We start from the raw sequence: 144179 nt of genomic DNA on the forward strand, positions 1-144179 counted from the left end.
TGTTAAAACAGCCAGTGGCAAAAGCCATATAGTTCATAGACGCTATTTGTGGTGGAGATAAACTTAATAAGAAACTTTAGTCAGTTTAACATAATGCTCAAACTGTTTACTGTTTCCATTTATATAGTACATCTCTGGTCTTTTCACCTGATGAAAAAGTTAGTTATCGTCACCTTTATAGATTGATACAATAACTATGTCATTCATGAATGAAAGAAAAAAGTATGTTGTTATGCCATTAAATGAAATAGGTTTGGTAGTGTAAAGTTCAGACTCGCTAGCAATTGCTCAATTCTTATGACTATTCCAGTAAGTTAGATACTGGTAAAGCCTATTACTGGCTAATATGCTGTTAAAACATCCAGTGGCAAACGCCATACAGTTCATAGAGGCTATTTGTGGTGGAGGTCAACTTAATAAGAAACGTTAGTCAGTTTAAACTGTATCAATGTCATTCTCGAATGGCCAATGGCAAAAGAGGATTTGTTCAGGATGGACAAAAATTTGCTGGCTACACGATTCTCCCGTCTTTTCACTTGACGAAAAAGTCAGTTATCGTCACCTATATTGATAAAGTAGTTATTGTATCAATGTCATTCGCAAATAGCTAATAAGCTGTTAAAAGGGCCAGTGGCAGAAGCTATACAGTTCATATATGCTATTTGTGGTGGAGGAAAATGTTATAAGAAATGTTACTCAGTTTAACACAATGCTTAATGGTGTCTAGCGACATATTACTGGCTAATAAGCTTATAAAACCGGCAGTGGCAAAAGTTATACTGTTCATAGATACAATTTGTGGTGGAGGTAAACTTAATAAGAAACATTAGTCAGTTTAACACAATAGTCAATGGTGTCTAATGAAATATTCAAACCTGGCGTGAAGTCAAGAGGCTATATTGACACCTGACTTATGTACAGCTCCGTGTTGTAGTGGTTAACAACACAGCTGTTCACATGGGTGACCCGGGTTCGAATATCAAGAAGGCAACACTTTCTATTGTGGGCCGGCTGAACTAGACCTGCCTGGTTGCTTGTTAAACCAATAGAACCCAAATCTTTACTCCATGGATTTGAATTGGTTTGAGTAATGACTATTATAATGACTTAATCGTTTTATTATTACACAATTCTTTCAGTACAATGGGTTTCCTGAAATGTTTTGAGTAATGACAGCCCATTTGGGTTTACAGCGTAGCTCTGGTGTGACGGTGAGGTGACGGACAGCTCTGTCATTTCCAGCTTTCCCCGGTTTACAATCGTTCACGAACTCACCCCGGACTCATTCGTTGTCTTGTCTCCAATCATCACTCACACCATGTCCCAATTAAGTCATCAGTATGTGTTTAAATGTTTCTCCTCTGCTCCCCTCACTTGTTGGTTATTGGTCCCTGTCTCTGTATGTACACGTCAGTGGTGAGTGGTTAGTTTAGTTTTTGTTTCAGCCTTTACTTTGTTTCAGTTGTTTTGTGCTTGGTATTTATCGACCTGCGCCTGGTTCCTCCTCTCCACCACTACACAAATGTGAAATCTGGACCTGGTTGGAGTCAGGTCTGAAGCATCAGGGCAGGTGGCGCTGGTCTATGGAGTCAGAGTAAATAATGACTGCCAGATGCCAAATCCGAGGCAAACATCTTGAGACCTGTCAGTGGGATACAAATCACCTGTTCTACTAGCTGCAGAGAGACTGGAAAATGGCAATATGGTTGTCAGTTTCACGCTCCATCACACAGTGTGCATTTGCTCACAGTCATAAGCACTGTAAAAAGCGGCAAATGTTAAAACATTTGCAAATGTTAATAATAATTGATTGTAATACCTTTTCTAATTAAAAAGTACTACTGTAAATTTTACACGGTTCTTGTTCCTCAAAAAAACCCAAAGCCATTCGCATCACCTAAAATGGCTTGTTTTTTGGGAGCTTGATAGACTGCTGTGCAACATCATTCCAACCCATCTGCATAGTCAACCAGCCTAGGCGAAATTTTATTAATCATAGATAATTAGGGGTTCTCCGGTAGGAGAAACCCTATTATTATTGTTATTGTTATTATAATTTTTATTCTTGGCACCTAAAATGCTTAATAACTCAAAGTCCTTTGTGAAAAATGCCAGACATGATTATAAAACTATAAAACCAACAGATGCAACACTGCATCAAGAACTAATCATGTCCGGCATCTTGGATATTTTGTACAGTGAACATTTTATGAAACCTATAAAAATGTACTTCTAAATGTACTTCTAATGCATATCTCCCAATAGGGTGGTAAGTGCTAAGAGATATATTAAAGATGGTGGACAAATAGGCTGACCAGTGTAATACTTATGGATGCATACACTTCATGTGTGCATTACATTTAAAATACAGACCAGGTATATTATCCACACAGGTACCTGACCTAATTCCTCCACAAGGGGCACCACAGGCCACACTTTAATGCATTTTCCCCACAAATATGCCATTTGATTGACCTATAATGCTGATTCTTTGTGTAAATGCCTCATTCCCTAGGATGTACACATTTGCATCAAGAACCTATCATGTCTGCCATCTTGGATATTTTTTACAGTGACAATTTCATGAGACCTATAAAATTCTACATAGAATCAACAATAACTCTGTTTGACCAGGCCAGCGGCATATACAGTGGATATACAAAGTCTACACACCCCTGTGAAAATGCCAGGTTTTTGTGATGAAAAAGAATGAGACAAAGATAAATCATGTCAGAAAGTCTTCCACTTTTAATGTGATTTATAAAAAAAACTTACAATAACCTGGTTGCATAAGTGTGCACACCCTCTTATAACTGGGGATGTGGCTGATTGAATTAACCAATCACATTCAAACTCATGTTAAATAGAAGTCATTACACACCTGCCATCATTTGAAGTGACTCTGATTAATCACAAATAAAGTTCAGCTGTTGTAGTAGGATGTTCCCAACATTTTCTTAGTTGCATCTCAGAGCAAAAGCCATAGTCCGCAGAGAGCTTCCAAAATATCAGAGGGATCTCATTGTTGAAAGATATCAGTCAGGAGAAGGGTACAAAATAATTATCTAAAGTATTAGATATACCATGGAAAACAGTGAAGACAGTCATCATCAAGTGGAGAAAATAGAACTGGACGTCCCTCCAAAATTAATGAAAAGACAAGAAGAAAACTGGTAGGGAGGCTTCCAAGAGGCCTACAGCAACATTAAAGAAACTGCAGGGATTTCTGGCAAGTACTGTCTCTGTGCTACATGCAACAACAATCTCCTGTATTCTTCATATGAATAGGCTATGGGGTGGGGTGGCAAGATGGAAGACTTTTCTTACAAAGAAAAACATCCAAGCCTGGCTGAAGTTTGCAAAAACAAACATCAAGTCCCCCAAAAGTATATGGGAAAATGTGTTATGGTCTGATGAAACCAAGGTTTAAGTTTTTGACATTCATTCCAAAAGATATGTTTGGCACAAAAACAACACTGCACATCACCCAAAGAACACCATACCCACAGTGAAGCATGGTGGTGGCAGCATCATGCTTTGGGGCTGTTTTCTTCAGCTGGAACTGGGGCCTTAGTCAGGGTGGAGGAAATTATGAACAGTTCCAAATACCAGGTAATTTTGGCCCAAAACCTTCAGGCATCCATTAGAAAGATGAAGATGAAGAGGAAGTTCACCTTTCAGCACGACAATGACCCAAAGCCCACATACAAAAGTATGGCTTCACTAGAAAAATATTATCGTGTTGGAATGGCCCAGCCAGAGCCCAGACCTGAATCCAATTGAACATCTGTGGGGTAATCTGAAAAGGGCTGTGCACAGGAGATGTCCTCGCAATCTGACATATTTGGAGCAAAGAAGTGTGGGCAAATATTGCCACGTCAGGATGTAGCTAATAGACTCCTACCCAAAAAGACAGTGTTGTAATGAAATCAAAAGGTGCTTCAACAAAGTATTAGTTTAAGGGTGTGTACACTAACGCAACCAGGTTATTGTGCGTTTTTTATTTTCCCCCTCAAAGATGTCAGTTTGTTTTTCAATGTAATTGTTTACGTTGTAGGTCACGTTAAATATGGAAAAACATGATTTATATTCGTCTCATTCTTTACATCACAAGAACCTTGCATTTTAACAGGGGTGTGTAGACTGAAATATATGAAATATATGCTTACCATGAGATTATTTGTGCTGCCATTTGCTTACAGTGTTATGACTGCTTCTCTATGCTCACCATGTCACAGGAGAGCCCCATCCTATGGTTGCTTGCAATTATGTTTACATTTAAGTTTGATGAATGTATTTGATATGTAATTAAAATTAACTTATAATGTGATAATTATGTACATACTATTTCACACTTCTAGCAACATCATGAATCATGAAGCCATCAATGATTTAGAACTGGACAATAAAAAGTATCTTTTGTGTCATATGCATTTCACAAAGAATAGGTTTACAAAGATGCATTTATACATTTATATATATATATAATATGCTATAAAATAAGCAATGATTGATACAAGTTATGTTGTACAGTAGTAAAAACAAATATCCATGCATCCATTGAACCATTCTTCGATGGGGACCTGTCTGTCCAGTGGTGGGAGACTGTTGGATTGATCATGTCAGAGGATGGCACCACAACCAGGACAAATACAACATCATGTTCCTCACCTACAAATAAATGATCAGGGGTAAGTAGAGATGACACACGACCCCACGGACCCGAGGGCCACTGTAATAAGGCTACACATTTCACTGGGACTCGCCACTGGAACGGTTAACCAGATAGTTTGGCTCCTGGGTGCTGACTGGTGCTTGAGTCTTAAATATTGATTGGCTGGGAGTTGGGTTGTATGACTTTACACCAGGTATGTTTTTTTACTATTCCGTTGATGGTGCCCGGTTTATAATGGCAATAAGGCCCTTAGGAAGAGCGTTTGATATGGCCATTGTAAGGTATTGCTGGGCTGTATCAAGGCACTCTTTTGGTCACAGTGCTTATGATTCTGAGTATCTTCTGGTTTCATCAGGGTCAAAAACATGCACTGCTGCCTGCAGTAATCCAGTCGCACACAGCTCAGCTCTTTCATGTTTCACATTATTGGATGTTTCCTCCTGAAACATGATGTGAGGTCGGTGGTAGTGTGTCTGGCAGAGTTCCTGGGAAAGAATCTGTCTGGCGCAGCGATTGACAGCATAGTGAAACTGGTCACCTTCAACAACATGGAGAAAGATAACAAGGCCAACTACGAGTTCCTGCCTGAAGACGTCGTGGACAAAAACAAGGGGAAGTTCCTCCACAAAGGTAACGATGAGAGGGGAGGAGTGGAGAGGAGCAGAGGATCAGAGGGGAGGAGTGGAGAGGAGCAGAGGATCAGAGGGGAGGAGTGGAGAAGAGCAGCGGAACAGAGGGGAGGAGTGGAGAAGAGCAGCGGAACAGAGGGGAGGAGTGGAGAAGAGCAGCGGAACAGAGGGGAGGAGTGGAGAGGAGCAGAGGATCAGAGGGGAGGAGTGGAGAGGAGCAGAGGATCAGAGGGAGGAGTGGAGAGGAGCAGAGGATCAGAGGGGAGGAGTGGAGAAGAGCAGCGGAACAGAGGGGAGGAGTGGAGAGGAGCAGAGGATCAGAGGCGAGGAGTGGAGAGGAGCAGAGGATCAGAGGGGAGGAGTGGAGAGGAGCAGAGGAACAGAGGGGAGGAGTGGAGAGGAGCAGAGGGGAGGAGTGGAGAGGAGCAGAGGGGAGGAGTGGAGAGGAGCAGAGGATCAGAGGGGAGGAGTGGAGAGGAGCAGAGGAACAGAGGGGAGGAGTGGAGAGGAGCAGAGGAACAGAGGGGAGGAGTGGAGAGGAGCAGAGGAACAGAGGGGAGGAGTGGAGAGGAGCAGAGGAACAGAGGGGAGGAGTGGAGAGAAGGAGAGGAACAGTGGGGAGGAGTGGAGAGGAGCAGAAGATCAGAGGGGAGGAGTGGAGAGGAGCAGAGGATCAGAGGGGAGGAGTGGAGAGGAGAAAGAGAATAAAAGAGGAGAGGATAAGAGAGAGAAGAGAGGAAAGACGAGAGGGGGACATTCTCTATGGACAAACACCAGAGGGTTGTTGGTTCATGCTGTTGCAGTCACCTTGCTGCAGATTGGACGGTAATACATTCATGCTGTGGTCAGAACCCGAAGCTGCTCCTTAATGACACATCTCTAACTCCCTCTCTGTAACTCTCCATGACTCTCTTAGGACAATAGAAGACTGGAAGAACTCATTGATGGTGGCCCAGAGTGAACATTTTGACCGGTTCTCCCAGGAGAGGATGAAGGACTTACCTCTCAACTTCATCTGGGACATCACTGAGCTGCAGGGCTGATACAGACAGACACACATACATGCACACTCATGCACACAGACATACACACACAATATTATGTTCAATATGAAAATGAAATAAATACCTTAAACATAACCTGCCCAGTTTATTATCTCAATACTTATCCATAAACCCCCCAGAGGTTGATTGTCATGAGGCAATATGGTATCACCAGGTTATTAAATAACTGTGTAAGCGCTAGAGAGTTATTTTTTACTTACTGTGTCACATAGGTTATTTCTTTCATTGGGAAATGGAGTTGCACATTGCACTTCCCGGACTCCAGTGTGAACTCAATAACAGCTGTGTAGCTGGAGAATGGGCTAGTCTACCTCAACCTCGTGTGCACCAGCGAAAAGCATCAGTGTTGAGCAATAACCGTGGTAACCATCGGCCTCACGGGGCGGGGCAAAACGTTCCTGGAGGAAGCAATGGTTCGGTCTTTGACCGTCCTGCGCCTGCTTTGGAGATCGGCGTCACAAAATTGGGTGGGGAGAAAAGTGGCAAAAAAAGATGTGTAATATTATTGATCTGTGTGTGTTTTTAGGATGGTAGGCAATACGTTTTAGCAATTCCCCTGGCATATGCAGATGGTACAGTAATCAACATGAACGACAATTTAGGCAAATCACATGAAATATATTGCAGGTATTCCTACCATACTGCTGTTTCCTCAGAATTTTCGGCCGCAAGCAAAGGGCTTTAAAAAAAAATTACAAAAATTACGAACTAAAATGGCTGATGTGACTATTGAAGATGCAGTGAAATAGAATGTCTAGATTATTGTAGCAATCATAAGAAAATTATGATATATAGCCTATACATTTTACATAAAATATATCCATCACAAATAATATAGGATTACACAGTCAGCTGTTATAAAAAAAATTACCTGAAAACAAAAATCACTCTGTGCATTGGTCAGGGCTAGGCTGAAGTTTAGAAGTAGAATTAGTGGAATGTGGGCAAGGCCCTAAGGCTACATTAAGCAACGTTTTCATTTCAGTGTGTGGAAAAGAGACCTTCTAAATGTGTTTATTACTTGGATAAAAACGTACCTGACTAAAACAAGGCCTGCACTAGGCTATTTATAGGCTTACATTACATTTTGAAATTAATAAAAACTTAAGTTAAACCGTTTATTCATTACAATGAAAAGGTCATAATCTGCGATGTACACTTTAGAAGGTCACCTGCTTTCCTACTTTTTCAACAGTAGACTGCAGTGCGTGCCTTCAGGTTCCACAGTTTCACTGAGAATGTATTGACACTTATTAGAACTTAAGTCGGTGAAATTCCGAGCCATACAAATACGATATTTAGATTTAAGACAGTTGAACTTGTACTCATTTCAGTGTTGAACTTGTTTTGTTAATTACAAGCGCAAGCGCGGAGTTGATTTGGTCTGCGTTGGGCCGCGGTCTTGTGGGTTATTGTGACGTGTGCCAGGTGATAACGTCATGTCTTAAGTGGACAGTTGATTGAGAATTGGTTCAGATATTGAGTAAGACACCGCTGCTATAAGTTGTATTGTGACGAGTGCCAGGTGACAACGTCACATCCCTGTTAAGTGGACAGTTGATTGAGAATTGGTTCAGATATTGAGTAAGACACCGCTGCTATAAGTTGTATTGTGACGAGTGCCAGGTGACAACGTCACATCCCTGTTAAGTGGACAGTTGATTGAGAATTGGTTCAGATATTGAGTAAGACACCGCTGCTATAAGTTGTATTGTGACGAGTGCCAGGTGACAACGTCACATCCCTGTTAAGTGGACAGTTGATTGAGAATTGGTTCAGATATTGAGTAAGACACCGCTGCTATAAGTTGTATTGTGACGAGTGCCAGGTGACAACGTCACATCCCTGTTAAGTGGACAGTTGATTGAGAATTAGTTCAGATATTAGTACCACACCGCTGCGATAACTACAGTTCTAGTAAGTAACTGTTCTAGTAAGTTGTAGACATTTGTTTGATTTAACTACACGACCAAGACACTTATTCTGATATAACTATATAGCACAATAATAACACGGAGATTGCAGCATAATATTTAAGTCAATAACACCATGAGCTAAATTAAATATAATTATGCTGAATTATTGCATTGGAGTTTCCATAGTATTAGGACCGTACATTATTTCCAGGATTGTGTGTAATCTTACTTCTTAATCCCCAAGTAGTGTAGTGGAGATATACAGTGTCAATTAATGAGGCTTGTTGAACATATCAGAATAATCTGTTTACAATATTGATCAACTTAAAAAAAATTACGTTTAAGCGCATCGTGCACGCTGGTAGGGACACGCGTGAACATTCGAAAATGTAATGCCACACATTCGAGCGGTTTCCTAAATGACAGCTAATAGCCATAGGCTACAGTGGTCTATGCACTTTCTTAATAACTGTAGCATTAACAATATTGTAAATCACTACTTAAGCATACTCATTACTGACTTCAGAGTACTTTTATGTCCCAAAGAGTGAGTGAGAATTGAGTGGGCTGTACAGAACCCATTGTGACCAAATAGTAAATAATAATTAATTCACCACTGGCAAAATGTAAGCCTACCTCAATTTGGCCAGGGACGGGTGTTCATTTAGGCCCTGTTGTCCCTTGTAAATGTTCTGCCCTCTTCTATTTGCACTTCTGGTTAGATGGTAAAGGCATTTCGTTGTACTGTACTTGTACTTGTTGAATGACAATAAAGTTGAAACTAATCTAATCTAATATACACTCACCTAAAGGATTATTAGGAACACCATACTAATATTGTGTTTGACCCCCTTTCGCCTTCAGAACTGCCTTAATTCTACATGGCATTGGTTCAACAAGGTGCTGAAAGCATTCTTTAGAAATGTTGGCCCATATTGATAGGATAGCATCTTGCAGTTGATGGAGATTTGTGGGATGCACATCCAGGGCACAAAGCTCCCGTTCCACCACATCCCAAAGATACTCTATTGGGTTGAGATCTGGTGACTGTGGGGGCCATTTCATTACAGTGAACTCATTGTCATGTTCAAGAAACCAATTTGAAATGATTCGAGCTTTGTGACATGGTGCATTATCCTGCTGGAAGTAGCCATCAGAGGATGGGTACATGGTGGTCATAAAGGGATGGACATGGTCAGAAACAATGCTCAGGTAGGTCGTGGCATTTAAACAATGCCCAATAAGCACTAAGGGGCCTAAAGTGTGCCAAGAAAACATCCCCCACACCATTACACCACCACCACCAGCCTGCACAGTGGTAACAAGGCATGATGGATCCATGTTCTCATTCTGTTTATGCCAAATTCTGACTCTACCATCTGAATGTCTCAACAGAAACCGAGACTCATCAGACCAGGCAACATCCTTCCAGTCTTCAACTGTCCAATTGGTGAGCTCGTGCAAATTGTAGCCTTTTTCCTATTTGTAGTGGAGATGAGTGGTACCCGTTGGGGTCTTCTGCTGTTGTAGCCCATCCGCCTCAAGGTTGTGCGTGTTGTGGCTTCACAAATGCTTTGCTGCATACCTCGGTTGTAACAAGTGTTTATTTCAGTCAAAGTTGCTCTTCTATCAGCTTGAATCAGTCGGCTCATTCTCCTCTGACCTCTAGCATCAACAAGGCATTTTCACCCACAGGACTGCCGCATGCTGGATGTTTTTCCCTTTTCACACCATTCTTTGTAAACCCTAGAAATGGTTGTGCGTGAAAATCCCAGTAACTGAGCAGATTGTGAAATACTCAGACCGGCCCGTCTGGCACCAACAACCATGCCACGCTCAAAATTGCTTAAATCACCTTTCTTTCCCATTCTGACATTCAGTTTGGAGTTCAGGAGATTGTCTTGACCAGGACCACACCCCTAAATGCATTGAAGCAACTGCCATGTGATTGGTTGATTAGATAATTGCATTAATGAGAAATTGAACAGGTGTTCCTAATAATCCTTTAGGGCTTTTGGATTGGTTCGACCAGCCCGGCTGCATCGTCCTGGTCATGGAGCATTCCGCGCCGTGCACAAACGTGTACGATTACATGTGCACCGTCGTGGACAGGGCCTTCAGCGAGGAAACGGCGAGGGGCATCATATGACAGGCGGTGCTGGCGTGCCGTCACTGCTGAGACTGCGGCGTCCTGCACAGGGACATCAAAGGGGAGAACCTGCTTTGTCAAACGGACACTCTCCAGGAGAAGCTGATCGACTTCGGTATATGTCCCCTATCAGTATATGTCAAGGATGCCTTTGGGGGAAAAAAGGACGAAGATGGCACCAAAGATGAACATCTGAAATCACATCTTGAAATCCACAACTAAAGATGAATATACTTTAAAGTAACTCCCCAAAGAACAAAGATTTTCTGGAACTTGGGAAACAGCTTAATTTGCCTTTGAGATGATACCAAAAAATTGAGGCTGCCAAACAGGGTTATGTTCCTCGAAAAAACGTGGTTCTGGTATTGGACTAAGAGCTGAACTTTGCTGTACTGGATAGATAAGCCATTTGCACAATTGGAAGACACATCCAGTGTCACATCCTGATTGTGTTCACCTGTATTGTCTTGTCTCACCCCCACCAGGTGTCTCCCATCCCCTCGTTATCCCTGCCTCCTTAACCTGTCTTTTCTGTTTGTTCCAGCTGCCAATTCCTCGTGTGTTTACCTGCCCCCGGTGTTCAAGATCTCTCTGCCTGCTCCCTACCTGTACCTTAACCGTGTCACGGTCGTGGGGTGAGAAGGACACAGGCGTAGAGTATAGTTGGTGAAGATAATCCATGTTTAATGAAAAATAAAGAAGGACTCCAACAAAACAAAAGGCAGCAACTAGTGACGTGGGTATTCCTTACACAGGATAAACAAAACCAAAATGAACCACACCTCGGGGCCTACAAACTAAACTTAAATAGGGTCCCCAATTGGAGGCAATAATTAACACCTGCCTCCAATTGTGGAAACCAAAAAAAGGAGTAGAGGTGGCTAAAGGCCACCTCCTGTCCTGTCCTGGCTATGCCCCGAGCCCAGCGCAGAGATGGCTAGGGGCACAGCCAGGACGTGACAAACCGCCAGCATGTGCACCGATCTCCTGCCTGCCCTCGACTCCTCTGCCTGCTGCTTGCCTGTCCCTCTGCTGCCAGCCCAGTATCGACCCTGCCTTCTCCACTACTCTTCTCTGTAATAAACCATTGTTACTTGGAAACGAGTCGTGTCTGCATCTGGGTCCACCTCTGAGCATGAATCCTGATAACCAGATGAGAAGTGCCTGAAATGAAATCATAAGTCAGGCTGTTGGAGATTCTGCCTTTCAGGAAGGACAACTGCAGCACAACAAACAGCAGAACAGTTCCCTGCTCAAATAAGTGGTGCCCTAAATGAAAAAATAAATAAAGCTTTCTACATCATTTGGCATATGTTTAGATTGTGAATTTGTATAGATATAATGATAAATACTCTGACAGAAATAGTCATTGACTATTATTAGGGGTTCCCTGGTAGTAGAAACCCTATTGTTATTATTATTTTTAGGGGTTCTCTGATAGTAGAAACCCTATTGTTATTATTATTATTAGGGGTTCTCTGGTAGTAGAAACCCTATTGTTAGTATTATTATTATTCGGGGTTCTCCGGTAGGAGGACAGCAAAACGGCAGCTGCCAGAAATCTGACCATTTTCAATGCAAGCTAATGCTAAAGCTAATAAATGCATTTACAACTTTTCTTCTTTTGAACCGTACATTGGATCTATAAAAATGTCCTTACATCAACCGGTAATCCGATTGACCTGACTGTTGGTGTACAGGTGTCTCATATGTGCCTCCCTATAGGGTTGTAAGGAATAAGAAATCTATTACAATATGGCGGACAAAATGGCTAACCAGTGTAAAACGTATCGATACATACACTTCATGTGTGCATTACATTATGGCACAATAAAAATACAGATCAGGTATATCATCCACACAGACACCCGACCCGATTCCTCCACAGGCAACAGGCCATGCCATAATGCATTTCTTCCACAATTATACCATGTCCGCCCTGATTGACCTAGAATGCGGATTATTTTTGTACATGCCTCATTCCCCAGGAGGTACAAAAATGCCTCAAGGATATTTTGTCTGCTGTGTTGGATATTTTGTACAGCAAACATTTCATGAAACCAATAAAAATCAACATAAAATCAACAATAACTCTGCAAATGTGTCTTATAAATGTCTCCCTATAGGGTGTTTAAAACTAAGATGGAGGACAATATGTCCAAGATGGAGGACAATATGGCTGACCACAGTAAAAAGTAGATGAAAGTGCTTACCATGTGATCATTTCTGCTGCCAAATGCTTACATTGTTATGACTGCTTCCCTATGCTCACCATGTCACAGGAGAACCCTGTCCCATGGTTGCTTGCAACTACATTTGAACATTGTTTCTGCTTTATTATCTATCAGCATTTGATAGTACTATTATTTATGTATCTACTACATTTTGGTTGTGAGTTTGGAATGAATGTAGCAAGACAGATGCACATCCAGGGAATCTCTGCAGCTGCTGGTGTTTACCATAGAGAATTAACAAAGCATTCCAATGGTGCTAAAGCTCAGTTCATAGCTGGTGTTGGCTCACTTCAACCCTAGGTTCAACTGGAAATTTCAATTTTAGAATGGGCCCAGAGAGCAAAATAAATTGAAATAAGTATTTTGAATCAACCTTCATTCAGTGGGTAGGCTTTACAAAAAGCAGTTGCTAAGCGTTACTTGGTGAATCACTTTTTTGCCAACAATTAGTTGATTGGTGGAGTCACATCATTGGGGTATTATACTTTTTAGTTTCACCTGTAAATAGAAATAACTAATAAAGGCCTAACTGTTGTAAATTCTGCTCTCTTACTTAGAGTTAGCCTGTAAGGGATAAAAAATGAAATAAGACACATTTTGTTGAAATAGGGTAAATATTGGCATTTTATTATTTTAGAATTTTCACAGACAAATCAAACATACAAAACACATAAATACGTCATTACCTAAATACAAAATAAAACTCTTTAGAAATCATTCACGTTAGCTATTACTATGTACAGTTTTAACAGTGGTTCCCAACCACCGGAGCTAGGACCCCCCGGCGGTACTTGGCCTCTCCACACCGAGTACTTGGGAAGACTCATGACACCATAGGCTGACTAGTAAAAATGTACAAGATGGGGTACTTCAGGGGAACTCAGTGCAGGGCAAAATCCAGTCGGTGGGACAGTAACCTAGAGGTTTGGGAACCACTGAATAGAGTGCATTCTATTACTGTGTGCTATCATTGGGAGTCGAGCTACTGTGAAAGAGCAGCAGAGGGCAGCAGAGGGTCACATCAGTGAGAGTCCAGCTCTAATAGTATGCTCCTCGAAACAGTAACGTCAGACAAAACGCAGAACACGGATACATTTTTCAGAGTGCACCAACGTCATATGGAGTCAGTTCATCGGCACGCATGCTTTTTCCTTCCGTCGTTCCCTACACGTCATTCAGACGCTCAGCACTTGTGGTGCTTCCACTTGCGAGTAGCCACCGTGATGCTGTGGTCCTTCTTGTGCCAAGGGAAGAGGCGTGTCAGGGCCAGGGTGCCATCACGCTGCACCGCGCCGGTCAGCAGATAGAGCTGGGTGTGGCCTGGCCGGACCAGGGCGTTGGCACAGCGCAGGTTGATTAGCAGCCATTGCTGAAGGAGGTGCTGTGTGTCGTAGGGCAGCAGAGGACCCTGACGGATGAACTCCACACGGCCCTCCACCCCGAACTCTGGCTCCCCTGAGGGGAGACGATGGCGAGACAGCTTAGCTGAGACAGCTGGAGGGAGAAGAGAGCAGAAGATGAGCACGACCACACAGATGTATTGAACACACACACTCCTGACTTGAACAAACACACACATACACTCCTAACTTGAACAAACACACACATACACTCCTGACTTGAACAAACACACACATACACACACTCCTATCTTGAACACACACACACTCCTGACTTGAACAAACACACACACACACTCCTAACTTGAACAAACACACACACACACTCCTAACTTGAACAAACACACACACACACTCCTAACTTGAACAAACACACACATACACTCCTGACTTTAACAAACACACACACTCACTCCTAACTTGAACAAACACACACATACACTCCTGACTTGAACAAACACACACACATACACTCCTGACTTGAACAAACACACACATACACTCCTGACTTGAACAAACACACACACACACTCCTAACTTGAACAAACACACACATACACTCCTGATTTTAACAAACACACACACACACACACTCCTGACTTGAACAAACACACACATCAATGTCTAATACTTGTAACAGCATACTGACGACCAATAAAAGCATATAAACAGTCCATTGACGAGGCACTGGATCCATCCTGCTTACCGAAATCATCCACACAGAGGGCATCCAGCACTGTCTTCAGGGACGGGTGAGTCTCCACAGAAGGGCAGGCCTGGCATGCAGGCTTGGGCAGCAATTTGGCCAGGTGACTGTTGCTGTGTTTGGGGTGGGGGGTCAGGCACGTGTCCTCCTGCGCGGGGAAACGGTCACAGTCCAGCTCCTCCGGCCAGGCATGGCCCTGACAGGCCTGTGTGGGGGCACAGCTGTCCCTCACGGCAACACACAGGCTGCGGCACGGCTGGATGAACCTGGAGGCGGAAGGAGACGCAGGGTTGGAATTAACGCAGGGAAAACAGCGGCAGGGCCACGCTGCAGACGGCGCGCCGGAGTCACTGGACTGAGGAGGAGAATGATCTGAGGGAGGAGAATGAACTGACGGAGGAGAATGAACTGACGGAGGAGAATGAACTGACGGAGGAGAATGAACTGAGGGAGGAGAATGAACTGACGGAGGAGAATGAACTGAGGGAGGAGAATGAACTGACGGAGGAGAATGAACTGAGGGAGGAGAATGAACTGACAGAGGAGTGGGTAGTTTCCCTTTGAGGAGTTAGAGAGTGAGTGCCAAGGTACCAGGACGAGAATAAAGAGAGAATGACGTATGGAGATGGATGGAGAAGACACACACACATTCTCACACACAGTGTGAGGACATACAAAAGTTACAGAGGGTGTGTTTAAAGGCAAACAAGAGCTCCAGACTTACGTGTCAAGGCAGACGGGAGCAATGAGGGAGCACAGGAAGGCCTGAGCTTGGGGGTGGCAGCCGGTCTGGAGCAGGGGTCTCCAGTCCTCCGAACGGGGCACAACCTCACCCTCCAGGTTGCTGTGACCCAGGAAGTTGGGCAGCCTCATCTCAGAGTAGCCCACGTCCTGGCACACGCTCATCTGGTGGGGGATGGGCACACAGCGTGTGGACTGGCCCAGGTCAAAGCCCCAGACCGCGGTCAGGAGGACCAGGAGAGCCGGGGCGAAGTGGATGAGATCCATAGTGAAGTGAAGCGCCCTGGTGGAGGAGATTCCAGAGAAGACGGGTGGCTGTTGCTGGTAGCAGTAAGGGTCAGGTAATGTCTCTGTGCCAGTGGTCTCCTCTTTATATAGCGGAAGCCCAGCCCCATCAGACTGTTATCAACTACCTATCAAAGTGGCTCAGACAGTGTGTGAGGAGCCAACAGCTTGTTTAGAAATGACTGCAGACAGAGGGGGGGGGGGGCTATAATGAGGGCAATCACAGTGAAACCATTGCAATGCAAACTGTCACATTTGTTCCAACTCTGTCCATTTTACTTCTAAATATCTAGGACTTGACATTCACATAACGTGCTGCTCTGCTGGGCTGTACGTATTTGTGTGCTTTGCATGTTTATCTTCCAAGCAATTTGGGTTGAGTGAAAGTCTACTGTAAAAACATATCAATGCTCTCATATATATTTTTGAAAGTTCAGAAACAATTTTCTACAGAGAAGGAAAAGGATATTTTGTTTTAGACTGTCATGCCGGCAGGCAGACAGACATGCAGGCAGACAGACAGACAGACTGACATGCAGGCAGACAGACAGACAGACATGCAGGCAGACAGACATGTAGGCAGACAGACAGACATGCAGGCAGACAGACAGACATGCAGGCAGGCAGGCAGGCAGACAGACATGTAGGCAGACAGACAGACAGACATGCAGGCAGGCAGGCTCCTCAAGGTTGACTCTCTTTCATGTCTCCTCCTTTGCTAATCTTAGGGTTTCCTGAGAAGAAGGGTGCGGATCTGAGTCCAGCCCTGATCACACTCCCATTAACAGAACAGTGTTTCTGGCCGGCTTTGATCTGACGCTTGATGAGTCTGATTCAAATGCTAAATGAAAGAACAACATGAGCCTACAGCTCTGTCTACCTGATGTAGCTATCTGATCAAACTTGACTGCAGAGCAGACAGCGTAACCACACGCACGCTAGAAGTATTTTATTGAATGAAGAACAATTTATCCTGGCAATTATTTACACTTGGAAAAACTTCAGTTTTTTTTTTTTAAAGCTTGCGTGAAAAGTAACTACATAACTTCTCACTTGTTTCGCTTCATATCGCAAATTACAGTAGGCTGTAAATTCCAGGGGAAAACAGGTATAATATTGGTTGTCAGACAAAACGTTCTTTCAATACAGTTTGACAGGAACACTGTCATATTGGCAGCAGACAGCCACAGGATGTTCCTCTCAGACAGTTGGAGATGTCACACTGCCGTGCAGACTGTTGGTCCAGGCTCCGCTACTAATGGTAGTCTGTCTCTCTCCCGCCCTCTGTCTCAGGACTCCGGGTTCTAATGGCAGAAACCGAAAGCACAGTCAGTGGTTAGCCCAGTGTAACTGTCTTGTGGATTCTGTCTGTCTCCACAACCACGTTCAGATGTATATCTCAGACGGGTTTGTGCCCAGAAGGCCTGGGGAGTCAGTAATACAGCGGGGTGCTGTCAAACACAAGAGTCCCAGGTTGTAGACGTGCCAGGCAAGCTCAATTAAGCCCCAGGGCCTGTATTCACAAAGCCCCTCAATGAAGTTGCTGATCCAGGATCAGAGGCGATTTAGAGTAGGAAAGCTAATCTATGATAAGTTTTGCCTTTTAGTTTCAAATTAATGATTGTTTATGTACTGTACCAGTCAAATATTTGAACACACCTACTAATTAAAGGGAATTTCTTTCTTTTTACTATTGTCCACATTGTACAATAATAGTGAAGACATCAGAACTATGAAACAACACATATGGAATCATGTAGTAACCAAAAAAGTGTTAAACAAAATTAAAACACATTTATATTTTAGATTCCAAGTAGCCACCCTTTGTCTTGATGACAGCTTTGCACACAACCAATAAGTGCTCAGCATATGAGGCAATTCTCTCAACCAGCTTCATCAGGTAGTCACCCTGAATGCTTTTCCAACAGTCTTGAAGGAGTTGCCTCGTGCTGAGTGCTTGTTGGCTGCTTTTCCTTCACTCTACGTTTCAATTAATCCCAAATCATCTAAATTTGGTTGAGGTCAGGTGACTGTGGAGGCCATGTCATCTGATGCAGCACTCCAGCACAATCCATCTTGATCAAATAGCCCTTACACAGGCTATGTTTTGTGTCATTGTCGCATAGAAAACCAAACAATAGTCCCAATAAGTGCAAACCAGATAGGATGGCGTATCGCTGCAGAATGCTGTGGTAACCATGCTAGTTGAGTGTGCTTTAAATTCTAAATAAATCACAGACAGTGTCACCACCACCCCTCCTCCTCGATGCTTCATGGTTGGAACCCCACATCCAGAGATCATCTACTCGTCCACAAAGATGCAGTGGTTGGAAGCAAATGTCTCACAGATGTCCACTTGTCTAGTGTCCATTTCTTGTGTTTCTTGGCCTAAGCAAGTTTCTTCTTATCAGTGTCTTACAGTAGTGGTTTCTTTGCAGCAATTTGACCACGAAGGGATGATTTACACAGTCTCCTCTGATGTGTCTGTTACTCAAACGCTGTGAAGCATTTACATGGGCTGCAATCTGAGGTGCAGTTAGTTTCTGATTTCTGATCAGCTGTGATCAAATGTTAATTTGTTTGACATGATTTATTTAACTGTGTTTCATCTTTTGTAGAACTGTGTTTACTATTTTGATAAAGTATGGTTAGCATTTTTACGTGGTGAAATCAATGAGAAATTGCTGGTTTGCAAAAAAAGGAATACTGCTGTGCTCATTAAGTTATGGTAGAGATCAGCTGGACCCCTGTTTTATTACAAATGTCCTACCAATGGCGAAAAATTGCATACTGGGCATGCCTGTAAGTTGATAGAGCAAAAGTACCTACTCCCTATATATGAACTTTGATAATGAGGGATCTTAGACCTGCCTCCAGTAAACAGGCACTGTTGCAAAAAAGATATCTAAAAAAAGATTGAGAAGAATTGAGTGAATACCTTTCAAGTGTTTTAAGCAACATTATGGGCAAGTAAAAGTGTCAAGGTGATAATGTTTTTGTTTTATTTACAGCATAGTCCTCTTTGTAAGAACCAAAGAAGAATAGTCTTCTTTAAAGTGAAATGCAAAAGTGGGTGAAAAAAAGATAAAGTCAATTCTCTTCAAATTCACAGCCTTGACTTAGATAAGGAATAAGTTCTCTTTGAAGTTCATTTCAATATTTTCAGGCCCTAAAACCTAAAAGTTTTTTTTTTTTACATTTTCTTTTTTGAATCACAGTTCAGGACAACATCATCAATACAATAATATGTTGCCTATGCTGAATTACTCGTTACAGGATACGCTGCAGATATTTTTTAAAGTGTACATCCAATCTGCAAATTAAATTTTTCACTGCATGCCAATAAAGTGAGAGGGCAAGTTAAACGTGTTACAGTATCCCAAATGATTCAGTAATGGCATCACTAGAACTCTTTAAATTCAGTCATGTGAAAGTTTGAGGCAGCATTATACCGTGACCCTTTAATACTTGGAAAGGCCAAACTAGTCCGAGAACAGTACTCCAATGGTGAGACGGTACATGAATTCAGATCCAGTCTGGTCTCCACAGCCTTCAGTCTCCAGTCAGAGCTCCAGCGGCCCCAGCCAAGCGGCACTCTTCTAAAGGCTTTACTGCCTGCCCAGCCCTAGTCTGATCTATGCCGGGGCCCCGGGTTCAGAGAGCTACTGAGGGGCCTAACTGGCCAATTAGAGCCAAAGGCCAATTTGCAGGAACAATGGAGACACACGTTTAACAAGCTCCCCCTACCATTATCCCAGCGGGGGGCTGTTTTTCTTCCTAACGGCCCCCCTACCTATCTGTAGACGCAGTGTTTGTGTTGGTAATGTGTGGCCAGCCCCAAGCTGTCTACTAATGGAAACTGCTGTTCTGCAGGGCACCTGTCTATTAAGAGAAGCAGGGAGTCACATGAATACACTCCCAGACCGGCCGCACTGCTTTCTGCAAAACAGACAAGCTACTGTACTAGACACTGTTTACGAAGACCTTTCTCCTGGGCGATGACTCTAGCTGTATCATAACAACAACGCTAAAGCACCTTTCTGCAATAGGCGTCAGATACACTTTGTTGTTTGTACGTACACAACCAACCACCTCTTAATGATTAAACCATGTTTGCTAATAGTAATTTACAAATATGGCAACAGCTATGATTGACAAAACCACAGGGGAAAAAAATGCAAGTTTTTATTTAGATGCTAAAGACTTTGTTGTTTGTACGTACACAACCAACCACCTCTTAATGATTAAACCATGTTTGCTAATAGTAATTTACAAATATGGCAACAGCTATGATTGACAAAACCACAGGGGGAAAAAATTCAAAAGTTTTTATTTAGATGCTAAATGAAAATGTCTGGAGTTACTGATCCCTGACTAATCTTAGAGTAAGTCAGATATCTTCTAGATCTGTTGGCTTAAACAATTTGAGTGTAATCAGTCATATCCCTCATAGATCTGTGGGTTGGAATAAGCTGAGTGTAATCCATCAGATTCCTTGATTGGTTAGCTGGAATAACCTGACTGGAATAATCCGACCTGCAACACACCTAAAACGTTTAAGCAACCAAGCTGCTTTCTTTCCCACCAGCAAGCAGCCCTCACAACTTAGTAGAGAGTAAACAGCATGGGATCCTGTATTTGGTGCAACCGCGTGACAGATTTCACCCATATTTTTCACTTTTTCCAGAAATTAAAGCAACCTTCAAAGAATGGTGCCAAAAAGTGACATAAAAAGGGGACTAAGCTAAATGAAGGCAAGGATATGACCGTGAATGAATGTAACACTTCCACGGAGTGACTAGGTCAGTGTCGCAACTTGAGGAAACTAGGCTGCTGGAGACAGTGTTGAAGGCCAGGGAGGCAGGCGGCGTCTGTCTCTGTCTGAACACCCAGAGACCGGAGGTGACAACTGGATGCGACCCACAGTCACCAGGGCCAGTCAGCCCCGGTGGAGCCCAGAAAGAGGGGTGGGGGTGGGGTGGAGAGAGAAGGGGGAGGTGGAGAGAGAGGAGGGGGTGGGCTCAGTCACTCAATAAGACTTTGATGAGCAGCGAAGAGACAGCTTTTATTTTAGTGAGTCAGAGAGCCTCACAGTTCCCCACCTCCACCTGAGGAAGCCTTTGATGTGGGACTCGGGCCATGGCGCTGTCCCCGTCCTTCTCCAACTCATAACGCTCCCTGACACCAGCCCTTTATGGGAGGCATATGCGTCTTATGCAACACCATTGTGTACAAAGTCAAACACACACTGGCGTCAAACTACAGTAACCAAATTAGAAAACAAATCAACACCAGAGGTTTGGGTCATCAGATTTATTACTGCCACCTAGTGGATTGCATGAAAACTGCATCGACGGTCCACTAATCAGAAGAGAAAACATATTGCTAAAGTTCTACATATTCCTTATCTTTCCAAAGACTTCACGGTGTCTAAGAACATGGTAGAGAGCCAAGTCATGTTAACGTAACAACTGTAAGAAACCTCTTTGAACACATAGAACAGGGACTGTTGGGCAGCCGGGCAGGCTTGAGAGCAGCCAACTCATTCCTCATTCTCGGCAGCAGCTCTGAGGAGAGGAAACAAAAAGACACAGGTGTGTAATAACTGACAGGTTCAAGCTACAGAAGTTCATTGCTCGACTCAAAACTCCAAACACGGTGTGGACGTGTGGCGTATGTGAGCACACCATTGGGAAGCCTTGAGACAGGCTGGGGGATCACAGCCCAGGAAGGCCCCATTCTCAAAAGAGTACTGGAGGAGAGCGTGGAAGCAGGGGTCTTTGACTAAGACGTGTGGGTTGCCCACGACGATAAGCAGGGCTTTGGGACGCGTGACAGCCACGTTGAAGCGCTTTGGGTTAGACAGGAATCCAAGGGTGCTTTGAAGGTCGTCACCCTGCACTGACTCATTCGCCCTCACCTGGAACAACAGGAGGTCCTTCGTGTTAGCAAAACTATTTTTTTTATTTCATGATGTATTTTGTGTACTGAAAAGGAACAGACCCAAGAACCTCTAAAAGGGAGAACTGAATCAAAAGGCTCAACATTGACTGGACAGGGGAATGACGAAACGTTACCGTGGACAATATGATGACCAGAAACTCCCGGCCCTGAAACTCCTCCACAGAGCCCACCTTGATGTCAGACAGGCCTACCCTGTGAAGCAGCACTCGGATCTTCTCTGACTGGAGACAGGATTCAAAGGGAATGAGGGGTTCCGGGTTAAGGGAGACAGGCGTTCCGGGTTAAGGGAGAGGCCTTTTATCAGGGCAACACTGAAGAGGGTTACCGCTAAACTGAAACAGAATGGTGCCCCGATGTCATACACACCTGTTTCCTGTAGGGGGCGATGATGCCGATGTCAGAGGGTGCCACAGGGTGGTAGAGCTTCTTGGCCAGCTGGCAGCAGTACAGCATTACCTGGACGGCTTCGGCAGGGTTAAACCACGACGGGTTGTTTCCCTCCCTCATCTCTGTGCCCTGAGAGGGGAAAGATGGCGGACATGACTGGTGTTCCACATCTAGACAACTGTGCTCCTGAAGAGATGTGTTGAATGCAGGATCTGATTGAGCTGGAACAGCAGTCACTGAACTGACCCGGTCGATACCTGCAGCTATCCAGGACCAGTCTAAATGTTCTCAAACTGAGAGAAGGCAGCGAGCAGAGGAGTAAAAACAGCAGGACAGGAAAACAGCTCAGAAAAAGCACGCAAAGGACAGAGGGGGAGTGACAGAGGATGAGTGCGAGCCCTTACCCTGACTCCATGGAAAATCAAGGGGAATCCCTTGGTGGGGAGACGGCTCCAGTGACAGAGGGAATCTACTATGGCTCTCTGGGCCCTGACACACAGCTCCCCCCCGTAGAACAGTCTAGACGGCAGGGACAGGAGGGCCTCGTGGGAACGGTAGTTATAGACTAGCTTGGTCACCTACGGGAGCAGACATGTAAAATATATATATTTGGCAGATAAAATGCTGGTCGAAGGATTCAATCTGTTGTGCTACTGACATGTTGACAAAGACGAAGTGTGTGCGCGCACGCTCGCGCACACTCACCAGCAGGGGGTTATATTCCCCACCATTCTTAGAGTACAGAGGGTTGGCCATCAGTCTTTCCAACAAGGACACCCCCAAACCGAACGCCTGAGCCAGCTTGGACTTCACAACTGGACCCAGTTGTCGGGGGTCTCCGGCCAGAACAATCTGAAAGGTGGGGGGGTGGTGGTGGATATTACTTCTTGGTCAGGAGGCTACAAGTCAGTTAGGAGCAATCCTCGCTAACGGCTATGTCCCTGCAGTATCGTGGTTGTAGAGGTACCAGTCCGCGTTCAGCCGGTTCTGGGTTCAGTCTCACCTGTCCGTCTTGCTCTGACAGAAGCCCCAAGGGGATCAGTGCCTCTGGCTCCGTGGCCTGGCCGGCCTCATCCAGAAACACGTGCGTGAAATGACCCACGCTGAGGAGACACATAAGGGAGCCTTTATTACTGTGATTATGAGGTAGACATTAGGGAGCCCACCTCCACTGTGTCCCTTACCGCAGTCCAATTTGGTAGAACATGCCGGCACTGGAACAGGTGCTGACTACAATCCGGTGAAAGGAGGCTTGCTTGATGTCCTCCCCAGCCCGGGAGTACTGCCTTAGAACTTCTATGATGGCCTATGGGAGATGAAGAGGAAAGATACAGAAAAGAAAATGCAAACACTGGAAAACGCAATTGGAAAAACAATTTAGTTGACTGGAAGTATAATTACAGAGGACGTTTGCCCACTTTTCCCCCGAAAGAGTTTGTTACAAAAAAAAGTGATTGATCACTGAAAATGAATGAAAATCCCTTTAATTGGTTACATTTTTGGTTTACTAAATAGTGTTTTTGGTTTTAGTCAAGTATATAATCTTGGGTAGGCTTGATCCAATTTCTTAAATGCCTGCGGCGTTTGTGGCGCAGTACCTCTTCCTGACGGCAGGAGGCATTGACGCGAGCCAGGCTGGCAGTTTTCAGGAAGCCGCTGTCGTGGAGCCGGACACAGATGAGGTCAGCGGCGCTGTTGGAGGGAGTGCACACCAACACGCGGCTACAGGGAAGGCGGTGATACACCTACGAGACCACGACACATCCAGGAACGACGAGGGCAAAGGTCGGAAATAACCAGTCACAATAAACATGCCGGGTTCAATAAAATCAACACCACCAGTCCAAACCCCACCGCACGGTCACTCCAAACCGGCTGGGCCAAGCAGTGTTTGAAGGACAACATTAAAAAAATATATTAAAAAGACACTTCTTCCATTGTGGTTCTGGTTACGTATTTCGGGCTGCGTGGTACCTGCAGTATGGACTCTATGAGGGTGATCGTCTTTCCGGTCCCGGGGGGTCCAAACAGGATGTATGGCGTGGGCCGACACTCTCCTGCCAGGACGCGCTTCACAGCCTCCCTCTGGGACGGGTTCAGCTGCCGGTTGAAGAACTGCCCCGGGCTGGGGATGGGTCGTCCGGAATCTGACACGATTACAAGAGACTCAACACTCATTCCCACGGGCACCACTGGCCGGCCTGTCACAGCAACCTTCACAACTGTTACAATGAATGCATGACACTTCAGCGGCTGTAGTCATGAAGAGAATCGCAGCTGTTAGAATGAAGGAGCCCCGATGCTGTTATCACCTGGTTTGGTTTGCGTGGCCTTTGACACCATGTCGACTGAGATTCCAGACAGCTTCACCCCGTCCGCTATGGGCGTCTCCTCTTTCTTGTCAGACTCCTCTGGACCCCACTCTCCTGTCCACACAGGAGCCTGGAGCACCAGCGCTGTGGGGAACAAAACTGGGAGGAGAAGAGGAGAGGACCCACACAGTCAGAGCAGCACCAGACAGGGAACATATAGTGAGTAGACTGCAGCCCACGCTCACCGTTATCTCCAAAGTGCCTGGTCTGGTCCAGGGCTAGGTGGCATCGCCTCATGGTCAACCTGTCAACAAACATATCCACGACCCACAGATCGCTGAACCTCCAGAATGATACACATAGTATATGCCAATAGGGCTGGGCGATGGGACGACAGTCATCTATCGACGATGACATATGGCCATCATCAACGCTGACAACAATCACAACTTCAAAACCTGCGTCTTGTTTCCAGGCGCCCAGGTTCCGCCAGTTCACAAGCACCCATTCCCGGAGTTCCCCATTTGCCACAGGCTGTATACTTTCATGTTCAGAAACACTCAGTATGTGGTAGCTAGAATATTAACTAAATGCAATAGAACAATACCTAAATGGGTTTACGTTTGTTTTTACTCTCCCCTTTTGTGATCAACCATCCAATCATCTATTGGCCAATTAGAGTATTTCTATAGGTAAATATACTGGCAGTAAATGTTACCATGACAAAAACTAGAATATGCTATTAGTAATATTGGCTGATTAACATCCTTGAATGGCGCAATCCCCCTCCCACACCCGCAATGTTGTGTTGTCTCAAGAACTTTATTTACCAGGGCTAAGAACAGTGAGTGTTATGTAAAAGGCAACAACAATCACAAGCATACAAATTAGGGCTTTTATGCATTCTTTATAACTTAAAAAAAGACTAAATTATTTTTTTATTTTTGAAGATAAAATGATTACTCTTAATAATTCTAAACTAAATGTTCTTGCATTTTCTGCAACTGACTTAATTCAGAGAGACCACTATCACTCAGCCTGAAACTAATGAACTGTCAAACAGGCCAGGAATCAATCGATTAATAGCAGATTCCATCTGCTTGAACAGGTGGTAGAGACGACATCGCTCAGCCCTATATAATACAGGACCAGAGGTCAACCCTTAAGTAGAGGCAGAGGAGCTATGCACAGACATTGACCGCTCCTACCCAGGGAGCAGGACAAGCCATGTACCTGTTGAAGGAGAACTCCACGTCCAGAGGCTCTCCCAGGTATCCCTGCTGAAACTCAGAGTTCACTCTCAAACTCACATCCTCTTCATGGATCTGTGGATGCGGCCCACCAGAGTGACTGTTTAACAAGACCCGAGGAGAAACATCAGAGCTGCAAACAAAACGCTGAGCAGATCAAAAAGCATGGCGCACCTCTGTGACGTAACCAATGTACTCCATCACCAGGTCTCTACTGACAGGCTTCTTCAGAGCCACTCTGTCCCCTTAAGAGCGGACAAAACATCAGATCCAACGGCAGGTACGAGTCAGGTGTTACAGTAGGGTTGTGTGGAGCGCCACGTCCCAACCCGCCACATACCTATGAAGAGACTCGGCCTTCCCTCGGCCAAGCCAAGCACCTCCAGGTGCAGGTAGACCGCGCCTCTCCTGAGGAGGGCTCCGCTGATACTGAACTCCCTGAGCTCCTGCTCAGCCTTCAGCTCCTCAAGCCACAACAGGGAAGAGAAACGGGGAGCAAAGTTGGCCATGGACAGGGTCTGGCAAAGAGAGTGACCACAATTGGGGCCACATTTAGAGAAAAACAGCAATGCACTGATGACAGAAGATGTGAGCCTGTGAGGTAATTCGAGGTTCCCTCACCTCTCCTAGACAGGGCTTGGCCACCAGAACGTCTCCGTTGGCCTCGACACAGTCTCGTAGGGCCTGGGGAACTGGATAGTTACCCAGGAAGTTAGGGAGGTGGCGCTTAATCAGGCTGTGAAGTAAGTGTAGGAATTCATATGATAGCCACATTATCACGCCACATAGGGGAGGTGTGGATCAAACTCATCATTTGCATTGTACAACACGGGACGAGTAACAACAGTAAAAAAAGATATGGATGGAGAGTGTCACCAACTGGTCAAGGCAAACAGCATTATGGAAATACGGTTGCAGGAAGGTCTATCAAACTACGTAACACAGAGCAGAGAGACTGTCGGCGGAAGGTCTATCAAACTACGTAACACAGAGCAGAGAGACTGTCGGGGGAAGGTCTATCAAACTACGTAACACAGAGCAGAGAGACTGTCGGGGGAAGGTCTATCAAACTACGTAACACAGAGCAGAGAGACTGTCGGGGGAAGGTCTATCAAACTACGTAACACAGAGCAGAGAGACTGTCGGGGGAAGGTCTATCAAACTACGTATCACAGAGCAGAGAGACTGTCGGGGGAAGGTCTATCAAACTACGTAACACAGAGCAGAGAGACTGTCGGGGGAAGGTCTATCAAACTACGTAACACAGAGCAGAGAGACTGTCGGGGGAAGGTCTATCAAACTACGTAACACAGAGCAGAGAGACTGTCGGGGGAAGGTCTATCAAACTACGTAACACAGAGCAGAGAGACTGTCGGGGGAAGGTCTATCAAACTACGTAACACAGAGCAGAGAGACTGTCGGGGGAAGGTCTATCAAACTACGTAACACAGAGCAGAGAGACTGTCGGGGGACATTTACCGTTGAGGTGGATGTGAAGCCATCAGTGTGACCACCTGGGAAGCCCGAGGAAGGTTCACTGGGACTGCTGCCGGGCAGTAAGGAGCATATGGCTGGAGAAGGCTCTCCTCTTTACTGACCACTGTGACCTCCAGAAGCCTCCCGATTGTGAAGGAGGAGAAGCGCAGCAGCAGTAGCTCTGCACAACGCCCAATGGTCCTAGAGTAGCATGGAGAGTTACAAGAACAGTAGTTAGAAAAACTGAGAAAATTAGTAGGCCAGCAGTAGTGGTAGTTCATTTTACAGGTATCTCAATCAACTCTACACCAATTTACATCAGAAAAATCTAGTAAAAAGAAATCCTATATTCTAATCATAAATAGCATTTATCCCTAATTTGCACTGACGGGATCTTTTTGATGACAGTGTTGTTGATCCTGTCAAATTCTTTGCAGAAAAATGCAGCTACTAATGCAGCCATCTCTGGGATAAATACCGTAACAGCTTTGTTTGTAGCAACGCCTTGTGGTCTGTTGGGGGCCTGTAAGCTCACTCATGCTTATTAGCTGGAGAACACGATACATGGGGAAGACCCAAGGCTTGTCAGTAGGGAACACGTCGACTGCTCTAACAGGGAGAAAAGGACGCCACAGCATTGTAGAATGTCTGACAGAAAGCAGCTGCTTTGAGTGCATGTTGGCCTCACAGCACAATCTCTTAGTTCTCCCAGAGAATCGGAGTCCCATTTAAAAACTCACAACCGAGTCTATTCTGTTTTTTAACAGCTGAGTTCTAAGAGCTTCCTGCCATGGGGACCCACGACACGGAACAGTGGTCCCAGCATCCTACAGTGGGAGGATGGTGGGGTGCTTTTAGAGAGACGGCATTGCCCTTAGTGGAGTCTTTAACTACCGGTGACAGTTCAGACTGATGGTCTACATCATAGCGGCGTGCTGAGTGAAACAGATGAAGATTAGGTCTACATCATAGCGGCGTGCTGAGTGAAACAGATGTAGATTAGGTCTACATCATAGCGGCGTGCTGAGTGAAACAGATGTAGATTAGGTCTACATCATAGCGGCGTGCTGAGTGAAACAGATGTAGATTAGGTCTACATCATAGCGGCGTGCTGAGTGAAACAGATGAAGATTAGGTCTACATCATAGCGGCGTGCTGAGTGAAACAGATGTAGATTAGGTCTACATCATAGCGGCGTGCTGAGTGAAACAGATGTAGATTAGGTCTACATCATAGCGGCGTGCTGAGTGAAACAGATGAAGATTAGGTCTACATCATAGCGGCGTGCTGAGTGAAACTAAGACGTAGATTAGGTCTACATCATAGCGGCGTGCTGAGTGAAACAGATGTAGATTAGGTCTACATCATAGCGGCGTGCTGAGTGAAACTGAGATGTAGATTAGGTCTACATCATAGCGGCGTGCTGAGTGAAACTGAGATGTAGATTAGGTCTACATCATAGCGGCGTGCTGAGTGAAACTGAGATGTAGATTAGGTCTACATCATAGCGGCGTGCTGAGTGAAACTGAGACGTAGATTAGGTCTACATCATAGCGGCGTGCTGAGTGAAACAGATGTAGATTAGGTCTACATCATAGCGGCGTGCTGAGTGAAACTGAGATGTAGATTAGGTCTACATCATAGCGGCGTGCTGAGTGAAACTGAGATGTAGATTAGGTCTACATCATAGCGGCGTGCTGAGTGAAACTGAGATGTAGATTAGGTCTACATCATAGCGGCTTGCTGAGTGAAACTGAGATGTAGATTAGGTCTACATCATAGCGGCGTGCTGAGTGACTTACTTCGCTCGGCAGCTCACTCGCACATTTAGCTTCTCCCCTGGCGCGATCTCTGCGTCTCTCTTCTCCGTCCGTATGGAAGGCGTAAGAACAGTATCCTGATGGCCCTCTCCATTCTCATCTCCATCTATCTCACTCGTCATCCCATCAGCATTGAGCTGTGACATAGGCCAAGTAGACCCAGATCTCAGGCAGAGAGACGGGCCAAACATGTGGGCCTGCTTGCTGGTTAAGCCCAGAATACCCCCACCCAGAACCTGGGTTAAAACAGGCTGCTGCAGGGCTCCTTTTCTCTGTCCCGGTGGGTCAGTCGCACTCCCAAAGCTAAACTGATTTTCTGAGTCCCAGTCAGACAACTCACAACATGTCAGTTTATGGGTTTCAGAACCACGGTTCCTGAGAGGAGAAGAGAGAATATTTGCCATTGGTGGGTGGACACATTGTAGTTCCATCTAATCACTAATGATAACCAGCCAGTCTTGGTAGGTAAATGGGGGTGAAAGTTTCTTTAATATTTCTATGGTATTTACACCTTTAATGCAGAGTCAATTGATAACTCACTGTATCCAGAGCACCATCTCTTGGTTATCTCCCAGCATCAGAGTCCCAAAGTAGGTCTTGTCTTCAATCACCAGGCCTCCCTTGTCTTCCAGGAGACTTCTAAAATTAGCCTCTGGCATGGTCCTGGTACCCATACTGTCAGGTAAAAACAAAATGGCAGTGGTCAGTGACCCAGCTCTTGTTTCTCACCAGCCTGTGTTAGTATTGAAAGTTACATTGCAATAATATTATGATTATATATTGTATTTTTTACAGTATTATTATGGTGCCAGTTTGCTGTGTGCATTCATCTTTTTTTTCCAATATTCCTCCAATTCCATCACATCCATCCAACTGTAGCCATGCTGGCCAATTTGCATCAACCATGGGTGTTTGCAGTTACACATCAGCTAGTGGCCAGTAAGGTAAGAAGCTACTCCAGTCTGCTTAGTGCCAAGAAAGTGCACCTTAGACCTATGCATATCATAGCCCGTCCTAAGCGTAAATACTCAAACTTGAGTACTGCTTGGGGTGCCATTGGGAGTAATACACAGTTATCCAGTGGTAGTTTACCTGTGTTCACTGGGAGCCATACAGAGTTCTCCAGTGGTAGTTTACCTGTGTTCACTGGGAGCCATACAGAGTTCTCCAGTGGTAGTTTACCTGTGTTCACTGGGAGCCATACAGAGTTCTCCAGTGGTAGTTTACCTGTGTTCACTGGGAGCCATACAGAGTTCTCCAGTGGTAGTTTACCTGTGTTCACTGGGAGCCATACAGAGTTCTCCAGTGGTAGTTTACCTGTGTTCACTGGGAGCCATACAGAGTTCTCCAGTGGTAGTTTACCTGTGTTCACTGGGAGCCATACAGAGTTCTCCAGTGGTAGTTTACCTGTGTTCACTGGGAGCCATACAGAGTTCTCCAGTGGTAGTTTACCTGTGTTCACTGGGAGCCATACAGAGTTCTCCAGTGGTAGTTTACCTGTGTTCACTGGGAGCCATACAGAGTTCTCCAGTGGTGGTTTACCTGTGTTCACTGGGAGCCATACAGAGTTCTCCAGTGGTGGTTTACCTGTGTTCACTGGGAGCCATACACAGAGCCCTCCAACAGTAGAAGGACTGATTGCTCTCCAACACAACCAGACTGACCAGGTCCCCAGGCGAGGGATGGTACCCAGTTGGAAGCAGAAGGTTATCCAGGCTGAAAAACACACTGTCCTCCACCACCCCACTGCTGCCAAACACACTTGACACTCGTACCTGGTTGGGGAAGCAGATAGCAGGGAAAAAGATGAGACTTGCTGTCCTTAATATCAAATGACTTCAAAGAGTGACATACTGGATATGTATCTGTCAGCTCCTCAAGCCATCAATCTAGTGGCGACATTTTCTGTTAGGTTTATTTGTGGCATGAAAGGTTTTTAAACCAAACTGCCATAAAATCTATATTTTGCCTCTGGGTTGAACTTTCCCCCAATTTTCTCCTTGTAATGCTATACCAACAAAGAATAATAAACTGATAAATAGTTTTGAAGAGGAGAAACGGACCTTGTCCATGCGGCGGTAGCGTAAGGGAGACACAGAGCGGGCTTGGCTGCTCCACTGGGTGGGACTAATGAAGTACTGCGCTTGGACCCAGTCCCCTTTCATGGGTTTAAAACCTGACCAGAGGGAGCAAGGAACCATCAAATTGGGGACAAAAGGCTAAAATGGTAAACGTATAGGGTGTCCACCCATTCTACCTAGTGTGCCTGAACATAAGCCTGGCACGACACATAAGTTATAAAATAAAGAAAAATATAATTATTCTTGTCCTGGATTCTTCAGTGGGGTCTTTCTCTAACATATCATTAAATTATAAACTTTTTAAACGGTTTGCGGCAGTCAAACATTGGACGAAGAAAGCTGTTAGCAGTATGCTGACGTCTGTTTCATAGTGGGGTCTTTCTCTAACGTATCATTAAATTATTAAAAGAAAACAGTGTGGGTAGTCGGACAGTAGAGGAAGCCAGCTGTTAGCAGTATACTGGTACTGATACGGTTTCACTAGTCACTTCAACACAGAACGGCAGTTGGGCTCAACTTAACGGCCGGAGTAGCTTGCTGTGTAACAAGTTGAGTGAAGACAGAGTTCAGAAAAATACCGTAAGCTCACTCCACAGCTAGCTTAAAATGTTGTCAATGGAGCTATCCAAATAGTACATAGCACAGTTCAAACATTTGTTGTCATAGAGGGCGGTCACATGGTTATGTTCAGAAGGTCAATGGTTGGAGGAGCCCAGTCTAGGTAAAGCAGGCTCTCCAGAGCAAGATGATGTATGCTTCACAGAGATACAGTTGTTTTTGTGAGAAATCTATAAGAAGTTTTCACTGAAAGGGAACTTGGAAAAATCTTTGGATTGTAACATCACAGAATGTCCATACTACATTTGCAGTAATTGTGGAATAATAGGGTTTCATAACATTTATTCACCTGATATTACTCTGGATGCATACAAAAGTGTATGCTAAAATTCAGAATTTCTGTTAGTTAATAAAAGGCGCACTAGCTTCTGTGGTCAAATAGAAAGGTGGCACCCTGTTCTCCATCCCCCTCAAACAACGGCAAATGGAGACAGGCTGAATCCCAGTTTTTCAAATTCAATCAGTTTCTGTTCAAATGTGAAAACTGAAAAGAATAGGGAATCAATAAGACATTTGAAATACTTGAATACTTTTGAATGTAAAAAAGTACATGTTTTTACAGCTTTGTAAGCTTGTGGACCAAAAGATAGTCAGTATAACAAGTTAGCTGTAAAGGGAGTAATTCAGCTAATGACAAAGTCAGAATTAATTAGAGATGTCTCCTTTAGTATGAGGTGTAAACAAAATGTTTCAAATTCCATAACAAAATTACACTTGCATTGACCTTTTCCTCGAGATTTGAAAAGAGAAACGATGAGTTTGACAGGAAAGTGAATAATAGTAATTAAATGTAATTTTCGCAACGCATCTGATCAAACTGATGTGATGCACCTTTTCAGACACCTTTCCATTTTCCCCACTGGCCTGTACTGATTATTTTAGCCTACAAAGGAAAAGCCAATAATTTATTAGGATAGAAATAATGATAGAAACATTATGTTTGGACAATTGATTTTCACAAGATCACACAAGGTGAATCACCCGTAGGTCAATTTATTTTTGGTTAGACACCCAATATAGTATATGGGGCAGGTTGGTTGATTAGAAATGGAAAAGTAGAACGAATATTGTTGATGATACCTTCACAAAGTGCGTTTGGTGGAAAGAAAGTGGTTTGATTGATAAAGCCGCCATCCTTGTCACATGATGTCACAGTGCCAATCAGAGGACGGAGCTGTTTGCTGTCTGCCTCAAGCATGGCTCCTCCCCCTCCATCTTCCCAGGCATCACTGTTCTTCTCCACCTGAGGGACAAAACATTGGGCCAAGGTACATAAAAAATAAAAAATAAACAGACGTGTCCCATAACTCTTCAACAGCCTCCTGTCCTATCGGTCTCCATTCACTGGAAACATAACTTGAAGTGTCTCATCACTGTTTTAATGTACGTTTTTGAAAGCTAATAGCCAAGTAAGTTCACCGGTCATTGGTTAAGGGCATGATATACATAAAATAACATTTGAAATCAGACAGATGGGGACATATCATCACATGATAATGTTATATATTAAGATAATATAACATTGGGACGTAGGTACAGTTCACCCTCACCCTCAATGCTCTCCAACCTCCTTGGACACTGTCCCTCACTGCAAGGCCGTTGACAACGTCCCCAACTCTGAGCGGTACGCCTCCCAGCACCTCTTTAGTGGTGTAGTAGACAGCATCATCAATCATGCCATAGTCCTGACACAGCTGGGTCACCACACTGCATCGCAGCTGGCGGATCTCTTCCATAGCTGACACAAAATAATTCACTTTGTCACCCATGACAGGGTTACATACTCCTGATTGAAAAACGTCAATGATCTCGCCTCCCAGCTTTATAGCATTGAGAAACTTGTGTGTAGACTTACCTGCCTCATACAAACAGTCTTCTTCATCCACCTCTACCTTCCTCCATAGGGGGCCCAGCAATTTAGCTAGCACACACTGTACTGCTGTGACCATGTCTGCTATAAGATGCTGAAGATTTTTTTATTAAACAGGACAGAAGTAAACAAAATAATGTGACTTGGTCAAACTAATTAACATAGTGTGTGTGATCTTGATTGGGTATACAATGCTCAACTAACAATTGCAATTGCAAATCATTTAGCTATGAACTAGCGCATGTTACTAACTAATCGTTTTTAAGTAGTTGAGCATTGTCAGCTACTAGCTAGTGTAGCTAGCTACTTGTACAACAGTGAACTTGCCAAACTCTTTGTTTTGTTACCATTTGGCATAAAGCAAATGCAACACGGTGCAGAAAGAAACGAATTACGCTAGCCTGCTATAACACCTATACAATAACCTTAACCGTAACCTTCTATAGTACCTTAATTGCAGAAAAATCGCTGGTCTTAATTTCTTCAAGAACTACCACCTGTTAATGGACAGCGCGCGGCCAGGGGAAAAAAAAGAGTTGCCTCTGTTTGCGTGCACTATATCGATAATGGATTTGAATGCAGAAATGTAACGTTATGCTAATTATCGTTCATTTAAAAAGTAATAAAAGAGTAAATTAAATAATATATGATTTTTTTTTTATTATGCTTTCATTTCTTTTTCATTATATATACTCAACTCATTGTGAAAACCCAGAAATATACTTTAAAAAGACGTTAAATCGGAAAACTGAATTTTCTATATTTCGATTTCACGTCTGGGAATACAGATTTGCATCTGTTGATTAAAAAATTAAGGGAAGAATCTACTACACCTCCACATTTAAAAAGAGATGCTGGAAATTTAAAAAGACAGTAACATTTTATTTGCTCACCTACAGCCAGATGTTCATTCCTTCACCAGAAAATATCTCCGATTAGGAGACATGGAGAGCGTTGGATAATTTGACACTTGTGTTGTAAACATGGGGAGCTACCCATACTGCCTATGTGTAATGTACACAGAAAGACCACTAGGTGTCATACCATCAGATGGAAATAGATAATAGACAGTTTCCAGATGCTGAGGTTTCCTGACCATTTGAGCAATTGAGACACAGCAAAACATTTAATTTTTTGTTACATTTTATAGGTGATTGGGGTGAAGAAAACATGGTGCAATGAAAAAAATGACAATATATATATTTATATATTTCTTATTGAGTGACCACTGTAGTGGAGACAGTAAAATATGCATTTTAATTTTTTTTTAACATTTTAAACCTATTGACTTATTTTAACACAATCATGCTTTTCATTTAATTGAATTATACAGTTTCCATCAAGAGAAATTTCATTTCGAATGAGACTGGAGGAAGCAGTCCTTCTTTGAATCCAGGAGTTGGTCCGTCAATGATCTGTCACCTACATTATTGAGTAAAAAAATATTGTGATAAACACAGTTGGCAGATCTAGGTGTCCAGTACAGGGGAAATGTATAACAAAGCTCATGTTAGAGGTAAAAACAAGTATTGCACTGCTCTGAAACCTCTAAAATATTCCTGACATATTTACTTACTAGAAACATTATTCAAAAAAACAAAAAATAGTTATTACAACATTTTAGAGACCTTTGTCCTTGCCATAAAATGTCCATGTTGAGATTGAAGCCATATTCAAGAGACAACAATTTAGTTGACAAAGCCATATCCCCAACACGTGACATAATTGAAAAGCCCAAAAAGTAATTTTAAAGGGACATTAGCACTTAACTTTGTGGCATGTATTGGCCCACAGTTACAGACCAGAAAGTGATGTCCCTACAGAGGACAAAATTGAATTGCTGGGTCCCAGGAGGTTAGATGACAGTATGCGGGGAGAAAAGGGCTTGGGCAGAACAATTTACAGAAATTATTGTATAGTAAAACTTAAGTTTGTGCGGGATTTTGTGTAGTCGGCAGGGTGTTTGTGTGATATACTGTAAACGGAATCCGGCACCCCTGAGTCCATATAATGTCTAGACGTGAAAACGACAGTAGAAAACTAAAATAGAGAGCAATACAGACAAATGTGTCAACGACAGCCAACATACAGTGTTGTTTACATGTATAAACCAAACATAGAGTGTTGTTTACATGTATAAACCAGACACACAGTGTTGATTACATGCATAAACCAGACATACAGTGTTGTTTACATGTATAAACCAGACATACAGAGTTGTTTACATGTATAAACCAGACATACAATGTTGTTTACATGCATAAACCAGTGCATGAACCAGTGTTGTTTACATGCATAAACCAGACATACAGTGTTGTTTACATGCATAAACCAGACATACAGTGTTGTTTACAAGCATAAACCAGACATACAGTGTTGTTTACATGTATAAACCAGACATACAGTGTTGTTTACATGCATAAACCAGACATACAGTGTTGTTTACGTTCATAAACCAGACATACAGTGTTGTTTACATGCATAAACCAGACATACAGTGTTGTTTACGTGCATAAACCAGACATTCAGTGTTGTTTACATGTATAAATCAGACATACATTGTTGTTTACATGCATAAACCAGACATACAGTGTTGTTTACAAGCATAAACCAGACATGCAGTTTTGTTTACATGCATAAACCAGACATACAGTGTTGTTTACATGCATAAACCAGACATACAGTGTTGTTTACATGCATAAACCAGACATACAGTGTTGTTTACGTGCATAAACCAGACATACAGTGTTGTTTACATGTATAAACCAGACAGTGTTGTTTACATGTATAAACCAGACAGTGTTGTTTACATGTATAAACCAGACATACTGTGTTGTTTGCATGCATAAACCAGACATACAGTGTTGTTTGCATGTATAAACCAGACATACAGTGTTGTTTACGTGCATAAACCAGACCTACAGTGTTGTTTACATGTATAAACCAGACATACAGTGTTGTTTACATGTATAAACCAGACAGTGTTGTTTACATGTATAAACCAGACATACAGTGTTGTTTACCTGCATAAACTGGACATACAGTGTTGTTTACATGTATAAACAAGATATTATTCTGATTTGATATAAAGGTGACCTGTAGGGGGAAGTATCAAGCCGCTAGGGCCTCCATGAAGACGGAACACCACAAACGGGAAGTGGTGACAGATACCTTTTTTTAAATTTAGGAAAGTTTGTCCGAAAAGCCTGTTGTGACGAACATAACCTCATGAAACGTGGCACATCCCTTTGCATGGAGTTGATCAGGTTGTTGACTATGGCCTGTGGAAAGTTATCCCTCCTCTGAAATGGCTGTGCAAAGTTGCTGGATATTGTTAGGAACTGGAACACCCTGGCGAACACATCCATCTTAAGCATCCCAAACATTTATGACATTTATTAAACCGTTATTTAACCAGGTAAGTCACAATTCTCATTTTTGAGGACTACCTGGACAAAGGCATTCAAATGTGCCACAAGAAAGTACACAAACAAATCAAATAATGTAAAAATAAATGTGTTCAAATATAAACAATAAATTACAATACATGCAGTGGGACAGATAGGTATTGGAGATTTAGCAGGTACAATTTTCATGTTCAGCTTCCAGGAATTGTTTACAGATCTTTGCGACTAGGGTCTGCAGTTGTGTGGCCAGTTAAACATACTCCAAAATTCTCTAAACTTACTGTTGAATCGGTTGCTTGATCTGACACAATTGTCAGGTGAATTTAATGTCTTGGTGAAAGGACATATGCTCTCCAACAGGCATTTAAACAAATTCTCTCTCACTCAATGGGAGAGAAATAGTTTTTTTTATGCTTTTTGTGATTATGAAACATACACTGTCCAAGTCAGATAGGTAGACCACTCACTGTATTAGATGATTTGGAGTCAATAAATATGGAATTACTTCTTGGAATGAGATTACAACTATTCCCCATTAGGCCTACCGCCAATTTTCTATCTGCAGAAATATCAGGAAAAATTCACCTAATATATACATAGGTTAATTTGCTCTGAAATATTTCTTTCTGATGACAAATTACGGTCTCAGATATCCTTGGTACTTTTTCAAAAAGTGTAGATCAATATTTTGTGCTTTCTATTAACTGCAGGGTTTTCTTCTCTTTATGGTGGTCTAGTTTTGCATGTCATTTGAGAACCATTCTATTTTGGATGTCCACTCTGTGCTCACAGTTATTTTGTTGACCTTGATGTTGTTATTGTGAGCCAGTGTTGACCTAGATGTTGTAATGTCTGCCAGTGACTTCAGGGGTTCTGAATTCCTGGCTGAAACACATTGCCTGTGTCTCTAATGGCACCATATTATATTCTGAGCAGGCCCAGGTCAAAGTTCAAAACTAGTGCACTGTATAGGCTTTGATGGGCCAATTGGGACACAACCATTCATTGTATGTAGATCACTGCTCCAGAGCTCAATTTATTCTGATTCAACAAAAGCACAAAGTAAAACTGTTGTTTTATAATCACATTTTGTAATCATGAATTTCATAATTTATTTTATAAAAAACATCGAACACATTGACTTACAGTACTTTACAATTGTTTGTTTTAAACTCTTATGATAAGTGCCAAAGGAACTTTCATGACTACAGAGAATCAGGACACTTGTCTAATGTCAATCTGAAAGATGGCACCCTGCTCAGGACAATGTTTCCTTCACTGCCCTGGGGTTTTGGGATTCAACTCAATGAAGGAGTGATACCTACTGGCCCTCCAAGACACCCTCCAGCAGCAACAGGTCGCTCATCCTGGCACCTGCCTGGGCTGACCGTGCTTAGCTTCAGTGACAGGGCAGCAGTTTGATGCAGGGTGCTATGATTTTAGAATATTATTTCTAAAATGTGAAATAAGGGTACATATCTTCCTAGAGGCTACTGCGATAAATGCAGATCAACATCTTTGTTTTTATGTAGAAGCCATTACATTTATTTCCGCAGGTGCTGCCCAGAATCCTCTTTTATGGCCTTTGGCAGCAATGGTCGTCTGTCTCATGTTTAATTCATTAAGTTTTAACTGGCTGGGAACTTGTCAAGCATAATTCATGAATCAAACACCCTAGTGGAGAGGAATATATTTGTATATTGAACTGCTGATATTGTTTGGGAATAAATTGCATCAGTACAAAGGTATGACCATTCATTATGTCCCTCTTAGTTGACTGGTAATGCTCAGATTTGTAGACTCCATACTTCTCTCCACTAGGGGGTGGTGTTGATGTGATTTTTCTCCACAGGGGCGTTAGGCAAACTTAGGTGCAAATCAGATAAGAATCCTTGACTGAGTCAGTGTTGCTCTAAACGGATACCACAAATGCTCCAAATGTATTCTGCCACAGCAGCGATCAGAGAACTACAGGTCACTAATCAGATGCTGTTTGACATAAACTTCCTCTCTCTGTAATTAGTGTATAAATTACATTGTAACACAACTATTACAAGAGCCATTACAGTCAACCCAATTAGATGATTCAGTGGTGGGGCTGGAGGCTGCATCAAGTCATCTCCTGGTAACTTCTTTGAGTCTGGGACCAGTTAAGTAACAGAGGTGAGGTTCTGGCCTGGGCATAGTAGGTTTGTTCAAGCAAGGGTGAGTTCAACTGTACAGAACAGTCCGAAACAAATGTATGGTGTAGGACTATGATCTTCCGTCGAGTAGAATTGAAAGGAGATTGAACTGCTAACCGCAAGATTTTGAATATTTTACTGAATACAGGCTCAATTGACCAGAGGTGAGAACTCCCTGGACAGAATGGCAATGGACCATCTGGTACTGCAGCTGGCTCAGTGATGTTGATGGCATAAAGCCCGATCAGAAGAGGCTCTAAACATCCTACCCATCCACCCAAGATGGTGGTGAGCCAATTTGCACAACCCTCTGCAGGACCCCAGGGCAATGTAGGTATACTGCAACCAGGATTTGAACTCCCGGCTGCAGAGATGCAGATTTGAGGCAGTGACTTGATTGTGCCAATCTGCAGCCCCTGAATACATTTATAATGAAGCAAAATAGAATTAATACAATATGTATTTTGGATAAGTACAATATAAGAGGTAAGATTGATAACCACCACACCATCCTTTACTTTGATCCTTAAAGAGTAATTTAATACATCCATGGTATTCTACTATTCAATAGCGAATAGCCACAATCTCTGAAATAGACTGTAGCAATATATTCTTGTACCAATTCACAACATTGTATCTTTCAGCAAAAAATGATAGGCCTTAATTACATAATCCATTCTGGGATTATGTTGTTCCATCGAAGAGCCAGGTGAAAACATGAATTAATTTCATTATGATAACATTAGATAATGTGACAGGAACACTCACAGTGAATATTAATTTCTAGCTACATTATTTATGTGGCCTCACTGACTGTGATTTGTCACTGTCATGTCATGGTATTAATGCAGAAAATGGATTGGTGACAAGCCAAACATTCGGGATTCTGTTTTTCTTCTGTATTCACACATCAATCATTGGTTCTGGCAGTGTCCCATCATAACAGTGGTATTATTGATATTATTGATTGAATAGCTTTGTGTGAAACTGAAAGACGTGGCTTCATAAAGGTTTCAGCAAAATTAATTATTAAACTTTGACTTTGAAACAGTTACATTAGTGAATGAATGGCAGGTAGTATAATGTTATTTGACCGGTTATTAAGATTGCATTTTTATTCGGAATTTTTGTGGCCATTTTGCGTCTGAAATACATCTGATTATTTAGACTATAGTCAAATTACTAGCTTGCCCAGTTAGGTAAAAATCAGTCAGCAGCGCCAGTTCTAAGTACATAGGAGAGAGGTGGAGAGCCCAGAGCAAGGCAGAGGGAAGGAGGAAGACTAACTCCGCCTCCAAGCCAGATCATCTCACATTCCTTATTCACAACCCCATACGTTAGAGAATAGAGAGAAAGGGAGAAGGGCACCAGAAGAAGGAGAGCAAAACGACCATGGCAATATTCAAAACGTCTGAGCTTGACTTATACGATCATAGCGCATCTGTAACGTCGAATGGGGCATGGAGCAGTCGCGTACACAGAGTTCAGCTGAATGACGTTACACCTGGTTTGAGGACAAAATGAGGGTCATCTTCATCCAGAACGCCGGTTTCGTCGCTGCTTTCTCGGGAGGCAATGACGCTGAAGGTTTCGCCTGTTAGTTGTGAGTTAACGATGTTGGCAGCATTTTTACGGTAGATTATGTGAACGGCCCAGAATAAAGGAAAGACTAAAAGATAATGCCAATAGCCTACTACACGGATAACGAAAATAGAATAGCCCGATATTTTATTAAAATTAATATTTTTTTTCTTTCTGAATTGCTCGATTTTGAGCAACATTGTTCATATCAGAGAAGACATAAAATCGAAAGTAGATTTAGCTTCCGACATGCATTCGTCTTTTGAATTCTGAATACATATTTAGAGCACTGTAGGCCACAGCCTGGAGGCTACCTTTATAGTTAGACATATATAATATGCATTGCATTATGTATCAGGCGCGTAAAGACAGGTGATATCTTCTTTATAATCTTGCTTTTTTATTTAATCGTATAATAATGACGCCCTTTTATAAGGCGACAAATAGATGACTAGATGTGGAGATAATTCTTTGATCACCAAATAATGAACTAAGGGAGTAATCATTAGACAAGCGGAATAATTAATATAATATTTACGCATTATTCCTTGTAATTTATTTTATTTATTACCAGTATTATTTGGCCTATAATAAGTATTACTATAATATAACTATTTCTTTAACAAATAGCTTAGTTTAAGATAATTTACTGTGGGAGGTTAGTTTGAATATCTCCCTAGAGATGGAAACACCTTGTCTCTCTGCCCACCGAGGGCTGACCCGTCCTGAGGCCAAACATACCTCAGCGGGTAAACCACATGGGACTGACCTGTCCCCTTCATCACTACCTGCTAGTCTTCCGATGGCAGAGACACCTTCCCCTGGCGACGACAGCAGGAGACATTCAGGCTTCAAGAAACACCATCACAAACATAACCTGAAACACCGATACGAATTGCTCGAGACCCTCGGAAGAGGGACCTATGGCAAAGTCAAGAAGGCAATTGAACGACACTCCGGGAGAGAGGTGAGAAACTTTACGCATAGGGATTTATTGCGTACAACCATGTATGCCTTACATATCCGTATACCCTAAACTTTCTTACCGTGCGACTCAAATCAGTTAGGCTAACATGTAGGCCTACACAGTTTGTATACACTTCAAGCGTAATCCTGAGTCATACAAAACATTGCTGCTGCAAAGGGGACGTAAATAGCTACTTTGTTGCGCTCCAGGCGTGTGCGTATTTTTTTCCCCTCTGGGAATTCCCCCATGCTCATAGGGCCCTAGAGGCCTTGGGAATCTCTTCAGCACGCGCGCTGTCCCCAGCAGTGCCTCGCGCCCGGAAGCTTAAGTGCAGATGGTTAAATATCGCTACTGACTGATTGATGGAGCTTAAATGACCCAAACGAAACCCGTAATTGAAACCGGCCAAGTCTTTCAGTATACTTCTGTCTACTCACATTGAATGGGACTGGAGTGTACGATGTATTGCTTTTACGTTAACTGGGCCTGTTTGGCAACTCTAACTTGAGCCAAACTGAGAGCTGGTCTATAATAAAACACCATAGCTACATTTAATGTTGTTAAATGTTAAAATTTTTCTGCATGTCAAAATAATGCAAGTAGCTTCTTGAACAACTGCCTTTGCCAGTGTTTGTCATCTGTTTTGGTTTTGTTTGTGTCTTCAACAAGTTCAGATTTTGGTCAACAAGTTCTTCAAGTTTCACCATTATGTTTTTGTCATTAACTGCTTGAAATCTGCCCTCATGCGCTTTACTTGGAGACCTGTGTATCTCACCTCTTCAGATATTTCCGTGTGCTGCAGAATCTGACCCATGGGCCATGGTCCCATTTTGGCAGAACCAGAGGAACTTTCCATCCATGAGTTCTGATTCAGAATGCCAGGGGGGGGGACTCAGTAGGGTCAACACCTCTCTCTGTGTTCCATAGCTCTTGGCACATGCATCATTGGTGGGGCACCATAAACCCATAGCTCCAACAGCTGCCTCATGTGGCCTTTCTGGCTAGTTCCCCTGCTTTATGGCATCAGTGCTTTATAACAAGTTTCCCAACTCAATAAACACACAAGGGCCTTGAATATGTTGACTGGCTAGGTCTGTTTATAGCCTAATGACGTTTCGTGATGTTATTAAGTCAGCATGTTATGTCTCATTAATAACCAATATGTTCTTTCAGTTTGTATGCTGTTAGGAACCGTATATCCTGGAATCATACTTGAGATATATGGAGTGATGATCATTCCTCCTCTATCGGTGAGCCCAGCTTGCCTTGGTTCCTTAGCCCTTAATGGCTGCACTTCAAATTGCAGGCAGCAGGGCTGACCCTGGAACAGAGGGTAGGTTGTAGCTAATAATAGTTCAGTCTGAACAGTTTCAGTCGAATGAGTCACAGTGTAATTACCAGTACGAGTGGCCGTGGGCCGTTGGTAAATCTTCATTGTATTCGGTTCAGAGGCCCAAAGACAGAGACGAAAGAGGGGTTGCACAGACTGTAGCCCTGGGGGCATGTTAGTCCCGCACAGTGCTGTGATAGTGCACATGACCTCTGACCTCAAGAGCCCCAGGTGTCCATACGACACAGATGGCAACACGGCGAGAGAACATTGCGCAACAGCTCGGCTGGCCCCGCCCACATCACTTTCCCTGGCGCGCCGGCTTCTTTAACCGCTAGACTAAATGACAAGAGCAGAAGGGAAAAGAGATTGAGAAGAAAGAGACTGATGGGTTGTGGTGTGTGTGTGTCTGTGTGTGTGTGAGAAGCTTGGAAGGGACTGTCATTGAGGGAGATCGATTTCATGTGTGAGTACATGAGTTTACAAGTGTGACCGAGACTGTTCAGACGTTCAGCAGAATCCATTGTGTTGGATGGCCGCTCCCATTGGATGGGAAGCCAGTATGTCTATACACAAGCAGTGTGTCTGGCAGGCGCATGCATGGGCCTATTTATATGACAGTGTATGAGCATTTATTAGTCTTGCCCTCGTGTGTTTGTTGTGCTGTCGTTGTCGCCGGGACAGACGTCCGCGCGCCCAAGTGTGCTTGCTTGTGTGTAGGCGTGCCTTAATGTGTGACTGTTGGCGTGCGTGAGGGTTGGAGAGGTCTTGCGTGAAGTGAAAAGGTTGCGGTGACAGCAGGGCCCACAGTGGGCAATGACACATGAAAGGCCATCGCAGACAGGAAATGAGACGAGAATGGAAAGTTAATATCCTGTGGAGGTCCGGGGGAGAGGGAGGGAAGAAGGAGGAAGGAGTTCAGAGACGGGGAACGCCACCGTAATGGGAGGGGTTACACAGTCCCTTTAATATGAGCTTTAAGCAGTGGATTACCTCACCCCCAAACAATGGATTCACTGAGGATTAACAGGGAGGAGACGGAGATTCACTGTGTTGGGATGTCATTTTGGAGTTATCAGCAGTTCTTACTCTACCCTGGTTATGTGGTAAACATACTACATTGAGAGATGGCTCTGCTCTCACAATAAATCATAGGGTCCAGCCATTGTCATATCCCCCGAATCACACACACACACACACATGATATCTCTATCCCTGTCTCTCTCCATCCTCACACACACACACACACACACACACAAACATGATATCTCTATCCCTGTCTCTCTCCATCCATCCACACACACACACACACAAACATGATCTTCTGAGAGAAAGGGGCACTTGTGATAGACACCTCATCTATTTTAATGGGCTGAGAAAAACGCTGCCCGTTGTCAGGCTCCAGTGGAGGAGAGCGGGGCCTCTGGCAGAGGGTGTCTGGGCCGGGTCGACAGGGCAGCGATCTGACGGTAATAGCCCACCACTCAAAGACAAATGCACACATGCACTGTGGTCACTCAGCCAGCCGGCCGGTGGAGGATGCCCGTCCTGTGACTAAACTATACTACCGGGTCCCTGGGGAAAAAGAGACTAGCCCTCTGGGATAAAGGGGTGATGGATAAGGGCTGGAGGGGTGAAGGATTCAGGGGTGGAGGGGATGGACGGGTTAATGGGTGGAGGGATGAGGGGATGGAGAGATAAGGAGAGGAGGGATGAGGGGGTAGAGGGTGGAGGGTGTTGAGAGATGAGGGATGGAGCATTGGAGGGATGAGGGGTGGACGGGTAAGGGATGGAGGAGTGGAGGGATGAGGCTGGGGAGGGATTTGGGATGGAGGGCTGGAAGGATGCTCGTGTGGGAAGATTGCGGGATGAATTTATTTTTCTGCACTCTGTGTTGTTGGGTGGCTGTGACTCTAACGATTCGAGATCCAGTCTTCTGCGAGCAGTGTCTGTTGATACTGTATCTACCATGAGGAAGGGTAAACCATCCACACACTGCGTCTCTATTCCCTATTAAATTAAATCACACACCTCAATCTCTCAATGATGACATTGTGTCAGTTTAAACTGTAACATCTTTAAGTAGAGGATGTTTTGTACTGGATTTCTATAGGATCTGACACCGCTCATATCCTCCTAAAAACATCAACGTCAGACTCAAGTAGAAACATCATGGTGTTTCACATGCTGACATATGGGAATGATGTTGTTCATATCACCATGAAGTAGTGGAAATACACAGAACAATGAAGATACAACACCTCACCAATAAAGACCAGTGTCAAACTGAACAAAAAAACACCACTCAGAATGTAAAAACAAAACAGACCCTTTACTGGTTTATATACAGTATGCTCTGGATGAGGGAAATTATTCTGGTCTGGGTTATTTTTATGAATGTACACGGTAATTAGCTTGGCACAGAGTCAGCGTATGTGGTTTCTACTGCCTAGCCCTGCAGCAGAACTGGCCTCCACTGTAATTGACGTCTCTGCTAGTATGGAAAGCTTTGTTCTCTCTGTAGGCTAGCTAACAGAGCAATGTTTATTGACTCCAGGGTACAGTAGTAAGGACAGCTCAAACCTGAAGTATTTGTGCAGTATCTCCTGATAGGACCTTAGATCTCTGGTTTATTGAAGTGTTTGCAATAGGCCAAAGTACTGGATGACGCTAAGTGTTTTTCAGAGCTATGGTATAAATCAGCATGATTTGTTGGTCAGAAAATGTGTTTGTTTGCCACTTGCATCTAAAATGGTGTCTAGCTAGTTTAGAAACCAGGCTCATAGCGTCCCTACAGTAACTCCATGGCTAGGTATCCACACAGCGCGAGCTGCTGTTGCCATGGAAACCTGCAGCCCAGACACTCTCTATTGTCCTTCATGTGCTACCTGATATATCCATTAGTCTGGGATCAGGCCTCGCCCGTCCGCTGCAGACCGAGTCTCCAGCTCTGGCTGTCTGTTAATACCATGAAAATGGTACAAAGCAGGCATCCATTTCTGCACTACATGTCACCTTGTTTTCTTTCGTTTACCTTTATTTTCAACTATAAAGACACTCTAAATGATACAGCTGGAGCCTGTCATGACTTGCCCGGGGTCTCAGAGACCAGGGGTCAAATGTCACAGTGGGTAGAGCCCCAGGCTGGATGGTCATGTAAGGTTCATGATATCCAATGGATATTTATTTAGATTTGTAACACATAAGAAGTATGTTTTAGCAACGATCAACAGAGCAGCATTCACCGGCTGTCTTTGGTGATGTAAGAGCAATCACTGTGAAGAACAGGCTGCGATGAGCTGTATGTGTTTGGAAGGCTTAGGGGTGGCGCTGTGTTGACCTCACCCTCATTCTGCTGACGTGCAATGGTTTATCATCCTCTTCTCTTACTGAGCTCTCACTGACTTTGATTGACCGACCCTACTGGTCATTCTCTCCATAATGAGTCCAGGTCAACTGACCAGAACCCATGTCTGTCTTGTCTCTGTTGTCAGGTGGCTATCAAGTCCATTCGGAAGGAGAAGATCAAGGATGAGCAGGACATGGTTCACATCCGCAGGGAAATTGAAATCATGTCATCCCTAAAACACCCCCACATCATCTCAATTTATGAAGGTGGGTGTTGTCGGTCGGTCTGTCGTGCTGTCTGTCTGTGTCTGTTGTTTTGTCTGTCTATCTGCTCTCCCCCCAACAGCCACACCATAGTCTGTTCCCTGCTCCAGCTGTGCCTGGTCCTGCTGCAGAACTGTCATGTTATGACAAGCAGATGTCATAATAAGTTCTGACCTTGGCTTTGGGATGTTATTCATCTTTTCTTCTCTGTTTGAGACGGCTCCAATGTGTGCGTGTGCTGAATTCAACTTTCTGAATTGTACATTTGATTTGTGGTCTCAAATACAGATTTGAAAATGTGTGTTGGGGGGGGGGGTATCCGCGAGGTTAGCCTCTCTCCCACATCTAAGAGGTCTCTTCTTGTGTCTTCCTGGTCTTTATCTGAGGGCCAGACATCTGCTGCTACTTATATCTCCAGCTGGGAGCCAGGTTGAGACTGAGGGGAGGAGAACTCCACCCTGCTGATGCCATTCACATGCACAGGGAGGGAAGGCCATACGCTCATTCTATAGCCATCTCCAAACACTGTATATCGGTCCCACTAGAATAGACAACTCTCAAAAAGTCCAAGGCTTCAGTCGTATCTTGTATTGCATATTTTCTCTAGTTTGACCCCACACCTCTTTTAGAAAGAGAAATAGAGATTTACAGAGGCTGATACGGAGGACTTTACCTTTTTCCAACATAACAAGTCTGACCCACAAATGAACCTCAATCAGCAGTTGAACTTGGAGCATATAGGAGCTGTGAGCCTGATCTAGTGCCTGATTTTATACCACACGTCGTAAATGAATAATCTGCCACGTCGTGACTGTTGTGCCAAACCAACACTGCCCAAATTGGCTGGCTATGACTCTGCTCCGGTTGAGTTCAAAGTCTGCATATCTTTATTGACCCAAGTGTTGGCAACCAACAATCAAACAGTGTTATTTTTCATGAGAACGTACCAGTCGTCAAGGGTTTTGGTTGTTGCGGTTTAACCTAGTTTGTATACGTCTGAAAAACTGATTAGTAGAACACTCCTATAAACTAGCCTTTAAGGAGTTGGGGTGCTACTCCCTCATCTGTGTGCTGCCAGCCCCTCTGTCTGCAACCACCCAACCCAGCCGTTTTTTTTTTCAGAGAGGTTGCCCAGTCTCTGGTGTTTCTCTTTAACCATTGTTTCTGGTTGCGGGCTGGCCCCCGCCCAGGATAGCCTTGCAAATGTATAGACACAGATATGTATATCCGGCAACACCCGTGTCAACAGCTAACTGCTTGTGTGAGGCAAAGCTGAACCAGATGTGCAGGGTTGAGATTGATTTCCATGCTCTGCATCCATTCTGCCTCCATCAGCAGGCCTGCGAGCACTTAAAGCACATTTGCTTGTCACTTCCAGCACAATTCATAACCTCATAACTCGATTTTAAAAGAGCGTTTTCCAAAAAGAGTCTTCCCAAAGCACTAAATTCGTCCCTTTCGGTTTAAAGGGTATTCATGTAGCCTGTTGGTGTACCGTTCCGTGTAATGCTGTGCAGGCTCATACTCCAATCTGAAAGGAAAAATGTACTTCATAATGGGGACTTAACATTTCCATTCATGTAAAACACACAACAAAGCAATACATGTTAAAGGGCTCACTTCATACATCAGCACACATTGGAGCACACAAGGCTAGTTTTTCTTTGTAGCTTCATTGTCCCCTAAAACTCTGCTACGGTAGTGATTAGCGAAAGACTTATGTCAGCAGCTCTTAAGGGCTAGCCTAGTGGACCCAGCGAAGAGCAGCCAGAGCAGTGGGACAATAGGTGCTAATTAGTGCAATCTGAAGCTGGCCGGTCTGTGTCGAAAGATGGAGTGACAGAGTGGAGGGGGCAGCTAGCTAGCGACGCCCAAACCCAGCGGGTCGCAGATAGCACGCCTTCCATTTATGTAAGCCAGGTAATTACCCCATTGGTTCATGGGGAGGGTGGGTCAAAGGTAATGAGGGCCCACGGTGTGCTCTCAAACGTATCCCCGCCATGGTTCGGCGGAAAGGTTGTTCCGGGTCAAAGCTCAGTCGGCCAATCAGAACCAACCCCGGGACATCTGGCTGGGTTCCAGCACGTTTGCTCTGCCTGGTAGAGCAGTCACAATCAGAAAAAGTTACCATCAATCAGCCCCAACATGTTTTTACCAGAGATTATTTTATGGAAAGGAGGGGGAGTTGAGGAGAGGAGTGGGCCTGGGATGATGCCCGCTTATGGGTGTAGACAGTGTTGGATAGACCTCCAACCCTGGAGCCCCTGTTGTGTGGGAAAATACATTGACAATAAACAACATGGCCAACAGTTGTGTCATCATCATCTTGATCTCTGCCTGAGTTGTCATCTCCCATAGTGTGCTGCCTTTGGCATGACGAAACACTCCGGTTGTAGCACATGATAAAGGCTGGGTAGGCAGAGGTGGAGCAGGTTCTGAGTGAAGCCTGTCAGCCATTGAGGATTCCTGCCTATTCTCCATGTGAGTGTGGCTTAGTTTGGTCCTCCTCTCTCTGTTCCTCTCTTTTTTCTCCTTTCCTCATCTCTTTCACCTCCTCTCTTTCTTCCCCTGTCGTTCCCTCTCCTTCTCCTAAGGGTTTTGGCTGATTAATATCCCCCCTCTCCCAGCAGTGTTGTTAAGACTCAAGCCAGACCCATTAGGTGGGGTTGGTGGTGATGTAATGTAGTCGTACAAACAGCACAGAGCAGAGGTGCAACGTGCTCCGGAGTCCGGAGTTTGAACGTAGCCAGTGGCTCAGAGACTGGGAAGGGTGATCACTTGGACAATATTCACCATAACACTGTCCACTGAAACCATGAATGCCTCAGCTCCAATGTACCTGCGCCTCTGTCTCCCCCAGTGTTCGAAAACAAGGACAAGATCGTGATTGTCATGGAGTACGCCAGCAAGGGCGAGCTGTATGACTACATAAGTGAGCGCCGACGCCTGAGTGAGAGAGAGACGCGACACTTCTTTAGACAGATAGTCTCCGCTGTGCACCACTGTCACAAGGTAAGGCCCCGCCGAGGCTCTCACACACACACACACACACACTCACTCACACACACACACATTCACTCACTCACTCGCATTTCAGTTAATCAGATGCAGGTTGAAATAGCATGATGTTTTGCTTCTAACCGTATATAGTCCTGACATGGCGAAGTCATGACTTGTGTTTTTCTTGGCCTGGAGGACAGATGTGACGCAAGCCATTGCCCATGGTGCTCTGAGCAGACCCTAGTCCCAGTTCTGGCTCCCTCAGCCCGCATCTATTGTCATGTGTCCCTATCTGTGGACCCCCGCGGAGCCCTCAACCTCCCTCCGCTCATTACACCACAGCTCCCCCAGGGAGGGCGGTGTTAGGACCTCCCCCACCCCGGTCATAATCTCTACAGATGGAGACGGGAAGATGTTGTCTCCTCAGCAACTAGGGGAATCCCCAGACGCCTAGCCCGTAGGGATGAGTCGCCGGGGCAACCGCATCGGGGGATGGGGTAGCGTGGTGTAGGGTGGGGTGACGTATCATGGTTGTCTGACACAGCAAAGGAGCGTACGGGGTGAGAGTGCTGATCAGACGCGCGTCGTCTCCTCCAATAGGAAGCTTGTGAACATGTCTTCCTTGTTGCGGCTAACCAATTGGAGAGGCGGAGCATACTGAAGACCCAACGGGTACAGCTGTAGTCCGCCCATCCCATCCAGATCTGAAATGACTGCACGCATTTCCTGTCCCTGTGTGTACCACATGTTAATGCCTGCCTTGAAAGGGCCACTAACTACATAGTTGCTTTTTAATCAGGACTGGAGTGAGAACATGATTTATCGTGGTCCATAATTACAGTCTTTTGTTTATGTGGCACATGGTAAGTTAGGAAGGGAAAATCACTGCGGAGTGTTGAGGGCTAGGCAGCAGGGCAATTAAACACTTCTAGAGCAATTGGCCCACACTGTATTCCCTCAGAGGAAATATTTGGTGTTTATAAATTATTTGGGTTGAACAATACAATAGTTGTTATAAATCTATCTAGAGAAATGTAAAATGGTGTCAGAAGGTTTGATATGTTTCACAACTTACTTTCTGCCTTCTGTTTTTTGGGTCCTTTACAGAATGGGGTGGTGCACAGGGATCTGAAACTGGAAAATGTGCTACTGGATGAAAACTGTAACATTAAGGTGAGAATGACACTTTTACAGAGAATTATACTTTTTATCAACTCCACTACTTTGTACTGCAGTCTCAAAAAACTATTGGGCTAACAAAAATGCATGCAGAATCCAACAAAGGTTTAGGCATAATTTAATATACAAATTATCACACTGGATAGCATTAAGATAGCACCCAAATATTCTCACATTTCACAGCATTTGGACAACAAGTTACATCACATACATAATTACAGTACTATATATTCTTCAGCACAATAAGGGCCGCACATACAGATGACATGCATGCTGTGTCTTGCTTCTCATCGCTCAGAGTCATGTCATTTTATGTAGTCCATAAGACTATATATATTAGGTGCATTAGCACTCCCAGCACCCTCTGGAATATTGGCCTTCTCTGGGCTCACCTTTTGTGCTCTTCCTTTGGTCTGGAACATTCCGACACTCACCCGGTGCATGCCTTCAAGGTGCCGAATCTCAGAGCGCAGTGCAACCTCGCCTCGCGAAGGGAAAGCGCTGACGGACCCTGCACTATACAGTCTCTAAGAGTCAATTAAGAACTTCTGCTACATTTCACCACACCCTAACAAACTGTAAGGGAAGTTTAATAGAAAATGTCCATCGGAATCCTACAGGATGGTTCTAAGTCATGATAGAACTTCTTAAAGTACGTTTTTACTAAGTAAACAAGAGCATTCAATAAAATCTAAATAATATTTAGATAATATGCATGTTTCTATTCACATTCGCTACTGGGAACATATTGAGCTTGGCAAGTGCACAGTGACTTGACCAGCCCCTTGACCTGGCTGGTAGCGTCCATTGATTTCTGAACCTAGACCGTTACGTTGCCACTCACTGGACTGCAATACACATTGGGCGACGCAATATATTCATACAGGACTGATTGGTGGTATCTCTTGCAGAAGGTCTGCATGTTATCTTGGAAGGTAACAAGTGAGAATTGAGTTTAAGTCTACATTATGAAAAAGTCTATCACAGACTAGAAACAAAATGTTATTTATCTCAATCAAACTCTCGTAATGTAAACGTGCCCTGACTCATAATGTAACTCTGCCGGACTCTGAGGCCGTCGGTGCCATGGTGACATTTCATGACCTTCGTGATTATGCTTTACCGGATCGCTATGCTCATCTGTCTGTGTCTCCTTGCCAGATTGCTGACTTCGGGCTGTCCAACCTCTACCACAAGGACAAACTGCTGCAGACATTCTGCGGCAGCCCACTCTACGCATCACCGGAGATAGTCAACGGAAGACCCTACCGCGGCCCAGAGGTAGGCTGTGGGTTGGGACTCCTGCATCTGATAGGTAGAGGTGGAGGGAGGGAGATAAGGAGAGAAAGTGAATGGTGCAAGGGGCGAGAGAAAACGAGGGGAGGCATTAGGACTCCTCTTTGATGGGATTACGCCCCAGTCAGTTCGCAGCCCCAGAAACTGCTCCGTTCTCCATAGGAGGCCACAGATGGTGTCTCTGCTCCCTTTGAAGACTTTAAAATTGTTTTTGCTCACAGTATCCTTTAAGAGGATCTGAATGAGCCACACAGACGGACCGGCCCTGTGACTTCACAGCCAAGAAGGGGCGGGACTAAGAAGTGGTCTGTTTGAGAGAAGAGAGAGAGAATGTGACCAAATAGCCTGAAAACAATTTAGTGACTAATTCCTCAGTAATTCTTCTTCAGGGCGTTTTCCAAATTGCAAAAAGAGATGTACATTATAAAACAAAGTAAAAGTCGTATTTTTAGACCTAAATCCAACCATTCAATTTAGTATAATTCACTGTAATTTTCGTCAGAGTGCTAAAAAAAACAACACAGAGATTGTAATCAAAATTACAGAACCCAGTTGGGAAAATGCCGCAAATTACAGCTAACACTGGAAACAAAAACAACATAAAGTACAACAATGGCACAAACCCCATCTCTCCCTCCCTGTGGCCCTGTCAACGGAACCAATCACCAAGGAGAGGTCTCATTCAGTGACCCAATCACACAGGAGAGGTCTCATTCAGTGACCCAATCACACAGGAGAGGTCTCATTCAGTGAATCAATGACAGAGGAGAGGATTTTATTCAGTGAACCAATGACACATGAGAGGTGTCATTCAGTGAACCAATGACACCGGAGAGGTCTCATTCAATGAACCAATGAAAGAGCAGCTCCAGGGTTTGACATTCCTGGCTTGGTCATAGAGGAAGTCCAGTCAGTCTGGGGCTCCTGGGGCTGCCCTATCTGATTTCCTGTGGCCTGACAGTCAGTCCCAGTCCCAGACCTGCGTCGCGGCGCTGGGCTTGCTATATCCCCCTGGCCGTAAACAACAGCCAGCCGCATTCCTTCAGGAGTCTTGTCCTTCCCTTCAGTGGCCTGATGTTTGGCTAATCAGTGACTGGCAGTGTCTCCTGAGATCTGTCAGGGCCAGGATATCACACCCCTAACCCTTCATCACTCCTTTGTCCCGAATTCTGCCCCATACCCCAGACACTGGTCTAATTTAACCAGTTTAATAAGAAAGACACATTGCATTAGGTTAGTGGTCACAAAGCTGACAGACAGAAAGTCAGACAGAAAGAAGAAATAGAGAGTTCTAACTGCAAAGAAACCCCTTGGCCCAGTCCAGACTACACTGATGTTTATCACCGTTTCTAGGGCTCAGAGGACGAAGGTGGTAACTAGGGCCAAGAGATAAACAGCATAGCTGCGTGGTGCTTTGTCTGCTTACACTGTTTCAGCTGTCGCTACAACATGTTGCGACGTTCCCAGTTCCAGTAGTCTCACATTTAAGGTTTTGATGATCTGTTGCTAACCTGCTAATGGCAATCAGCCTAATTATCAGTCATTGTAAATAGGCTAATTGGACCATGAGATTCCTATCCTTTCTTACTGCCTCCAGTGTCTTACTTTACTGACTGATCTTTCATATTCAGTCTATCCACTGATTCTCCTGACCTGCGTATCGGACCTGTGTGTTGACCTGTTTGTGTTCTGTTTCTGTAGGTGGACAGCTGGGCTCTGGGGGTGCTGCTGTATACCCTGGTCTATGGGACCATGCCCTTTGATGGAGGAGACCACAAGAACCTTATCCGTCAGATCAGCAATGGGGAGTACAGAGAGCCCTCCCAGTCCTCAGGTATGCAAAGATCTTCTAGCCTTCAGTTCTCCACACAGCAAATTGATCAGCATTCCTTGTTGATTTTTCAGCGTAACATTTATCTCTGACACTGTAAGATTGAAATTAATGCTTGTTCATGTAAAAGGACCCTTATGTTGGTGTTAATGGTCATTGTTGGTGTTAAAAAGCGAGTGATTGTGTGATTATGCCAGTTTTAATCAACAGGGAGTATATAGAATATACATGTTTAAAAAAAACATTCAATGGTTGTTCAACTTTAAATGGCTTTAGAAATCTCACAATGTTCTTAACTCTGGAATTCATTCTGCATGCAGGTTGCAAGTTAGATGTTCGATTTCCTAACTCTGGCTGGATTCCAATAAGAATAACACATCACTTTGCAAGCCATAATGTGACTTGCAGTTGCAATATTCAGGTAACTTTCCCATATTTGCCAGGTTTTTCAGAAACTTGGCAAATAGAAAGATTCCTGGAAACAGGAAGTATAAAAGCAAAAAAAATCCTTTCACCAGAATATCTGGGATGTTTGGGAAAGATACTGGAATTTTGCAACCCTACTTTACAGCTTGTTATGGCATGTAAACCTTGACTTTCAGGCCATTATATTAAAGTAAACCATATCATTTTGGATAATGCTTCACTATATGAGGTGGTAATGGGTAACACCAGTTGATTCAACACTAGATCATTTCCTGGTCATCATTTGTTAACTCTTTAGCATTGATGGATAGTACATTCTCAATAGCAACATTTCCAGTGTTGTCAGCTGTGCCTCCACTATGCATACACACAGGATGCTAACTTGCTTCCTTACCTTGCCCTTTCTAGATGCCCGTGGTCTAATCCGCTGGATGTTAATGGTGAACCCGGAGCGGCGGGCCACAGTCGAAGACATTGCCAACCACTGGTGGGTCAACTGGGGCTGGAAAAACAGCGTTTGTGACTGCGAGACCCAGCGAGAAAGCGGCACCTCCTCTCCTATGCTAGCCCGCTTCATCGACTGGCAGAACCGTACTGAGCCCAGACCGGGAAAACCCAGCGCACTCCTGCCCCTGGTCCTTCGCCAGCGCCCCAAAAAGTCCAAGAAGGATATTGAGGTGGGAGACGGGCCTCACGGTGGGGGAGAGGGGGACAAGCCTGGACTGAAGAGGCCCAAAGGGATTCTGAAGACTAGGGTAATGGAGGAACGTTGCTCCCCGAGCCTGGAGGAGGTGGAGCTGGGGAGCAGTGGAGGGATGATGGAGCTCAGGTCAACTGAGGGAGAACCAGGCTGCTCCAGCCCCGACAGAGAGGAGGAAGAGGATGAGCCTACCCTGGCAGGGGGCTCACCAGCCAAAATGGTGCCCACCCTTCCCAAGAAGGGCATCCTGAAGAACAACCAACAACGGGAATCCGGGTACTATTCCTCCCCGGAGCGCAGTGAGTCCTCCGAGTTGCTAGGGGGCGGCGCCATGTCCTTGGTCACCGCCTGCCGCTCCCCTCCCAGGAGAGTCGTGGGAAGGAAAGGCATCTTGAAGCGCAACGGGAAGTATTCTACCTACAGCAGTCCTCCCTCAGCCTGTGCTCTCGGGGAGCCCTCGTCAGGGGGTGACTCGGGTCTGTCCCGCAGCCAAAGCCGCCCGTCCAGCATGGTGTTGGAGGACGGCGTCCTATCCCCTAGCCTGTCTCCGGACTGGCCACCCATCGCCCCTCACCGGCCCAACATCAGGGCCTGCGTGTCAGCCGAAAACCTACTGCAGCTGGCCAGTTTCAAGGGCTTCCAGGCGGCCCCTCCGCTCCACGGGTCAACGTTCAGTCGGACCCCTAGGGCACGGGGGTCCCCGGGGGACAATGGCAGCTTCTCCTTGCTGGGAGATCTGGACGACATGACTCAGGTGTACCAGCAAGCCCTGGACATCAGCAGTAACCTCACCTAGCCAAGGACGGCCCATCAAGGAAGAGAGGAGGCAGCCAAGTGGCCAGGCTGAGTGTAGAACATCTGTCTCTGTTGGTGTGTGTGTGTGTGTGTGTGTGTATGTATGTATGTGTGTGTGTGTACATGTATGTGTATGTCACTGACGACCAGTGACCAATGTGTTGCTGGGATAGCCAACCTACACCTTTTGGGAGGTTATAGTTTTCTAACTGGGAATCAGTTCCTTTTTAGAAACTATGTCATACACACATACATACAATACATGCGCTATTATGCACTTCTCAGGCCAAAGGAAATTCAGTTAGCAGGGTTTTCTAACGATGCGAGTGGAGAGAGAAACAACTGGCCCCCCAGCCCGCCTCCACCATCCGCCAAATATACTTTGCTGTGTTCTAATGTTTACATGTTCAGCAAAAGGCAAGTTAGAATCACAAACGCAGCAACCAGAAACTGGTTGCCACTCGAAGTGAACCATGAATTGAGTTTGAGTTTACAAAAGCACCTTAAAACTCACACCGAGCACATGTTTTTGTGATCTTTTACTTCCTGTAAAAAACAGGGTGTTGCTCCAAAGTAACTGACAATGTAAATTATTTATTAATATTTTCCTAGATTTTAGTCGAATACAAAACTGGTGGGTTCTGGCAGTACTGGAAGAGTCCAAAGCTCAATATCTCCAACTCTTTGCGTGGAACTGACATATATAATTATTGTTACCCAATTAAGTGAAATATGTGTACATGATATATTAATATGGCCTGATATGTAAAACAAGAGGCTGTGTATATCACCATGAAACTGTATGACATGGTATTAGGGAATATGTAAGGGCTTTTTAGATCCATATGAAATTATGTATGTCATTTCCTGAAAGTGGAAAGAGATGGATGCCAGACGACCTGTCACCAGTTGTGCTGTTTTGATTTGTATACATGTGAATGTGGTGAGAGAGACCCAGGACCTTAACAGAACACACAGTGACCTATAGCTTTAAAGAAACACAGGTCAGAGGTCGCACAGACCCTAAACCAACATTTGAGATGAAACAGTCCCGTCTCTGTCTGAAACAAAAAAACACTGTCAGGAGCAATAAGCCCAGAGAGACGAGAGTCTTAAACATACCCTTTTATGCAGGGCTTTGTTGTTTTTTTGTTCCCCCATAGTTTGATGTGTCAGCAGTTTGGTGATTTGGTTGAACACAAAGCGTGGCCAGAACAGCTGCCCAGGCCTGGAGCTGCTCACCTTAGTGAAGGTAGATGGCCCAGACGCCCTCTCACAGCCCCGGAATGTTCCTGGCAAATAAACAGCCACGTCTGTGGTTGTTAACTCTGTAGTGCCAAGTTGCTTTGAGTCTTTAAACCTCAATTCTCTGCAGAGTTTTACCACCTCAAAATGGCAGGGAGAAACCTACAAGATGTGTGTGCCCGATGGACTACAAGTCATGTGTCTCAGGCTGTTTTCTGCGGATACTGTTAAATTGCTATAGCCTAGTTCATTTCTGCCCTCCAACTCCACTAAGGGCTTAGTGGGAGGATTTCTTTCATTGCTCTGATGATGCAGCACATTCCGCAGACAATGGCTGAGGACATGTTGGTGCGAGAGATGTTATCAGCACCTGGCTGGTTAGTTCTGGGGTGTGGACTGCTGGGCCACCAGCTGTGTGTACAAGCCATTATATCAACTGAAGACAATTAGTCAGCTATTGTTTTTTATTAGAGAGAGAGAGAAAGTCAAGGTTGAGTGAAAGAGAGAGGTTGTGTGTAGTAGAGGTTTTGGAAGGAAACAAGGTTTGGAGTGCAGGAGATGTTATGGAGGATGGTGAGAGAGCAGAGAGCTTTCTTGTTGGAAAGAGTGGAAAAGCTGAGTTGAAGGAAACAGTGACGTAGACCAGGGAAAGTAACAGGGAAAGTAGAATGAAATAATGGGATTGCTTTTAACCAAAGATATTGTAGTTTCATGGATGCAGAAGATGGACTGGGTACTGAATATGTCCCTTGAATTTATATAATGAATGGGAAACCCGTCTCAAAAATAAGGGCTTTTGTTTGGCTCCTAATTGTGTGTGAATTGATTGTTTTAGACCAAGCTGTTGAAGCAACATCAGTCATGGGCTGAGGCTTCAGGGTGTGTTCAGAATGGCCTTAGTGTGCAACACATTTTAACCTGGGATGACGAGGGAGATCTGGGACGGAGATATCAAATAGCATCGTAAAATGGTTTTAGAAAACTACAGCATCCCCTAGCAAACAAAGTAAACATGTTAAATGTTTTCAAAGGTCCTGGGTATTGATCAAAACAACAAACCCATTACGTATTATATTGCATTTTATTGCCTTTTGTATTGCCTTTTATTGTCAACTGGATTTACAGTGATACAATTATACTATGTTAGTATTTTGTTTATTACGCTTCTGTTTTTGATTCTCCAAAATATAGAAACTTTATATTGCTTTATGTTATGGCAGAAAGTATTTCTTCCCTGAGTTTGGTTCTAAGAGATGAGAGGTCTGATCTGAAGTCAGTGGAATCTGAGTGCTTCCTCTGGTTTGGTACACCTGAGGAGTCAGAGCAACTGACCTAGGTTCAGCCATGGTGCAGTCAGATAGTTTGTCCCTGTGAACTGATTAATACAGCCTAGTGAACCTCAGAGGTCATGGCCTTGATTTTAAACCAGACCCCTTTCAAAGAAAGAGATGCCAATTGACACAATCCAAAGGGAAGATCCTTGGCTTTTCATTATGAGACATCTTTCTCTAAAATACTGACACATCAGCAACACAGGGATAAACTCCTGGTTTGACCGTAGAAGTCGTAGTCTGAGTCCATCACTACCAAAAAGGGGATGTCCTAAACTAAGGAATGACATCAGGAGAAAACAATGGAAAGAATCTGATTAATCTCTCAATCTGCCAAACTGGAAATAACTGATGCATATCCGTTAGTTAGTAGCAGAAACTCTGATCATAGGAAAACTTGACTGGATATTGTTATTAAGACAATAATAATAATAATAATAGTATTATTGTTATTTAATTATTATTTTGTTATGGCTCATTATTTCATTGGCTATTGCCAAGGTTATGATTTTTTTGGTATCAACTGGTGAACATGGACTGCCAAGGTAGTTTAAGTGGAGTGCCTTTGCTATCTTTTATGATCAATAAAATTAAAATGTTTGTGATAATGAGAATAATTATCAAGTGTTTGTTTTTTTATTCTTGTATTTATTGGTGAATAAGCCATTTAATTTGACGTATAAAGCCACTCTGTCCATGCTTTGGCCTGCTTGGGACTTTGTTAATGACATACCGTAAATGGAGGAATCGTTCTTAGGAATATGGGTGGGAATGATGTGTCATTTCATTGTGAAAGCATAGGTCAAGTGTGTGTTTGGGAAGTACAAAACTATCAAATTTCATCATATATGACAAAGTCTTAAGACATTTTCTGGGAAGGAACCCACATTTCATATGTCCTCTACAAACCATGCTACTGTACTCCTGGAACAATTTAAATAAATGGATCATGTCAAATACTTTGTGTTTCATGTCTGACTGGTGTGTTCTGTGTTTTTAGTTGCTCTATCTATCTTGCTTTTTTGGCATTTATGTCTGTAATCTACTTGCACATTTACAGAATTGGCAAAATCCCCCTGAGAAACGTCAGGGTCAGACCAGAAAATGAGTGAGTGTGTGTCTTCTGGAGAAAGAAGAGTTTCTGTTGTTGGGAGTAGAATAGAAAGAAGTGGTTAGTTGTCATGGCAGAACATGGCTGCTGTTAGATAATTTGATCCACATTTACATTTAAGGGGCTGGGCTGCAGGTCTGGCTGTAGGTAAGGAGTCTTTGTGTCTTTGGTGCAGATATGTGGCTTATGCGGTCCAGAACCGGCAGGGCAACACGCCTGGGAAGAGAAAACATGGCGTATCTAGTGATCGAGGAACCCCTAACAAAAAGTCACACTATAAAGTAAACTAATGGTAGAGTTTATATCTAGCTCCTTTTGTATTCTCACATAAATGCTGTAGGTTTTGTGCAAGGCCATAAAGACACTAACAAAATAAATGATTTAATATACTCCACTTTGAAATATTATTTTTAATAAACCTTGTGTACACATTGTTTCTAGAATGTTAACAAGAATAATTAAAAGGTCCCTTTCGGGTTCCGTTTTATAGATGAGGTTTTCACACAGGTTTCATGTCCAAAATGAATGGCAGGTCAGACACTACATAGGAAGTTACAAACAAAGGAGAGCTAGGTCTATAAACAATTCCTTTAGATAAGAAAACAGGTTGTCAGTGATACGAGGGATTAAAACAGCAATGTTCAGAACAGGACTCAACACTGTAACTACATCCCTGACACTGATATGACCTGAGTTTTTTCTTCTTCTGGCTACTTCAGGAAAATCCGGTTCACTTTCTGACCCTTAAATAAAATACAGCTGCCAGACCTTCTGAAGCCCCCTCCTTCTATAGAAGGTAAGCCTGTGCATTGGACACTGGATGGGACCCAACATCAGACTCCAACCCCCATCCGGTCCTTTACTGTGACCCTGAGTCTGCCTGGGAGAGATGGAAGTCGACACTACACGTTAAAGGCTGGGTCCTATTGCCTAGGAACTACTCATTTGAGGCCACAGCTTTTTCCACTCTACTTAACTGAGGACAAAGGCCATCACATCGAGAGGATTCGAAGACATAAAGGATCTAGAGAATATACAATTAAAACCATACTTAAGTTAACCACTCTATTAAGGCTTACATTTTTTTTTAAGTGGAGCAAGTAAATAGAGCAAAAACATAAGCCGAGAGCTGGCCTAGTCAATGGTGCCTTGGCGTGTTGGCTAGCTGCAGGCAGGATATTCTACAGTGAGGTTTTGGGGAATGGGGGTGGGGGGGGGTTTGTAAACCGAGCTGCCAGTTCATAGCAGGAAAAATAAACACAGACCGAGCAGGCCTGAGTACAGTAGAGCGTGTGTTCCTTAGATAGCTGACGCAGATTGTTTTAAAAGGACCTAAGGCCTGGCTGTGAGCGAAGGCACTCTGCATACATGCCGGTCACAAATTCACATCTCCCCAGCGCTCCTTTTCCTCCGAGCTGCTGTGATAACAATGTGAATGGAAATTGAATAAACCTCAATCCCTTCGCTTCCCTTCTCCTCCTCCTCTCCGCTTCTCTTTTGTTACCTCCATCCTGCGCCCCGTCCCGCTCGCTGCCTGGCTCTCCTGTCCGAAGGACTATTTTTAGCGGCGGCACTGCTATTCTGGAATACGGTGCTGGATGTCTGGGCGGCGATCTCTTCAGGAATGTCTGGCCGGCTCTCAAACCACTACAGAGCCCCAGCGCAGGGCGGACGGCCCGAGGCTCTGATTACAGACCCCTCGCTTTTGCTCTCTCTTTGGAGCACAGCTAGCCTTTAGCCTTCGAAGAAAGGGAAGGAGAATGTGCAGATGTGTCTTATCCCAGTGCATGTGTGTGCTTTTGAGAAGACACACGCTTGTATGATTTAATGTTGTTTATGATTGACTTCCGAAGAGGATGAGCAGTATGCGCATATGTGTGTGCGTGTGTGTGTGTGGGCCATGAAAAGAAAATAAGCAGCTCTAATGGAACGTTTTTTGAGTCTTGGATCGGCTTTTCTGTTTCAAAGCAAATAGTTTGCAGTGAAAGTAACGACATCCAGCCCACCTGTTGCTCATGATTGCCCTGATCCGTTGAAGCTGTTCTGTGTGCAGAGAGACATATGTATTATTCAGTCACACCAAACCAAATGTTTTCTACCAGACTTGTAAATAAGATGCTCCACAGTGGAGAAAAAGGAAGGAAACTCTACTAACAATTAATGAAGAGCAGCAGCATTGACTAACAGAGGGAGCATCTCCTCTTGTACACATCCGTTGTTTGGTGGGATATTTGAGGTGACTCTGTAAGCAGTCAATGGAACAACATGACAAAACAATGAGCTGGTTGTCTCGCATTTCATTAGCACAGGCCCTCAAGTTGAACAAGCTCTTCAGAATGAAATTGAAAGGTCATCCAGTTTGAGAAGAAAAGGGAATCCCTATAAGGCCATGGGGTTTGGCTGTAACCAGGAGGGGGTGTAAATGATTGACACACAGCCAAGCTCGTAAAGAACAAGCGGTTGAAGTGTTACCTTGCAGCCTTTGATTTGTTCTGGAGCTTATGACGAAGTAACACAGCAACAAATACCCATTGAAAATGGAATGGTAGGATCATTCGCAGACCTTTTCAGGCCTGCGCATACTCAAGAGGTAGAAAAAGAGAAAGGATTTATTTTCCCAACTCCATCCATATTCCTCTCATTAACGTAGTATGCGCAGGCAGTAAGAGAGCATGAAATGTGAATAGTGTTCTCTGTTAACAAGCAGCCTCCAGTGTGCGTCTTGGTGGGCCCTGCTCCCAGTGCAGAAGGGATGTGGGTTAACTGCAGTATGCAGCTAGGGCGTGGAGCGCGGCCGGGCCGGGCCGGGAGGGAGGAAGCCTGTCAGACAAGACGCTTCTGCGGCCAGTCCTGCTGGCCGACTGGGCCTGACAGGTAATTAAAATGTCCTGCCTGTGTCAGAGCCTGGTGCCCGTCTCCCAACCCCAGACCACACATGCCCCCTGGCGACTGCAGGCTCAACGGCTGACTGCCCCTTTCTCTGTGTTCCCCTCTACATACAGTCATGTGAAAAAAAGTTCACCCCCTGGAAAGTTGTCTTTTTTACATATTTGGACGTATGGATGTTATCTTCACTTCAATACTGTTGACAGATGAAAGGTAAAATAATTTAACAAATGACACTGATTATAAATTGCAATCATTTATTCATCAAAAAACTACATAAATGTTATTTGTGCAGAAAAAATAAGCACACCCCTAGCTTCAATGGCTGCTGTTACTTTAGCTGAAATAACTTTGTGTAGCAGTTTCTTGTAACTGTCTGTCAGTCTTGTTCCCACAGCATTTTGATATGATTGATATCTGGGCTTTATTCAGCCATTCCACAATCCTCCATTTCCTCTTTTTGAGCCATTCTGTTGTTGCTTTGCTTGTATGTTTTGGATCATTGTTCTGTTGCAAGGTCCATGTTAAGTTCACCTTCAACTTTTTGACAAATAGCCTCACATTCTACTCAAGACTTTTCTGGTAAAATATGGAATTCATCGTTGACTCAATGAGGGCAAGTTGGCAAATCTCTCAGGCAGCAAAGCAGCTCCAAACCATACTGCAACCAGTTGGTACGAGGTTCCTATGTTCAAAGGCAGCGTTTTGGTTTGCCAAACCCAGCATCTGGTATTGCAGCCAAACAATTTCACCTTTGACTTATCTGTCCAAAGCAGATTATTCCAAAAGTTTTGGACTTTTCCCAGGTGTTATCTGGTAAACATCAGGGGTGTCTTGATATTCTTTATTAAGAGTGGATTCTTTCTTCCCGACCTCCCATATACAGCAGCCCACATTTTGTGCAGTCTATTTCTGCCAGTTGACTCACCTACCTCGACATTGACTGTGGCAAGAGAGGCACATACATCCCTTGATGTTACCCTGAGGTTCTTAGAAATTTCAGTGGGAATCTATTGGTTTTATTCTTGGACTGAATTTGGTGGGAGGACCTGTCCTATTTAAATTGTGAATGATCTAGAATTTTCTCCATTTGTAGATGATCCGTCTGACAGTAGGATGATGTCCTTTGAATTGCTTGGACACGTTTTGTAACCCCTCCCAAAATCATGAGCATCAGTAACCTTTCTTCTGAGGTCTTCTGATAGATCTTTTGATCTTGGCATGGTTAAGACCAAATCAGTTTGCAATCTGGACCTTCCCAAGTTACTCGCTAATGATTTTCTAATCATTTGCAACTGTTTTGGTGCAACCAATTCTAATTTCAGGCAGGGGTGTACAAACTTTTTTCGCATAAGGAAATTGCTTTTCTGTTTATTTTAAATGCATAAATGGTTTCAAAGTTAATTATATTTGTGCGAATTGTTATACTGGGTTTCCTTCATCAAGGAATGTGATTGGAATTTAGCCAAAGATCCATGTATCCAAATATGTTAAAAAAGAACTTTCCAGGGGGTGTAGTTTTACACATGGCTGTACCTGCCTTTCTCCAAATATTTGTCTGCCTCTAAGTACCTATCTACCTCTTCAAACCTGTCTGCCTCTAAATAGTTGTCTCCATCTACACATTTTTCTCCCTCTAAACACGTCTCCCTCTACACACCTGTCTCCTTCTACACACCTGTCTCCCTCTACATACCTGTCTACCTCTACATACCTGTCTCCCTCTACATATTTGTCTCCCTCTGAATAACGGCCTCACCCTAAATACCTCCCCCTAGCCTCTGCTTCCTTCTGGCCTGAAAATGGTTCAATAAGAAGAGTGTATACTGTAAAAATCCCAGCATGGCTCTCCTCTCCCTGCTCCTTTCCTGTTCTCCTCACACTCCTCTTCCCAGTGTGGGAAGACTAAGGAGTACTGTGAAAGGGGTATTGGCAAGGACCCAGAGATGTGCTGCCTACAGGCTTGCAGCTCTGGGACCAGTCCCAGCCACATGGTTTTAGCGGCGCTGGTTTTAGTGGAGCTGGTTTTAGCGGTGCTGCTTTTAGCTAGTCCTTCAATTTGGTTTTTTGTTTCAGGACCTTTCCCTTCCCTCCCGCCCGATCCCCGTCCTCCCGTTTAATAATGCATCAGAATGGGCTGGATACATCCTCCAGCTGGCCAGCATTCCTCTGGTTTCCACTTGTGTCTGCCTCTCCTTTTTCCTGGGTCAGTGTGTCTGTGATTAAAGTTGATTCTTTTTTTTTCTTTTCCCTCTTTCCATTCCTCTGCCATTTTCCTCGATGACGTGCCATTTTTCATATACTGTTTAAATGGTCTCAAATCTGGTGATGGAAAGTCCACTCAGCACACTATACTGCCCTAAAATACAACACATCAGGATCTGAAACAACAGAGCCAGAGGATCGGTTCATTTGAACAGGCCTAGGGTTTCAGCTACACCCCAGCACGGAGCACACAGATCTTTCATTTTTAAACCCCTATTTTACCAAGTAAATTGACTGAGAACACATTCTGATTTGAAACCACATGGGAGTGATTACTTTTAACTGCATCAATAGGGGCAGACCAACAGAGTTTTCACCTTGCTGGCTGGGGGATTCAGTCTACACAGACATGTTAGCTTCTCCAGCTAGTCTTATGGTACAAAATAATAGGACACCACACTTGCCAGACCTGCAGCTAACTGGTTAGCTAATAAGTTTGTTTGTAAACACTGGACTGGAAGTTCAAAGGTCGTAGCTAGTTACAGTCAAAAGTCAAAGATCACTTCAAGCCCTCTTGCCTAGTGGCGATCAGAGATGGCGACTGGCATGCCTACTGGTTGTATTCAAAGAGGACTTCCTCTCTGAGTGGAAGGCAAATAAAAAAGGGATCTACTGTCTCAGGAACCCGCCTCCGTCTTGTCCTTGCAAAATCACCCGCATTCAATGCAGTCAATGTTGTTAGCTTACATGGGCCTTTAAGCAGATAACTCAATGCGGTAGCCTAGGCCTATTGCTGTCTGTAGTACAGCACAACAGGTAACTGAATCCTGTGTTCCTGTTAGACTATAATCTATGTCAATCTAATAATTGAACAGCCTAGTGTGCCAGTATGCCCTACTCACCAAAACAGACGTGCAGTGCGGCAAGTTATTAACATGCTATCATGCGATAAGCAATTATCAATTCCTTCTCTGAACCCTTTTGAATGAAACAAAGAACAGTCAGAATATTTATTTGAAGTAGGAAAAACATCTATAGTATTGAAAATAATTTCTAGGATGTTTTCTTTATTTTGGTTTTTGTTAAAATCAAGTGTCTGAACATTTGGGATTATTATTTCACCTGCCTCAGTGACCAGGACAGGGGCCCTATTTTAAAGCAATAGCAGCTTAGAATGCTTCCCCCACCCTTATGTACTGTCCCTTTCTAGACATTAATGTACTGTCCCTTCCCCCAGCCTTATGTACTGTCCCTTTCTAGACATTAATGTACTGTCCCTTCCCCCAGACTTATGTACTGTCCCTTTCTAGACATTAATGTACTGTCCCTTCCCCCAGCCTTATGTACTGTCCCTTTCTACACATTAATGTACTGTCCCTTCCCCCACCCTTATGTACTGTCCCTTTCTAGACATTAATGTACTGTGCCTTCCCCCACCCTTATGTACTGTCCCTTTCTAGACATTAATGTACTGTCCCTTCCCCCACCCTTATGTACTGTCCCTTTCTGGACATTAATGTACTGTCCCTTCCCCCAGCCTTATGTACTGTCCCTTTCTACACATTAATGTACTGTCCCTTGCCCCACCCTTATGTACTGTCCCTTTCTAGACATTAATGTACTGTCCCTTCCCCCAGCCTTATGTACTGTCCCTTTCTACACATTAATGTACTGTCCCTTGCCCCACCCTTATGTACTGTCCCTTTCTAGGCATTAATGTACTGTCCCTTCCCCCAGCCTTATGTACTGTCCCTTTCTATACATTAATGTACTGTCCCTTCCCCCACCCTTATGTACTGTCCCTTTCTAGACATGAATGTACTGTCCCTTCCCCCATCCTTATGTACTGTCCCTTTCTAGACATTAATGTACTGTCCCTTCCCCCACCCTTATGCACTGTCCCTTTCTAGACATGAATGTACTGTCCCTTCCCCCACCCTTATGTACTGTCCCTTTCTAGACATTAATGTACTGTCCCTTCCCCCACCCTTATGCACTGTCCCTTTCTAGACATTAATGTACTGTCCCTTCCCCCACCCTTATGTACTGTCCCTTTCTACACATTAATGTATTGTCCCTTGCCCCACCCTTATGTACTGTCCCTTTCTAGACATTAATGTACCTTCCCCCACCCTTATGTACTGTCCCTTTCTAGACATTAATGTACCTTCCCCCACCCTTATGTACTGTCCCTTTCTATGCATTAATGTACTGTGCCTTCCCCCACCCTTATGTACTGTACCTTTCTAGACATGAATGTACTGTCCCTTCCCCCACCCTTATGTACTGTCCCTTTCTAGACATTAATGTACTAATTTACTAATTTTAATAAAGAAATAGGTAATAGGCAATTAACTAATGATGTCACATGCCCTTATCACCCAGGGCAACAGACTGCACATCACTGAACTGATATTAGTATGATTGGTGTGGCTAGTCCAGGGGTGTGCCTGCTTGTCTTATTTCCTCTTCCGCCGTTCACACGGGGGGGGGGGGGGGTCTAGTTACAACCAGGGCTCTGATATCAATGACTGACAGGCATAGATAGGTGGAGGTTCCTGCTTTGAAGAAGGACAATATCAGCAGGCACAAATAGGTCAGTGTTTTGACAGGACAAGACTGGCCAAGAGGAGACTATTATCCTGTAAACTGCAATGAAAAAATGCAGTATATTAGACCACTAGCCGAGCCCCCCGTGTTCACTCCAAGAGTACTGTCTGCGGTAAAACATCAGGTAAGCTTGCTTTATGGAGATACCATCATGCTGTAGGCTTTTCACAGATGTAAAATTCCCAATAGCTCGCATCAAATTATCAAATGGACTTACAACATTACAACTGTTGAAATATCTGAATCCACCACTGCAAACGTCCGTTTAAATAGCTTTTGTTAACTGTAGGTTATAGCAAGTTCTGAAAGAAATGTGTTGCTGCATGGCTTCGGTCAGGTTGTACCTGACTTTTTTCCTGACCTTACATGCCGTAACTGAAGGTTGTTTTTAACTAACTATACGAACATTGTCTTGATCCATTTAGATTTTTATGAAAATTCTGCCCTGTTACCAAAGAGCACCGTTTACCTACAAAGTTTTACAATTTAATCCCAGCGATGTTTTTATTTCATCAGTTCTTCCAGTTGCCAGTAGTGCTATCGGATTGGATCCTGTTTGACGGATCAATAAGTTGGTACATGGAGGGGGGTCACATGTTGCAGATCACAGGCCAAATAATTTCAACCTGGTATGAAACAGTTACAATGCAGATAGCTATGTATTCTGTTAGCAGCTCTGACTTTGGCTTCACTTCCCTGTTAAATTAATAACACCACGTTGATTAATTAATTTAACAGTGTGCAAGTAAATAAATCTGTCTGGGCTGTCAAGTTTCAGCATGAAGCCGGTTCACGAATCCACTCCGACCAAAACATGCGAATACCAAGAGAGACAATTCTCTGGCATACACTGCAATCTGACCTCTTTGAACCAGCGAAGACAGATAGATGGCTTGCAGAACCCACAGAACTAGCGGCTCCAGGTTTCCTGACACTGGGGTGGTCTACGGGTGTCCCAGGAACAAGAGGGAAAAGAGTGAGTATGTGGGGCCTGACATCCACTATCCCGTTACAGCCCACCGAAGACACGGCAGTTCACATAAAACTGTGTGAGACACAAGGTAATGAAGGGCTAACCACTGAGGTAATCTCTCTTTCTCCCAGAGAAGATATTGTTCTTCCACCCCTCCCTCCAGCACCGAAGTTCATGCCTTAACTGTCTCAGTCACAACCAAATACCTCTATCAAATGATATGAACGAATAGTAAATGAAAATGGCCCTTTTGTCTGAAGCCGAAATGTGAGGAACTGGGGGGATCTTTGTGGCTTTGTGGTCGTTTTGATGATGCCGAATTAAACCAGCCGTCAGAGTCATCTATCCATATAGAACGTCCTGGTCGGATTTAAACAGGAGGTAGTGTCTCAGACGTCTACCCCCCTCCCCCAACGACTGCCAAGATGGGGTGGAGGAGTTATCCTGGAAGGTTAGGGTTTCAAACAAAAGCAACCTCTCTGCAACTTAAGCTGAGTCTCTTTTGATGATCACTTAAGGTGACAGTTGGACCGCAAGAGATGCTTTGCAGTTCGGGCACTGATACTATCTTTTCCCTCCCTGGCAGCCAGTAGTATGGGGAATGTCCTCTGTTAATGCTGAGGGTGAGTCGTCCCTGAAAGACTCCCTTTATGACTGATGGCCATCTGGACCCATTTCTGCCCCCCCCCCCACCCAACTACCTTTTTTCTTCCCCTTTTAAATGGCAGTGAAATGTTGAAGGAAAACAAATGAAAAGATAGCCCTTTGAAAATGGATCCGGCCCAGCAGAACCCTCCATCCCCCTCCCCTGCCGCTCCAACTCCCCTACCTCACCCCTCCCTGCATAACTTCTTCCCCCTTTTGACCCCCTCCTTTTGCTTGTGAGGGCTTGGCGAAAGACTACACTTCTCCCCATCGCACGCAACGCTTCAAATCTGTCTGGTGATTGTTTAGGGGGTGTAGGGGGGCAGAAATGAAAGGCATTTGGGGTAGGAGTTGGGAGGAAGATAAGAAGGGAGGGTGTCGAAGAGAGGATGATTCATAAGGAGAGTGGGGGGGGGGGTCTGGTTGAATGGTTTAGAGAACAAATAATATCAAGGGATAGATTGAGGGTTAAACAGTATGATGGGGGAAAGACAAGGGGATAGAGAAGACGGAAGGAGAACAGAGAGAGAAGATAGAAGGAGGATCAATATTGAGAAAGAGGTAAAGTGAAGGACAGAGGAAGGGATGGAGTGTGGGACATAGAGGGATAGATATAGGGAAATACAGAAGGATTGAGGGAAAGACAGGGATAAAGAGAGGTACAGAGAGGGAAAGGGGTCTTTGTTCTGGACAGCTGAAGAATATTAGAGGTTTGGGTGCCAAGGGCTATGGGTGATGGAGATTCAGAAGGGGTGGAGAGCCACATGTAGAGGGGTGAGTGGTTTGAGGACTGACAGGAAAAAGACAGTAGTAAACAGTGGACAGAGATGGAGGGGGGAGCGATATAAAGGGAGGAGGGGTATAGAGTGAGACTATGGTTTTCATTCACAGAGAGGGGTGATTACATCCATTTCCCAGTTGCTGAGACATTGGTGTTCTTTAAACGTTTCTGTTCAAAAGCACAATCCCTCATCATCACTTTGGCAACATGACCAATGTGTGATTAGCCAGTCAGGAACTGCCAGATCTTGTTGCTCTTTCTGTCTGCTGGAACATATTTATGCAGAGGTATTCAGGACCTAACAAACATCAAAGGCAGAAATGCACCCCTCCCGCAAGTCCTCATCTCCAAACAGAGATCTTTCATAAGGTAATGATACACTGCACCCAACTACATATTCAGCAGGCTGGGGATGATTAGTGCATTGACAGACATTCCTGAAAACTGATGTCAGCATTATTTGTACTGTGTGTATATATATACACACACACATGTATATTTATATGTTGATATACAGTGGATATAAAAAGTCTACACACCCCTGTTAAAATGCCAGGTTCTTGTGATGTAAAAGAATGAGACAAAGATAAATCATGTCAGAACTTTTTCCACCTTTAATGTGACCTATGATGTGAACAATTCAATTGAAAAACAAACAGAAATCTTTGAGGGGGAAAAACATAAAACTCACAATAACCTGGTTGCATAAGTGTGCACACCCTTAAACTAATACTTTGTTGAAGCACCTTTTGATTTTATTACAGCACTCAGTCTTTATGGGTAGGAGTCTATTAGCATGGCACATCTTGACGTGGCAATATTTGCCCACTCTTCTTTGCAAAAGCGCTCCAAATCTGTCAGATTGCGAGGAAATCTCCTGTGCACAGCCCTCTTCAGATCACCCCACAGATGTTCAATTGGATTCAGGTCTGGGCTCTGGCTGGGCCATTCCGATTAATCTTTTTCTGGTGAAGCCATGCTTTTGTGGATTTGGATGTGTGTTTTGGGTTGTTGTCATGCTGAAAGGTGAACTTCATCTTCAGCTTTCTAACCAACGCCTGAAGGTTTTGTGCCAAAATTGGCTGGTATTTAGAACTGTTCATAATTCACTCCACCCTGACTCAGGCCACAGTTCCAGCTAAAGAAAAACAGCCCCAAAACAAGATGCTGCTACCACCATGCTTCACTGTGGGTATGGTGTTCTTTGTGTGATGTGCAGTGTTGTTTTTGTGCCAAACATACCTTTTGGAATTATTGCCAAAAAGTTCAACCTTGGTTTCATCAGACCATAACACATTCTGCCACATGCTTTTGGGGGACATAATGTTTGTTTTTGCAAACTTCAGCTGGGCTTGGATGTTTTTCTTTGTAAGAAAAGGCTTCCGTCTTGCCACTCTACCCCATAGCCCATTCATAGGAAGAATACTGGAGATTGTTGTCACATGTAACACACAGCCAGAAATGATAACTGTTTTCACTGTGTTCCATGGTATATCTAATTCTTTGGAAATTATTTTGTACCCTTATCCTGACTGATAGCTTTCAACAATAAGATCCCTCTGACACTTTGGAAGCTCTCTGTGGACCATGGCTTTTGCTCTGAGATGCAACTAAGAAAATGTCAGGAAAATCCTACTAGAACAGCTGAACTTTATTTGTGATTAACCAGAGTAACTTTAACCTTTTGATGCGTACGGTCACACCAGTGTGATCAGGCTAGAGTCGTCCCTGAAGCGTACGATCACACTGGTGTGATTAGAATGTCTTGTTTAGAACGCACCATTAGCATGCCTAGCTACAAGTAATGTAACAATGGCTGGTAAAACCGCGCTATTATTTACTCACATTTAGCTCGACAGTGTTTATAACTTTATTTCCTGATTGTAATTGTTTCAAGACCATAATATGATATTAACCAGGTAGAAAGCATTCAAATCGGGACAAGAAGTGTTACTTACGTACCAACAGACAGCCAACACTACTACCGATCAAAACCATTGCAAAAACTTTCTAGAAGTTACGTTACCCGTTGTATGCATTTAATATGGTTTATTCATTTTCACTGCACTGAATTACTGGTCACGATTTATTAGCTAGTGGGTAGCTGACGTTTGCTAGCGGTTAGCTGACGTTTTCTAGCTAGCTACAGTATAAATCAACCAACTTTTGCAGCTCTTAGAATTCGAGTCAACGAGAGAAGCTTGCAATGCAATGCATGTAGTGTTCCTTACCTAGCAAGGTGACTGTTCAAATTCTGGCGTGAGTTCAAATTCTGGAGAGAGTACTGAAGTCACGTGCAAAAAAACTCACGCTGGGGGGTCGGTAAGGAATATTTGAAACTCACGCGTGAAAAGTTTAAATGATGGCAGGTGTGTAATGACTTCTATTTAACATGTGTTTGATTGGTTAATTCTGAACACAGCCACATCCCCACTTATGCAACCACGTTATTGTAAGGTTTTTATTTAAAAATGTTCCCTCTCGAAGATTTCAGTTTGTTTTTCAATTGAATTGTTTACATTATAGGTCACATTAAAAGTCGAAAATTTTCTGACATGATTTATCTTTGTCTCATTCTTTTACATCACAAACACCTGGCATTTTAGGGGTGTGTAGACTTTTTATATCCACTGTAAGTTGCTGTAAGTTGTTAAGAATATAACATCTGAACACTATATACAGTGCATTTGAAAACTATTCAGACCCATTTAACTTTTTCCATATTTTAAGTTACAGCCTTATTCTAAAATGTATTACATTTATTTTATTCTAATCAATCTATGCACAATACCCATAATGACAAAGCAAAACAAGGTTTTTAGAAATGTTTGCAAATATTTTTTATTTTACATTTTAATAAGTGGAAATTGAGCTCAGGTGCATCCTGTTGATCATCCGTGAGATGTTTCTGCAACTTGATTGGTGGATGGGATAACTACATTTAATTGGTTGGACGGGATTTTGAAAATCACACACCTGTCTATATAAGGTTACACAGCTGACAGTGAATGTTAGAGCAAAAACCAAACCATGATGTTGAATTGTCTGTAGAGCTCTCAGACAGGATTGTGTTTAGGCACAGATCTGGAAAAGTTATCAAAACATTTATGCAGCATTGAAGGTCCCCTAGAACACAGTGGCCGCCAAAATTAAAAGGAAGAAATTTGGAACCATCAACACACTTCCTGAGAGCTGGATGCCCGGCCAAACTAAACATTTAGGAGAAAAGGGCCTTGAAGGTTATCAAGAACCTGATGGACACTAACTGCTCCAGAGTTTCTGGGTGGGGATGGACAAACCTTCCAGAAGGACAACCATCTCTGAAGTATTCTACCATTCAGGCCTTAATGGATCATGTTGCCATTACATTTCTTTGTTGCAGTACAGTCAACACAAAAGCAAGTACACAGACATTACAATAAAATACAACAAAACACAAAGTAATGATGTCAAAGGTAAAAAATATTGCAGGATAGGGAGTGATGCTTGGAAGACCACCAATAGGGCAGCGTAAGAGAAGAGTTACAATTGATTCATGACTATTGCCATTAAGTACAAAATAAATACATGAACAGGAAATATACATGTTAAAGTGTATACAGTGCAGTTACAGGTATTCAAAGGGGGGTGTAAAGGGATTGTCATGGAGTGGGTCAGGTGGAGTGGGTGGGGTGAAGTGAGAGTTCAAAGTGTGGGGTTCAAAGTTCACTACACTGGTGAGGCATTGGAAAGTCTGATAGCGGCAGGCATAGTTCAGGTAGCGATATCTGTTGCACCTAGGTGAGATCATTCTGTTACTGGGGATACTCCACGGCATCATTGCTATGGCATGAGATGGCTTGGCCGCCTCCTCCAAGGTGTCCGGCTTGATCCCCACCACAGAGCTCGCCTTTCCGATCAGTTTATTGAGCCTACACGCATCCCTAGACCTGATAGCACATGACAGCCTGTTTGGTTTGTCAAAAGGCATCTCAAGGACTCAGACTATGAGATACAAGATTCTCTGTTCTGATAAAACCAAGATTGAACTCTTTGGCCTGAATGACAAGCGTCACGTCTGGAGGAAAGGTCTGGACGAAATCACCTGGACAATACCATCCCTACTGTGAAGCATGGTGGTGGCTGCATATTGCTGTGGCTATGTTTTTCTGCCGCAGGGACTGGGAGTTTTAAAATGGAGAGAAAGATGAATGGAGTAGTACTGACATATCCTGGATGAAAAAATGCTCCAGAGCACTCAGCATGTCAAACTAGGGTGAAAGTTAAAGTTCCAACAGGACATTAATCCTTAGCACATAGCCAAAACAATGCAAGAGTGGTTTTGGACAATGTCTGTGAACATCCTTAAGTGGCCCAACCAGAGCTCAGAATTGAACCCGATGAAACATCTCTGGGGAGACATGAGAATGGTTGTGCAGCGACGTTCCTTATCCAACCTGACAGAGCTGGAGAGGATCTGCAGAAAAGAATGAGAAAAATACAGATGAGCCACACTTAACATCATACCCAAGAACAGTGATGTCACTAGAAAATCATGGATGGGGGTGCTAAGCCTCATTTTGGTGGGTCTGGGCACACTCCCCAAAACATATTTTCATCATGTATTTTTTGAGTAAAAAAAAGTCGTAAAATCTATTAAAATAAGGTTATTTTTGGTCAAGGTTGGCTAAATGTATACCTTTCTCATAGTTTGTGTTAGACACTAATCTAATGTGACTTAAATTATATCCAAATAAACAAATTAAAGTCCACTCTGTCCTCATCCATCAGTTAATAGTAAATGAACATCTACATACAGTACATACTGTTTCTAAGCCAGATTTCTCTGAATCATTCTGAATAATTTCAAAACAAATTTAGTCATTAGCCCATTCATCTCGGAATGAAGTCATATTTTTTTTAATCATAATTAAAAAAAGAAACATTTAATAACCACATCTTCCTCTGAACAGAATACATTGCAATGCATTAACTTCAAACCCAAACAAACATGAATCTGTGAAACACGCACAGTTTAGCAACTGTGTTCCATTGAAACTTTGAACATATCTCAAACCCATTATCGGCATATCCAACAGCAATTTTGAAAAACATCTTGTACCGAGTAATCATTTGATCAAGTCATCAATGTTTATAATGATCATTAGTGACATACAAATGTTAGCTAGCATTTCATTAATGGGAAATTTATATTTTCAGTAGTTGATAGTGACATAGCTATACGACCCACTATTATTGGCCACTGTTCCCAATTATTGGCCACCTTACTATTTTGTTCAATTACATTATAATTGCTTTTTATTTGTATTACAAATGACAGATCTTAGAACTTCTCTAAAGTGTCTACTAGAAAGTTGCAGCTAGCTTTCTTGCCTTCCAGTAAAGAATAAATAAGACTGAACACTGATATTACATGACGTCTGGACAGTCATGCATGTCGAAATACACTAACACAAGCAGTGTTGCCAGATTATTCAGACCCCTCTAGCGACTCTTTTACATAAAAACGACTAGCGACAAATCTAGCAACTTTTTCTGGTGTTATTGGAGACTTTTGGAGACTCTGATGTGAAAGCATGTATCGTTCTCACTCTTCTCAACAAGCAGAGGGTGCTGCGGTGGGCCCCTACCGTCCCAAAGCACTAACAGGCGGCCCAGTCCTCGCGCAGCAGTCCCTCCCAGCTGCAGTCAGAGCAGGAGATGTTCACCCCTCAGTGTCTGGAGACTGTAAATGAATCGTACATGCGGGATGCCGCCGCTGGCTGATCCCGCGCTGGCTTACATTCAGGGTGGGATGTAAATGTAAAATGTTCTTTGTTTAAAATAAATCACTGCACAAAAATAAATCACTGCATTTGACAAAAAATATGAACCTGATTTAGGGCCAGACTAGTTACCATCATTTTCTCACATTGCCATTGACATTTTTTTCAATTGTCTCTTTTTGGTCCATGTTAATATAAATTGTATAATTATATATATTTTTTTACAAATGTTATGGTTAAAAATGTTCATGTTTTACTGTGACTTGTTGTAGGCTCCTAGTGGACCATAAGGTTCAAAACCAAACTTTAGAAAAATAAATAAAAATAAATAAAAAACCATTACAAAAAGTAAGTAACTCCGTCACAGTGTCTCTTTTGGGTCACTTTTGCCGGTCCCAAACACGAATAAAGGAGCAGGGCTGGAATTGTGACATAAAAAAAGAATCGACAGAATAAAGTTCATTTGTAGTTATTTTTTACTCACTTTTTGTTTCTCCCACGACATTATTCCTCTCTCCTACAGCGTCCATCACCAATACTTGCACATGGCCAATTATGCAAATTGGTGATGATGTAATTTTGCCAATTCAAGCAACTTTTAGGATAGCCAATAGTTACTTTCCTTATTGAGGAGCTGGCAACACTGTGTGCAAGTCGAAATTCATGATCTGCAACTTGTCTAAACAATTTTGATACATGACATTAAGATCTCAAAAAAATAATTAACCTCCACACATTTCTATATAAAATGGTGGTTGGCTAGCTGAAAGATTATACTCATTAGCAAAACGTACTGTTGCTTTCCAGTGCTAAAGCCCCCCTAAAACAGGCCCAGCGACGTCCCTGCCCAAGAAGATTCAATGCTGTAATTGCTGCCAAAGGTGCTTCAACAAAGTACTGAGCAAAGGGTCCTGAACACTTAAGTAATTATGATAAATGTCAATGTGACGATTCTGTTGTTTTTCATGTACATTTGCTAAAACATTTTTTGTTTTTGTCTGGTCCTTATGGGATAAGGTATATAGATTGATGAGAAAAGTACATTTAATTTATTTTAGAATAGGGCTGTAATGTAAAAAAAGGTGGAAAAAGTAAATGGGTCTGAATACTTTTGGAATGGAATGTACATATACAGTATATACTGTATATTTATATTTACAGTACTCACATTGTATATGTCCTTACAAACCAACCTATTTGTTTGGCTTGACCTGTAACATGATCTGTTACATTGGAGCAGGGTGGTCTTCCACTCCTAGTCTCAAGAAGCCATAGCACAACTCCTGGCAGGCTGGAGAACAAGAGACAGGGAAACTTCAGAAGGTGACATTTCCTCTGACCTGGGAGGCCTGATATGAATGGCTGGCGGTCTGGCCAGCCGCCCTTGTCAAATCACCAGTCCTGAACTCAACATTCCTGACATATCATCCCCCAGTCAGTGAGGTGAGGTACTGTAAGCCTGCTGTGTACATATGTCCTCTTACACACTGAGAGAGAAAGGGGGACAGAGAGAAAAAGGCAAAGGGGGAAGGTGAGAAAGTGAGCAGAGGAACAAGCAACTGCTACTGTGGTCCGCACTGGTCTGAGGGATGTTCCTTCCGATGTGTCGTAGAGAGGCCTGAGTGTTGGTGTAGGAGTCTGTCCATGGATTCCCAGGTGCAGATATTTGTGACTGTTTTGTCCTGTAATTTACAACATGGAGTTGTTTTATCTGGAATTCCCTTGGAATAAAGCAGCTGCGTAAACAGGAAGGCCAATTTGGGTGCATGTAATGCCAAACACAAGCATTGGTCTGGTCAAAGTTTCTTCAGAAACATTTCTGCCTCAGCAAATATAATCACTGTTTAGAATGAGATTTTTTTGCTGTACTGATGCAGTATTTTCCCCTGCAAGAAGAGATCTTTAATTCAAAACCTACATCCAACGAAACACTTGCTTCTTTTCCCTTGGGTGAATAGACACACAATCTGTGGTCTATACGACCCCCCCCCCCCCCCCCCCCCGCTACAAAGGGATGTATTTGTCTCTGTCACTATGTTTGTACTGTCACTATTTCCATTTCCGGGGCCGGCTGCACACATTACTTGTGTTTTCAGTATCAGTCAGGCATGGCCAGACACATTGCTAGGGTCTGTTGGTCACTATGTGTAGAAGAGAGACAGAGGTGAAGCTGAAGGGTTAAAGAAGAGCCAACTGACCTACATAATAAACAGCCAGGACCATTAATGCCTACTCCCTCATTTCTGAGCCCTGACTCAGCCCTGACAACATTCAAACAACCAGAACTGACCCCCACTCACACAATCCACCCACTTCAGCTAAGCTCTCTGTTTCTCAGTCCAACTTCCCCCTTCTCTCTCGCTCTGTCTTTCAGCAGTACAAACGCCCCCCCCCCCCCAAAAAAAAGAGAGAAAAACACTGTGAAAGAGAAAAAGGTCAACATAACTATTTTTTTCCAAGAATGCAGAAGAGGTTTATATTGCCATTGGAAAGGTAAGGCATCTTGGGTGAGCTCAGAGCAATTATCCTTTTCAACATACAAAAAGGCCCTATTCTGGAAAGGTGCCCCCCCCCCCACAGTTGTACTCCAAACAGCCTGAGGAGTAGGCTACAGCAACATTTGGACAAAATGCGTGAGTGTCGATCCGCCCCAATGTCATGCTTTTGGAATGTGTTATTTTTACTGGGTACTATTTTTACATTGGTTCATTTGTATTGTTTAGTGTTTTATGTGGAAAATGAAACTTGTGATTTAAATGTTTCGTCAGGATATTTCCAACATTTAACTGGAATGTCTAGCATCCAGTAATCCTCAACCCCAATAAGTGATGGTGTTACGTAGGATGGGGTTTTTAGTCAAGGCGGATATGGGACATAATCATTGAACCAACAGAAGTGGTGACAATCCTTAACGTCACATTTTAAGCCAGACTTGGTGGGGGCTCCATCATGCAAAAAAAGTGTCAGCATGGCAATTTATTTGACATGTCCATCACTTGAGCAGTGAAGGGGGACGGATTACTATTAACATTACATTACATTGTACAGCAAGTGTCATTTGACCTAGTACGTCACCGCTTATGTGATTACAATCCACACTGAGCGAGGCGACATGCACTGCAGTGCTTGCTCGGGTGTGGGTAAAGGGAGGCATCACTTGAGGAAGGGCTCCAAGTTACAGAAGGTAACATGCAACTGTTTTGAGGAGGTATTGTCTGTCAGTGGATTTAGTAGTTTGACAGATATGAAATAGATGTATTTTTTAGTTTATGGTTACAACAACTTACTTGGCAAGATGTGGGGACATGTGTCATGTGTCACAGTGTCATGGCTCTTTACACAAAATAAATAAGGCTAGATTTAAGATGTTATGACAGAAAAACAAGCCATAACCACAACAATAAATAGAGCTTTCTGCTTTCGCAACATTAGGCAAGTGATTCTCTGCACACTCCTCCATTTGGTTGAATGTTGACAGTAAACCTAAGGGTTTAGGGTTGGCAAAGGGGCAGGGCCTCAATCTACTGTAACCAACAGGACCAATCCAACAACATCTGGAGACGAGTCAGAACGCAGCAGGGCTTTAATCTGAGATGAACCCAACCCTACCGACAACCCATCCTGCACACACACGGACACACACAGACAAACACAGACACACACACACACACACACACACACACAAACAATCCATTTCCTCTAGTAATAGACAGTGTTTACTACTAGCTCTCTACAATTAATCAAGGGAAAACAGTGAGCTGCCGTGTAATGCAGTATGTCTGTGAATGAGACCTTGGTCTTGGCATGACTTCCCTGTCAAAATAAAGGTTAAATAATACATTTAAAATAAACATCCCTGTGTGTAGGTGGAGCCTCCTCTGCTCTGGGGCAGGCAGTCAGTGTGGCTTCTGTCTGTGGCACACCCTGGTTCCATTCAAACCAGCCATCCAGGCCAGACAGCCAGTCAGCAAGCAGAGTGGCAGCTGTAGCAATGTTTGCATCCCAGCCTGTTTCTGTTCAGCTTCACCTCCTCCTTTCCTCCATCCTCGCCCACTCCTCCCCTCTCCGCAGGCCCTTCTCATTTCCTTCACTCACAGAGAATCATGGAAGATTAATGGAATTGTTTTCTGGCTTACCCTACTAGGCATGCAGAGAGTTTACAGTTCATTTCTCCAGTTGGCAACTCAAACAGGCTCTGTGTTTTGCTTTGCCTCTTCAAACCTTGGTAGGAAAACAAAAGAGCAGACATTACAGTCCAGGAGCTATGAACAGCTCCAGTCTCACTTCTCTTGCTATTGAGCTAAAGGCTATTTTGGCTAACTTGTATTAGGGGCTGTTGGACGAGTTGGGATGGTGCGGCCAGTAGCTAATTGCTTCCTGGTTAAAATCCCTGAGCTGACAAGGTTCAAAATATGTCATTGTGTCCTTGAGCAAGGCGTTTCAACCTGCATGTTCCTGCATGTCGGTTTGGTCTAGAGTGTCTGCCAAATGGCGTAGATGTAATGACATGATCGCCTTTATCTTTCTATTAATCTGTCGACAGAAATAAATGTAATGCTTTGAAAGCAGTTCCCTGTAGACGCTGTTACTAAAACATAGGAACCATGTAACTAAGGGGAACTGGACATGGAATACGTGTAATAACACAATTCTATTTTCTTGTTGTAAACTGTTCCGTGCGGGTCAGCTCGTTCTCCCAGGATCCATTGCAGCCGAACTGTGTGCGGATGAAGAACAGGAACCCTTATTTACGTTCCAGTGAAGAGTTCTGTGCCTGGGAGCAGAGCAGAGTTGGAAGGGAGGGCTAGGGCAGGTATGCTGGCCTGTTTACGGTAAGCCCTATCTCTGGATCGGGTGTGATAAGACCACAGGGAGGGAGGGGTTTATCTCCAAACAATTAAAGCACCAAGAAGCTAAGTCAGCCATAGCATTAATGAATAGACTAATGGCAACTTAAGTGGTTCCAGTTTAAATTGTAGACTTTATTTTGTCTACTAACTCTTATTTCGGTTTGAAAATGCGATGGGAAACAAAATCACACACAGAGAAACACACACACACTGACAGTCACTGGCTCATTGTGTGTATACTGGAAGACACACATACTCAACTCACCCACTATACACGGTCAATAATAAGGTGTTGATTCCATCTCTGAAAGGTAGCATAGGAATGCATATTTATTGGTGTGGCGTGCTGTAAGGCTTAGATGGTGTTTAAAAGTCTGTCAGGTGCAAATTACAGTTGTGTGTCATCAGTATAATTATAGAGCTGGGAGTATCTCAGACTCTATTCATTACTCTAACAGACGTTTTGTCCCTGTCTATAGAACTCTGATTCATCACTGATAAAAGTGTGCATGACATTTAGAATGTGTGCATATACGTGTGTGTGTGTGTGTGTGTGTGTGTGTGTGTGTGTGTGTGAAATGTACAGTACGTGTGTCTTCATGTTCAAAATCAAAGCACTGTAAATGTTGGCACACACATCACGTTATAAACCCTTAACGTGAACAAGAAAAGGCTTTGTTTTTTAATCCTCTGACACGATAAGAACTAGAGCACACAGGTGTTTGAGGGCCTCAAATGAACCATCAGCATGCCTCCTCCACTCTTGTCTCCATACGGTCTCCCTGTTCGTGCTCCTGCCTCCGGGACTGACTGACTACTCCTGGGGTATTTTTCCAGCAGACTTGTCCACGCCACACTCTCCTCGGTCCGGTGCCTTTTGGCATACACTCTTTGGACACCCATCCCTGATATCCCTGTCTCCACAGTCAGGAGACCACGGAGGAACTGGAGCAGCAACAAACCTCCCAGCGTTCACAAACATCCTGCTTAGCCTTGCCAGAACTGAAGTTCTCAGTCAAATCCGTAATTCATCTATGTCCTGTTGACAGACACGGTGGGAGAGAGTGAAAGACACCTGCGCTGGGAGTCATATGGGTCTCCAGGCATTATTGTAGAATGGGGGTGGGTGTAGCTATCCAACTCATTTCAGCCAGTACCAAATGCAAGTGAGGTTGTAGCTAGCTGACTGTGTCATCTATGCGGCAGCATAAGCCACTGTTCACAATATATCCCATTCGGAAAATACATATATTTTTGCAATGCAAAATGCCTGTAGAATGTTTGATGAATATGTCCAATATATATATGTATATATTTTTTGTAAACATTTCAGGTGTGAAAAGGTATTTCAACTTTTATTCTGAAATGTATGAAAATGATTTACCGTTATTTCAACAAGAAACACAAACTGATACCAAGATCTCTTTTACAGCTAAACACAGGTGTTATTCCCTTACAGGCCTCAGTTTTTAGTGGATTTTGGGCCTGGCAAGGACTTCATTAGATGTAACCCAGCCAAAAATAGGACCAGATTTTCAAAACAAATGCAGTGCACTTGTCTTCACACAGTGAATATACAAACAACACTTCCAAAATGTTCATCATTAGTGAGGTATTGATGACATCACTTGTAGGTGTTGAGATACATATATATTTATAGATATACATTTACAAAATGCATTTCATTTTGGAGTCACCTATATACTCTAACGTACTGTAGCAACCTTGGTAAAACCACAACTCGACCCTTTGAGGCAAATATCCTTGTTTGGAGTAGTGGTTAACACACATGAGCTAAATATTGTGGGTTTGTGACATGGCCTATAGAATGTTATACTTTCAGAATGCATTCAAAAATATATTTCACAAATGTATTTAGTATGTATTTTCCAACCTCCAGCATTTTTTGTTACATTTTAAATGCATTTGGTAATATATTTGTAAATGTATTAAATACATTTTCCTTAAAGTTTTTGTTATTTTTAAATGTATCCCAAATATGTTTTTAAAAATATATTTAAAATGTATTTATTTTCTGTATGGGATCCCTTACATTTGCTTCCAAACGGCATAGCTACTGTACGTACATTACATTGTAGCATGTTTCATTTTAGCTGAAAGCTATCAAACTTGTTAGAATTATATTGTAACCCAGGGAGGTCACTAGAAAATAATGGAATAATGGGGGGGCCAAGCCTCATTTTGGTGGGTCTGGGCATACTCCCCAAAACATATTTTCATCATATATTTTGAGAGTAGAAATGGGTGTATAATAAGTTTATTTTGGCTAAATGTCAGCTAAATGTATACCTGTCTCATAGTTTGTGTTAGACACTAAAATGACTTAAATTTGATCCAAATAAACAAATTAAAGTCCACTTTGTCCTCATCCATCCAACACCAACATAAGGCACAAAAACGGCTGTACTATGTAGCCAAAAAACATCAACATACAGTACATATTCTGTTTCTAAGCCAGATTTCTCTGGATCATTCTGAATAATTTCAAAACAAATTTAGTCCATTCATCTCGGAATGAAGTCATTAAAAAAAAATTCATAATTAAAAAAAGAAACATTTAATAACCGCATCTTCCTTTCTCTGAACAGAATACATTGCAATGCATTAACTTCAATCCCAAACAAACATGAATCTGTGAAACACTCAGTATGGCAACTGCGTTCCATTGAAACTGAAGATTTGAACATATCTCAAACCCATTATCGGCATATCCAACAGCAATTTTGAAAAACTTCTTGTACCGAATAATAATTTGATCAGTTCATCAATGTTTATGATGATCATTAGTGACATACAAATGTCATTAATGGGAGACTTATATTTTCAGTAGTTGATAGTGACATAGCTAAATATACGACCCCCTATTATTGGCCACCGTCCCCAATTATTGGCCCCTTTACTATTTTGTTGAATAACAAAATAGTAATGGCGCCAAAGCCCCCCTAAAATAGGCCCTGTGACACCCCTGCCCAAAAAAATTCAACACTGGGACTGCCTTTGGATAATAAAAATCAGTGTTTTCTTTTGTGATACATTTTGACAGCTTTCCAATCATTACACACAAACATACACATACACATACACACAATGGCACACACTTGCATGCGCACACATATTTTCACTTATTATGAGCATAATTTTGTGACAGGGAGAGTGAAATTCACTAGTACTGTGTGTCTTTCTACTACGGGGAGGATTAAGGATGGACCAGCTATGAAACTGTCCAGGTAGATGTTGTGGCCCTAATTCATGAGATGCACCCCATCTATATGGTACAGATGAGATGCACCCCATCTATATGGTACAGATAATGAGATGCACCCCATCTACATGGTACAGATAATGAGATGCACCCCATCTATATGGTACAGATGAGATGCACCCCATCTATATGGTACAGATAATGAGATGCACCCCATCTATATGGTACAGATAATGAGATGCACCCCATCTATATGGTAGAGATAATGAGATGCACCCCATCTATATGGTACAGATGAGATGCACCCCATCTACATGGTACAGATAATGAGATGCACCCCATCTATATGGTACAGATAATGAGATGCACCCCATCTATATGGTACAGATAATGAGATGCACCCCATCTATATGGTAGAGATAATGAGATGCACCCCATCTATATGGTACAGATGAGATGCACCCCATCTACATGGTACAGATAATGAGATGCACCCCATCTATATGGTACAGATAATGAGATGCACCCCATCTATATGGTACAGATAATGAGATGCACCCCATCTATATGGTACAGATAATGAGATGCACCCCATCTATATGGTACAGATAATGAGATGCACCCCATCTATATGGTACAGATAATGAGATGCACCACATCTATATGGTACAGATAATGAGATGCACCACATCTATATGGTACAGATAATGAGATGTAGCCCCATCTATGGTATACATCAGTGGTATACAGTGCGTTCTGAAAATATTGTGTCGAGACCCAGATCTGGGGAAGGGAAGTCAAAACATCACTGCACCATTAAATGTCCCCAAGAATGTGGTCTTCATCGTTCTTAAATGGAAGTTGTCTGGAACCACCAGCACTCGTCCTAGAGCTGGCCACCCAAACTGATTATTAACGGGAGAAGGTCCTTGGTCAGGGAGGTGATCAAGAACCCGATGGTCACTCTGACGGAGATCCAGCACTCCGGTCTGGAGAAAGGAGAAGCTTCCAGAAGGACTAACAGGAAAAGGTCTGAGCTCCTACAGCGAAGGGCATGTATGATCACTTGACTTCAGATGATCTTCTTCCAGCCTCTGAACAACGATCCACTACATTCTTTGGACTCTAGGCTTAGCATACCCTGTGTTGTTAAACTGGATGTGAAACAGCAGAAAGGATCTGAAATCTGTTGTTGGAGAGAAACCCAAAGGACACAGATGCACTGAATAAAACTTTGAAAGGTACAGTGCCTTCAGTATTCACCCTTTCTCCACATTTCTTGTTGGACCTAATTTATAATTTATTAAATTATTTATTTTTGCCATTAATCTTTACACAATCCCTGATAGTAAAAAAGTGAAAAAACTGATTTTATTTTATTAAACATTTATTGAAAAGAATATATCCATAAGTATTCAGACCCTTTGAGCGCAGATACATTTGTATCCCTTGATCATCTTTGAGATGTCTCCAAAACTTGATTGTAGTCCACTTGTGGAAATTAAATATATTGGGCATGATTTAGAAAGGTACATACCTGTCTATATAAGGTCCTGCGTTTCACAGTTCATGTCACAGCAAAAACATAGCCAGGAAGTCCAAAAAATTGTGTCAAGGCATCTGGGGAAGGTTATAACAAAAATGCTAAAGCATTGAAAGTTTCCAGGAACACAGTGGGCTCCATCTTTGTAAAATGGAAGTATTTTGGAATGACCGAGCCTTCCCAGAGCTTTCCCACGGGCCTTCCCAGAGCTGTCCATCTGACCACACAAAGTAACCGGCAAGTAGAGCTTCAGAGTTTCTCTGTAGAGATGGAACAACCTGCCAGAAGGACAACCATCTCTGCAGCACTCCACCTATCAGGCCTTTATGGTAGAGTGACTAGACAGAAGCCACTCCGGAGTAAAAAGCATATGACAGGCTGCCTGGAGGACTCTGAGAGCATGAGAAAAAAGATTCTCTGGTCTGGGCTATATCTGGCAAAAACAAGGTACTGCTCATCACCTGGCTAATACTATTATGGGGTATTGTGTTTAGATTGATGGCATTGTTTCATAACACAAGAAAATGTGGACCTAGTAAAGCGGTCTAAATACTTTCTGATGCCAACTTCCACATCTACTCCCAAATAAAGGAGAAAATCCTGGATCTAAATAGGCAACCGATGAATCTTTGAGAGGCATTTTCATTGAGAGGCAAATAGCTAAAAAGCCAAAAAAGAAAGCAACAGGATACACTGAAAACTGTTTTTATTGCTTTGCCTGCAGAGATAAATTACATATGGTTTGATAATGAGAAAGCCTATACAGTGTGTGTTAGGAGTAGCAGTAGAAACATAATTTAAATAAACATGGGTGAAATGTTTAAAGCCATGTTACATAATGTAAATTGAAATTATGGTGATTCCACTTACCTGTTATTTAAGGAAATAAAAGTGATCTGACCAAAGAGGATTAGAAAGACTTGTGTTGGTGGTAACAAATCATTATGATGTTGAAATACTGTAACATTCCCAGAATGTCCTTTATCCCCTACAATGTCCTACAATTATCATCTCTGAACCAAGACAATTTATTGTGGAAGGAAGCTGTTAATCTAGCTGACAGTGTAAATTACTAGTCCTATACAATTACAGTAACAGTGAGATGAGTGTGTTCGCAGGTGTTTGCATGTGCGACTATGTGTCTGTGTTAAGAGCAACTTTGTAAACCCCAAGTAATACATCACTGATCCATCTGACTACCAGCCATCTGTGTCTCTACTAGAAATTATAGAGTAAGCAGTGATAAATAATTTCTCTTCTTGTGATCTTGGGCAACATTCTTCCCCTGTCTGAAAGCACATGTGACCTATGTCTTCTTTTTAATGCTGTCTTACTCCTTTTTTACTCAACTTTCATCTTCGTCCAAATTCGCCTTTTCCTCACCCATCCTGGTGGGTTTTGTCTGGTGTTTGGAGGCAAGCGACACATCTCATCCCAGGGATGAGTTGTGAATCTGCCCACTTCCCCCAAGGGCACCAGATGAGGAGGATGACAGGGGACATGAGCGCTCCTCTTCGTAAACAGTACCATGTGACACCACAGAGAGCCGTAGGGAAGCAGTGATGTCATCCAAGGACTCCCGCAGCCTGTCATTCCACTCCCTGATCATGTTCCATGACGGTTGGGACAAACTAAACAGATGCTGAGTTCAACCCAAATAAGTTTCAGAGTTTGTTTGGGTTAATATGGTGTGATTTTTAGGCTAGGCACACAGCACTCACCCACAAACACTCACACACACACACACACAAAGAGAGAGAGGCTTTTATTGGACTGTACATCATAAATACCTGTACCAGTGGGTTAAAGAGGGAGAGTGCTGTTGGGTGAAGCAGCTGTGAGCCAGCTGTGATAAGCTCCATTAATGGGAAGGAAAGAGGGTGGGGGGCGGGTGTTATGTGTTGGGGAGGGTTACCTGGCCATGGGCAGTCTCCTTTGCGTCTCCCTTGGCATGCATGGAATTCCTTTGTACACAACCACTTCATCTGTAGCCAGTAAACCCAACAACCCCCCCCCCCCCCCCACCCATGTCTTTCTCTTTCTTTATTTTCTCTCTTAAAAGACTTTATGACGGCCCATGTAAAACTCCCTGATCTAAAATGTCCATTCCAGAGGCCAGTTCTCACAGCTAAGGCGAGTCGTTCATCACGCGACCCCGTTGCTTTGGATTCCAGAAGTCCACACGTGCTGGGCAGGCCCGCTGCTGATCAGGCCCGGGCCACTGAGGCCGGTGAGAATTACAAACCCACCGCCTGGTCCTACAACACTCTGGCTGCTGGACGGACTACAACACAATCCCCATCTGTCTCGGCGTTTCATGTGTGATGTGTTCACTCCAATCAAAACATTGTTCGCCTCGTGTGCCAATTCTTCTTAAACAAGAGGCCCAAGGCGAGCCGCGGGCTACCAGCGTCTTTGATTTATTATTCCACTGCAGATCGGGACTACACACGCATAAAACACGAGAATCCCAAACGCAGCTGCACGGGCAGACGCAATGTCAAACGAGGTCTCAAATGAATTGGTCAATTGTTGGTAATTATGAGATCTACATTTTCCCGAAAAGCACCGGCAATCTGGCTCACATTAGGTATTTCCCGGCCAGGGTACAGTCCTGCGTCGAGCAGCGCCGAGAAGCCCAGACGGGATATACCATCAGAATGAAATGGATGGCCTTGTTTGTTACACTTTCAGACAATGGGTCCCTCTGTTGCGCTTCAAAATACTTGCCATTTTGACAAACTCTATGGGCTTTACGAAAAACACCTAAATGTCCACAGGACCATGTAACCCGCCACATCTGAAAGTCACGCTCAACAAAAACTGTGGCGATTCAGATGACTTGTTGGAGAAGTAGTGGTGTTATTAAAGCTGGGGTCTGAGTTATTTTTGGCTTCGACGGATTCCCGAGTCTTCTAGCCACAACAGAGATTGCGTGCCGTAGAGGTGGAAAACAAGTGAGCAAACAATGGAGCAGTTGTTGGTTTGTCAGCCATGTTAATCCTGTGCACTGTTCTAACAGCGTGAATGTTGACAAAGGATGTGTAGGAAATGAAGGTGTCGTTAAGTTTTCAAACTCCTCTGGTCTCCCCCAGAGGCAGGTTACAGGCCATCCTTCCAGGAGGCCCTCGAGGGTTGTGCAGTGCAAAATGTAGGTCTGAAATGACTTGTACAGTAGCCAAGCAGTTTAAAGAAATGTGTGATGATGTGATTTTAAAATAATGAATGAAGAACACTCCACACATGTTAGGTGATGTTTAAACACATGTTCCCTGCTGGAACTGCTTTTCAAATGTTCTGCTGCCAATTAATTTGCCTTGTAAAATAAAGGTAAAATAAAAACGACGTGACGCTGTATTATTGAATAGCCACGCATTCAATTTGAACAAAACTCCACACGTTAGGTGATGTGTGAGGTTTCTGTACCATCACAGGTTGCAATATTCTTTATGCCAAGCAGAGATTTAAAAGGAAACCAATTAACTTGTAAGTATCAGAAGAACATGACCCAGTGTTTAGAAACATTGTTGCCCATAGCACAGGTCACAGTGTGTTCAGTACAGTTAAAGAAATGCACATTGTCTCCTCAGTATTTGAAAGGCTGGTGTTTGAAAACATGCATTGCTTTAATCTCCTCATGGATCTGCTATCTGTCCAGTATCTGTGGAGCCTATTAGGACTTCATCTTAACCAGCATATTGAGAGAGCTTTAAACCCAAACAACTGTAAGATATCATACCATAGGGACACAGGGTCGTCACCATGATAACGAATAATAACAACATGACAGGAGGTTGGCCTGCTCTATGAAAGTCAATTACTTCTGTACTGAGACTTAGTGAATGTCTGTCTGATAAATGCAATATGGACCTACTCCAGTTAGGCTCCACTATCCTCAGGGGCGCCGTATGGGGGGGAATAGTTAGGATGATTCTAAGGGCCCGTGACTGAAAGGGAGCCTAAAAAGTTATTAGAACATTAGGTAAAAAAAATTTTTTTTATAATTAAAACATAAAATTAATAACCTATCCACCTATCCTATTTGTTTGTTTTGGGCAAAAAGTAACAATACAGAGGCAGCCATGTCTGTCCCTCCTCATACCCCTGAACCAGCCCTACTCCCTGTCTGTCCATCCCCATACCCCTGAACCAGCCCTACTCCCTGTCTGTCCATCCCCATACCCCTGAACCAGCCCTACTCCCTGTCTGTCCATCCCCATACCCCTGAACCAGCCCTACTCCCTGTCTGTCCATCCCCATACCCCTGAACCAGCCCTACTCCCTGTCTGTCCATCCCCATACCCCTGAACCAGCCCTACTCCCTGTCTGTCCATCCCCATACCCCTGAACCAGCCCTACTCCCTGTCTGTCCATCCCCATACCCCTGAACCAGCCCTACTCCCTGTCTGTCCATCCCCATACCCCTGAACCAGCCCTACTCCCTGTCTGTCCATCCCCATACCCCTGAACCAGCCCTACTCCCTGTCTGCCAATATCCATACCCCTGAACCAGCCCTACTCCCTGTCTGTCCACCCCTGTACCCCTGAACCAGCCCTACTCCCTGTCTGTCCATCCCCATACCCCTGAACCAGCCCTACTCCCTGTCTGTCCATCCCCATACCCCTGAACCAGCCCTACTCCCTGTCTGTCCATCCCCGTACCCCTGAACCAGCCCTACTCCCTGTCTGTCCATCCCCATACCCCTGAACCAGCCCTACTCCCTGTCTGTCCATCCCCGTACCCCTGAACCAGCCCTACTCCCTGTCTGTCCATCCCCATACCCCTGAACCAGCCCTACTCCCTGTCTGTCCATCCCCATACCCCTGAACCAGCCCTACTCCCTGTCTGTCCATCCCCATACCCCTGAACCAGCCCTACTCCCTGTCTGTCCATCCCCATACCCCTGAACCAGCCCTACTCCCTGTCTGCCAATATCCATACCCCTGAACCAGCCCAACTCCCTGTCTGTCCATCCCTGTACCCCTGAACCAGCCCTACTCCCTGTCTGTCCATCCCCGTACCCCTGAACCAGCCCTACTCCCTGTCTGTCCATCCCCATACCCCTGAACCAGCCCTACTCCCTGTCTGTCCATCCCCGTACCCCTGAACCAGCCCTACTCCCTGTCTGTCCATCCCCATACCCCTGAACCAGCCCTACTCCCTGTCTGTCCATCCCCATACCCCTGAACCAGCCCTACTCCCTGTCTGTCCATCCCCATACCCCTGAACCAGCCCTACTCATTGCAGGATTGCATTGTGTTGAATGACATGTCAGTTGGCATAATCGCAGGGGATCCATGGGATGAAAAAATTATAATTATGATACAAAGAAAAATAATTAAATCATTTTCAATAAAGGTGCTTTGGCTCCCACACCACCATATACATCATGTCGACATCGTGCCCCCCCGATATATTTGCCCCCCCCCCACACGAAGCACCAACAGCCCCCCCCCCCCCACCCCCCACCCCCAGCGCATCTGCGTTTGGCCTGATATGATCCATTTTCAGGGGGCCCAAAATCCCTGCCCGCGCCCCTGGCTATCCTAACAACTTCGACTGCCAGAATGTTGTGGCAGTGGGCAGCCGCAGCAGAAACTCTGCATCGTACTCTTTTAGACCACAGTGTCACTGCAAAACACTTAGCTAGAACCTGAGACGCAAACTAGTGTAGAGGGCGGGACTCGGATCATCCTGAAAAAGTATTCTGGATCTGTCTCCAGTTGTCACCCCAGGCGACACAAGCACCTCTCATCGGCTGCAGCCACCCCGTTAACCTGCGCCAGCTGCACAGGTAGTATCGCTGAACACATCGCAGCTCCATCCCTCCTTCAGTTGGGCTTTACTGCCGACCTGGAATGCCTGGCATGTCTACAGGCTCGCCCTCCTCTTCCACACACGGGCCTATAACCCGGGAGCACAAGCCAGAGCTTGCTCAGCCTCTTCATCGTCTCCCAGGTGATGGGAAGTGGCCTCGACGGCTCAGCTGCTGGCTGGCACAACTTCGTCGGATAGGGTTTAACCAACAGCGCTGTCATTGAGCAAACCAAAGCCACAAGGCTGTCTGGAGATTCCGGGAAGAGCTGCCTCCAAGCAAAACTCAGCGCTTAGTCTTCCGTGTCTCATTGCTCCTTTAACCACCTCCTTTCTCCTCTTCCTCCTCAAACGCATAACTCCTTTGTGTAGGTTGGCACTTTGGAATCATGTTGCCTGTTTGAAATATTGATGTAGCACCAGTGCTGCCTGATGAAAAGGCCCATTATTTTCCTTCCTCCCACCTTGCTGATGTGGAAGTCAGCTGAGGCAGAGAAGAACTTTAGCCTGCAGGCAGACGCAACCAGTGTTTCAGGATCTGAGCTACCCCTAGAAATGTGGTCCAGGTCATCACATTATCATGCGTGCTCCTGGGTGTGGGATAGTTGCTCAGTTCAGCCTAGCAAGTTTATTTTTTTAGCATAATTCATACATAGAAGCAATTCAATGTGGTTCACAAAGAAAAAGGAAAATATGAAAATGCAATAGAATAAAAACAGAAAAACACAGATGTCAGTCCACCTGTCAGTCCCTTCGTGAGATAATCTCTGCATTGATGTCTTACTCGGATGTCTCCAGGGGGACATTTATGGCATGTCATCTATACATGCATTTTATATTCCTCCTCGATTTATATTCATCCTCATTAGCATCATACAGGCCCCTCGGAATGAGATAGCGTAGCCTAGCATTAGCAACATACAGGCCCCAGGGAATTAAATAGCGTAGCATAACATTAGCATCATACGGGCCAATGGGGACGTGACCTAGCATAGCATAGCATAGATCCATGCAGTCTCCTGGGAGGATTTAATTTAGCCAGACCAAGTGGTGTCGAGTTGATGTATTCTCCTCCACTCTGAACCACTCAACTTCCCTCCTCTGCTCTGCCTCAGGAGCCTGTATGGAGGTCCCTTTACATTTGGGATGTTTCAAAGCGAATTTAAAAGAAAACATGTGGCGAGTAGAAAGTGTACATACCTAAATAGCTCAGTCGTTTACTATCTAAATAACGGGCCGTTAAGCTAAACAAATACCAAGGCAAACCAAGCAGTCCTAAATGTTATCAAAGACACATACTGCCTCTCACCCTGTTGTGTTTACAGTCCAGTTGAGTGTGTCTAAATGCAAACTTGAGATCAATAGCAACCTACTCACTACAAAGTACACTACCTTTAAACCAGAACCTTATGGACCCGAACAAAACTATTGGCTTAGTTTTTGTGATTTCGCGTAAAATAAGAGCAGATGCCGTTCTGAAATGAGACACCTCCTAACAGTGCTATCAGTCAATGGGTGGATCTTTGAGGAGCAGTTGGAAGACAACGGAAGCCGGCCAACCGTCAGACCAACCCAGACTGTGTGCGTGTCTTCAGTACCTGTACTGTAACGTACATGTCTGCCAGCGCAGCGTGTAGACAGTGTCCTCGCACCACCCATGTGCTTAGGGAGGTGCAGTGGCCTGCCTGCTGACTCTGAAAACGGTACATTTCGGTGGAATTATCCAAGCCTGTTATTAGGCAGAATGGCATGATCACGCTGTTAAACCATTAAGACCAGGCCACAGAGGCATTGCCAAGAGCAGCAATACCGTGAATATACACAGGCACAGAGAGAGGGGCCGCGTTGTGTTTTGGGCAGTACAGTACGCGCACGCGCCTGTGTGTGTGTGTGTGTGTGTGTGGGTGAGTACGTGCGTGTATACAAGACCATCCAGCGACCCACGACACACAAGTTCAGCATCCATCTTAAACAGCCTCAGTGCACGTCATTTCCTCCTAGCGCTCCCATGTCCTCCATTTAGAAAACCGCAGACCTGAGAGGTATGCAGAGCTCTGGGCTCAGCGTTCACTACAACACAGCACTTTCACAGAGATGTGGCAATGCCAGAGATATGGAAGGATGCACTTGTGACGCAAGCAGGCTGAGAGACGCGCAGAGGCTACTGGCTGGGTTGGAGGAGGAGGAGGAAAGCCATGGCCGCTAGCTAAACCACCGCATTAGATGGCGGTGACTGCATTTAGCCGGCATTTCCCTCTCACACGTCCAGAGAAGCCGCATCAGACGTGGTGATTAGGTCTATGGTAAACACGTCCATCACACATGGACTTGAAGTTTCCAGCCAGCCTCTCCTTGCTGGTAACGGCATTTACTGTAATGACCAAGTAAAAAAAAAACACGGTCTGACTGGAGCCCCTAGTCAAACTAGGCAATAATCGGGTCTCCAGAGGAAGTATAACAGCAACATTGTGTTCACGTGTTTCTGTGAGACTGAATGTATGTTTGAGTTTATTTATTTTCACGGTTTAAACACTGTCTCGTTGTCTTTACGAATCCAAACATGCATTATTGAAAGTCTTCAGAAGAATGTTTTTGGACTTGCTTTGGAAACTACCTTTGAATTTAGACCAGAACAAAGATGTTTTTTTTTGTTGTTTTTTTTTACTTTAGCTGAGCTGGTTTTAACAACAGCAGCCTTTAGCTCCAAGCCAAGCCTTGAGAACCTGTTAAAGGAATGAAAAAGAGCTCTTTAATTTCTCCATCTGAGATGGACTTGGCAAGTAGAGTGGAATACCACGGCAGAGAAGCGTGCACGGCCTGGATTCATTATTGCAATATCTGTAGCAAAGCAGGACATGTTTGCCGCACACTTCATTTGATTTTACAACCCTGTGTCTCAAGAGGTGTGTAACAGAGTTTACCACTGTTAAGGGAAATCTGCACAGTTGCTGAATGTCTGCAGTCAGTGATTTCACTTTAACTTGGGGCGATGGCTGCCTCTGCCAAGACTTCACTGTTGCTAGGGTGGAGAAACCCTCTTTTAACAACACAGAAAGTAATCCTCTTTAACTGTTAGCGTGTTTGGGCTTTTAAATGAGTATGTTTACGGGTGCCGGTACTTGTTTTCATGCATGCTGTGTAAAGAAGTCCTGCCTTTCATTGCCCTTCATTTGGAATTTCTATGAACCAACATATGTCATTGTTTTTAGATGGAGATACCGTGGATCATTTAGCAGTTTGAATTGGATACAGGTATGTATGTAATATAGTTATATTTAATAATACATTGAAATTGTCCTTAACTGTTTTTGTGCATTGTAACAAGTTTGAAGATGTGTGTGTAAAATGGCCTGACAGATATTAGATGTATTTTTTGTCTGGCATCAGTGGGGTTCCATCATTTATTTCATAAATGCCCAAAGCTCCAGAATATAGTGTACCTAGACAGCGTTGAAATTGTAATTGATTCTAGGTCAAATTGTTGGGGATTTTTCAATAAATGTCTGTCTTTTCTGGAACACTTCTGCCCTTATTAAACACAGCAAACAAGACATTCCATACAATGCAGTGCATAAATGCCTTATATAAGACGATTCACAACAGTGGAGATATAAATAAAAAGGAAGAAAAAAATTTAATTTCTTTTACAAACACACACAGATCTATCTGAAGCAAAATCTAATGCCCCTACTATGTCTCGCAGATGAGACAGACGTCTTGAGGGAGCTGTTAACAAGGTGTCCGTATGGTTGCATGGGGCTGTCGTGTGAAGGTCGGTGACACAGCAGAGAGTCGGTAAGATTGTTAGAGAATGACTGAGTATAGGGAGAAAGAATAAGTGTTGGGAAAGAAAGGAGTTCCATCCCTAAGGCCAGGGTTAGTCAGCCCCACAGCAGACGCTCACCCACCCGCCTGGACAAACAGCTGCTCAGGATGTCTGGAGGAAGAGGGAGAGAGGGACGGACAGTGAGAGACAGACAATGTGAGAGAGAAATAGAAAAAGAGAGAGAACGTGAGAATGGAAGCCATCTTTCCCCCAACAGAGCAGCCCCAGAGACGGGCCCCAGCCTGGGGGAAGAGAGCAATAAATCCTGGTCCTTAGACCCACACGGGTTTGTTCAGGTGGCCCACTCCATCACCCTCGGTTCCTCCTGGCTGTCTGCCCCCTCTACTCCAGACTCAGTCCTAGACAAACGTCTCCAAACAATAAAAACCTCTCAGAGAGAAAATGTGTCTGACGGAAGGAATGGATTGCTTGTCATACCGATTTCTTCTTATCTGCAGGGAAGTTTCATAGGTAAAAGAAGTGACATGCGCTCTGAAACCTTTGGACATTTTAGTGTTTTTAAGCGGACCATTTTTGAGGATTCCTTTGATTTCTGTTTGAGTTTTTCTTTATTTTCCTTAATGAACTTAGTCATCTGTCAAATCTTTTGAGTTCAAGTAAGGATATTTGAGTGCATTGGTTCCAGAGACTTCCCCAATCACACTATTCCACCAGCTGTGACCTGGTGGGCGGACTGACAGACTGACAGACTGACAGACTGACAGAGGGGGACATTGTTGAGGTGGTTGGAGGCTTGAAAGGACACAGAGCCAATAGAAAATGAAAACTTATGTGTACAATGATACAGCATGTCACAAAAGTTATTCCTGTGAATCCAGGTTAAAAACCCTGAAACACACACACACACACACACACACACACACACACACACACAGTACAACATGTTTCATAACCGGTGTAGACAGGCTTATACATACAGTACTTTTTTACTTGGTGTCTCCTTTTTGTTTGAGTTCCCGGGCCATGCGGACCGGATTCATTTGTCTTCTTGCTGTGGTTGGACAGTGACAACAGGGATTTCTTTTTGAAAACCTCCAGGGGGAGGACACTGTTTTGCTGAATGTGAAACATTTGAAGTATCCGACGACTCCGTTTCTGGTCCGTGTTAGCAGATTGGCCCATTCATTTGGAACTGTCGTAGTGGATAAAACAGCATGTCTCAGCCTCTGCTTACTTCTCTGAAGCAGGTCACCCAAACACAACCAACCTTTGATCTCATTATGTAATTTAGAGGCTCAGTCTCTCTATCGTCTCCACAAAGGTAGATCTTCCCCAACGGCGTCTGATCACACAAGGCTGGATCTTTGAATCTATTTGCGTTGGTGGTCATTCTAAAACACTGTCATGTGGAGGGACACAGGCTTTTCCATATGGGAATTGTTTGGCTGGCAGATATGTTGCGAAGTGGGTCGCTGTATTGATAGAGAGGATTTCATTTAAGGCAGACACTTAATACAGTACTTCCCATGGCTTTTCATTTGCCAGCATATTGCAAATGGATGGCAAATGGTAGTGAACAGAACAAAGGAAGAGTTCAGATGCTTTGGAATGTTCAGGAACAATGACACTGAGGAGTCCTGTACTGTAACCTTTATCCGCTAGAGATGAAAGGAGGGATCCCATGTGTCAGTATGTCCTATAAGAGCCATTCACCTTCAAAAACCTGGGCATCAACAGCTGGTGATCGTTTACCATCTACTGTAACCTTCTTCCTACAAAGTGTTGAGTTATAGACATTAGCTGTTGATAGCCTTTTTGTGTTTCATGATTAGATTCTTAATCATGGTGATGCATAGATTGGGCTCACGTTACGTTTAGTTCAGTTAAATGGGTGTTTTGTGAGCCGAAAATTGTCCAATTTGAAACAGACCCACTCATTTTCAGTCGGGTCCACTTAAGGTAATTGAATTTGACTCCAGCATTTGTCTCCTGCATTAGTTCTCTAGCCGTTATGTCATTCTCTGGGCTCATACATTCCATCTGAGCAGAAAATAAGGTATGTTGTTTGTCTCTGAAACACATGCATGATGTACGCACACACAAATTCACATAAGCACACACACATAAACAGACATGCAGACATTCAGAAATGAATACACTCGCTTAATCACCACACATACAAAACTAACTAACACATTCTCTAAAACTAACTCTAACATTTAGCCTAAAACTAACCTTTACCCTAACCTTAACTCCGTAAACCGAATTTTCAGCAGTCTAAACATTTTAACTAGTCTAAATCTTAACTTCTAATACTAACCCCTAATGCCTAATCCTAAACTTAATTCTAACCCTTAACAGCAAGCCTAAAAATATATATATTTTGTAAGTGAGGACTGACCATTTGCCCTCATTTCCCTGACTAACACCTTTTCTCGATTGCTTGAGCACATTTGTCAATGCAGAATTAAAGTTTTTTTTACACGAAGGTCCAAACAAGAAAAAAACTGTTGGTCAGAATGAGAATTTATTTTACTAAATGAACTTAGACAAGCAAAACACTGTATTCTTTTTCTTTTTTTTGTTTCTTACAGTTTGTTTAAATTGTGAAATGTTTTACTTCACGTTGACACAAAATGTGTTGAATTAATTTACATCTTTCAAGATGCATGAATAACAATACAACTGAAACTTTTCTTCTGCATTTGGCCACAAATCCACCTTTTTGTGTGTGATGTTGAGCTAAATTGGGAATCCGCTGTGATTGGTCAAATTACTTTTTTATATTTATAATCATACTCTGCACAAACATATATTTAAACGTATCAAACTGCAATCTTTTTTCTTTAGTTGTATTTTAAACTAAAAAAGTTTTGAAAAGTTTATGTAAACAAAAAAAGGGGTGTAGATATATAGAGTTTTGAAAATAATTCATGATGAGATCACGGAATGCATTTTTGGTAGCAACAGACAATTGCTCTCTCTTTTTCCTTCCTGGTTGATTCTTCTCTAGTTTTGTTTTGCTAGTGTCATTACTAGTAGCATGAGGCGGTACCTGCAGCCCATTCAGGTTGCACAGGTAGTCCAGGTCCTCCAGGATGGCACAACCATACGTGTTGTTGCAAGAATGTTTGCTGGGTCTCCCAGTACACTCTCAAGAGCATGGAAGAGATACTGTACCAGGAGACATGCTGTTACATGAGGAGATCTGGACAGAGCTGTAGAAGGGCATCAACCAAGCAGCAAGACTGGTACAGAATCTGCTCCTTTGTGTGAAGAGGAACAGGAGGAGCACTCCCAATGCCCTACAAAATAACCTCCAGAGGGCTACTGGTGTGCATGCTTCTCCATGAGGGTGGCATGAGGGCCAGATGTCCTCTAGTGGGACCTATGCTCACAGCCTGGCACCGTGCAGCTCAAATGACATTCACCAGAAAACACCAGAATTGGATGGTTCACACTGAGCACATTTGACAGACGGTGAAAGAGTCTGGAGACGCCATGGTAAACGTTATGCTGCCTGCAAGATCATCAGGCATGACATGTTTGGCGGGGGGTCAGAGATTGGCTGGGAAGGCATATCCTTGGAGGGTCGCACAGACCTCCACGTGCTAGCCAATGTTACCCTGACTGCTGTTAGGTACCGGGATGAAATCCTCAGACACATCGTCAGACCTAACTCTGGTGCAGTGGGTCCTCGGTTCCTCCTGGTGCAGGACAATGCCTGGCCTCAAAATCGTCCATTGCCAAAATCCAGTCCTCAATCAGTTGGAGACTTTGGTTTCCATTGACCGTTGTTATGTCATTTTGTTGTCAACGAATTGCACTATGTACAGTAAAGATTTTGATATTTTATATATTTCCTTCATCAAGACCCGATGTGTGATTTAAGTGTTCCCTTCATTTTTTGGAGCTGTGTACATACAGTATCTCACAAATGTGAGTACACCCCTCACATTTTTGCAAATATTTGATTATATCTTCTCATGTGAAAACACTGAAGAAATGACACTTTGCAACAATGTAAAATAGTATGTGTACAGCTTGTATAACAGTGTACATTTTCTTATAGCCTAGGCCATCTTCATGTAGAGCAACGATTCTTTTTTTCAGATCCTCTGAGAGTTCTTTGCCATGTTGAACTTCCAGTGACCAGTATGAGGGAGTGTGAGAGCGATGACACCAAATTTAACACACCCCCATTCACACCTGAGACCTTGTAACACTAACAAGTCACATGACACGGGGAGGGAAAATGGCTACTTGGGCCCAATTTGGACATTTTCACTTTTGTTGCCAGCAGTTTAGACATTAATGGCTGTGTGTTGTGTTATTTTGAGGGGACCGCTAATTTACACTGTTATACAAGCTGTACACTCACTACTTTACATTGTAGCAAAGTGTCATTTATTCAGTGTTGTCACATGAAAAGATATAATCAAATATTTCCAAAAATGTGAGGGGTGTACTCACTTTTGTGAGATACTCTACATGTAGGCCATTTGTTGATACTGTAACATTAGTGTATAACATAAAAGACACGTAAACATAATACAGCATCACAGAATGGGCTTTTTACTAAATATATTTTACCAAAAGACGAGCATTGCAAATTGTCACAGAAGAGCATGATTATAAAGAAACCATTGTAAATTTTCCATTTAGTCTTTTGCAAATGCTTTATATAATGGCTTTGTATCAGAGTGACCAAATGTTTTAATTTAGTTTGACATGATTTACTCAACTGAGTTTTACGGTTTTAGTTGTGATGTGTACTCTTTTGCAAAAATGTGCTTAGCATTAACATGTGTGTGAAGGCAATGAGAAGTGACTAACGGTTTTCCAAAAAAAGAACTCTGCTGCACTCATGGTTACAATGGAGATCAACTTGTCCCCAGTTTCATTAAAAGCATCTTACCAATCAAGAGAAACTGTTGCTTGATGCATTGCATTCTCGGTATAGACAACATTTGTGAAGCACAAAATGGAAAAAGGTCAAGGAAACCTGTTAAGCCTTTGGTTTCTGGATATTCATACTTTTCACTGTCATTCTGCAATGATCATCTTCAATCAATTTAAATGGAAAAAACAGCCCGTGCCATGATACTGCAAACTATTCACATGCCTTTTATGGTAAAAAATGTATTCAAATGATCAACAAATGGCCCATACATAAACAAATAAGGTTAACCTCGACAGGGTGTGTTGATAGATTATTATGGACCATTGTGTTTTAATTGACAGTAATTCCTTTTGACGAGATGATGATGAAGTTGTATCTCTTGAATAAATACTTAGTAGTATTTATTCTTTGGATGGACCCGCTGCCCAGCCTCTCTCATGGAAGTATTACTCTTTGAGCTACTCCAACATCATACACCTCTTTATTTAGTCTTGCTTGATCCATTCTTAAAAATAGCAGCTTATAAGTGTTTATGCATGAATAAAAATGTATTGCTGATTAAACAACTGTGCAAAAAAGTGTTGTATACGTCTAGAAGAGTTTCGCATTCAGGGGTGATTATCTTAACTGAGTATTACATTTTTAGTTGAGAGTCGTGTTTACTCTTTCTCAAAAAAGTGCTTAGCAATGACATTGTGTGTAAAAGCAATGATAAATGACTGACTTCTTTGCAAACAAGGAAAAGTGTTTCTTTCATTAGGTTAAAATGGAAATCAACTTGACCCCAGTATCATTAAAAGTATCTGAGCAATCGAGGAAATATGTAATATATTACTATACTTGCGATATATTAGAACTCCAGACAGGCCTATAAACTTGGTAAACCGATACCCTTGACAGAGGTAATTACCAATTCTAAAGAAGGCCAGAGATCTCGTGAACCATGTTTATGTGTTTATATGACCAGAGAGAGCATTGGACAAATACAAACACTGAAACACCCTCGAGCCCTATGTTTGTTTCAAGGCTCGTTGCCGCATCAAGTCCTCATTACTAGAGAGCCTGGCTGAGGGGCTTTAAAAGAGGTAGTTAAAGTATCATTCCTGAGGGTTCATCGGTTTTCCTTATTATCTTCCAAAATAAAACAACTGAGCTCATCTCAGAAGGTGGACGAACCTCAGCGTCGTCGTCTCAACGCAGGAACCACAACACCAGTCATGCTGTGGCGTTGGTGACAGAGTCCATTAGAGCGGGCTTAACGTGTACTAACACTGGTCACACTCCAGCACCGCCGTTGTAATTAACAGTACTCTGAGGTGTACCGGCCCGCTTTATGGGACTGGAGGCAAGTGGTTAGAGAGTGGAAAGAGGGCTTTTACTGGAGCCAGGGAGGGGCTCATCTCGAAAGCATTTTCAGAAGACGAACTAAAGCAGTCGTCTATTGCCAGAAAACACAAGACTGTCAACAATGATGAATGGATACTTTGCACGTCAAGACTCTCACCTTCCTCCCCTTGAGTGCGGCCTACAAGCCCAGGGTCTTCCCCACTATGCCTGCTCTTGGGCGCAGATAGCAATTTCCTGTGTTGTCCCAAACCCAAATGGTAGGGGTCAATAACAGGGAGGGTGTGACTTTGATCCTTGACCTTTCCTCAGAAAACACCTGACTCTATTGCTTCAGAATGTCTCAACAAGTATGACGGGAGCACTCTCTCTGTGAGTTTGTGTTTGCGTGTGTGTGTTTGTGATTGTCTTTGTGTTTCTTTGTGTGTATGTAACTCCCTCCTACCTTTCCTGTGTGTCCTGTACTGTGTGTCCTGTCCTGTCCTGTGTGTCTTGTCCTGAGTGTGTCCTGTCCAGTGTGTCCTGTCCTGAATGTGTCCTGTTCTGTCCTGTGTGTCCTGTCCTGTGTGTCATGTCCTGAATGTGTCCTGTTCTGTCCTGTGTGTTTTGTTCTGAGTGTGTCCTGTCCTGTCCAGTGTGTCCTGTTCTGAATGTGTCCTGTGTATCCTGTTCTGTCCTGTGTGTCATGTCCTGTGTTTCCTGTCCTGAATGTGTCCTGTTCTGTCCTGTGTGTCCTGTCCTGAGTATGTCCTGTTCTGTCCTGTGTGTCCTGTCCTGAATGTGTCCTGTTCTGTCCTGTGTGTCCTGTCCTGAGTATGTCCTGTTCTGTCCTGTGTGTCCTGTCCTGAGTGTGTCCTGTCCTGAATGTATCCTGTTAACGGCCCCCTGTCCACTGGCAGCTGGTAGTATTCAGGCTGTTGATGAGCCCTCCATGCCTCCCAAATGTTTTCCCTCGCCCAACTGGCTTGTTTAAGTCATTAACACAACATCACATCAAAGTCCCACTTGTCAATGCCCATGTATGTTTTCATGTCCCCACACAAACACACAACCTGTCTGGGAGGCCAATGGTGAGGGCTAGAGTGTGTTGACACTCTCAAACAGACACCCACATTGGAGAAAGCATGCGGTGGCATGTGGACTCCAACACAGCACGCACAAACCTTCCACCCACGCCCGCATTCCCCCTGGTCGAATTCATTCCCCCAGTCATGCCTGTATAACGGGGGGAGCGGTCCATTTCATTGCCAGCAACAGTGTTGGTCGTGGTGGCGACAGACAGACATGGAGGTTATGCGGGTCACAGCACGGAAGAACAGAACACGTTCAGCCAGTGTGTTTAGTGCTAACGGTCCATAAGAGACGATCACAGCACTGATTCAACCGCCAGGGCCCCCCCCACCCCCCTCCCCGCCTGACACACAGGTGTGAGGGGTTATGGGTAATTGTGTGGTGCTGGCTGACTGGCTGGCTGGCTGTGAGGGGGATGAGGAGTGCGAAGCTACAAATCTACCGCCTTCCTTCCCCTTCAGCAGTTCTGTTAAGAAAATCCAGGCAGCCGACCATCAAACGCTCGCTAACCAAACGTACCACATCAAAGACTCCAGTTCACGTGAGCACAAGCAGGTCAGCTCCCGGGCACCAAGGGGAAAGGGGTGGGGGGTTTGGGTTGTCGGGCGCGGAAGAAGAAAGGAAGGATGTGAAGGATAGATGGATGGATGGCAGAAGGGGATTGACCCCAAAAGGGATGATGAATAGGATTTCTAAAGCCCTTTTTCCCTTCATCCTCCTTTTTGATATTTTTTTTTAACAATCCCCCCATAATTTCATGATGTCCAATTTGTGGTTAAAGTACAGCTTCATCATAGCAACTTCCTGTGGACTTGGGACAGTTGATGCAGAGATATGTACACATCCTGTGTTTTCCTGGTTCTTCTACCACAGCTCCCTCAACCAGGAATTCTATGCATGAATCCTTACCCGCCGGATGAGACGCACTGCCCCTGGACTAATCTGAGAGCAGTATATGAAACACGGTCTTGCAATGATGCGGCTACTTTAAGGCAATCTTTCTTCATTGCTGTATAATAAGTACAGTACATTACATATTTTGTAACTTCCTATATGGCTGTATAATTTATTATAATTGAATTTATTATTATTATCTATTTTAGAGTATATTACATATTCTTATATTCCTTTGTGGCTGTATAACATATTACATATTATCTGTCTGGATAATATTACAAAACATTTTTTCATTTATATGCCTGCATAATAGATTTTTATCTTGTTATCCTCTTATATAGCTGCATAATATTACAACTTATCTTCCTATATGGCTGTATAATATATTACATCTTCAACATCTTCGACATCATCTCCGCCGGCCCTCCTCACTGGATCATTGGCCTGGGGAGCATCAGACCCACTGCATGCCTGACTCATAAACCTGGCTACAAAAACAGTTGGTTTCCATTCAACCGTTTTAACTCTGTTTGACTGAGCTGACCTTGCGCAATGGAACCAACAGTCCCACAGATGTAACACTCAGACTATACAAAACACAGTTCGCAAAAGTTCTGGTGCCTTTTCTCTAAACCATAGTTTAATTTTTTTATTAATATTCTTTTTAGCCCAATTTTTCTTGTCTACAAATGACGAAATGTCAAAACTGTCCCAGTGGTTCTACAGCAGCCTCCAACCTGGTCTGTTATTTGCCTTTACGATGTTCACTCAACCAGGACACTGGAGGTTGAAGCGTTTCCCCACCAGAAAAAAGACAGTTGAGGCGACAAGCGCCTGACCTACCCCAAAGGGTCACTATAGCGTGACGAGAGGAGCCAGTCCAAGCCAACATCCACCCGTCCAGCACTGGACCAATCTGGACCTAGTCCGTTCCTAGCTGCACAAGTCTGGGTCACCCTATGCTGGACTGCCGGCCATTGTCTGTACGTTTCGACCATGATTTGGGCCCAGTAACCGCTTTCTAAATATGACCTGTTCTGCTTAGCGCTTCCTCATTTCTTTTTGTTATTTCTTTGACATCCACATTTTAGTGTTGACACAAAATGTCACTAAGTTTTAGCTCACTCCACATTTCATCAAAAAAGGTTCTGAAGCTGCGAGTACTGAACTATATTTAGTGAACTCCAAATTAAAACCAACCCTTTTCCCTTTGAAGAAACAGACGTGTGCGACACAATACACCACCAAAGAGGAGAGCCAAAACAGGGCATTGTGGGTGACCATGACTGTTAGCGTGCCATGCATGAAACCTGAGGCTGCTGTATCTGCAGGACGACATTGGCAGCGAGGTAAGGTCATTTTCAATAGGAGATGGGTGCGTAATGCATTGCAGGCCTCTGGTCGCACGCTGCCCTCCCTGGCTACCTATAGGCATCAACCATGGCTTTTCCCTGCAACAATAAACCCACTGCCAATCAGGAAAAGTTCATTTCAGACCAAAAACAAACTCACTCTGCTGCCTTTCCTGAGGCCCAGAGAGAAGCAGCAAAGACCACCCCAGAGCAACGCACAGGCACTGCTCTGGGCCCCGGATCAACCTGATCCCTAACCTCTGAACCTGGGTTGGTTATTGGCCCCCTAGACAATGTCCCACTGGATCCTGGTTTTGACCCATTTTCCAGTGCCTACGGACGTCCCTGTTGTAAAATACTGCTCACTGACTGTGGTAAGAATGGGGTGTGTGGGACTGTAGGTGCACACGCATTTAAAAAAAGAAGTTGAAATGATGCTAACATTGCCGGTTTACAGATAGATAACGCCTGCTCGCCAGTGCCTGTTATACCCGCTCCCCAACCAATGGTGTCGGCTAGGCGAAGTCTGACCTTGGTGCTTGCCCTGTACATTAGGACAAGATATAGCTAGTTGAACTTCATAAACCTCTAATGAGGACACAATATAGCTAGCTGACCTGCCTAACCCCGTAATGAGGACAGTGTGATTTATAGTACCTAGGTGTTAGCTACTCCCAGCGTCAGCCGGCTCCCACAGGGTCAGTTACTCTGAGGTGATCTTGACTGAGTTACCTAACAGAGATGATATTCCTCAGTCCATGGAGGCCAGATGGCTGGGTGATGGTGTAATGTACAGCGCGCTGCATGTGATTATGAACAGAGTGTTGCGGGAGACGCCGTTCTCAGTCCTCCACCCTGCGCTGAGTGCCAGACAAGTACAGGCTGAGAACAACACCCCCAGAAAATAGGCTGTTCTGCTTAAACGTGTGTCGTTACTGCATCAGCAAGGCCAGGTGAGCGTGTTGAATACGTTGCTGTCAGTTTGCGATACGTGTCAGTGACACTGACCGTCACCTGTGAAAGGCTTAAGGGAACATCGAGCGGCCGGTCTAGTTTCACGGTGAGGAGGGTCAAGGATGGACCGGTTGGCTCCGACACACGCACCCCCATAGGAAGTGTCCAGTTCTTCTGACGCAGGGATGGTGAACAGCTACCGGCCCCTTCTTGCTCGTTCACTCTGTCGGCCGACTCCGTCCTCGCCGGGCTAGGTGGAAGGAGCCGACGTGCCAACGTGGGGGTGGGGTGACCACGGGTTCCTTTAATAGAAACAGGCTCCATGTTTCATTCCTTCAAGGTGCCGCTGCAGCAACCCGATTGACGGCTCCCCCGGTCTGAGATGATTGCTCCTGCTTGACTTCATTAAAGAGGAATGTGTGTGTGTGTGTGTGTGTGTGTGCGCGCGCTCTGAAACGTGCTCTCCCTCCCCCCTCCATGTCGATTCAATTTTCTCCTTGCTTGCCTTCACTCGGTTTTCTTTTAATTCCTCTGTCCCAAGGAAACAGACTCATTAGACCTCCATATGACATATGAGAGTGGCTGGCACATTCCGCCCAGATGGGAGGTTCTATCAAGCCCCTTCTCCTTCACCGGGGCCGAGCCGATCCGGGCCGAACTGGGCCACGGCACCTCATGCTGCCTCTGTGAAACCGTCTTCCCCATGCTCAAGGACTCACTCCCCTATGCTGACCCAATTTGGAGGTGGGTTATATGTATGTGATATATGAGGAGGCCTGTTGATGGGTGTAGCGATGCAGCATACCTCTCTGAATGTTCATGGAGTGAACTTTCACCTCCTGGGCTCGGGGCTCCGAGCTGACTTTGTCTCTGCTGAGAAGGGAAATAAATCACTGGGGAGAGCAGCACGGGGAACAACACTCACCCTCTTCCTGGTGGGACGGGAGAGGAAACAGGGGAAGTGAAGGGGTCGAAGGTGACTGCAGTGGTACTGTAGTGTGTTCTTTTTTTTTCAGCTGCTGAATCGAGGGATTCTTTTGCCACGGCCCTGGGGTACGAAATGGAGGCCAGCCCCTCTCGCTCAGCTCCGGTAGGGCAGGGAGAAAATCTGCATTGTGTTTAACTCACGGGTCTGGCAGCCTCAGCCTACAGAGATCACATCCCTTTCTGTGGGTCTGAGTGGAGAGCTCATTGAAGTGACTTTTTAGTCTGAAGGAAAAAAGACTTGCCTCTGGAACAAGCCCTAAGTGTTGTTACACAGACGTGCTGTGTTAGAGCGTTTCAAACGCAGGTTGCTTCAGGCGTCGACCATTGACCTTTCTCAGCACTGTGTCAGAAACAGCTGCTGTGCACTGCCCATTATTCAGCAGGTTGTTAAAACAACACAGGAGGCCATTGTCTTTTGATCTACGTGAATACTATGTCTCCATAGGCAACTATGAGTCAGAGAGATTCTGCACGAAATGTGGAGTTCCGCAAGGCTCAATCCCGGGGCCTCTTTTATTTCACATTTGTATGCTACCATTAGCACAAATCATGCAAAGCAACAAAATTGCTCATCAGAATTGTGCCTTATGACACCCAAATTGATATGGCTCTCTTACCTAGTGACTATGATCCCACAGACACACGCTGCCAGTGCCTTGAACAAATGAGTGAATGGATGGGCCACAGGTTTCTTCAACTAAATAAAGATAAAACAGAAAGAATTGTCTTTGGTGTCAAAGACAAGAGACTGACAGTCAGTAATTACCTTGACACACTGCCCTTTAAGACTAATGTAATGGCCTGTTTTCAGGTCTCTCTAAACCAGAAAAAAAACCAGGCAAGCCTAGTACAGCCGACCCACAATTAGAAGTGAAGAATGTTGTTGCCCTCACTGGATTCAAACCTGGGTCTCCCACATGAGCAGCTGTGTCTTTAACCCCTACACCACAGAGCTATACCTTTGCCAGATGTCTGTATAGCATCTTGACATTAGATAATTTTGTCACATATTAACATCATGCCAAGTTTGAGTATTTCGCTAGACACCATTAAGCATTGTGTTAAACTGATTAACGTGTCTTATTACGTTTTCCTCCACCACAAATAGCATCTATGAACTGTATGGTTTTTGTCACTGGCTGTTTTAACAGCTTATTAGCCAGTAATAGGCTTACTAGTATCTACTAACTTACCACTTGGTATAGTCAAAGGAATTGAGCAACTGCTAGCGAGACTGAAGTTTACACTGCCAAAGCTATTTGATTTCATGGCACAACAATGTTAGTTTGTCTTTCATTGGTGAATCACATATATTAATAACTATTAACTGCCCAAGGGTTGTGAACTAGTCTATATTACCCCAAAAAGCATGCACGGATGCATACTTCGAAAATCCACCAGAAATAATCACAATATAACCGTTTAAAACAGTTTTATTTTAGGCTTACTATAACGTAGCTACTGAATGTAGCTACATTAGGTTTTTGTGTATCCTGAACAAATCCTAATGCATCATTTGTTTTGACTGTAACGAGCCTCAGTAAGAGACATTTGCTCTCCAAATGAAGACCGCTTACGCGGTCCGGCAAAAAGCCCTCAGAAAATTGCAGCTCGTTCAGAATGCTGCTGCCTGAGTTCTAACAAATACTAAGAAAGCTGACCAGAATTTATTTTAAGATATTACTAATTCTTTGCTTTTCTTGATGTTGTCTGCTGGGGTCCTACACGGTCTTGTGGTGGACAAGGGCTCAGAGTCTGTTAGATTAAAATATGTCTAAAAATGACTGGGCAACTATGAAATAAAATGATGAAAAGGATAAGAGGAGATGATGTGAGGCAAGTCAAATATAAATAAAGAAATGTAGCAGGTGAAGAAAAGAAGGGGAGGAAAGGACAAGGGAGCTGGGCCAAATGTGTTAAAAATGATTCAAACAGTGTACATTGAATGTTGCTATATTTTGCTTGGCCAAATTGATCTTACTTTACATCAAGTCAAATAGAGTTATTGGATTTCAGGTTAGATCCAGTATAACATGGTTAGGTTAAATGTCATAGATATGATGATGAATAAAAAATGTACCAATGAGTGCCAACCTGCAAAATGATACTCGTGCTGTTGCAAATCATGTTTGAAAGTATGACTAGGAGGCATTCATTTTGCCATAATCAAGCAAAGGTAAAAATGACTGAAAATATTTTTTCTCGCTAAGGATAAAAAAAACATGTCTGTATTGTTTCTAAATTAGAATTTCCATCCTGGAAAAACTATGATTTTTCGCTCCCGGATATATCACTGTAAACATATCTATGTTATTTCAATAATATTTATAACACGCAATGAAAGCACTTAATTATAGCACGGTGATTATAGACACTTATTAGCGTTTTTAAGTTTCAAAGGATTTCGACCCACGCCCATTGCCTCACAATGGTTTGATCCAGTCCTCAGCAGTGACACATCATGCAGGTACTATATAACTACTGAGCGTGTGGGAATCTGAGGCAGCATGCTGTTGATGGCTGACTTTCAGTAACTATTTCAAACAATGGATGTGTTAGACATTTCTTTACTTCTACCGCTCTATACAATATGCCACATTTATAACCATCACCAATCTTCATTTTCGCTGCATTGAATTACAGGTCACACTTTGTTAGCTAGAGGTTAGGTGACGTTTGCTAGCTAGCTACAGTAAAATCAGCCATTGTTTGCAGCTGTTTGAATTTGAGTCAATGAGAATGTTGCAATGCAATGCATGTAGTGTTCCCTAGCTTGCAAGGTGACTGTGTTCGTGTCAACCATCTAAAAGGCACTCAATGCACATAGCTAACGTGGGGTTAATCCAGTCAGTTTATTTTATGTTGGTAGGGTTTACATACAAAATTGCTGAATTTGCAGAGCTACAGTAGCGAGCAAACCGATGGCACAAACTAAAACATTATTACAGCACTACTTTTGGTTTCCCCAAAGCATAATCTTCAAAAATTGACTGATTTTGTCCATTACTAAATATAGATTGGAATTCATAATTTGTCATAAACCTTTGAGAGCTTCTGAATAATTACATAAATAAATGATTTACACACCACCTATTGCCTGATAGTTAGGGTATGTTTTATTGATACAACAAGTCAAGATTGTCAGTATCTTTTGTTCTTCGATCTTTAGAAAAAGGACTACGGTTGGTAAATAATTATTCAGTATAGCTTTTTAACAGTAACCTATTACCAGTGGTAGTAGTTTGCTAATATAATTGAAATAAAAAATGTGAAGCATAACTTGTAAGCAGCGTGGGGATTTGGGGAAGCAGTGGAGGAAATGTATTGTGACGTCTTAATGGAACTCTGTGTGAGTAATGAAATGACATGCAAAAAACTCACGCTGTTAAGTGATATTTGAAACTTACGTGTCAAAATGTTGAAACTTAAACTGGGGGGGGGGCAGAAAATTCAATTGAGAGGGCTAAGACCCCTCATGCCCCCTCATGGTGCAGGTCCTGGTGCCCCCTCTGTTCTCTCAGTCGGGGGCTCCCTAGCTGTCTGAGGCCCCCTAGTGATCGGGGAACCTGAGTGACCGCTTATGTTGCTTATGCCTGGAGCCGGCCGTGGACGTCTATTTCTTGGCCAGACCAAGACTGGTCTGGATTGACTAAATATGGACCAATCAATTAAGTTAATTTATTGTGCCAGATTCAAGCCATTCTGGACAAACTAAATGTATACCAATCACTATAATTGGGGCCAGATCAAGACCAGTCCGGACATGCTAAATATAGACTCTTCAAGGATATATTTTTTTTACCAGATCCAGTCTGGTCTGAACTGACTAAACATGTACCAATAACAAACTTCTCTTTTATGGGCCAGATTCAGACTGATCTGGACAAACTAGCTACAGACCAATATTGGATGTCTGTTTCTTGGGCCCGATCAAGGACGATTCGGACAGACTAAATATGGACCATTCCCGGATGTCTACGGTTTGGCCAGGTCAAGAACGGTCCAGATGGACTAAATATAGACCAATCAAAGAAGTCTGTTGTTTGAGCCAGACCAAATATGTACTAATCACAAGGCCTTTTTTGGGACACTGGGGTGGCTGTTCACTGGGTATCAGGTGCTCATTGCAGCTTTCCACAAACGTCCTGCATCCCCATTGAGGTTACCACAATAATTGAATATCAACTGCTTTCCTACAGTGACGTGTGCTGAGGTGTGGTCAGGGGCCGGTTAGGAACTGGCTATTATCAAAGCCAAATTCACTCGCAAACAAACCAAGTTAACCATGTGACAGATAACTCCAACAACTCCCAATTGCATGGACAAACTAAATTAAGAAAGCGTTTTCACCACTGCAACTTTGTGCATTTATTCGTGACAGACAATTTAGAGTGGTTGGATTAGAAGAAGAAGCCTAATTTTAAGTGGTCATTGTGAGTAAGTGACAAAGCCCCAGCTTTCCCTGATGTTTCATTGCATCCCAAAAAACAACAGACCATTCACAACCAAGAGGTGGCGCTAAAAACCAATATATGGACTATATAAGCAAGCACACGCAACTCATTCACAGTCACTTTTAGACCAGCTAGCATAACTCATTTTATTATATTATTTTATAGCTGTAACCTCAATTAACAAAACAGAATTGTAAACACATGAGAGGTCAAAACACTGCATTTTTTATTGAAAATAATTATGTACATGTAGGCTGGTTAAATTAGGATGGCGATTATTTCATCTCAATGACGCGAGCCCATCCATTTCTGAAATCACATTTTAGGAAATGTGGAGATCTTAACCATTAAAATTAATCAAAATCTTTCAGGAAAAAAAAACATTTGATAACACAAATAATATTTGGCTTTTTGGCTTTTTATAACAACAATTTAGTTCTCACAGGGTTAGGGTTGCCTACCCAGACTGTTCTGTTGCCCTTCATCACGTCATAGCAGCTTACGGCTTACTATCTATTGTCCTGCTGGTTCTATTTTAAACTAAATATGTTATGGTCCCACGTTGACCCTGCGGGTAACCTTAAAAAAATATGTGCTTGGGTAACAAGATACACACATGTAAACATGAGATCCCTCATCCAACACACCACCGCCTCACCCAGAGCTGTGGAGTTAGGAGTGATGATAGTTAGCATCAGTCGGCCACAGACACACCCACCCACCCACCCACCAGAGAGACTACCCAGGGCCAGTCACGGCATGTCCCAGATCCCCTGTGCTGGGTGGTATTACATGTTCTCATGGCCGTTACATAAGACTCACAGAGCTTTACGATTCGTCCTTGCTGGCTGATTGGAGATGTGTGAAAACATTATAAAACGGCCTGTCTACGGTGTGTTGAGCTCAGCGGGAAATCCCTTTTACAGGTTAGCAAGGCTGGCCGGGGCAGGTGTGAGCTGCTGCTGCTGCCATGCTCTGCCCAGGTGCACACCCAGAGGACACAGGCACAGTAATCTTAAGGCAAAGAACAGGGTAATGACAGGGTACCAGGGTTGGACCGCCAGAGACACACACGCACACATTAACCCTGCTTTATCTACTTTTGATCCACTAGAAAATTACATTAACCAATTCAACAGATACATGTTTTTTGATGATTATAGATTCCTCTCATCCAACCACCAAGTCTTTGCACAAACACACACACACACGCACGGGCGCATTCGCACACCTTTGCTTTCGTTAACCCCTGATCCTCTGTAGATCTCACAGTTATTATCCACAGCAGCAAGGGTCATCACAGACTAATTCAAACAGCAGCTGTGCACTTTCAGTACATAAACAGTTCCAAGGAATGGTTAACCTCTGGCCTATAAGTTCAGGGTTGAAGGCCTAAGGTCAAACTGAAACATCTGAGCAATGGCCAACACTTTCCAAGAAAAAAAAACATTATTTGTGGTTTCATAGTTAGAGACTGAGACCAAACCGTTCCATGGGTCAATGCTGCTCACATACATGGTCAATCGCATTACACAGGAATATATAAGCATATGTGAGGGGGTGTTTTTACAAAGGTGTCCTAAAGACTACCTCTGTCTTACTGACTTTAGCCAACTGTGCGACGTTAGCTTGAGCAACTGCTAATCTGCTGGGGTCTCCTCGGTGACTGCCTGTCAGAAGACGCAACACTTCTGTCAATGTGGTGTGGTAACAACACTGGTCCATATTAAAGTGTCCTTGGTGACAGTGTCAGGTAAACAGTGAAAATGACCTCTACTTTTTGAGTATCTTTATTTCACTGTTAATACTACATAATATTCAAAACCTAATATTCAAATCTGAAAATTAACAGAAATGGCATTGACAAAATTATCGACACCTACACTCAATTATCGGAAATTACTGCAGCCTCTTACTATAGCAATGAATGACCTCCTTGCACTTCTGTACCAATGGTTTGACCCAGTGTTCTAGTGCAAAATGCTCCCAGATATGAAGGGTGCCTCCTAACTGCTGTTTTCAGGTCTCTCCACAGGTTTCAATTGGATTTAGATCTGGACTTGGCCAGTCCAGTGTTTTGTCTTGAACCCTTCCTGAATGCTGATTGAAGTGTATTTGGTGTCATTTTTCTGCTGGACGACCCATGACCTTTGATGGAGACCCAGCATTTTGACACAGGTTTTCTACATTGTGCGTGAAAATCCCTTGATATTGTTGGTTTCATAATGCCATGCACATGTTAAAGCACCCAGTGCCAGAGGCAGCAAAGCAAAAATAATATCACTGAACCTCCTCCATGTTTTACTGTGGGGAATATGTTTCATTTCAAGACTTTTTGGAAACATGCTCCATCAAAAAAGCTCTAATTTTGTCTCATCTGTCCACAGGACAATTCTCCCAAGAGGATTGTGGCATGTTTATGTGTGTTTTGGCAAATTGCGTATCTCTCTCAGCAGTGGGTTCCTTCTGAGTCTGTCACACCCTCACCCTGATCCTGTTCACCTGTGTCGCTTGTCTCACCCCCACCAGGTGTCCCCCATTTCCTCTTTATCTCCGAACCCACTCCCCTGCTCATCGTCTGTCTGTACCTCTGCCAAGTCATCATGTGTACCGAACCTCTGCCTGTTTATACTACCTGATCTTTGCCTGCCGATTCGGGTGCATTAAAATCTTTGAACAGTTTCCTGCCTTCTGGGTCCACTCCTGAGTTCTGCCATTTCAAATCTTTCATTGAGCTGGCAACGGATGCTGTCATATTGTTTGTGTCTGAAGGTCAGCTTGAATCTGTGTGGCACTGGATCGACCAAACAATCCTTTGCTGCAATCGTCCATTGAGTATTCTCCTGAGGCCACGCCCAGGGATGTTGGTTGCAATTGAAAGGTCATCAACGTCTCTGGCGGTTTGTAGCATTGAGACCGTCCAAGCTTGGCTACCAGTTTTGCCTGACTACAAACATTTCCCTGTTTTGCTTTTTTCCCTCCATACTGTGTGCCCACAGTGAAAATAAACAGGAGAATAAGTCATTCTTTATTCACACTGGTTGAATGAGTAATCTTCATATTGCAGGCACTAGCCACTCACCACTTAAGTTCAATTCAAAAGTAAATGTTAATCACCTTCTTGAAATCCAATCATTTCTAACTACTTCTAGAAGATGCCAATTATATTATCCATGCCATTTTATTTGTGGAATAAGATGGGATTTAGTAAATTATTTAGAGCTGGGGTTTTTTTTCTACAAACCTAAGAAATACACATGTGGATACCAAAATAAATAAATTGAATAAAGTGCAAGGGTGTGAATATGTTTGGCCACAACTGTAAGATTACATTCTCTAAAGATTAAAACTAGTTGCTAACAGAAATACAATTTATCAATACTTAATCCCAGGAACTGTCACCATTTTGTCCAAAGTTAGCAGCAGGAAAATCCCTCAAGTTTACAAACAGTATTAGAAAACAAACAAGACAGTCTAGACTTTGAAAAAATATACATAGACATAATAAACCAAAAATAAACCAACTTTCACCATACCAAAGACCATTCACCATACCAAAGACCATTCACCATACCAAAGACCATTCACCTTACCAAAGCAAGCGGATATCATGAAGTTACAGTACCCTCTGAAAAAAATTATTCCTACAATTTGTGGTGTTATAAGACTTAGTTTATAATTTATTACATTCATTTACTGGTAACGGAGCAACAAGAGGAGCTTCTCCTTCCTACCTTCAGGCAATGCTCAAACCCCACATCCCTAACCAGGCTCTCCATTCAGCCACTTCTTGACTGTCCCACCCCTTCAGGGCATTTTCTGTTCCGCGCAGACAAAACTTTTCTCTGTCCTGGTACCTGAATGGTGGAACCAGCTTCCCCTGGAGGCTAAGATAACAGAGTCTCTACATGTTTTTAGAAAACATCTGGACACCAATCTTTTCAAAGAGTACTTAAAATAGTTCCACAACCACCACCTATGTCTCTAGTCTTTTGTAAACTTGGTTTACTATATTTATTATTTGTATGGTCTACTTCACAGCACTGACTTCTGCAGATAACTAACACTGACTACTAAGCTGTGTGATTGTTTCAACTAACTTTCAGTAAATAGATGCATTTACTATACGTTTCTTAGGTTAAGAGCGTCTGCTAAATTAATAATAAAATTTAAAAAATGTAATGACCGAGTTTTTGTTTTGTTTTTTGTTTTGTGACAATTTACTGACAAAAAACAACCTGAAAAACTACGATTTCAGACTCATTGCCACAACAAACTCAGATCTATCCTGTGTCCTTCGATGATCCTTGAAAATTGTTGAAGCATTCAAAGTTCCCAGGAACACAGCGGGCTCCCTCACTGTAAAATGCAAGATGTTTGGAAGCCCCAAACTCTGCCTGGAGTAACTGGGAAACATGGACCTTGGTCAGAGAGGTGAGGAAAAACACAACGCACACTAACAGAATTAGAGTTTTTCTGCAGTAATGGGAGAACCAGCACGAAGGACAACCATCTCTGCAGTACTCTATCAATCAGGCCTTTTTTGGTAGCATGGCTAAATGGAAGCCCCCCCCAACTAAAACTAATAATATGCTGTCTGAGGGACTCCGGGAGCATGAAGAATAAGATTCTCTTGTCTGATGAGAACAAAACTGAACTATTAGGCTTATATTCCAAGTGCTATGATTGGTGAAAAGAAGGGACTGTTCATCATCTGACTAATATCATCCCTATGGAGAAGCATTATGGTGGGAGCATCATGATATGAGGATGCTTTTCAGTGGCAGGGACTGGGAGACAAAATACATATATGCCCTTGAAGGAAACTTGAGAGCAAACACACCTCAGACTGGGGCGAAGACAACTTACAGCATGACAACGACCCGAAGCACACAGCCAAGAAAACGCTGGAGTGGCTTTGGGAGAAGCCTGCTAATGTCCTTGAGATGCCCCGCCAAAATCCGGACTTGAACATAAATTAACATCCATGGAGAGATTACACTCCCAACCCAATCTGACAAAACTTAAGAGCATATACAACGAATTGCATAAAATGTCTGAATCCAGTGAGGAGCTGGTAGAGACATATCTAAGAGGGCTCAATGCTGTGATTTCTGCCAAAAGAGTTTTTTACAAAGTACTGAATAAAGGGTCTGGACACGTAAATGAGATATTGTAGTTATGTCTGTGTTTTGTCTATTTACATGCCCTAAAACAATTGGTTGCCAGCGACTCCTGACCATATACAGTAGAATCCCATATCTCACTCAGCGCACCTCATAGCTGCATAAGAGCAAAGCCAGCTAGGCCAGATTGGTATCTCTCATGTTACATAACCCCCTAATCTCCTCCACCCAGCCTTACTTCCTCTCATCCACCCATTCAGCGGAGCACCGTTTGGCCGGGGCACCGGGAAGCTTTTGTCCCCAAACAAAAGCAAGGCAACGTGGCCTGCACATCTGTCAGCGACCCTCACGTTTGTTTTGGATTTCTCTACGTTCTCTACACGGCCACCAGCAAACATGCCCTGAAGCAAGCCTTAATGACCAGCAGCAGAAGGATGGAGATGGTGAAGACAGTTTCTACAGCAGTGGTGTTTGCGGGAGCCGTGATATCATGCAGGTCATGGCGTTGTGAGAATCAGCTGCAGGGGTGAGGGGGGGTTGGGGGGATGTTAGTGGTTGGGTGCTATAATAGATTTTGTGGAGACTGTGGTTTATTGTATAGGGTTACTATGAAAGGACATGCTCTACAGGCCTGAGGTAAAAAGAAATATATTAATGAGCGAGAGTGAGAAAGAGAGAGAGTGAGAGGAAGAGAGGGATCATTATGGGCCTTAGAATAGCGTAATTAGAGAGACCGGGTTGTTATCCTGTTCCGCCGTTCCTCGCTGAAACACAGTGTGTGTCCGTACCATCACTTTCTACATAATGTTGTTTACTCATTTCTTATTGTTTAGGGATGTGGCTGTTTAGGGATGTTTTGTGGTGTGATGATCATGGGTGGTCAGTGTTATATGGAAACTGTGCCAATTTAAGGCTCTATTTAATCAGTATCTCTGAAGTGTTACAAATTGAGCGATCCAAATGTAAAGGTGATTTCCAACTGAGCCTACATGTGTAGTGTTTATTGTGAGGGCCACTAATGTGGGAACAATTCCATGAGCTCTCCACCATGCTGTAACGCATAACTTCAGCGCTACAGATTGAATCCAACCCACAGTAACTGTCTACCTAATGAGAAATCAACACTGTTCATACTAACGTTTGATTAAATAAAAATATTTGGAAAATATTAGTACCACTAGAATGAAGAGATCAAAGGTTGATCCGGGTTAACCTGCTTGTGGAAGACCTGAATCAGAACGGTGAACATTCCAGAAGCAGTCCAATAGTCTTCAGATCTTCCCTTAATTAGAGCATGGGAATGTAAAGTCACATTAGAAAAACACCTCATCACATCTCTTAAAGAGACAGAGGGGCTGATTGTAAATATCAAATCATCAGGATATTGATTTATACCACAGTTTTGCAAGAAATCGGAGACATGAGCTGAAACAAAATTGCTGTTTACATATGGTGCAATAAAACTTTTTAATAAATAGTTATCAAAATATTACTATTAATATCATTATCATCTTTTCATTAAGATTCTTGCATTTGATGTGACAAAATATAAAACTTGAGAAAATAATTGAGTTAATATATTTATGGTTACATACATTTTGGCGCAATACACCATCAGTTCAACAGGTGAGGTAGTCCCACTAGTTGGTTCGCTGGCCTCTTTTGGGTCACCGTTAGTAAGCGCGTAGGCAGACATAGTAAACATGACACTTACACCTCGACAAGCCAAGCCCTTATGGTTTCTCTCAGGGACAAAGTCGATGAATGGTTTCTCCAGCTTCGCAATATGGTAGGCTGTAGTAATTTGTTTTTCAAATTGGCAACATTCACCTCATTCATTCCGAGGTGAAATGGGGTGGCAGCTGCCACCCAAATTTTTTTAATAAAAAAGCTCTTGCCCCCCCACTCGCCACCCCAGTTTTCAGGAGTGTTTACTATAATATACTCATATTTCATTTTATTTAATGGTATTACATTTTTTCTACTTTAGTTGTTAACCTCATATGACCACATATCACATTTTGTTGATGTTATAGATGTCTAATTTAGAATTACTGTAGATAAACCTTAACTTTCACCACAAATGAAATCATCAATTGAATTATCCATAGCAAGCTACATGAAAATGATTCAATGCCCCTTTGCTAACGAGCTATCAGGACAAGCTAGCTACAAGCTACTTTATCTGCAAATTTGCTAGCTAGCTAACTAACTTTACCAATAATATTGGCGATCGCATTACATCAGCTAGTAGACATATCGTCACTAAAATGAATGGCTGCTGCTAACACAAGATTATAACATTTTGTATGGTATATTTAGTAAACATGTGCAGCAGTGCCTTCTTTCATTACTGCTGGGCTAGTCTAATGAGATCCTGACTGCCCCATTGCACAGTGTTTTCACTGGAAGGGAGGGGGAGCAGCACGGTGAGACGGAACTTAAAAACCAAAAGATACATATACAGGAAAAGAACGAAAAGTAATACACTGCCATGTACAAAAAAGGTATTAAATTACAGTGGGAAGAACAAGTATTTGATACACTGCCGTTTTTGCAGGTTTTCCCACTTACAAAGCATGTAGAAGTCTGTCATTTCTATCATAGGTACTCTTCAAATGTGAGTGATGGAATCTTAAAGATTTTCTATTGGGTTGAGGTCTGGAGACTGGCTAGGCCACTCCAGGACCTTGAGATGCTTCTTACGGAGCCACTCCTTAGTTGCCCTGGCTGTGTGTTTCGGGTCGTTGTCATGCTGGAAGCCCCAGCCACAACCCATCTTCAATGCTTTTACTGAAGGAAGGAGGTTGTTGGCCAAGATGTCACGATACATGTCCCCATCCATCCTCCCCTCAATACGGAGCAGCTCTCTGGTCTTGGCCATTTATACAGTTCAAACAGGTGCAGTTAATACAGGTAATGAGTAGAGAACAGCAGGGCTTCTTAAAGAAAAACTAACAGGTCTGTGAGAGCCGGAATTCTTACTGGTTGGTAGGTGATGAAATACTTATGTCATGGAATAAAATGCAAATTAATTATTTAAAAATCATACAATGTGATTTTCTGGATTCCATCTCTCGCAGTTGAAGAGTAACTATGATCAAAATTACAGACCTCTACATGCTATGTAAGTAGGAAGACCTGCAAAATCGGCAGTGTATTTGTTCTGCCTACTGTAAGTGCATAACACAGTGTTGACTCAAATATATTGGAATGGATTACCATAGAGATTAATTTGTATATATAATATGCTACTAATGCCTTGTTTTCACTTGTGCCAAACACTGGTGTTTTACTCTCAAGTCCAGAAATGTTTCCATTGACACAGGTCAGCGCCAGTCAGCCATGGCCGAGTGGCCCGGCTCTCAAGCTCTGGACATTAGGACTTAAGGTGGGGTTTGCGGGTTGATGCATTATGTGCTGCGAAAAGGCCGCATGTTGTGCTATTTTAATAGCGATAGCTTTAGGCTTCTCGTAATGGTTTTCATCCAATCTAACAAACAGATCCCTGATAAAATAAAGAAAAATGAAGCAACAGTACAGGGAAGCAAAGACTCACAATGGAAAGAGTTGGAAGGAGCGAAGGTGGTATGATGCCATTGACTCAATAGAAAAACGGTACTCTGAGACCGATCGAGACGTTGCCTGCAGATCCTATAACCACAACAAAATTACCTCAGAATTCTCCCCAATCCTTCTATTACAGGTAGATAGTTTAGACGAAATACTTATTAAACTGGTTCAGTTGCAGTGTCATGAGTGTAGGTGGAGAAGGAGCCGGTCCAGGAATTTGAGGAGGAAAGTATTATTAATCAAGTTCAAACACTGTATTATAAACAAACTGAGCATGGCGTTATTGTTTATTTTATTTTACTACCAGAAAAATATTGCCTTTTATTTTTGGTAAATGGAAAACCAAATCGCATTGATAGTTTACTCCTCCCTCCCCACCTGAGCCACTCCTTAAGTCCTTAATACCAAATGTATAGTGGAAACAGAAAAGTCTGGAGCCAACATTAGCATAAATCACTGGTGTAGCCCTGGTTTAGCACCAGTGGGTATAGCATCAGTGGTAATGTGGGGTTAGAGAACTCCCAACACTCCCACACTCGTAAGACTCGTATCAAACTTTGAACACATAAACATCTAAGTGCAGAACATGTATGATATTTATTAGCAAGACTACACTGTCTATTTCAGTTGCTGGATTGGTGTTAATTGGACATTACCAACAATAGAATGATACGTTCGGCCTCCCCAAGTAAAATGTTCTAGAAACGCCACACTGCAGCTGCAAGGATGTCAGAAGCCCATTTGGCCGCAATACAAGCTACATGCTTCAGGAACTTAAGAGGTTTTCGGTAGTTGTTCGTTCCCTGCCTTATCGGCTTTCAATGGGAACACACAACATTCACGACAGCACATGTCTCTTGCCATTATTGTTTTTGACACATGGAATCTGTCCTTTCCATCAAAACAATAACGATTGCATTCCCTTTGCCTCGTACAATGCCACGTTTAAGGTCCCACATTAGACTGAACTATGATTGGTCAATACAGATGAGCCATTGAATATTATTGGTCAAAAAGACAATATCCATACTGTAAGACACGGGGGATGGAAAAGCGGTACAGACACATTTTAATGTGAGACCAAGCAAACAACTCTTAAGCAGGAAGAGTGACATAGTTGACAAGCAAACGTTTTAATATGATGCTATGAATTTTAATAGGGAAACTTAGATACGGGCCAGTGACTTTGCGTACTGGCTTGACGTTAGGGTCTTACTGGCCCTCGGCTACTGGGCCGAGGGCCAGTAAGCCTGACCCTGACCTCTATGTAATAAGCTGCAACAATTCTGCTCTATTGGGCATCCAATGGAAGCATAGATTGACTTCTGATTAGAGAAATTATTTTCTCATTAACCTAAATAAATATTTTGGTTCTGACTGCTTTTTGCACATGTCCTGGCACAAGCAGACAAGTCTTCATTTGGGGCCCCGAGAAGTGATACCAGGGTTCAATCAACAGATCAAGGGACCATCAGGAAATGATGGGGGCCAGTTGATTAGAAGCTTGTGTATATAGAACAATGATGCAGTTTTTCAATACATCCCCACTCCATTTCCATCAAAACACCTATAGTGGAGTAAGTGATTAACTCCCTCAGCACAGAAGTATTAGTTGTGGTGGTGGGTGTTTAACCGGCCGCCTCCCAAATGACTCACTATTCCCTTAAAATTGCACTATTTGACCCTAAACTCTACATTGGGTGCCATTTGGAAAGCAGGCCTAATCAATCCTTCTGATGAAAGACTTCTTGGACCTGAATCTTTCCCAGTCGAGTGTAAATTACATCTCTGAAAGTTTACATATTACAAGAGAAGCGTGGTCCTTCCCTTCATTAACAGACATTAAAACTGTAATTCCAAACATATAAACACTGCTTACTAACGTGTCTTTCATCCGAACCCTTACAACAGGCTCCGTCCACCCACTCCTCCTTCCCGTAACCAGAAGTTCTCTGTAGTTCAAATGCTACATCTCCCCCACTCTCATCCAGGCCTAACTCCACCCTCCGAGGCTTGAATGCACAAGGCCTTACCCCATGTGTTCATGCAGCAGCAGGCATGACATGTTACACTCGAGGTGATTCATTGCAGGGTTAATTGTTCAGCGGGAAGAAACAGTGGAGTTGCGGAGCTCTGATTACGCCGTCCACTATCCGACTGTAGGATGCAGTTCATTAGCTCCATCATGAGAATCTCTCCCCCGGGACAGTGGAGGGGGAACTGGAGAATGATGTGTGGTTGCGGGGGGAGGGGGGGGGGGCTGCCAAGCCATACGGCCTGATTAAGTGCCACTCAGGGGGATGGGAGGGACTTCCTGCTTGCGGGCATTGTCTGCCAGAGTCAATATAGATAGATAGTAAAGGACAGGAATTCCTGGGCTGTAGATGATCTAACATCTTGAATGGTGTGTTGTGACATCACCATGAATCTAGCGCATTGCTGCCATCGGCTACGCCACAGTCAGAGAGGAGGCCGGAGGGAGATGAAAACAGAGGAGAAAGAAGGAACGGAGTGGGGGGGGAGAAAGAGGGAGCGAGAGAGGAAGGGGGAGAACCTTTGTGTGAGAGAGTCATAGAGAGTTTGTATAATGAGTCCTGGGACATGTGCCTAATGGACGGTAATCTTCTGTTTCCTGATATTTAACTACAATCAGCAATCAGCAAAGTGCACTGCAACTCGTGAGATTGTAAAAACACATTTTCAGACTGTACGTCTTATACAGTTTCCATTTTCTGAGCTTTGCCCCCATTAAATGAAATGAAAATGTCAACAACCAAAAAAAGACACCGGTTTAGCAGAGCCAGTAAAAAAAAAATGTTTTTTCTGAGAAACGGGGAACATTTCTCATGCTCGTTAGTTTAAAACGAAAATGGACTGCAGAGCAAATTAATGTTAACTTCAATTTCTGGTTTTACATAAATATTAAAACCTGGAGCAGCCCATGGAATGTCGGTAGTGGGGGGCTTCAGAGGGGTGAATGCAGCACACTGCACAGGCCTTCTGAGACCCAGGGAAAGTCAGCCGCCACATTTGTAACAAGGATATTGGGGTGGTTTTGGCAGGGGTCCCCTAAAATGGCCGACCTTCTCTCTCTGCCATGGGAGCATGAGGAAAGGGTTAGCCACTTGGACAGTGGTAACTACCTCTCCGTAATCCAGAGTGCAATTGGCACGCCGTGGCTCTGTGTGCATGCAGTGGGCGTTGGGCCCGTTCCTTCACCCTGCTAAAAATACCGCCTCTCTTTCATCCAGGTCCATTCAGTGTTCATTTGAGAGCTTTACTGGGTGCTGGTGAGTGGGCCTGGTGGGAGAACAGAGGCCAGCCACTCCTGTAAAGTATGTAGTGATTTACATCCTCCAACCTATGCCATCTCTCCCCACCTTTGTGTAAGGCCCAAAATAGAGAGCGATGTCCAAGTCCCTCGCATTGTGTTGACCTACCGTCTTCGACCGGAGTAAGCCAGAAGAACATGGCCGACGGCACGGACTGACTACAAGCACATGCAAACCTCATTCCCTCAGCCGAGTTCACACAAACATCAGGAGACACGGGGGTCGCTCTGTATCTCATTTAAAAGGGTATTCTACTAATGCTAACATACTGTCACACACTTTGTGCTGAATTCACAGATCATTTTCTTCCTTTTCAGCCGGAAAGCCTGGGGACCGGGGAGAGGGGCCAGAGAGAGACTACTCAGAAACGGAGTTGTGGTTTATCAGAGAACAAGAGACACAGACACAGAGAGACATATACAGAATTACGAGAGAGCAGTAGAGAGAGAGTTCTATCAGGCCCCCTGTGGTGCTTTGAAGCATTGCTTTGGGGGCCACTATGGGCCTCTGTAAGAGAAGCTGGCCCGGCGTGGTCCTGGCCGAAACTCCTCCGAGGATTAACTTTGCTATGATTTAGCAGCGTTCTCGCCGGCCCGCGGAATGCGACGGATGACGGATCTATTTTCCTACATTGTTTCACCTGCTCTAAACGAAACCACATGCTGCACACAGCACCGCCGCTCCTTTGTCTGTAATGGGAAGCACATGCAGATCAGCGGCGAGGGAGGAGAGGGGAGAGGCAGAGTCGAGCTGGACACGACAAGGGCTGCCCTGTGGCCGGGGTGCGACACTCTGGGTTCAGTCAGCTGGAAGATGGAGAGGAAGAGGAGAGAAAGGGAGAGAAGGATGGAGGAAGGAAAGACCACAACAGGGGGGATTGGCTCTCCATCAGAGCATGGAGGAGATTCAGTTCATTTGCTGTGACAGCCAGATAGCATATTGTGTCTTGTTTTTCCACTCCCAACCACTAAACGACTGCAATTTTAACCTACAGCGTGTGTCACGAGTGGAAACGTAAAGCAGAAACCAAGCACAAAGAAGATGTTGAAATTGTTCAAATAATGAAAGCGTGGTGTCACCAGACGTTGGTTCATGCACCATAAAGCCTGGGAACACCATAACACCTTGCAATCTAAAATTCAACATACAAATGACAAAACTAATAATGCAAACCAAGAGACACAGAATGCGTTGCAGCCCAGAAGGTAGGCGTCCATCTGGTTTCCACTACTACAATATGGTTTTGTTTGTTTGTTCATTCTCTCACTCACTCAGCTGGCCGGTAAACCCTGGACTCCACCTGGCCTCCGGACTTGGTTCACCTCCTGTGAGCGGCCCCCTCGAACAGAGAACAAAACACAGTTTAAATAGACACAGGTGGACCATTCAATCCGTCAATTACCCAATCACATTTCTTGCTCCTAATCAGGCAATCCGTCATACCTGATGCTGTGAAATGTTTAGTCAGTGAGGAAAAAAGCCATTGACACACCGTCTGCTATGAGAACATGAGCTGTGAGCATGTCTGGCTGTTCAATCCCCATCAGCACAGGAGAGTACAGCTAAACCTTGGACTCAGGGCAGTGAGGAACCCACACACACATCACCTCTCCTCTCTTTCGCACCAGGGGAAGATTGCATAAGAGGCATACTGTCTATAAACCTCATTGGTCTCCTGTTCCGTGTGCGTAGTGTACGATACAAAGCCTATAGCTTGGAGGCCTGGTTCTTAACATAGACATTATGCCATCGATTCTACAGAGGCATAAAACCATAGATACTACAGAGACATAACACCATAGATACGAGAGACATCCTATCATAGATACTATAGAGACATAAAACCATGGATACAACATAGACCTAATACCATGGATACTATGGAGACATAACACAATAGATACTGCAGAGACAAAACCCTAGATACTTCAGACATAATGCTATAGATATTGAAGAGAAATAATACTTCAGATACTAGAGGCATCCTACCATAGATACTAGAGACATCCTACCATAGATACTAGAGACATCCTACCATAGATACTAGAGACATCCTACCATAGATACTAGAGACATCCTACCATAGATACTAGAGACATCCTACCATAGATACTAGAGACATCCTACCATAGATACTAGAGACAACAATGGTTCAAAATTCACAGCACAATACAAACATACATGGCCCACATAATTGAAAAGCGTGGCATATGAACTAACAGAAGGATGGGTATTTTCACTTACTTTCATGGGTACCTGTGAATATGCATGTAAAAAATGCTCTTCTGGTATTTCTCACCAAGGAGTCTATCTCTCCAGACCTTTCGCTTGGCTGGAGCTGTAATAATGGGTAAACGCCAAGCAGCAATTGACAAGATTGTTGGGTACAAACATCTATTTTGAGATTTAAACCTCATTATTCTAAAGACCATGATAAAACCTTCGTGATTGGGAACGACACCAAATGTAAACTCATCAGTGTAAGCGGATGTTCCATGTTAAGTGCCTTGATTGCAACAGAAAAGCCTAAGTACCATTTCCACCAAACTGTGATTAGCGCCCTGTTACATTCATGTTGGCTAGATCAGTTGGTCAATGATTAGCACTATGCTACTCCAACCTTAGCAGCTAACAGGAGAAACTGCTTTTGGCCACACTAGAATAGGTCATGAAGACATAAGAGTGAGGCCCAGGGCAAATCAAGGCCACGCATCTCACTTTTCATGTAGACGGAATTCAGGAATCTGGGGAAATCCAAGCCAGCTAGCTCAGCTCCAGCCTAGCAGACACACTCTTTGGTTGTACTAGACTGACACCTGTTGGTATGAAATAGAAATGCAGTTGATTGTCTACTAAAACTGAGTTGAACATTTTTAAATGAGGAAATCGGACACCATGATAACATTGCAGGGAAGGACTTTAGATTTGTCTCAGTGTATCTGGTCACACATCCTTGCAGGTAGCTGCCAAAATATACCAGAACAGCTTCAGCATGTCGTGGCATTGATTCTACAAGTGTTTGGAACTCTATAGGAGGGATGCCACACCATTTTTCCACAAGATATTCCATCATTTCGTGTTTCGCTGATGTTGGTGGAAAACACTGCTTCAGAGGCCACTCCAGAATCTCTGAAAAGTGCTGAATTGGGTGAGATTTGGTGTCTCAGACATCCAAATGGTTTATCATGGCGTATCAGTTTGGGGCCTGTTAAACACTCCTACCCTTTGGATGGGGGCATTGTCATCCTACAGGAAATATAGTGACAGTAGTCAAATGCTAATGGGCAAATGCCTGCCTAGCCTCCTTATACAATACATTGCTTAATTCACACAGGAACCACATCTGTGTAAAACCACACAATATTCTTTGTATTTTCAATATCAAAGTCAAAGTCTTTCCATTTATCAAATGCACCAAATAACACAGGGTCATTCTGTACAATGAAATTCTTGTGACATGGCACACAACATCCACGTCGTAAGAATTAAGAAATATATAAAGCAAAAATATAGCAAACATATTCTATAATATACTTTACATAACAATGTACACTAGCTCCAATTTCAAAAAGAGTAGGATGGGGAATATAAACAATATGGGTGTGAGGTGTGAGGTGTGAGGGTAGGGGGTGCCTAACGGAGAGGCAAAAAACTAAAGTAACAAACCAACACCGACACGAAGGATGAAGTTCTTCTCTTTATCTGGAAAAAGCACTGAACCACACGGTCACGAGCAACATGGACACAATAACCCCTGAGGTGTGGGGGAAATGAGGAACCTAAATAGACATCAGAACTGCTAACTGAAAACAGGTGTGTGTGTGTGTGTTGGGTGTGTGTGTGTTGGGTGTGTGTGTGTTGAGTGTGTGTGTGTTGGGTGTGTGTGTGTGTGTTGGGTGCGCTTCTGCCATCTGCTCCTGCCGGCGGTTAGAACACCGGCGAGGTGGAGCGCCGGAGAAGGAGAGAGCACGCAGCGCCACGGAGCAGCCGTCACAATGGGTAGAAGTATTGAACATTATACAGAAAATGTGTAATATGCCTATGAATGATACATTAAAACATTCTAATGTACGTTGAAAGACATCGGAGCATTTGAAATGTTCATGTGATCAATATGATCATAGATCAGTGTAGCTGGTTGAGACGTATGGCTTGAGTATTATAACTGTTTGTGAGTCTGGAGGTCCATGCCCCGATGCAACCGGGGGCATCTACCAAATATGCTTTGTATGCCTCATTTACTCAAGCGACAATTAACTCACTGTTGGAAGAGATGCTGGGCTGCAGTCCGTAGCCCTGCATTTTTGTTTTACAACCAGTTGAGATAGTAGGTTGTAAAAAGTTCCTAACTTCAAGCTACACCTCGCCACACCCACTAAAACCAGAGCAAATATTCTTCCAAGTCTAGTCAAGGCCACACAAACACATTGTGGGGTAACACAACTTTGATAGTTTTATTGGCCAGATTTATTAGAGGGTGTCCAATCACGGAGGGATTTTTTTATACTGTAGTGTATGTGCGGTTGATATCGCAGTGGTGACTTGTCAGGCAAGATTTTGGAGCCATAACTGGTCTGATTTTGACAATTGCATCTCTTCTAGAGATCCGGCATTTATAAAATTACACTGACTGGCCCTGGAGGAGGCATAGGCATAGATACCGTGACCTGATTTGAACAGCTGGGTGTTAATAAAGAAAGAACACAAGGAAATTTCCACTAGTCCAAGTGAACTTAAAAAGTAAACTTCACTCACAAATCTTCACTTCACTTCACATCGCCAGAAAAGCTTGGATGAGGCCTGAATGCACACCTCTCAATAGGTCTATTTGGATTACGGTACCCTGGATGACAACCCAACATTTCTGTTGCCATTCGCTCCACCTTCACTTTTATTCCCTAGTAGTGAATTTCTACATGGCTGTACACGCATGAAACTAAAATTGCCCACAATCCATGAGGATGGCACTAACGTTGCCATGGCAACACCTCTGTGAAGTTGACAAGGAAATGGTGGCAAGTCCTTAATGTGACTTCCATCAGGTGCACACTTGAAATACATCCACTGTTTGTCACATCCCAGCCCGTATATTAGATGAGGGAGTAAGGTGGGGACCTACATTTGCATAATCGGAAGTGAGCCACGGTTAACACTACATATTAACTCCTCCACATTCACTGGATTGGTCGAGCAGTACCAATGAGAACAACCCCTCATACATGTATACAGTTGTAGTATATACATAACTACAGTATATATTTTGCTTGATTAGCCATTCAGTAAGTGGTTTTAGTATACAGTTGCAGTATATACATAACTACAGTATATATTTTGCTTGATTAGCCATTCAGTAAGTGGTTTTAGTATACAGTTGTAGTATATACATAACTACAGTATATATTTTGCTTGATTAGTCATTCAGTAAGTGGTTTTAGTATACAGTTGCAGTATATACATAACTACAGTATATATTTTGCTTGATTAGCCATTCAGTAAGTGGTTTTAGTATACAGTTGCAGTATATACATAACTACAGTATATATTTTGCTTGATTAGCCATTCAGTAAGTGGTTTTAGTATACAGTTGCAGTATATACATAACAACAGTATATATTTTGCTTGATTAGCCATTCAGTAAGTGGTTTTAGTATACAGTTGTAGTATATACATAACTACAGTATATATTTTGCTTGATTAGCCATTCAGTAAGTGGTTTTAGTATACAGTTGCAGTATATACATAACTACAGTATATATTTTGCTTGATTAGCCATTCAGTAAGTGGTTTTAGTATACAGTTGTAGTATATACATAACTACAGTATATATTTTGCTTGATTAGCCATTCAGTAAGTGGTTTTAGTATACAGTTGCAGTATATACATAACTACAGTATATATTTTGCTTGATTAGCCATTCAGTAAGTGGTTTTAGTATACAGTTGCAGTATATACATAACTACAGTATATATTTTGCTTGATTAGCCATTCAACTTTAAGCTGCAGGTTTGGATTTTATACCTCTCTCACTGTGGCCCCAGTGACATCACAGAAAAACCCAGAACACCAGGTCTGAGATGTGATTAAAACGGGTATGGGCCATTGTTGGTGGATGTCAGCAGGAGTCAAAGCAGGTGTGATCCGGTTCTGACCAGATGTACAGATGATGTGATTAGGGACGTATGCTTCCTCATGTGCAGAGCTACCACACAAACACACACATACACCCACACAGACACACACACACACCCACACAGACAGACACACCCACACAGACACACACGCATACACAGATTCTTATCAATGCCAGCCACCCAAGCGGTGACTAACTAACAACTGAAGACCCAATCTGTACTTGATTCACAATAGACAGAAAAAAAATCAGTCAAAGTGTAAACAGTTTTGAATGACCCCAGATGTCCTCGGAGAGATTTCACTTCCTTTTACACTGTGTGAATGTGATCTGAAGTTTTACAAAAACGAGATCCCATAGGAAGGCCCTGATATGGAGTGTTCAAGGTTTTGCCTTCAGGATGATCTCACTGCTCTCCCATTGATGACATCTCCCTCCCAAACAGCACCCTTCATGTTGTGCACTACTTGTTTATCAGAGAACACAACTTGAGAACAATTCAGCGTTCTCTTTAGGGTGTAGGGTTCTATTTGAGACCCGGAGGAATACGGTCTGTTGTGATGTAATTAGCCGCTGCCTGGGGAGCAGTCTGGGTCTGTATCTGGTGCTGCTGAAGATTAAACTGAAACCACAGGTCGTTCGACATTCATGGTTAGGGAGCCAGCAACCGAAGTGACATCCATCAAGGGGAAAAATACTTCTTCATGTCTATATATACACTGTAGTGTAATAATTGTTCCCAGAAATTCGATTAACTTTAGCAGCCTGGCCATGGGACTACAGTGCACTGTAGTCTAACGTTTTTCATGTTTCTCCAGGTACATCCTGTGGAAGCAAACTGCAGGTCAATCTTGCACTCTGTCCCACAATCATGTCTCGTTAATCAAGTCCTTTAGCTGAAAGGTGACCAGTCAGATTCCAGGGCCAGGCGAATTGTAAGTAAGTTAGGGGGAAATGTATTGATCTGGCAACCAAAAAGCTTTGGAGTTCACAAACTGGTGAGGTTTGACTGCCGTTGGACGAAGCCATTAACCCAGTTACATGCTCTCCATCCAAGACTGCAGCTTGACCCTGAACTTCACTCAACCGTATGTTTACTGTGTGAGAGTTCACCTCCCGTACACCTCACAATCCAAACTGGTTGAACATGGCCACCGGTTAATTAGAACCAGTCAACAAGTCGGAAGATTTTCCTAGTTCAGACTGCCACTTGATTGCGGCCTAAGGATTGAGTGACTCTCTGAAGGATTAGGAAAGGATTGGGAAATTTCAGTGACCACAATCAATAACAACAGCTGTGCACAGACAATATAAAAGAGTTTAATCATAAATAGATCAGTGATATAGCAGAGGTTATGTAGTACATGTCAGGTTATAATCACAGTTTATAGAACAGTTGAGTGGGGCTTCTTACTGAATGGGAGTTTTTAGTGTGACCCACAACTAGAAAGAACATCAGTGATAATGAACAGCATCTACCACTATAGCATAGTATTCAATCACATTATGGTATACAGCAGATGTCATATAGTGATCTACTGTAGTCTTCTCACCGTTTTTCTCTCATCCCAAATGTGTTATTATAGACATTTAGAGATGGCCACAGAATAGCAAGTCTTTCAGCACAGCTGCTTTAAATGCAAATGACTCCAAAGTATTCAATTCCCAAGCCTGTTTTTATAGTCATGTGTCGCAACGTGAACAGAATTCCACTGAGACTTCCATGAAATATTTTTAAGGTTGACGAGGAACCACAATGCTGTGTGTGTGCTTGGATTCTGCTTCGTTGATTCAATTTTCCAAATCCCCCTCGAAGCTACATTTCCTTCTCCAGGGTAGCTATTTTATTTCCTTTTTTCCATCCTCTTCCCTCACATTCTTCCTGATTTAATAAAGTGGGATTAACTTAGTGACATTCCCCTTGTTTTACAGTATGTCCATCGTAAAAGGGCAGAGGAGTTAGCCAGAGCAGAAAACAGAAAAGAGGTAGAATGTTTCACTTTGAAAGCCAAAGACCAGACAACTGACGCAGTGAAGAACTACAGGAGTTTCAACCCAGAGATAAAGTAAACATAAAGTGAAAGAGAGTGCTTCTGTGTCAGTGTCTGGTAAGGAAGCCGAGAGGTTCTAGAACAGAACCCCTGGGTTGTTCTCTGGGGTACCGCTCCCATCCATGAGCCTCACATGTAGCCATACACATTGATTACTAAGGAGATGGCTGAAGATCAGGGAGAATTCATTTTCCACCCTTAACTCAGCTACAGAGGGGTGAATTGGTTCTAAGACTGCATTTGTGTTGAAGAGAACAGGAGGTCTCCTCACGTGTGTAAGCATGGTGAGAGTGGAATCATTGTGAACAAGATGCTATACATTCATACATTCAGTAATACATTAAACGGACAGGAACTACATGTAGTAGACCGATCGCCTGGGATGAACTATATATCCTTCAGGCCACTTAGCCTACAGTACTTAAGACTAGTGCAATATTGTACATGAATATTCTTCCTAGTGTGATGGTTCCCATATACTGTAAAGTCACGTTCACATTTGATTATAATTACAAATATACAGTAGATTCAAATATTTTGAATAAGTAACGCAAAACAAATGCTATATAATTTATTGCATTCTGTAAGTGTGAACATGTAAAAGTGTTTCAGTGAAAGGTTATGAGAGTAACGACTTAGTAGAGAGTTCCTGTTACCATAAAAATGACATGTATTTTTTTTTTTCAGCGGCTAATGGCTAATAATAGCAAATACACGAGGAACAGTGAGATTAGCAGTTAGCATCTGGACTATAACGCAGACAGTCAACAATCGGATGCAGTAAGATCTCATATTAACTCAGACCTTCGTGGGTAATAAACTAAAAAAGTAATGCCTCTTGTGTCATACATCCCAGCCAGATGGATGATGAAATCCGAGGGAAATTTGAAGGGTAAATGACAACACACATAACAGTGTCAGTCCTGAAACATCAACCAGAAGCAGCGGATGCTTGTACCTTAGTCGGTTCCGTTGGGAGAACCGGTGGGACGAGTCCCCATTGGTTCAATACTGAAAGTTAGGCCACTAGTAGTGCCATCTTTATTAAGACAGAAAATGCAAGTGATTTAAAAAGCAATAGCTGCAGCTATCTGGAAAATAACACTAAAGAATCTCCAAGTGGGTTGTATGTTGTTTTCACAAATCTCTGAAATTATGTACCGCCTCAGAAAAAAAACTCAGAAAAGTGAACAACATCCCTCGTTTTTGAGCCGTTATATCGGTTCCGTGCTCTCGCTACATCAAGCATCAATCTACACTGAATCCTCAAGCTGAATTGGGAATACTTTATATGCACTTATCAGCTGAGTAGGAGTCCTGGTGGGACTTGGTTGTGCGTCTCAAGTATCTTGGAAGCTTCTCTGTAACACTGACCCAGACGCGAGCACGTTCGTCCAAAGCCCACCGTTGTTCCTCAGCCAACCGCATCTGCTCCCTGCGAGACTAGAGGGCAAGAATTATCAGACAAAGCCAACCACATCGGCTGACCTCATATCTGCTGGACGCTGCGTGGCGGAGTTGCAAAGGTTATTTCAGTCCGCGTTGCTCTTACAGACGTTGTATTGTGATGATGAGTAAGTGATCCCAGCTCATTCCCGCTCTCAACGTGTGAACTGGATGTCTCGGTAAGTGGTGAGCAGTGCAGCTACAGACCTGCAAAAGCGTAACACGTGGATACGACAACACAGAGATCACTGTCAGTTACGTAACACATCATCGTGTTTTTCTATGCAAGATAAATAATCAATGCAGGCTGTCATTAAATGGTGCTCTGTCAGGATGTGAAGAACATTTAAAATAGGGATGTCCAAATGGGTAGGTACCTGTGCTGTATGTTAATGATTCCCTCCCATATCTGTTAATTACAAGAGACAGCGTAATTAAAATGATAATGAAAATTGGGAACATTACGCCTTTGTGTCAAAGTCCCTTGTGCTGTCACTTTCAAACTGTCACATTAGACTAAAAAACTCACGCAGGTGCACACACACAAACAAACACACACACATACTCCTGTACATTCTCAGCCTCCAAGCCGACGTCCTTGGAGATCAACATAACCAAGAATTCCCAGCCTCAGGTTCCCGGACTCTCTGTTCCCAATAAGAACCCAGATGCTCCTCTACTGGCATCAGAAGCCTGATAACTCACAAATCATTAACAGCCATATGTACCGTGAACTCCGCATAGTATCCACTGCCTACCACAGCGACCCTAAAGACTTCTGCAGTTGCTATAACCAGTAGCGGTCCCTGGCTGACCTTTTCAAAGGCGCATTCTGAGACTTAAAAAACATATTCTCTTAGATCTCCCATTTTGGTCTAGATGTGTAATATGTTGTTTAGATGTGCAGTGATGTGCATGTGAAGTGAGTGTTTTTGAGGACAATGGTGCGCATATTGGCAAATAGCCAACATAACATTGCGCAACATTTTTGGGGACCAGAATCTGGCTCCACGGCACCACTATTCTAACCAGTGGCCAAACATTGAGGAATGCGTCTTTAACTCCAGCATAGATCACATGTATACATGAACACTTTGAACATACACACATAACGCACACACACATTATTCATTATGCTACTTATTTTGTTTATTTGTATTCCTGACTTTTCTCTTAGTTTGTCGGAATTTAATTTATAGAGCTTATGACCAATATTATTGTATTTTATTTGACACACACAAACAACCACTAGTTTTTATATTCTTTTGGGGATATTCCTTGTTATGCTACCCTTGCAGGGATTTTCCTTCCCCACTGTGCACACATAAACACACGCTCACGTATACCTAACCCCCATCCAATTCCTAACCTTAACCCAACCCTAATGTAACCATAAAAAGATAGTTCATCCAAAATCATATTTTTGTGAAAGTCCCCTTACTCCCATTTGGCACAAAAATTCAGCTCTGTGTCAGTCAGTAATTAGCATTATTAGCATCGTACAAATTCATGAATGGAAACCATACATACCCCTATCGCAAAGCTGCATTGCAAGCAGAAAACTACTTTATAACACTCCAAACTAAGACAAGTGGTGTTGTTTACCTCAAAGAACATGATGATGTTGTATTTATAAATGTTCAAAATATAATTATACTTATTTCAAATTTACAGGTACTTCCAGTGTTAACCGGTCAGTTTTTTCACAATTGTTTCAATCCATGCATTCGTTTGGAAAGAGTAAGTGTATACACAATAAACGAAAGTTAGCATTCGCTAGCAAGAGAGCAATTACCTATTTCATCTTTGATATTCACCTAGTACAGTCACCTTGGTGATGGTGAATACGTTAATCCTCAACCCTTGACCAAAATATCCGCAGGCAATGTGTACTTTGCGTATTATAACATAGCAATTAGAAGTATTACTTAGAATCTGGCTTTTCTCCACGGGTTGAAATGGGTAATTTGTTGGAATTGCATTCGCCTGTAGTCCTTTTCTAAGTGAACGTGGGTCACGATCCTCCATATTAAAATGTCTCTCGCAAAAATGTTATGTCTCGTTGGCGAAATTGCTCCATTGATTATCCAACAATAGGACTCGGGAGAGGCAGAGGTATTGTCCCAATAGCAGAGTGGGTAGAATTTAATTAACTCAAGCAGGCAAACGAGCAGACAGACGTTGACATCGATACAAACAAAGGAAATCCAAAAGTTCAAAGTTTATTTATGAAACGCACAGAATAACACATCATCCTGCACAATTACATTTTTGTGACATGGCACACGACATCTACGTACTGTAATAATAATTATATAAAGCAAAAATATAGCAATAATATACGTTTAAAAAAGCTATGCGAAGCAACTTATCTTCACATAGCTTGTTGAGTTTAAAGTTCACGCTCACCTCGATGACATCACTGCTGAAGAACAGAAGCTGTGTATGGTGGCTATATGAAATAGTTTGCTAGTGCCAGTTTGAATTCAGCCAATTCTGCTGGCTGCTTGGGCAGTGTACAGTTTAAAAAAATGTATGCTACCATGAAAGTATTTAGTTTGAAGTGTTTTGGAGTAGTTTTCTGCTTGCAATGCAGTTTTGCGATAGCGGTACGAAAGGTTTCCATTTATGAATTATGGACGATGCTAATAACACTAATTACATACTGGGACAGACTGGGGAGCTGAATAATGGATTGTTTGAAAAAAATACTCTATGGGCCTTCTGGAACATCCCTCGGTAAGTTAACTGTCAGAAAAATATGAATTTTGGAAAAACTGTCCCTTTAACCTTAACATCAAAAACCAAACTTCTATGCCTAGACCTAATTTTAACCTAAATTTAACCTAGACCTAACGCTTAATCCTAACACTAAATCCAAAGTTTTTCCAAAAACTCAACACCTAAGTTGCAAGTCACATTTTCCCAGTGAAGATCTGACAAAAAACATGTTGGGACCAACTTCAGGTCCCCAGATGTACACATAGACATGGATCACACAAACACACGCACACACATAAACACACACAAACATAAACAGATGCACACACAAAAGCATACACACACTTAAACCCACACACATAAACACACACCGATTTAATTGAGTCTGGGAATTGCGCTCTTCCCTCTGGGCTCTGCTCTATAGAAACAAGTTCACTGTAGGACAATGTCCAACCAAATACCCCCCAGTCAAATCATCTGCTGCTGATCCAATGGAAAAATACATTGATTGACCAAAATGGCAGTTCAGAGACTAACCTTGGCAAACAGACACAGAATACAGTTGAATAGGATCTCCATGCAGAGTTCTCAACACACTGATTTATTTTAAACCTTTTATGTCCAGGAACAGACAACGTTTTGGTAGTGTGTTATATCCGTTTAGCTAAGATGTCTTCTTCTGTTGAGATGTCTACCTCGGTAGGAGGATTTGACATTCATACATGATGTCTACTTCTGTTGGAGGGGGTTACAAAGGTCAATGTGCAGTCTAGTGGAGGTTGTTTTGGCTGTATTGCATCTCATTACCGCAGAGGACTTAATGAGAGCAGCCTACTGTGACAACTAACATCGCAATTATCCATAGCTACAGCAGGGGGGGTACAGTGAGCGTCAAAGTTCATTGTATATGTTTCCGGGAATCCTCAGATATGCTCTGCGCAGTCACTAGTAATAGGACACTTCACAAAAACTCTACGTAACGCCTAATTAAATTGCAATGTATACACAGTCCAACTATTCAGTCAGTCCTCCCTTAACGACCTCACCAGACAGATGTCACGCAGGTGTCAGCTTGTACCTTTGCCTGTGGTCTTGGATTGGCTGGTGGCCACATTGGTCATGTCAGAGGGTAGACCTACATACACCCCGCCATAGTTCCTGAGATAAAACATAAGAAGAAGGGTCAAACGTGGCGTTACTGGTCATAACACACAGCCAATGTACTTCGGCCTTCTCTTGCCAACAACACGGCATCCTGAGTTACAGGGTAAGGTTGGGGGTGAGGTTTTAGGGTGATTTTCAATAGTGATACCAGATTTTGGTGTATTTTATGTGTTCCTGATTTAAATATATAACAGGGACAAAAATGTGCTCAAACTATTATTAAATCAGAAACTTGAGAATTAAAAAAGTATTTATTTTTTGCTGTTACTGTTAGATTTTGGGGAAAAAAATAACAATCGAAAAAATAACAATTCAGGGCAATAATTTGAATTAGGGGTAGTTAAAGTAAGATTCAAGTAAAAATGTGGGCTTGAGTGTGTGTACAATATCTAACGAACACGTCTCGAAAGCAGCACTCAGATAAATGTAATCCAATCATTTTATGACAGCAAAGGTTGGGACTGTTTCGGGATCAGTTAGGACGACGACAGGACAAGACCTTACCTTCGTTTCTCATCGTCTGGTGAGGGCTCTTCTGTCCTAGTTGAGACAAGAATCACAGATCAGCTCACATGATTGGATACAATGTTAGATGCTACGCTCAAAGCACAGTCATAATGTACATAACACCCAATGAAACACCCAAAATAATGTACTTTCTGTTGACCTGGATCATGAATATGACTGGATTGTGAGATTGGAAACATTTGGTATTGGGGCCCTATGAGAGGATGGACAATGATGTTGTTAATCTACTATAAATGGAGCTGAAGTAGTAGGTGGACGTTTTCAGTTGCCTTTCTTCTCTGTCCACGAAGATGCATGAAACTAATTAGTCAACCAATCAAACCACCAGTCAACCGCCAATCAAACCACCAGTCAACTGCCAATCAAACCACCAGTCAACCACCAATTAAACCACCTATCAAACCACCAGTCAACCGCCAATCAAACCACCAGTCAACCGCTAATCAAACCACCAATCAAACCACCAGTCAACCGCTAATCAAACCACCAATCAAACCACCAGTCAACCGCCAATCAAACCACCAGTCAACCGTCTGTGAGGTTCTGTTCCATTTGGTGTTCTGTCTTTGCCTGTAGCCAGGTTTTGTCTTTCGTTTCAAACATGTTCTGCCCCTTCGGTCCTGATTGATTTCACCTGTTAGTTGTTTAGTTCTCATTAGTTCCCTATAAAGTTTGCCCTGTTCTGTTAGCCCTTTGTCAGTTTTTCTGCTAGGTTCATGTCCGTCCCTCTTCCAGTCTGTGTTTTTGCCTGCCTGCCTGTCCGTTTCTTGTAGTTTTCTTGTTTTCGTTCCATTATTAAAAGCCTTTTTCTTTACACTTCATGTGCGCACTTGGGTCTTGCAAAACTCAAAATGTTACACAGCCAATCAAAATAACAGTCAAATCACCAGTCAAACCACCAGTCAAACCGCGTGCGCATGTGACTTTTAAAAAACGAATCCTTTACACGTACCATTCTGAGCTGTGTGTATGTCCTGTTGTTTATGTAAGTGGTAGACACCAGCGTTCCATACATCACCTTGGAAACAGTGGACGCATCGGGACAATGGAATAGCCTAGAGAATGTACTGAACGGAGGTGTTCATCCCACTTATACTACGGTATACAATGACACTAGAAAATATTTACGAGTAGAATTTGCCTTCTTGCTTATATTTACTGTAACCCTATGTCTCAGTAGCAAGCAGGTCCTGGACCCATTTATTGCAGGCAGTCACACCGAAACCAGAGAGTTACAAAATAAGGCTTAAAGTTAGAATTATATTTCCTATAATAGAAAATAAGCAGGTTTATTATTGGGCTGAATAAAAAGAAACCCTAAGTACACTTACAAGGACAGGTTGGCTTCCAGTGTCTCAAATCAAAGAAATAAAGCTATACAAAAACAACAATGACCCTTGACCCAGAGCAAAAGGATTCTTCCCACAAAAACAGTGGCAAACATCTATACAGCCCGTATATGATCAGCACCACAATACTACTGACATCTTTGACTCCTCAGCGGGTAGACAGGAACACAGGCCTGGTAGCTTAGACCTGGTCCTACCCAGTCCGTTTGCTTAGCTACTCTTACACGCTACGAAATCCAGCAGTCCACCTATACTGCAGCATGAAGAACAATTAAGTCTCTTCCTGGCTACATTACATGTTTTTTTATGCATTTATATTTTGTTTGCTACAGACGTCACCTGGTCATTCCATTAGTTCTAATGTTCTATAAAAATATAGAACAAATCAAACTAAACGAAGGGTCATGCTTGTAGCAAGCAAAACAAGAGATATGATAATAACTAATGAACCTTTTTTTCATTTTAACTAGTAAATGGTTCGGAATGTATTTGTTTGTTCCTTTTAAGCCTATAAATTGATCAAATTGTCCCCATATGTACAGATATAACTGGCAGGAGCACCACAATACCAGCCTGCAGGTATCCATTTACAGACTTAAAAGGAACAAACAACAATGTAGAAAACTATTTACTAGTAGAAACTATTTGTACCTTTAAATGTAAGTTTTTATGTTTTATTAGACACCTGCTGGAATTAGAATTCTAGTCTTAGAATTAGGGTTAAAGTTACTTTTAAGTTACTGTTTGGACATAAATGTTATTGAGGTTATTGAGGTTAAGGTTAGTGTGAGGTTAGGGTTAGTAAAAATCCCCATTTAGATATCTACGTAAACATGCGTACTGAATGTGTGTGTGTGTGTGTGTGTGTGTAAGTGACACCGGATCATAGCAGGTCTGGAGATGTGTGTGTGTGTAAGTGACACCGGATCATAGCAGGTCTGGAGGTGTGTGTGTGTGTGTGTGTGTGTGTAAGTGACACTGGATCATAGCAGGTCTGGAGGTGTGTGTTGTGCTGCGGTGTGTAGCACTAAGGAGTTGTGTGACGGATTGGCCATGGTGAGATATTGGGGTGCTGTCAGTCAACATGGGCACACAAACACACACACGTACACACACAGCCATGCACACACTGATTGATTAATAGAAGGACATGTTTTGGAAAGTGGTAGTAGTCCACTGTGAAGAGTTGTAAGGAGTATGTTCTCATATCCAGTAATGCAATATGTTCCCTTCATTACTCTCAGGGAAAGGAAATGAAGGCAAACATTTACCTTGACTGGAAAATAACTGTTCCTTCAATGCAGTGGACATGGCTGATGCATTTTAATAACAGTTCTGGAACATCTATTTCTGACACACACACACATATTCTAATCACTCTCATACCAACATTTGCATTCGATTGGAGGAGAGTATGCTGAACAAGTGTAAAAGCTATTTAGTGAGATTACATTGCATTTCCCTTTCTCTATCTGCATTACTGTATCTCTCTTTTTCTCTCTCGACCTCTGTGCTGTGTAGGTTACCAGGAAGGTAACCGTTTGCTGAGTCAATTTAATAAGATGTATACTTACAAATCTTTGCCGGTTTCTGCAGGTCCTGTGAACAAAAGAAAAAGAAAAATAATCTGGATGCTATTTTGCTACTCGTCTTGTGTTTGTATGTCTGTGTGTGGTAGGGGTTGTAGGTTATCTTCCTTAAAGCAAAAGTCAATAGCATTACATCAAGCCCATCCTCACTGATCTGTTTACAAATACAAATCTTTTATAAATATGCAATTATATTGATTGAACGTTGACAAATATGCTGTACATATGATCATAACTTAGTAAATAAGCATGAATTAACTCTATAGCCAACCAATTTTTTCTAAGATGAGGTACCAAATAGAAATTGTGACCGCCCACTCATAATCTACCATCCACTTTCCCCATTGCTCGTTCCTGTATGAAATGTGTTATTCATGGTTGATGTCCTTAGGTCAGGTCTGTTTTCCTGATATTTTAAATTCACCTACATATCTGGTTGTATTGTGGAGAGAGCGTGCCCAACATCCTAAACAGCAAAACCTGGTAGCTTCTGGAAGATTCTGGAAGGTACCAGCTGGGCCAGCCCTGCCCCTACACACCTGCCTCCAACTGGGACCTCGTCTGGGGAGGTATTTGAGAGCTCCCTGGGAGCAGCTCAGGGCAGAGGCCAAAACCAAAGAAGATTAAACAGGCAAGGCTAAAAGAAGAAGACGAAGAAGAAGAAGTCGAAGAAGAGGAGGAGCGGGAGGGGTGCTGGAGCAGCAGACAAAATTACAACCACCAGCACCAATTGCTCCTAAACCACCCCTGGGAAGCTGCTCCGGGACAAAGCCAACTCCCTCACCTCCTCCCCTCACCCTTCTAGTTTTGTTAATAAAACGCCCTCCAAGGCCCTGAACACACCCTCTATGTTCATTCCCTGTGTATCTCCCCAAACATTGTACAATCCTGCCCTGCTGTGTGAACTGAATAAAAAACGATTTGAAATGATTTGCTCCCTTAGAAAAAACGGGTTAGCACAGGAAATCTGTTGGTATTGTCAGTTTCTGTTCTGAAAGCAGTTGGTGAAGGGGCAATCTGAGGACAAGTAGATTATCCACTTCTGAATGGCAGCCAGAAAACTCTGATTCATCTGTACCATCCATGCTGATTGTCATCCACATTAACAGAACCCACGGAGCTGCCAGAAAACTCTGAAGGTTATCCCAGTCCCAGTCTCTGCAGTAGCCTGCCCTACCATATTAGGACTGCTATAGGCTCCATACATCAGTGACATTAACTCCATACCTGACTTAAAGCTACCCTGCCCACTTGTCCATGGTAAAGAAATCAATGAGACACAGCTTAATGGCCTTCTGTAAAGACCCGTGTAATTGGGCAGAGAGGGAAAGAGTGGTGGGTGATGTGAGCTGCCTGGCCTCTTAAGGCTGCCTGGGATCCGACAGAAGAGTTGCTGGCTGTTCTCCAGTACCACTCCAGAGTTCTGCTGCACTTAGCGGGCCTCCAGGGACCTTCACACGTATGTAGGACAGGTAGGGCAGAAACGACTGGCTCTGATAGAGCAGGATTGGACCTGGATGACTGTCAGGTACATTCATCTTTCTTTCTATTAATAATGACTGTAAGGGCTCATTTCAGCAGGTATCCCCAAATCTGATCCAATTACCCCCTTCCCCACAAACACACACACACACACACACACTCACACACTGGTCTTTTGACCAATCACATTTTTTTCAGAGATAATCTACTTGAGTAAAAGAGAAAGAAAAAAGAAAATGGGCTGAATATGTGTACTCAGCCATAGTGAGGTTGACAGGGGTCACTACAAAGCCTGCACTGGCTCTAGGGGACGGGGGGTTGGAAAAGGCTACACCCTAGAGAGAAATTGAGAAATACAGTATAAAGCTGAAGGGTTTGGTAAATTATGAAACCTGCTGTAAATTTGTTGCAACAAGGCAAGGCCATAAATGCAAACTGGAAATTATGTAATAAAGAGGGGAGAAAATGGGTTAAAGATAATGCAAATGAATAAAAAAGGCTAGCCATTATCATCAAGGGTTCATTGAACCAAAACTTAGTATGTACGTCAGTCAGCTTATGTCAGGTAGTATGTCAGGTAGCCTATGTCAAGTAGTATGTCATGTAGCTTTTGTCAAGTAGCTTATATCAGGTACTATGACAGGTATCTTATGTAAAGTAGATTATGTCTGGTAGTCTGTCAGATATCTTATGTCAACTAGCTTACAGCTATGATCATGCACCTAGTTTATAATGCCTCTGGAAAACATTCAGACCTTTTCACTTTCTGTTATGTTCTGTTATAGACTTCATTTATAATTGATTGCATTTATTACATTTATTGTCATCAAGTTACACATAATGCCCCATAATGACAAAGTGAACATACATTTTTTAAATGTATGCTGGTTTATTGAAATTAAAAACCTGAAACATATCATGTATATAAGTATTCTGAAGCACCTTTGACAGCAATTTCAGCTTTGACTTCTTGGTTATGCCTCTGCCTGCTTTGCACACATGGATCTGGGCAGTTTCTCCCATTCTTTCTTGCAGATACTCTCAAGCTCTGTCAGATTGGATGAAGAGCATCAGTGAATAGTGATATTCAGGAGGACCCCACAAATGTTCAATGGGTTTCAAGTCTATGCTTTGGCTGTGCCACTCAAAGACATTAACAGGCTTATGACAAAGCTACTCCTCTTGCCTTGGCTTTGTGCTTCAGGTCATTGTTGTACTGAGTCAGAGGTCGTGTGTGCTTTTTTGAGTACCTGACTGTATTTTGCTCTGTTCATCCTTCCCCTCAATCCTGACCGGTCTGCCAGTACCTGCCACTATAAAGCATCCCCATAGCATGATGCTGCCATCACCATGCATCACCGTAGGAATGGTGTTAGCCAGGTCATTCCCATACAAAGTGCTTGGCTCTCAGGTCTAATTGGTTTATTTTGGTCTCAGTAGACCAGAGGATACATCTGAACTTAATTTGGTGTGTCACAGCAAGGGGCCTGAATACATACATCTATGAGATATTTCAGTTTTTCATTTTTAATTTAAATTTTCAAAAAATTTTAAGATGTATTTTTGCGTTGTCATTATGGGGTATTATGGTGTGTAGATTTTAATCAATTGTAAAAGAATTCCATAACAAAACAACATTGGGAGAATATGAATGGGTCTTAATGGCCTACTGTAAAGACCCATGTAATTGGGCAGGGAGGGAAAGAGCGGTGGGTGATGTGAGCTGCCTGGCCTCTTAAGGCTGCCTAGGATCTGACAGAAGAGTTGCAGTGATTTCTGAGCATTTTCCGAAATCACTGTATTTTACACAATGAATGTGGATTGTATTCAAAATTGAATTCTATTACAATCCTTTCCAAAAGTCCTAATTCACCTTTCTAATCTCCCACAAAATCTCTAGGAAATTATTTTTCTTCTCCTTCCTGGTCTTCCTGGAAAATCAGTGGGTGGTACTTTCTTCTGAGGAAATTGTATGTTCTGTATTCACAACTCGGTCTCAAGAATTTGTCCTTGTTTCCAATGGTAGCCTTCATCTTTTCCATTTGCCACACCACTTGACATTGACAAACACCTAGAGTGTCCTTATGCTATTCCACAACACTTTCCAGTCCACCCACTTACACATATGACTTTGAAGGAATGATTTTGGAAATTACTACATCTTCCAGTTGATTACAAAAAGTCCCATTTGATCCTTTTAGAGAGAGCGGTGTCTTCACATGCATTGACAATACAAGGGGGTGTGCCAGGAGACAGAACAGAGCAGGCCATTTACATCACTTACAAAAGCGTATTCATCATCAGGGGAACTCCGATCTGGTTACACAAGAGGAGGGATGAGAAACTCAATATCCAGAGGTCACTTTTCAAACAAATGGGTGTGGGATGAAATGTAAACGCCCACTTACCTGATAATTCTGAAGAGAAATAATTTGGCTGCAAGTTGTGAGGAGAATTTGACCAGTCAAGTCAATGGTAATTTCCATCTCACAACAATGTGGGGCAAAACTGCAAATATAATCACATACTTACTGATGATTGTGTTACCGTTAGGTGGCATCTTTTTAGAATTCATCAAATCCCTTCGAATTGAATAATCACACGTGTGTGCACACAGACAGTGTGGGAGTTCTGTTAAATTCTAGGATTGAGGTTATAGATGGATCTTAGCACATATTTCTCATAATGACTGTGTTACATGTCCTCACATGACCCTAAGCTGCAGAGTGGCTTCACAAAAAACATACCTTCCTATTGTATTATGCTCAAAAAATCACCTGGAACACAGTTAGCTAGGCTACAATTCCTCAGGGTCTCCCTGACCACGAACTAAAGAAGAGTTTTAGAGTAGAAAACATTAAGCCGTTTGTCCCATTAGCCTCTCGGGGACAATCCCCCACCCACCACAGGGACAACCCCCACCCACCACAGGGACAACCCCCACCCACCACAGGGACAACCCTCCACCCTCCCTACTCCCTAATATTTCCACAGTCACTGTGATCGTGTTACTTTTATCATTTGAATGCATCAGCAGCCAGTGATTGCTATACAAATAATTGAATCTCCAAT

The 144179-nt window shown here is 43.2% G+C and overlaps 4 protein-coding genes across 10 annotated transcripts in view; 1 reads left to right on the top strand and 3 right to left on the bottom strand.

The window, feature by feature from the left end:
* Positions 1–13850: 13850 nt before the first annotated feature.
* On the bottom strand, positions 13851–15781 carry szl (sizzled). The gene is made up of 3 exons (XM_010898200.2): positions 15498–15781; positions 14774–15039; positions 13851–14161 (listed from the first exon to the last, which is right to left on the bottom strand). The coding sequence occupies exons 1-3, from the start codon at positions 15779–15781 to the stop codon at positions 13851–13853; spliced, it is 861 nt and encodes a 286-aa protein (XP_010896502.2).
* Positions 15782–21105: 5324 nt separating this feature from the next.
* On the bottom strand, positions 21106–34526 carry mov10l1 (Mov10 like RISC complex RNA helicase 1). Of its 4 annotated transcripts, none has more exons than XM_020056642.2 (25): positions 34471–34526; positions 33563–33671; positions 33258–33445; positions 32788–32950; positions 31072–31184; positions 30596–30783; positions 29549–29683; positions 28991–29383; positions 27192–27389; positions 26334–26448; positions 26053–26230; positions 25887–25957; positions 25696–25787; positions 24708–24766; positions 24463–24621; positions 24125–24297; positions 23749–23895; positions 23335–23456; positions 23154–23253; positions 22856–23002; positions 22555–22728; positions 22130–22279; positions 21877–21984; positions 21487–21719; positions 21106–21366 (listed from the first exon to the last, which is right to left on the bottom strand). In XM_020056642.2, coding segments are annotated over exons 2-25 (3501 nt in total). In that variant the 5' UTR covers positions 33657–33671; positions 34471–34526; the 3' UTR covers positions 21106–21365. The 4 variants fall into 4 exon arrangements, with proteins under 4 accessions (XP_019912201.2, XP_010896494.2, XP_012994445.2 ...); XM_010898192.3 differs by lacking the exon at positions 34471–34526 and adding an exon at positions 34027–34134; XM_013138991.3 differs by lacking the exon at positions 34471–34526 and having other exon boundaries at positions 33563–34013.
* Positions 34527–40469: 5943 nt separating this feature from the next.
* nuak1b (NUAK family, SNF1-like kinase, 1b) lies at positions 40470–59419 on the top strand. Its single transcript, XM_010898193.3, has 7 exons — positions 40470–41715; positions 46540–46660; positions 49518–49669; positions 50765–50830; positions 51998–52117; positions 53834–53966; positions 54798–59419. Exons 1-7 carry the CDS (start codon positions 41431–41433, stop codon positions 55883–55885), a joined length of 1965 nt encoding a protein of 654 aa, XP_010896495.1. The 5' UTR covers positions 40470–41430; the 3' UTR covers positions 55886–59419.
* A 35118-nt stretch (positions 59420–94537) lies between these two features.
* LOC105026627 (overexpressed in colon carcinoma 1 protein) overlaps positions 94538–144179 on the bottom strand; it is a 50724-nt gene continuing 1082 nt past the window's right edge. The window contains exons 2-7 of one of the 4 annotated variants that reach the window (XR_004574812.1): positions 139611–139635; positions 136664–136699; positions 136074–136153; positions 132652–132683; positions 132381–132481; positions 130082–132271 (exon numbers count right to left, since the gene is read on the bottom strand). Coding sequence is in view for 2 of the 4 variants with exons in the window: in XM_020056532.2 (XP_019912091.1) it covers positions 94749–94804; positions 136074–136153; positions 136664–136699; positions 139611–139635 (197 nt within the window). In the remaining 2 variants the exon portion in view is untranslated. Of the gene's footprint in view, positions 94805–130081; positions 132272–132380; positions 132482–132651; positions 132684–136073; positions 136154–136663; positions 136700–139610; positions 139636–144179 lie in introns of those variants that run through there. The other 3 variants (XR_004574813.1, XM_020056532.2, XM_034288383.1) reach the window with 3 other exon arrangements.

This window comes from Esox lucius, chromosome 19 (genome assembly GCF_011004845.1).
Source record: "Esox lucius isolate fEsoLuc1 chromosome 19, fEsoLuc1.pri, whole genome shotgun sequence".
NCBI lineage: Eukaryota > Metazoa > Chordata > Actinopteri > Esociformes > Esocidae > Esox > Esox lucius.

What these genes read in the sequence shown, in the direction of transcription:
- szl (XM_010898200.2), bottom strand. Translation starts at nt 15,781, where the DNA reads ATGGATCTCATCCACTTCGCCCCGGCTCTCCTGGTCCTCCTGACCGCG. An exon ending in GCTCCCGTCTGCCTTGACAC is followed by an intron (nt 15,040 to 15,497) that starts GTAAGTCTGGAG and finishes TTCCGCCTCCAG; the next exon opens with GTTCATCCAGCCGTGCCGCA. An exon ending in CCTCTGTGTGGATGATTTCG is followed by an intron (nt 14,162 to 14,773) that starts GTAAGCAGGATG and finishes TTCTCCCTCCAG; the next exon opens with CTGTCTCAGCTAAGCTGTCT.
- mov10l1 (XM_020056642.2), bottom strand. Translation starts at nt 33,656, where the DNA reads ATGGTCACAGCAGTACAGTGTGTGCTAGCTAAATTGCTGGGCCCCCTA. An exon ending in ACCAAACGCACTTTGTGAAG is followed by an intron (nt 31,185 to 32,787) that starts GTATCATCAACA and finishes CCCTCTGGTCAG; the next exon opens with GTTTTAAACCCATGAAAGGG. An exon ending in CCTCCTGCCGTCAGGAAGAG is followed by an intron (nt 23,457 to 23,748) that starts GTACTGCGCCAC and finishes CATCTCCCATAG; the next exon opens with GCCATCATAGAAGTTCTAAG.
- nuak1b (XM_010898193.3), top strand. Translation starts at nt 41,431, where the DNA reads ATGGAAACACCTTGTCTCTCTGCCCACCGAGGGCTGACCCGTCCTGAG. An exon ending in CTGTGCACCACTGTCACAAG is followed by an intron (nt 49,670 to 50,764) that starts GTAAGGCCCCGC and finishes GGTCCTTTACAG; the next exon opens with AATGGGGTGGTGCACAGGGA. An exon ending in GACCCTACCGCGGCCCAGAG is followed by an intron (nt 52,118 to 53,833) that starts GTAGGCTGTGGG and finishes CTGTTTCTGTAG; the next exon opens with GTGGACAGCTGGGCTCTGGG.